The sequence below is a fragment of the Gallinula chloropus genome, assembly GCF_964237585.1.
Source record: "Gallinula chloropus genome assembly, chromosome: 2".
NCBI classification, from domain to species: Eukaryota; Metazoa; Chordata; class Aves; order Gruiformes; family Rallidae; genus Gallinula; species Gallinula chloropus.
In genome coordinates, this window is record NC_140086.1 from 85,818,416 (window position 1) to 85,962,594 (window position 144,179).

Consider the following 144,179-nt stretch of genomic DNA (forward strand, 5'->3'; position numbering starts at 1 on the left):
TGAGAAAATAGTTTTGCTGAGCAATCTAGAGATGCACACTGATCATTCTTTTGATATATTTCAAATTCAGTATGTAAATGTAGATGTGTTGCAGTTTTTTCTCTTCACCAGATGCTTTCTTGCATTTATGAACAGAAAAATTCACATGCCAGCTTTTTGCCCACTTCTCCAGCTTTACTGGATCCAGCACTATCTTCTGGTTTCTATTCCGTTGGATACATACCAGCCAATTTTCATTACTGAAGCAAATTTAATTATAATTTCCCTGTGATGACACTGAATTATAGCATACCTGTAATTTCATATTATGTCTGCATTTATGCAGACTCTTTTGTATCAATGGAAGAATTCCATTCAGCTACATCATTACAGGACTCTGAGGAAGCTCAAGGACTCGGTATCTTTTCACTAACTGATGGATTTTTGTTCTGTATTTTACTAGGTGACTTTGAAAACAAGGTTCGTTATTATTTGCAGAAATAAACATGAATTAGAAAACAAAGAATTATTTGGGAATGGTAAAAAAAATACTTCTTCCAGCTTACTATCATTTTTGCCAAGAATCAGATGTTATGTTTGTTTTCAGTTTTCCCACTGTGCGTGGGAATATTTAACAAGCTAAGCACATAACTTTGGATAGCACTGCCCAAGGAAGAGAACTTCAGGTGCCTCTAGTTTTTCTTTTTCTTTGTATTTTTTTTTCTTTAAACCCCTATTAAAATGTACAGTGAGTCAGTGAGTGACTAATTTACAAAGTAGATACTGCTGAAATTGCTACTTGAGGCCAGAAAACTGTGTTGCAAATTCAGAAATCAAGATGGTTCTAGAACTAAAGGCACGTGTAATAATTTGTATGTTTTGTAAAAGAGTATGCCAAGAAAAACTTTTTATTGAGCACTGATTATTCTAAGGCTTAGGAGGCAGGCATATCACAAAACCAACTTATGCTGAGAAGGTAACGTATTTCTTAAGAAGATTCATGGTTCCAGGCTACACAGGATAAAAAGCCTATATGCTATCTTCCGTCTTGAAAATCTTTACATTGCCAAGAAATGAATAGAGTTTATCAATCGGGAATAAAGGGAAGATTGTGTCTTATCTAGGTTTCCATTTCAACTGTCATATTTCAGACCTGTCATGTATTTTTCTTAACAAAAGGTGCCCATGACTCCTCTGTGTGCTGGGGAAAAAAAAGAAGGTGAGTCACTGGTGTTTGGACAGTGTATCCCCCTGAGTGCAGAGGTATGTGTCTTCTCATTCTATGCTGCATGCGTGATGTACCAGACAATTGCTGCCAAGGTTACAGTACTACTCACTGGCCCCATTTCTCTGAATATTGTCTGCCTGTGTTTTGTAGTAGTAAGTGGACTGTTACTGTTACGGTGCTTATGCAAGATAGCGAGTGGCACATAGCAATTATGCTGCTATGTAAAGAATGTTTCAAGTATGTCTAGTGCTTAAAAGAAAACATCTTAGTCCTTTCAAGCAGAGGGAGCTCTTTTTTCCATCTTCAGAGGCATCCCACTAAATAAAGCATACATTCTCACTCACTGCCCAGAATAATACTTACAAAGTAGGTCTCTGCATCTTCCAGGGGAAAAATCAATACAACACAGTATTTGGGTACATTGTGGTTTGAACATGTAAAAACATCCACTTGTGCAATTTTTATTGAAACTGATTGCGTATCTGTGTAGGCATCGAGTTATCTTGCCCTAGACCCAATGAAATCAAACCTAAAACTTTTGCAGATTATCAACAGACCCCAGAACAATGTCAAAGATCAGACAAATCAGTACTTGGTTGTTCTAATTTGGATGGGTGGATGGAGTTTTCCAACAGCATGTAGTCTTTCTAATGCAGCCAAAAGCCCTGGGACCCACGAGTGAAGTATGTGTGGACCAACTACAGTTCATACATACCAGTAGAACCCCTGGATAATATTTCCTGATATTAATTCTCAGACTATGGAAGCATAGCTGAGGGTTTTGACAGCCCCACGTCTTAGACACCACAGAGTGAAGGGCAAAGACTCAACATGTTAGAGACCATAAAACTAAAGAATGGAACTTCTGGATCGATAACTCTGTTGTGTGTGTGTATATATATAAATAAAAATCTGTAATAGAACTGTACATTTGAAAAGGTGCATTTGTTGTACAAGATGTTGTACAAAACCACATTTTCTAATTAATTTAATCTAGGTGTTATGCTCTTACTTACTTCTCCCTGTGGATGTTTGCCTTCCATTCTTTTGTTCTCCTGGCTGGCACAAGCTAAATTCTCATGTATTTCTTCTTTCCTTTGGACTGAGAAAAACAGCCACTTTCTTTCAGAGGCAGACTGTTACGTTTTAAAACATACATTTCCTTCACTGAGTGCTTTATGCAGAAAAGCTGAGCCTGCGGGATAAGAACCAGATGGAAAAAAAAGTTTGGTAAGCTGTTCCTGCCTTAACATTCAGTAGATATTCAGACAATTTTTGATGAATTTGCACAGCTATAGGGAACAACATATATTATGATGTAAATGCCATCAATATGACATATGCTTAAAGTTCTGTGTATAAATAAATAAAACATATTGAAAAGCCTGCTGCTTACCCCAGCTGTTTATTTCTCACAGTGTATAAATGCCAGAGAAAAAGCAAAAAAAACCCTTGCTTTCGCAGTGTTTTCATATTGAGTTTGAGTCATAAAGCAATTAGTAATCTTAAATCAAGACTTTACATCAAACTGACAGAAAATGACATCTTATTTCAAAATTGCATCCTGACTGAAAGAAGATATATTTTGCCAGGATCTTTTCAGGAACTCTTGATAATTCATGGATGAATTGTTAGAGCTATTTGACACTTTACTGCGGCCTGTGGAAAAAGCTTGAGGTGACATCCACGAAATCTCCCATGGTTCTCAAAGTCAGTTTTCTTTGCAAGTGATTCAGTGACAGGAGGGAAAAAAAGGGGGGAAAAAAAGGAGTAATTGAAGCAGAAAGTGGGGACCTACTATCGTGTCCTAGGAAATACGTAACAATTGGCACATATGCCCATTACAGGAATTCGTCTGCAGTTTTTAAAAACTGGTGTGGCTGAGGACTAGCATCCCCAGAGTCTGTGGTACAGTACCTGGAGACTGGTAGAGGCAGTGGCCTGCCTTGCCATTCAGCTTGCCTTTCACTGCCAGTGACTGTGATCAATGGACTGTGGCCCAACATTTGATGTGACTATGTGTTTTAAGTGTAACTGCTTGCTTGAAGAGAATGGAGCTAAAATAGTAGAAAATCTATATGCCTAGAAGAAAATGTACTGGTCTGTCACAGAATCCAAACTCACTATGTTACATGTTATGGAGCCTTGTTTAATTAGGAAAAAAAAATCTTTATTTTCGTAGTAAGTCAAGTAAACAGATTTATTTGGGAAAACTGAGAGCTGAGGCCTGACTTTATTCTCCAAGCAAAATCCCCTTTCACTGAAACAGGTTCTTTCTAGCTGAAAATTTGTGAGGCTTATCTTTTATTTTTTTAAAATTTGGTAGTGCATCTAAGTCACATAAAGAACAAAAATGTTGAATTAACAGTGCTTTTTAGCATTTTCCAAAGCATTCAACATTTAATTTCCCCTGTTCTAATGTCAGAAATGACTGTATACATCCTATTGATACAAATAGGACCATGTGTATATTAATAATAGAAAGTCTTTGAAAATTAAAAAAATAATAATAATCTTCAACCTATGATCATCGATTTTATTTTCTGAATTACTGTGATGAGCAAGGTAGATCCAAATTCTTTGAAATTGGGTTTCAGAAGTTTTTGAACATTTGAAACAATGGAAACTGTTCATCATCATAAATCACCTGGGAATTTGTATATAAAAAGACAATGGTGATCTCTCTCTTTATACCAAAAATTGTGGGTTTAACAAGTTTCGTGAAGGAAAGAGAGTCCGATACCCAAAGTTTGAGAGTAAATGCCTAAATTCTTCATGGCTGATTTTTTCAGAAAAAGGTTTTAAGTGGCAGTTCTTCATTGCAACTAGAGACATGTGCCTAGCACCACCTTAATCACTTTGCTTATTTTTTTAGTTTTCCTCTTTCTTCTTTGATCATCTTTATTATATAGTCATTAGTACCATGCTGCTGAGATGGTCCGGGGATTGGAGCATGTGATAGATGTGGAGACAAAAAGGGAAACAGATTTGTTTAGTACAGAGGAGAGGTGACTAGACAGGGGAGGATAAAATTGCTGTTTTCAGCTACCTAATGAGTTGTTATAGAGAAGAAAGCCACAGACTTCAGACATTAGTTGCAAAAGGTAAATTCCAACTGGATAAGCAAAAAAATGAACACTATGAGAGGGGTTAAGGACTGGAACAGGAACCCAGAAAGGCCATGAAATCTCAATCCTTGAAGTTTTTTGGTAATTCAGCTGGAAAAAACCTTCAGCAACTCAAGCTAACTTTGAAATTAGCCCTGATTTGAACAGGAGATAGACTAGGTGGTCCAGAGTTATCTGCTGACCTACCTGATACAATGATTTCTTAAAGTCATAGTCCTATTTGCAGAGTTCATTGTGAACTGGGTTTCTAAGAATTGCTGTCAGACAAATAAATAAAAATGCTGCCAGTCCCCTTTATAGATAAATATATATATATATATATATATAATAAGTCAAAGAAACCTTGAAAAGATTGCATCATTTCTGCACAAAATAAAATAAGTTGTCTTTATTTTGTGTTAAGCTGGCAACAGAGAGACTACTTTGGAGGATGGTGTTTCAATCTTTCTGCAAATAAAAGACAAAAGAGCCACATTCCAGTCTGGATCTCAATTATTTCATGTGGAGTCTATCATAAAATCGGGGTTTAAAGCCAGGCTGCCATTCAGACTCATGAGCCCTTTTTCTGGTACAAGAGAGAAGGCAAATTCAAGAGGCAGCACTACAAATTTACGCAAGATTAAAAGTAGGCAGTAGTCATGGCCTATCTTTAGGCTACTAGACATATTTCACATTGGAGTCTTAGAGCAGCTTGTATGATTTTCTGTCAAATGATGATTGAAAAGAATGTGTCTCACAAAAAAAATAATATCTATATAAGGTTGATGCCAATTGGATTTAGACATCAATAGGATAACTCTTCCTATTCTATGTTTCTACCACTTGGGACCATACATAACCCATATATGATACAGGACCAATGCTGGTATGGATTCATATTAAAAGATTATAATTGCAACCCTTTCCTTCCTCCCTTCTTGATATTACCAATTTATATTCATCTCATCCTAGAACTAAGCTCTTACAGCTCTAAAACCCGTGCTGGAATCTGTCAGCATGTGTCCTGAAAAGGTGAAAAGAAACTGAATTCTTTGATATCTGAGAGGAGACATGTCAAGTTCTTCTAGCTACTTATAAACATTTGCATGTTTTCTTGTGTCTGTTTTACAAGCAGCTACCATGTATTTTGTGTACAGAAAATGTCAATTGATGACAATGTTTTAATTCATTTCTGCAAAGTGAGAAATGTTTAGAGATGCAGAAATCCCAAACTAGGTATTTTGAGAGAGAATAATAAAATGCTAGCCTTATTAAGAGAAGAATCAGCAACACAGGATGTTTTCTTTTAGAAATCTTTGACAAATGCCTTGTAACCATAGAAATGATTTTGGAGACAGCAGGAGTAGCTAAAATAGATTAAATTAATGTGCTAGGCTCAGTTTCTCACAGCATGTTTCACTGTAATTGATTACACTATAGCCAAACTTAAATTACTAATATCAGTGCAGATAGAAGAAAATGAATATTTAATAAAATCCCTTTGTGCAGTTGTAAAAAATTAACCTATTTGAATAAGCTATAATTTGTGATAAGCATTTAAAGATTTTTTTTTTCTACCTGGAACACTTTGTTGTGGAACCCATAAGTATGAAAAGAATAAGACAAAATAATTTAACAAAAGAGAAAAAAAAAACCAATTAATTAGGCAAACTTATATTCATTATTTACTTAAAAGGATTCAATAAAATATTTGATTTGAAAAAATAGATTTAACCTAATACTTTAAGCTTGGTCTTGCAGCTGCACGCATTCTTTAAACAGATTGGTTTTAGAAGAAACAAATCCCCAAACCAATATCCATTTGGTTTCAACTGTAAAACGTGAGAGAATTAGTCAATAAAAACCTGTAATTGTGATTAATGCCTATAGCTGAGCAAAAATCTAAGATTCTAGGGAATACAAAAGCTTTTATTTTCAGGTAGTCTTAATAGAATAAATCCATATATGTCCCATGCTATAATTAGAGTTAGAATAATCAATAAAACAAATAATTTTGACAGGGCAGATCTAGTGTCCAATCATAAAAGGAAAATTGGAACACCATACAGGAAAGCCTGAGTAGCTGACAAATGTAAAAAAGCACTCCAGCAACAGGGATATTATTAGGAGCATGGTATAAACAACAGAGGAAAGAAAGTGGCTTCATACCGGCAAGAATTCAGGTTGATTCTTTTACTTCTCAGAAGACTGTTTCTTATATTCTACTTTACTTTAAAAACATACTTAAATTTTATATGGGTTTCCTGTGCTTACTCTTTGAGAAAGATAAGGGACTTACCGTAAACTCTCTTTGACTTCATTGGAGCTGTGATTTAGCTTGGTAAATACTTGTGCACAAGAGCCTCAGAAAAACATGCTAGTTTATATCTCCCCAATCCATGCACACAGCCTTTCCTTCAGCTTAATTGTTGGGTCTTTATGTCATTACATTCATCTAAGTAATGACTCATCATCAGTTCAAGTTTTTTTCCATTTTTAAGAGATAATGTTCTCTGCTTGGCTTCTCGGTGTAGTACCAAGTGTGCCTTAAAATAAGAGGACCAAGCAGATGAACAACACGTGCTTTACCAGGTTCCTTGAACTTCTTGCCTTTTTCCTTTGTGCAGCAGTCCCCTCTCCTGCATGCATCAGGGTTGCAGTACACAAGTATTCTAACACTTTTGAAAGATATAAAAGAAATTTACTTACAACTTTGCTTATTTCACACAATTAAGTATATCCAGTAAAGGTTTTTATTAAGAGCTGTCCAATAAGAAATGTGGAAACACCATTCAGATGATTAAGTAAACCACACCTATTAAACCTGCAACCATTTCACCAAATTAACTGTTTTGGTTACTCCAGTTTTAGGTGTTATATCATTAATGTCACTTCATCGTTCATCAACAACGGAACTCTGGTTTATATTCATTGTTCTTTAGCCCCAGTTGGAAGCTCAGCACCACCTGGTAGGACAGGGAGGAGAATAAAAAAAAAAAGGTCAGGATAAATACAGTTTGCTGGAATAGGAAAATAGCAAAGGAAAAAAACAGCAGCAGTACTTATGGCAGAATATGCAAAGCAGGTGATACACAATGCAATTTGCTCACCACCTGGAACCTGATGCAGCCAGTCCCTGGACAGGGATCCCTCCTCTCTGTCCAGTTCCCCCCTTATGTATAGAGCATGATGTCATATGGTATCAAATATCCCTCTGGCTAGCCTGCATCAGCTATCATGGCTGTTTCCCCTCTCAGCTTCCTGTGAAAATTAACTCTATCGCAGATGAAAACCAGGACAATATCCCAGACCATCTCATTTTTAATACTTAATTAATTACTTTTTTCTCTAGAACCATATTTTTATCTTAGCTCAAATTTGTGACTTTTTTTTCTATTTTATTGAAAAGTAAAAACCAAACAACCTTACTTATGTTTTAAAAATATTTGTAGTAATTTGATTTATTTTACTTGTTTATAAAAAATTAAGGAATGATCTATATGATATACCATATGTACCCTGCAAAATTATAAAAGATCATCTCTGGGATGGACACATTTTACTGCATATAGAATTCTCCACCCAGACACATGCTATTCTCTGTTCTTTCAGTAAAATTAGGTCATCTCTAGATCAGGACATCAAGAACAGCTTTTCCCTACTTAGTCTGCATTTGTACATTGATTTGCACAATGCTAAGACAGGGAAACTCTGTCCTAGGCAATGTACAAAGCAGCCATGCTTAAAGAAATTGCATGCTTGGTCTTATAATATATCCGTTAGTTCAAGCATTCAGAATAAAAATAGCCATAGAGGGTGAAGGTAAATCATATATTTATTATGAAGTGCTTCAAACATAGAATTGAAAAGTTTTCTGCAGTGTGCATTAGAGCTATTTTTTAAACAACGCATGCTTTAGGGGCACTAAAAAGTAATTATGATTCAGAAAAGTTAGTCATTTTAATTTGAGATTTTCTCTGAACTTCAGTAAAGTCCATAGTGTACTCGCTTAACAGCAAAAATAAAATAAGTAAAAATTGTTCAACTACATAAAGAAAACAGCCCCTTCATGGAGATGGAAAATATGCCAGATTAAGTTGAAGAAAATCTTAGCAATTAGTCACCATAACCATAGAATTCCACAATAAATTATTTCCAGATTTAGATGGATAAAGCTTGTTCTGAGATTTTTCTGATGCTGCTTTTGTTTGATTCAACAGATTATAAATCAGGGAGGTTATTCATGTTCCTTACATGGCATTAATTTTTTTATGATATAAAGGTCTATAATGGCAACAAGAGGAAGCATGTAGTAAAAGGACAAGGGGTAATGGTTTTAAACTAGAAAAGGGGAGATTTAGGTTGGAAACTACAAAAAAAAAATATGAGGGGGGTATATCACTGGAACAGGTTGTGCAGAGAGGTAGTGGAGGCCCCATCCATCCCTGGAGATATTCAAGGTCAGGGGTGCAAGGTGTTGGGACTAGATGACCTTTAAAGGTCCCTTCCACCCTAACACATTCTATGACGTTCCCATCTCTTTGGGTGGATAAATGAGTAGCTAGTGGAAAATACTTGAATTCAGATTGAGATTTTCTGTGTTAGTACTAGTACTAAAGAACCCCCCATGACAATTAATATCACAACTACTCAAAATTCACAGTATGCGAAGAGGATACAAAACATTAAAAAAAAAAGATCATGAAATATAGACATGCACTGCAACAATCCTAAATACTATGGGACTTTAAATGAAAGGAAAGAGTGGAAGACGAGACAAGGAGTCTTAAGTTCCTGGTTTGGGTTCCTGCACATTAGTTGCTTTCAAAAAGGACTTGCTACACTTACAGAAGTTAATTATATAACTGTGGAAAGCAAGGCAGAGTTTTTGTTGTACACAATGAATAAGCATATGGATGTTTTCCCTTTCTGGCACTGATGAACCAAGTAAGCATTCGGACTCCAGATAACATTATCAGTAAAAATCTCACTGAATTCTGGCTGAATTGAGCTACAGAGAAGGAAGCAGGTAAGAGTACATACATGGACTCACCTGTGAACAGCCACCATACTATGCTAAGCACATGACCTTCTACATCAAATCAAAAAGCACGGTAGATCAGAAAGTAGAACCTGGCTAAATGTATAGAATTCTGGTACCTTCTGTTTTAAAATGGTAAGCATTGGGAAAAGTAAACAATCCAGCACAGTCAAAACCCATTATATTCCTTTCTGTGTATTCCTTATGTAAGTTAAGAAATAATACAGTTGAAATTTATGAAAAAATGTTCCTTTCCCCTATCTGTTTTTGTCTCAACAAATACAATTCTAGTAAAATTTAACAGTGAATCCATTCATCATAAAAATTTGATGAATATGAGTAATGGAAGAGATACAGGCTAAGAAAGAGAGGTATTTTCATTACTACTACTTACATTCAATCTAACTCAGTACTATTTTTTTATAAGCTGATATATTTCTGAAATGTGCTTGTAAACACTGTCGTTGGAAAAAAAAGGTTCATTATTATTTTTTCAGATAGGCTCCACATTGTGCCTATGGTCTCGAAGAATGTTGGTGAGTCTAAAATTTCAAAAGGTTCTGGCAAAAGGCCAGATTATCACTTCTGTATTAAAATGTCTTTCATAATGATTCTGCTAATTTTCATGTAGCCTTTTTGTTTCAGTATGTTTCCTTACTGGTACCCTTTGTCCTTAATGCAAAAGCACAGAATTTTATGTCTGTGAGGTAACACAAAGTTTCGAGTGAACTATTTTTCAAAGATTTGAAGTACTGACAAAAAAAAAAAGAAGTGTAATTTAGAGTTGTGAAAGGGCTTATAAGGTTTCCAGTGAGTTGAGTGGCAGTACCCAATGCAAAGACTCCTTTTCATTTAGCTAGGTCTGTTGTATTTATTTAAAAGGCTGGTTCTTTAAAAAAAAAAAATCCTATAGGAAATAGTTACATGCAGAGAGAACCCCTGTAGTACAAATTTAATTGACTCCCATTATCCAAATAAGCTGGATAATTTAGAAATTTGTATCTGCATGAAATTGCAAAGGAGGTTGATTATAAGGCAGAAACTGAGGAAAATAGAGATAATTTATTTATGCTGAGAAAATCATATTATATTTTATTAAATAAAGCCCGAAATAATAGGGGACAGACTTTTTCTTTGTCCTCTTTGAACAGTGCTGTTCTCTCAATTCATATCTGTATGTCCCTCAAAGAGAGATTTTATTTTTTTCCCTAATTGTTTCTCAATGTTAAGCATTAAATATCCAAATATGATATTAAAAAGAGGGAGAAAACCCGTGAAAGTTCTTGTGATCAATGGTCTCTTCTTAACCTGAGCAAATCCTTAAGGTTCAAAGTAGACAAAATAAAGCCAGGGTCCTGAAGTGGAGGTGACAGATTAAGTGAGAGGTATTTAATCTATAAATGAACAGAGGTTCACTAATTTCATTCTCAGTGGATAGGTCAGCCCATTTCTTGAGGTAGAATCAATGCTTTACATCCTAACACTTCATCTTTTGCTTGCATAAAAATGGTGGTTTTCATTTTCACCTTGTGCCTCTCTTTTATATTAACAGTAAGAATTGAAAAACAGTGTAATAAAGGCTGGGCTGGTAACTTCAGCAGGAGGAAATTGCCACTCTTCCTGTAACAATCGGAACAGAAAAGAGTTGTATGATTTCTCATTTCACATTTATTTGCAGGGATGGTGACAGTCTTTTCTCTTTTTCTGTTGGTGTGGTATTTCTGCCACCTGATAAGATTGCAGGTGTTAGAGTTTGTCATTACTAGTGATTGCAGTCAGATTCTGGAAGTGTTTAGATGTGTATTGAAAAGGCACAGTTCATAACCCTATTCTGTCAGTCACTGACCTGAAGTTTCCAGAAGCGTTAAGAAAACACAGGGCTCTGTTATTAGGTAGTGAGTGCATTATTGTTTTAGGCAACCTTTTGTATCATTGAAGATGGGGAAAAAAGATTGTCACAGTTTCTCATGTCAGAAGGTTTAGAACGTTAATACTTATGCACAGGTTGAAATTGAAAAGTTTGTAATATTTCTCAAAGGAAAATTCAAGAAAAATCGGTAGAAATTTCAGTGAAATGAAACCAGGGAGTTTTGTTTTTGTATTTTTCTCCTTAGGCAGCCTGTTGAGTTTTAATGAAAATGTTTTATTTTAGATTAAGAGAAGCCAATCAAAACAATAGAGACAAGTTTTCCATAAATGAAAGGTGGGCATATTTTCACAAAGATTATATCCAGCCCACTTAGAGATAGAGGCCATAAATGTCAAGCTATTTGCTTCAGTTAACCAGGCTAATACATCATTGTTTACCAGAGGACAAAAGCAAAAAAAAAAAGTTTGCAGAGTTAATTTCTCTTTGCAAAAAGTTACTGAAAAGCTGGCATACTGGATAAAATGCTTAAAGTTAATGACAAAATAGTTTGTATTTTCACTGCTGGGGACAGGATTTCTGTCCTAAATTTATGAGCTGCAAAGTCACAAAATCATTGAAGTTGGAAGACACCTCTGGAGATTGGCTACTCCAACAGCAGGGGATCCTGCTCAAGCAGGGTCAGCTAGAGCAGGTTGTCCCTCAGTTTTGAATGGCTCCAAAACTGAAGACTCCATAACACGCTAGACAAGTTCTCATTTTTGATTACACTCATTGTAAAAGACAGGCAGATAGATAGAGCTTAGGTCTGGAATTTCCTGTGTTTCAACATGTGCCCATTGCTTCTTAACTGTTCACTAGGTAACACTGAAAAGTCTGACTCTCTCTTCTTCATTCCCTTCCACCAGATTTTTATACAATGATAAGGTCCTTCTTAGATTTCTGTTGCCCAGGCTGAACAGTCCCAGCTCTCTCAGTCTCTCCTTGTATAAAAGATGCTCCAGCCCCTTGATTACTCTTGTGACCTTTGCAAGTTAGTCTAAGAGCCAGTATGCAACTGTAGGGTCTCTGAGTCCCTTAATTTGGAGTTGAAGTGTGAAGGAATCAGAAATTTGCCAGGGATTTATCAATTCTTTCTGATAATTAAATCTATTGCCCTGATCATTAATTTGCAATTCAGAAGTTCCCCCCTAGACAACCACGCAGGAGAAATATAAAGTAACACTGTTCAGTCATTTATGTCAAGTCTGTGGTCCAGCTGCAGTGAGTCCTCACAAAAAATTAGGGATTCATGAGTGTTCCAGCTTGCCGTGACCTAAACTGCCTTAGCAAATGCTTGTGATCCACTGTCTCTCCTTATCCTGAGTAAATCCTTAGCATCCACTAAAATACGTGTTTTTCATAATACCTTTAAATGCTTTTTAATGCCTTTGGAGGATGAATATTTTTAAAGTCATCTTGTGCCATTAGCTCGGTGACATTTAGTTCTGTGCAAGCCTTTGATTATTTATAGCCAGCTGTAGTTTCGTCTGGGCAGGGTTAAGTTAGTTTCTCTGGGTTCAGGAGTCAGGGAGGTGAAGGGAGAAGGAGGAAAGGACTGTGAGGCCTCTGCTTATTATGGGCTTGGAGCATACCTGGATTGTGCAACAGCTGGAATAGGAGCTCTGAAGTATTCTTGTGTCTTGTTTTAATACTCAATACTTTTGAAACATTTGTGACAAATAGACTGCCTTCACAGCTTATAAATAGGCTTTAATGTGGGCAGTAAATGTTGAAAACTGACAGAAAACAATGCAGGCTTATAATGGAGAATTGCTTCCTCTTAAACCGTGCTGTGAATATTTTCTCAACAAGGACATTTCCCATAATTTAAAAAACAACAAAACCCAACAAAACATTAAAACTTCAGTAATTTGACACATTTGGGTGACAATCTACAACTAAGTTTGAGTGGAAAATGCCCTATTATTAGAAAAAATTATTGCAAGTCTGCACTTTAAAGAGTAGATCTCCTTTTCTTTTGATGAAGGGGAAATGAATAAAAACAAAGACAAAAAGCATGTAACCAATAAGCATTCCTGTTACAGTGGTGATCTGTGGAAGGTACCAGCTGTTTTTCTGATAGCTGTAAGCAGAAAACAGAAAGCACACAGTGTAAATGCAGCCTTCTGTACCCAACTGTCACCACCCTTTCATGAAAATAAGGTTATATAAAAGAAAATTATTGATTAATTACAGTTTATGTTTCCACAAATATCAAACCATCTTATTTCAAATGTGTGCCTACAAACAAGAAAATTAAAATGTGTACTTTCAAGGAGGAAAGGCAGAATTTTAATTTGAAAGGTATTTATTTAATGCTAAGAAATATAAATACTGTGAAGTCTTCCCTTTTAAAAAAAAAATCCTTCTTACTCATAAGCTGCAATCCTAGAAGCATGCAGGCTGGGTTGATTTTACTACCTAAAGTTTTCTGGTATAAGCAAATGAACATAGCTTCAAATTCTTGCATGTAATGTGTTCCATCTCCATCCAATATTGACATAAGAATGTATTATAACGTCTTATATATATGTGTTTGTATGCATTTAATCTTAGTTTACACTATATGTATTGGCTTTGTCTTATAGTAAATTACAACTCAAATGGAAAATGTAGTCACCTTCTACTGAGCAGTAACTGTATATTAAAAAATAAAACCCAAAAACCAAACATAAGTCCTGTGCAATATTTCAGTCTGCTCTAATTAACCATGAGTTGTAAACAGAATGAATCAACCTTTATCTTACAAAAAAAAAAGCTGTTTTAAAGCTCCATGACATTACAAATGTATGTTTCTATTAATTCTATTTTTAAAATAAAATAATGTTTTGGTTTTGTTTTTTTTTTCCTTCCTGGTATTCATAATCATTACACATTTTCTGACTTCTCAGTTGAGATAATCAATTATTCTGTAAATCCCAGGACTTCATTCCTTTGGCGCAGATAGTCAAAACCTCATCCATACAGAGTAGAGTTAGCCAAAATAGCAGTTACCTTTCCAGGGAAAATTTGCCAAATCCAAATTGGAGTGCAAAGCTGAAATTTTAGGATGTCTTACGTAAAAGAACACAAAAACATCAAACCAGTTGCTTTAAACATATAAAATATTAATATAATTTAATAAATTTATTGTAATAAGTGAATTTGGTATAAATTATAACACATTATTGAATGCATTAAAAGATCAATGACGTGACTTTTTAAAAGAACTCCAGTGGGAAAAAAAAATCCAAATTGAGTCATTAGTGAAAAACTGCCTCAACTTTCTCATGCAATCAAATATGAAACTCGTCCATCCCTACTGGGGAGGGCATGTGGGGGTGTGTATGGTGTGTGTGTGGGGGGTGGGTAGGTGGAGGAAGGAGGGGGAAGTTTCAAGAAAATTAAGTCATCTTTACTGGGTATGCATTTGGCTTCTGATCCAGCACTTCCTTAGAGTCCAGTCCCAGTGGGTGCCCTGATCTTCCCCTTAAGCAAAAACTGACAGGGCAGATTACCTCAGCAGGTGATGAAGAACAACCTGTTCAGATCTCCGTCATTTCAATGACCTATTGAAGACTTTTTCCACAAGTGAAAAATAAAGACAGGAAGCTTTTTGCACTAGTCTTCCCTCTTGGACCTTCCAAGGTCCAAACTAGATGACTTCCCTTCCCCCAAACATGGCAGCAGTTTATATCACAGTTTCACCTCTCCTTTGTAGATATCCTCTTCAGTGAAAGAAGAAAACAGAACCTACCAGCATAAAAAGAAAAAACAAATATAAATAAAGAAGAAAGCTGATGATGCCTGCTTCTATTTCTGAACCAAGGGGAATTGTTTTTGTAGAAAGAGCATAAATAGGACTCTCAGCAGAGTTTTCATAGAGCCCACCTAAGATAGTGTATCAGACTGAGAGGAGGGGCAAAATAAATCCTACTAGACTTTCTCTTTGCTGAAAGAAAGAAGAAACCTACACTTTTATCTTCATTAGGGTATGTTTTCAAAGGGATGTTCAGGGATTTAGTTGGAGAACTTCCATTAGCATCACTGGGAGTTGAGAGGCTTTTTCTTTGTGCTCTGCTTTGAAAAAAGACCTCTTTGTGGTATAGGCACAGACACTGTTATATAAATAGTCTTTCTCTCTTTCTCACTCACTCTTTCATTATAATAATCATTGCTAAAACCCTGGCTTTTCATTATGATAGGAAAGGAAAATTTAGCTGGTCCCTTCACGCAGTGTAAAATAACATGTGAAGTTAATTAGGGTCAGAGTCCCCAGCTTTTGTAATAGTAACTATTAAAAAAGCGCTATAAAGGAGTATCCTTTGAATTTTATATACTGCCAAAAAATCACTGTAAAATAAAAGATAGTAATTAAAAAATGGAACAGGGCAAATAGTAGAAATTAAAATATTTTAAGCACCTTTTCTGCACAGATGAAAGTTCCTTTTATACTGCAAATACCTCTTAATTAAAAATCAACATTTAATAATCATGTTATAGGAAGCTGCTCTTACTGATATTAGCCTAGGGATAATTAACATTACCTTAAAAAAGGACTGCTGAAAAAAAAGAATGTAACTCTCAAGCATATAGAAGGAAAGTGATTTTTTTTTTCTCCCTCAAATGAACGTACAATATAAATTTGTTCCTCAAAATTATGTAGAAGATTCATAGAAAGGGGATGTTAACAGCAGTGAGGACCTCACTGATGGTATTTCTTCAAAGAGACCCTGGTCAATTAGATCACCGTGACTTGAGGAGCAGTAAAAAGCTGGGATAATTCCACTTTCCTTGTGAGTGAAGGGTGAGTTGAGGTAAGAGGCAAGGAATCAGTTCACCACTGGTATCTGCAAGGGGCTGCTGCATTGCTTATGGCAACATGGAGTCTCACAAGCAACAAGAGCATATGACAGCACTTCATGTAGCATATGAAGTACCTGCCATGCTAGAAATCCAGATGCCAGAATGTGCTGGCCTATTCCAGCAACTGGCAAGTGCCTGAAATAGCAAGAAGTCACAACAGCCCACCTAAGAGATTAAGAAGCAGAACTGTCATATGTAGGTATTCCTTTTATTATACAGTGAGCTCTCATACAATTTCTAACCACTCTTAATGGGTGCACTCATCCCGTTCCCTGCCTAGGAAAGATCTGTTAAGACATCAGGCATAAAGCATGCAAAGATGCAGCTAGAATTCCTTTAGTTAAAACATCATGAGGCAAAATCACATCATGATTGCTCAGGATAAGCGTTTCAGAATTGTTACATTGACATGAAATCATAGGCTTTTATTTTCTGTTTCCTGGGTCATTGAGTGTACAGGCAAGATGGGTAGATCTTCACTTAGGGTAGCTAGTGGTTTTTTTGATTGACTGATTGATTGATTGATTGATTGGCTTTAATGGACACTAAGATTTTTTTACCAAATGACCTGCCTCCAGAAAAGGTTTGAAATGTAAGGCTGTATAAAAATGACCAAAAAAAAGAAAAAAAAAAAAAAGTAAGACAGTTTCCAGAGCTAAACACATTAGTTTGTGTACACAGTGTACTTCAAGCAAGTACAACAGCATAAATGGCTAGCAAGATTGTAGAGGAAAAAAAAAGGAGCTAAATGGGAAATTAGAATTGCAGCTGCAGTTTGGGCAAAAACATCTCAGAATTTCTGAATTCCTTACTTTAATGACAGAAGGGATATTTTGAAAAATGTAAGCAATTTAGAATGCAAAAATAAAAGGAAAAATGTTTTAAAGGACAATTTTCACATAAATACTCTATCATACATCTCTTACTGTACGACATCTACTGTGTAGTAAAACATGACACAGTGAGGTTTGTTACATTCCCCAGCATACCAAACATCTTTTTCGGATGTAACTGCTTCTTCATGACAAAAAATAGCCACATGAAAACGTAATAAGCACTCAAGAGAGTGAATATTTCAAAAGCTAGAGACAAAAAGAACTTAAAATTATGCCCTAAAAGTTCTGTCACTGACATGTAGCAGGTGTAAATCACCTTCTATCACCAACTAAGGGGTTGATGTCAAAATGTATTTATGGCCATCCAGGGATGCAATTGCAAGGCTGAAACATTTGATCACATGCTTGAGCTGGTATTTTTACTTTACAGAATGCAGTGACCAGTTTCAATTAACATTCAGTACAGGCACTCCATTTTAATCCCACAAGGGTCTCAAAGCCCCTTAAAAAACCCAAATGAACAAACAGAATACACATGTTCAGTCTTAATAATAAGTCTTGTCAGCATTTTTCAAATTGAAATCTAATGAAAATTTTAATTTGAAGTTAATTTGAAGAGTGTGTGAGGAATGGTACATAACATTTTCTGATTGGAATATCAGAAAACTTTTACTTAGTCTTTCCCAGTCTTTCTAACTAATAAATTCTCACCACTCAAGACTTTAAGGTCTTAGGCTTCACTTCAAAGAAAAACAGTGAAGGTGTCCTTGAAAACCTGAAACCAAATTGAATTGAAAGAGGAAGGCAGATAGGCAAGTTCAAAAGAAGGGGGAACTCAGGAAATTTGGGAACTTTTCCTAATACTCAAAGGAAGCACTAAGGTTTGCACTCAAACCAATCATCCAGACTCAAGACCTTGTACAGGAACAAAGATGATTTGATAACTGTTATGTACTGGGTAAGGTTTTTGGTGCATATATAACAGACCTCGTATTTTATTTGTTTCTATAGTGAAAAGTAATCGGTCTTGTTCTAACTACTTGGTTAAAATCAAACCAACCAAACAAAAAGTTATAAGCACTGTTTCGAAGACCTATATTCTGTTGGTAGTTCTGACATCAGATAATATTAATTATTCTAATTAGTCCTTACTACGTTAGAAGTGCTAGTATAAGCAATGTACTGGAAAAGGGTGGTGATTTTTAGTTCAGTATCCCCGTTTTGATGGTAAAAGCCCCAGATACAGCAAAGAATATTCTAGAAAACAGAAGAAGATAGTCAAAAGGTAGAGAAGTTTTAATCTGGAAAGGTAAGCTTTAGTGTCCCTTGTTGACAATAACACAGAACACACAATTCACCACATGAAAACAATGGGAAAAAGTAAATTCTGGTTCCATATCTCTGTTACTTATAAGGAAAGGAAAGAAATACTTGTGTACTATGATACATCTCTCTGTGCCCTCATGTTTGATTTCACTAATCTGAGTACAGCATTTTTCCAGTTCTATATACGAAATCATCTGCATTATAAAAAAGATTATATTTTTACAGTTCAGTGACATGCAAAGGAGCGTGCATGGGTGCAAGTGGTGTTGTTATGTATGGAGAATCATACTTAGCATTTACAGGTATCTGAGCGGGCCCCAGGGGCAATGAACTGCAACACTTTTTAAAAGAAATTTGCCAGCACATGCTTAAAAGTTTTAGAAGGGATCGTCTGCACACAGTGTGGGTAAGCCTTTAAAATCCTCTGGTTCAAATCCTCTGGCATCATCCTCAGGGAAAGAGGAATTAAGCATGCTAGGACTTCCCACAGAAAGCTGGTTGCACAGGTTCCCTTGCTTTCTTAAGTGCTGCATTCTGAGACGTATGTTTTGTCCCTTTTATGGTAACAAAAGTTTATATACTTCATTTTGACTCAGTTCTTCTTAAATACCAGCCAAGTAGACTAAATTCCTACCTGGTTCGAACCTGAGTGTTATCCCTTTGTTCTAGCATGTTCCCATCGCTCATTCCTGACCTACATGGAGAGTGAAGGTACATTAGCAGCTGCTGCTGCAGATATAGCACTAGGATGTAGTGGAACAGGATCTCTAGTACACGTGTGCATTTTTCATCGAATGTTAGATATATGATTTCAACATCTCTCAGAGGAAGGGACAAGCAGAATCAAATTATTACAGACTCTTGAGGAAATTTAACTTCTCTGTGAAACAGAAGATCCAACAAGACCACAGGAGCAAAGTCCTTAAGAATATACACTAACCTGTCACAAAATTGTACTAATATGTTAGTGCAGAGGTAGTTCTTAGCTAATAACTACAAAATGCCAGCTTGCATCCTAGACTGACTTACAAATGAAAGTTTTGATGGCAGAAAAAGAGTTTTATCATGATAGGAAAACTACTGATTAGGTTAGAGAGATATTTACATCATATTTAGCAATCTGTGTGACAGGCATCTAAAAGCTATCAGAAGTGGATTTACTGCAGATGTGTAAATGACTAAAGGTCAGGCTCTTTGGTTAGATTTTTCCCTAGGTAAAAATGTTAAATGACACATTTCCACTATAATAACTGTATTAGGCAGTCAGTCAATTGTAAAGAGTGAATCCCCATTTGTTCATTATTGGGTATTTTCACAACCCGTTCTCAAAAAGAAGACAACATCACTGAAATATTTGGTATAAGGAAAAAAAAAAAAAAAAGACTAAAAAATGCAACACTGGAACACGAAAACATATCCAGGAAATGGAGAAATGGTCTGTTTCTGTTTGTGTTGCAGAGTTTTCAGTTGGTTGGTTGGTGTTGAGTGTATTTCTTTTAGTGACACCAAATAAACCATATCATAAAATACATAAGCACAGAACTTTTTATTTTTTTTAAAAAAACACTCCAAACTGCTACTTCAAATCAACATCTGGAGCATGAAACTTTCATGTATAACTTTAAATTGCTTTCTCCTTCACTCTTTTGCAGCTGGTGTGTGTTAGTATTCTGCAGGTTAGTAACTTTAACATCACACAATACCTCCAGCTAATGAGATTGCAAGAACATTGTGCTCCTCCATCATTTTCTTATCAGTGACAGTCAGTCCATTAAAAGCTGTAACCCTGAGAAGTGAACTTCAGTCTTAAACTTTTGCATTCTGGAAATGATCTTCCCTAGGCTGTTAATAGATAAGATGGATGCAACGTTTTCTGACAGTTCAAGACACTCGCCTCCAAGAACTGTTCTGAAACCAACAACAGACCTATTATCTCCTTTTAGAAAAGGTTTTTTTATCCAGGACAATTAACTGTATTGTGTGTTGTTGCTGGGAACTCTAGGCTCATCTTCCAGGGTTGCAACTATCCTCATGGATACCACGCCCTTGTCTTTCTAAGCTTTAATGAGTTTTTTCTAAGTTTATCCAAAGGTTTTAGAAATATTTTTTTTCTATCATATAATAATTTACAGGTAGCTGGAACTATTGAATGAGAAGGTCTGCATTCATAAGCTCAGAAAAATAGAAAGGTCATTTAATACTGAAGGTTGTAGTACCATCTTCAGAAGAAAAAACACCAGGTAATTGAAAGTATGGGCCAGATTCTGCTCTCTGTCATTTTAATATGTGCCATACTCTAGATTTACATCAGTGTGCAGAAGCAAAACGTGGCATTTTAACAAAGAAGTCTCAAGCAAAGTTTTTCTATTGATAATAATTGTAACCTATGAGTGTTTTCTCTGGGAACACACTGTAATGAAGAACTAGATGAAAAATTAATCTCTCTGGTCCAAAGGCTGTTCATGAGGAAGGGCTGGTCATCCTGATGGGCAGGACTGGTATTCTTCCTGTTTAGACTGGGATATTGAGTTCAGTGAATTCTTACTTGCCTAGGGAGCCTAGGCTCCTAACCTTGGAGCAGCTGAGTAAGATGACTGGAAGAGCTAAGATTAGGTTCTCTCACTACCCTGTTTCTGGCTGCAGATATCTTACATCACTGATAAGTGAATTTCCAGCCAAAGCAGTTCTGGATCGTTTGGTCCTGTGGGTGAGCAATACTTGTCAGGTTCTGAAAAAGCATCATCCCCAGGGAAAGAGGAACTGGCCACTGGACTGCCTGTCAGAGTGCCTTTTATACACTGAAGCATATAAAGTAACATAATTTTGTTAGACTGTTGCAGTATGCAGTGTTTTGCTACTGCTTTTCTAGATGAAGTTTTAGTAACTCAAGAGGAAAGGATCACGGATAAAAGTGGGTCTGCGTGTGTTTAGTGTGAGAAAGAATGAAGATTTCACAGGCATTAGAAATTCTTGGATTTCATTCAGCATTACTATTATTATTATTATTATTATTATCATTTTAAATAATTAAAAAACATTAATAAGATATTTTCTGTGACCACTGGGAAGGGAAATTAATTGAGAGCCTGGCTTGTGTGTGGCATTATCAACAAGTTAAAAGGTTGTCATTCCTCCAACTTAAATAATACCTAAGACAAGGGAGAATTACCAACCTACAGTTAAACACAACTTCTGCTTCTGAAGAACCAGATTGCCCGTATACTAAATCTATAGAAAATATATGTAAAGTACCTTTGCTTACAATTAGCTAGGTATGGTTTGCTCATTAAAAAATGAATATATTAGTGATTATCACAGTAAAAAAAAAATCTTAAATATATGTGCTGCATCTTTTAAACAACAATCCATTAAAATTAACTCCAAAAGAACTACACAGGTTAACTAGTTCATTACATGCATTTGACCTGTATTGTCTGTCAGAGGATATCAGGTAGAATGTCAACAAAACAGTGACAAATGAGCTTCAAATTAGATACCAAAACATAATACATCTAGAGAAAAGAATCTGAGCCATAACTGAGTAAAGCTGAAGTCAGAGATAGAAATTACAATTCACAAGAAGGATCTTGGAGCTGTCATTAGCAGTTTTCCAAAATAATTAATTCAGTGTGCTGTGGCAGCTAAAAAAAAAAAAAACCCAAAAGTTTTGGATAAAATCAGAAATGGTATTCAGGAAAAAAAACAAACAAACAAACAAAACAAAACAAAACAAAAAAAAAAAAAAAACAAAAACAAAACCAGAAGTTTGAAGTGGTATTTTTTTGTGTGGTAAGGTTTTGGTAACAGGGAGGGCTTACAGGGGTGCTTTCTGTGAGAAGCTGCTAGAAGATTCCCTGAAGTACAACAAAGCTAATACCCACCAGCTCCAAGACAGACCTGCTGCTGGCCACGATTGAGTGGATTAGCAACAGCAGTAGTGGCTCTTTGATAACATATTTAAGAAGGGAAATTAATAATTTTAAAGAAGGGGGGGGGTGTTAGTAGCTTTTGCAGCGAAGGGGAGGTGTGAAAAGATGTGAGAGGAATGACTCTGATGACACCGAGGTGAGCAAAGAAGGAGGAGGAGGAGGAGGAGTTGGTCCAGGCCTGAGAGCAAAGGCTCCCCTGCAGTCCACAGAGAAGAACCTGGTGAGGTAGGCTGTCCCCTTGCAGACCATGGAGAATCATTGTGGAGATGAGATTCCCCCGCAGCTCATGGATGATCCAATACCAGAGCAGGTATGGACACCTGAAGGAGGCTGCAACCCCATGTGAAGCTTGCACTGGAACAAGTTCCTGGCAGATCTGTGGAGAGGGGAGCTCAGGCTAGAGCAGGTTTGCTGACAAGACTTGAGACCCCATGGAAGAGACTCATGCTGGTGTAGTTCATGAAGAAGTGCAGCACATGGGAAGGACTCATGTTGGATAAGTTCATAGAGAGCTGTCTCCTGTGGGAGTAACCACACTCCTTAGCAGGGTAAGCGTGTGAGGAGACCTCCCTCTGCAGAGGAGGAAGGAGTAGCAGTGACAATGTGTGATGACCTGGCCACAACCCCCACTCCCCATCCCCCCGTGCTGTTGGAGGGGAGGAGGTAGAGAAATTTGGAGTAAAGATGAGCCTGGAAACAAGGGAGGGGTGGGGGATTGTGGTTTTTCAGATTTCCTTTTCTCATTACTCTGTTTTGCTTGATTAAAAAATACGATTAATTTTTCCTAAGTTGAGTCTCTTTTGCCTATGATGGTAGTTAGTAAGTGATCTCTCCCTGTCCTTATCTTGACCCAAGAGCCTTTTGTTCTGTTTTCTCTCCCCTGTCCAGCTGAGGAGGGTACAGATAGAGCGGCTTTAGTGAGCACATGCCTTCCAGTCACGGTCAACCTAGTGCAGGGTGGTAGGGGTTTTTGCTTCTGAATAAAACCCTTGTTTTGCCAATCTCTTGAATAGTGTGTACAGTTCTGGTCCAAGAAGAGGTGTTTGAGATGTTTCAGGGAAGGACAACCAGAATAATCAAGGGAATAAAGCAACTGCTTTGCAGATACTAGAGGGCTAAGATGGCTTGGAAAGGAAACAGCTGAAAGGAATATGATTTAGAATTAGTCTCAGAGAGAGATTTGTTTAAAATATATAAGTAAATACTGATATTCAAGAGATTTGAGTTTGAGAAAGATCTTTATTAGCTATAGCATAGTTTTTCATCTTTGAGTTACCTACATTGACTATACTAGTAATGAGTGAAACAGCACCTCCTTGGGAAATGCATATCTGGGCAGCGAAACAGTATTTCATTTTAAAAATAGAAAAAAATAAGTTAATAAAGAAACTTTTGTAAACTGTTTATATCTTTCAAAAGCAATGCATTTTAATACCAGTTTTCAAAGTGTAAACCAACATACTAATGGATTAAAGCATTAAGTACCTTGTAAATAGGTAGTCTGTGTAGGTTATAATGTAAGACTAAATTCGCTTCCATTACTTTCTGTTTCTTAGATATATTCACAAATAAGTCTCAATGCTATAAATTAATGAGTTTCAACTATGACATCTCACAATAATAAAAAGTAGCTTTGCACAAACAAGTAGCCACAATTTTCCATATTTTCACCTAAGTTATACTAGAGAAAAGTCAGAGAAAAGGCTGCTTTCTGCATTCCTGTGGTTTTTTGTTTCATGGTGTCCTCAAATGAATGCATTCATTAGCAGAGAAGAGTATGTCTCAGGGTATCTTGAAGAACATAATGAAGGAAAATAACATTTATTCAAAGTCTTTCCTTTAGCTGTCCATGAAAATGTAACATAAACCCTAACAAAATATTTCATTTAGAGCAAGTTATGCCATGTGCTTGTGGAGGCCAGTGGGAGCAAGCACCTGAGGACAAAACTTAATAAAGGTGGACTTGAAGAGAAATCTGGAAGCAGAAAGTTCTGGGAAAGCTTAAGGTAGGATTTACAGGTTGTTTGTTTTTTGTTTTGTTTTGTTTTGTTTTTTTCCTAAAATGAACAAGCACTGTTTAAATGCCATTGTAGCATGACTAATATAGTGCATGTGTTCTATGTTGATAATGTGGTATCACCTGTTGCTGGGGATCCTGCTGAGATTGAGGTTGTTTCAGAGAAAAGCTATGAAATTGTGAATCAAACAGTGAACATTTTTCTACTGTCTTGATCCTTTCACACTGTGGAGAGCACTTGTTTGTATGAGAAGTTCAAACACAGTGAGGGGACTGCTTGGACAGAGTACTGAGTGAAGATTGCATAGATTCATCACCTGGTGTGAGGACAAACCTCACTTTGTCTCAGCCTGTGGGATTGCACCAAAAAGATGATTTTCATGACATAGTTTAGATTATTAGGCCAGAAATCTGAACTCAAAGGAGAGGCTCTCTGCTGTCTCTACAAGTTCAAAATTACAAACAGGTCTAATGCTAGAATTGTGGAAGAAAACAGAGAGAAATTAGTTTTTAAGAGATGTTTATTATTCTAAAAAAAGTGATGTTTTTAAACTTCATTCACGTCCTCTTCATTTTTCCAACACTGTAGTGAAAGAAAATAGTTTTATATTTCAGAACTCAGTCACAGAATACACATAAACACTTTTTTATTATTCATAGAGGTGAATTAACCAAACATGTTTTGCATTGCTAGGACAGAAGAATGTCAAGGTAATCGTCAGTCGCAAGCAACATGAGCTGATGCTGCTGCCTAACCCTTGTAACTAAAACACCTAAAAATGAAAGCTGTGCCAATAGGGATGTAAATAATATTAATTTGCCTTTAATCTGATCATAAGCAGACTAAAATAGTTTAACAACAGTATGCTTCTATTTTGTATCATGGCTTCACCAGACACAATGTTGATAATGTGAGCAATATGACTACAACAGGGGAAAGCAGAGGGGTATGGTGCCATGGAAAGGACATCCAATTAACAAAATCTGTGCAAGACAGAGAAAAGGTAAGTACAAAGGAGCGCAAATAGGATGCATGAAATACACTAAAGATGACTGGCAAGAAAAAGGAAACTAGATAAACAGGATTGGGACAGAGTAGATTCCCTTTTGGGGAGAGGAAAATGGCATAAAAGCATCAGACACAAATGCAGAAAATTAGAAAAGAAAGACAAAACTGCTTTGGTTTAGGCCTCTCAGCAAAGAACTCTTCAGCCTGATCACTTCGATGTCAGTGACTGAAACCACCGAGAAGCAGCACAGTTACCAGCTATATATCGTCAGCTCTCTTTTACTGTATACTCATAGATAATTCAGAACAGAGGTATCAGAGATTAACAGTTCTCTGTGTGTAGTGATCACAGTTAATTTCTGAGGACAACTGTAGCAAGACGTGTGCCACTCATTCATTCAGTAACGTTTGAAAACTGGCTTGATTTTTCAGTCTTCTAAACAACCCCACCACAGTAATATCTGGTTACCTAACTGACACTTATCTATCCTACGTATTCAATTGCAACATGCTGAATTTTTGAGCCATTTTCTCCTTGTCTTACAAATAAAATAATAATTTGGTACCTGTATTGTTTTCATAGTTGGGAAAGGGAATATTGATACCCAAATATACACATATCAATATAACCAGCATGTTGCCTTGCAGTTGCCCAGCAGTTGAGACGTTGTGTTGTTATCAAACAAATAGATTTGATACAGGGTGCAACTCTTACCTTGTTTTCCACCCTAGAACTGCATGTTGTTTCAGAAATGCTTTAAATGCAGTAAGGTTTGCCAGACTACGACTCAACAAGAATGGCTGCAGTATTGCTTTCATTTTATTACCATTGGCAATGTTAGGGTAATTAGCTAATTAATATGGTAATAATATTAGCAAAAACATCAGATGGGGATTAATTAGTCATACTAAATGTCTCATATTTCATGAGTTATTTTATGGCCCAAGAGAAAAAGAAAATTAAATGAAAGCTTAAAAGCCTAGTTAGTAAGTAATTCTGTTCCTTTCTTTTAAAGCAACACATTAAATGATGTTCCTCTTATACAAAGAGTAGGAAAAAAAAGATTTACAAATATACATTTGCTATTATTTAGGGATGCATACTAATAGAATAAAGTTACACATTTATGCGAATTGCTCTGCAACTAAGTATCTAACTGTGCCTGGTTATCCATCTCTCCTCAAAACAGAGTCAAAATAATTGACATTGAAGCCGATTATTTATCACCAAGGAAAACATTTTTAATGGAAAAAAGATTATCATGTCACCACTAATATTGAAAGGTACTTAAAGAGAATCAGTATCACTGGGTGAACATACATTTCAGAGAATTATGAAATGCCTTTTGAAATTAAAATCAAAATGGAACATCAGAACTCTTTTATTTATTTCTGTGTGTTTAATGGTAATGAAATATGCAAGACCAAATTCTCAATGCTGAAGTCTCTTATTTAGTGAATAGGAACAGCACAAGCAATGACAGTTTCCTCTGAGTACCTTACCCATAATAGCTCCTTGCATGAACTACAGAGAGCGGATGTAGTACAAAATGGATTATAGGATTATCACAAAAAACCTCAACATTTTATGCTTTATTTGATATAACAATCTGAATTATTTTTAATGACAATATTTTATCAGTTTTATCAGTGAACTCAGAAGTTCACTTCAGCATTAAATAACAGTTAACATGATATAAGCACATGAATCAGTTCTTTGATACATACACACTACTGACCCTGATCTGTTTAGCTTTAACTTTGTATCTGTTCTTGATCCCCAACTTTTCCAATGAACCCTGCCACGACTGAGTTAATTTCAAGATCATAGCCTAGAACTTCAAAAATTGAATAAGGGCATCAGCTTTGGTATGTATCATTAAGAAAAATAATAATATTCAAGACTCTCAAAGTCTCAAGAGCACAGTAAAATAGATTTAATAAAGATTAACATACAAGTAAGTCAAATGAATTGCTAGTTTTATATTTAATTCAATAAAAGTCATGGAAATTTTGGTGGATTGGGGCGGGGGGCAGGGAGAGAGTATAAATTTCTGGAATCAAAATTCCAGTCTCTGTACCAAAAGGCTGGAGGGAATCACTTGCAGAATTTAGATTAAGATTTTTATCTGTCCTAAATGTCATACTGCCGGATTTATAGTCTAACATACCAGTCCATTAAGACTGAAAATGTAAAGGACTGTAGTCCAAGTCATTAGACAATGCTGGGGTTTAGGAAGTGTGATGACAAAGCCTAAAGGCAAGATTCCTGAATAATGTTCTCTTTCCAGTGAAGTAGACATGTTACAGATTTTTCTGTTGAGCCTGAAATTTGACAGGGCTGGAAATAGCAAGTAAATAGATTTTGGGATGACTGGAGTATTAAAATAATGAATTAAATAGGCTAAGCATGCTGGCAGCAAGAAAGAATGTGTGGGATTGGCTTTATCTGTATTCCAGCTTTTAGCTTCTGCCAAAATATGTAAAAAACTTGTATTTCCATAAAGTTTTCCATAAATGTCATCATGATGCAGATTCAAGTTTGTTTTGTATTTTACGTGTAATATGATAGACTTGTTATTATAACCAGGGAATTGTCAGAGACATTCTGATATAAAATTTCATAATCAATACTACATTTTCAGTACAAGGAAAGCAATAGGGCAACTTCACACAATTAGCAACAGCAATGGCAAGTTCCTCTAGATATCCAGCAGAAATAGCTTGCTGTCCTGCTAAAGGGAAGCAGGAATGGGGAACAATTCTCTCTGCTTTGCACTGTTTAAGCCTTCTCAACTCAAAAAGCAAGTATCTTCCTTCATGGTATGGAACAAGATTCCTTGTAGGTGCCTACTGCTGTGCTTAGTTTTCTTACTGAGAAGGGATACCTACTTTCCTTTGCTGTTAATAAAACCATAAAAAATTAAAGGGGCTCTTTACTTCTGAAGGAAAAAACCTGCAGTGCTAATAAAATTTTAAGTCACAACCTAGCTGTCATTGCTATCTCTCAAGAAATAAACCAGGAGTAAAATTATTCTTACTAGCCTAGAGATCTCTTCCCCACCTCAAAAAGTGTTTGAAGTGAAAAGTTTTCTTGGAAATCTCAAAAGCAAATTAATTCCTCTAATAAGAGAGGGAGTCTGGCAAGGCAAATGTTAACCTTTTTCACAGCACATATGTACACATTATATGATTCTTAAAATTTGCTTCAGAAACCAGCAGTATCTCTGGAGAGTTTATTACACTTGATTATTCCACTTAAGTATTCATAAATATTTATGCACCAATTGATGTTCTTGATGTAATCTTTCAGTGCCTGGTACAAATATGTCACTAAAAAGAACAGTGAGGGAATCTGCAATTAGCAATTAGTGATTCAAACATATCATGTGAAAAGTTGAAAATCTCACTTGTGTAAAATAAGCTTCTGCATTAAACATATGGATTGGTTTAGTTTCCAAATGCAAGTCACTGCCAGAGAGCTAAGACTGTTCTCTAAAGACTGAGTTATGTAAAGGCATACACATTGTGGTGAATTGACCCTGGCTGGAGGCCAGGTGCCCACACAAGCTGCTCTATCACTCTCCATCCTCAGCTGGACAGGGGAGAAAAAAAATACAAGAACAGGCTCTTAGGTTGAGATAAGGACAGAGAGAGATTATTCACCAATTACCATCATGGGCAAAACAGACTCAACTCAGAAAAATTAATTTCATTTCTAGCAATCAAATCAGAGTCAAGTAATAAGAAATAAATTTGAATCTTAAAAATACCTTCCCCCCCACTCCTCCCTTCTTAACTGACCTTGGTGTCTACAGAGTTGTTCCTCTGACATATTCTCACTTCTCTCACTGCTGCAATTGGTCTTGCTGTTTTGTTTATTTCCCTTTAAACACTTTATTTCAGAGGTGCTGCCACCAATGCTGGTGGGCTCAGCCTTGGCCAGCAGTAGGACTGTCTTGGAGCCAGCTGGCATTGGCTCTATCAGACATCGGGAAAGCTTCTAGCAGCTTCTTGGAGAAGCCACCCCTTCAGCCCCCCTGCTACCAAAACCTTGCCATGCAAACCAAATCCAAAAATTCATTTGATTTAGCTTACAAAAACTTTGTTTACCCAAGTAATATGCACATTTTCCATGACTCTTCCATTTCTCTTAAGTACTTTTCTTGACCGGTATGACACAAACAGCCTTGTATAGTTAGTATCCTTACCAAACACTTGTATATTCTTGGGGTATATTACCTCCAACACCTGCCAATAGAACCTGTTGACTTGATTTAGAATTTTGTACAAGCCTGTTTATTTTGTTATGGAGGTAGTAACTAGAAGTTATCATCCTGCATTTTTTTGAGAGGAACCTTGCATGCAACATGAGAGTAGGTGCAAAGTATTAAGTAATTTTTTCCTTTTATGTCATTTGTGATGAAATACAGCACTGACTTATGAAGCACTGATAAGGCAGGCCACATGTTACCATATTTTGTCTGAAAAGGATGTGTAATCATATTTTTTAATTGAATGCTTAAAATGTATGACTGGATTATTTTTTTTTTACTCAGAAAAACATAGTAGCTAAGGTTTCCTTCTCTTTAGGTGAAGGTTTGGGTTATTATCAGATCTAAATACCAAAGAAATAGTGCATGCTTCCCATGTGGAATTTCTTCCCCTATTTAGTTTGACTGGGACCGTACCCCTATTCAACATAACTGAACTATGGATTGTTCTTTTCTGTCACATTCTGAGATACACAAAAAAAACCCAGTTACTTGATTGATTTTGTTACCGCTGACAGTTGCCTGTGACCTCTTTTAATTTGGAAGCTCAGTCATGAGAAGGCTGCCAAGGAAATACTCTCTCCATGGCTTCATTGACTGAAGTTCATCACCCTGCATACGCCCTCACTTTACACAGTTAACGTCCCAACTGTCGGTGGCTTGCCCCTGACTAGATCTTAACCAGATGGACATGTCTTGCTATTATACTACCACCAGTGCACAGATATATTTCAGTGCCAGCTTTACACATGGGCAAAAGAAGTAAGTGATTAGAGCAAACTGGCTGCCAGAAATTACGAAACAGGAGCTGCAAAAATGTTGATGCTAGACCCCTGGGAGAAATAAGGTGTGCTTCTGCTGCTGTGGCTCTTGTTCCTCAGGGAGTTGCTGCATGCCAGCTGATGTCCACAGGGAGGCCTGTTACCCTGGCTGCTCTCACTGTGGCTTTACTTTTCTCATCTAAAGTAAAAAAAGCCTCAAGTCTTTCCAGGGCTGACACCAGCACCACATTGCTTGCTCTGTGGATTTCAGAGTCAAGAAATTCAAAGAAACAGATAGTAGAGCAAACACATTTTGACCAATTTTTTTCTTTATTTTTTCCCCCCAGAAAACAGATGTTGCAACTAAAAGTGGCTTCTGGAGACTTTAGAAAAAGCCTGGCATCATATTGTGTCAGCAGATGGTTGTATTAGGCCTAAGTCTTTTGTTCAGGCAATTGCACTCTTAGCAGCTTGGTAACCAGTAAGACCCCTTTTAGTGATTGTTTTCCTTTGTACTACATAACTGTCTTCTCTTACCTCCTATAATTTTTATTACAAAGAAAAATGATGACTTTGTGAAGTAACATGTTTTTTCGAAGGTGGAAACTATTCATTTAGGACATGGAAACATTTGTTGTGAAATAGAAATGTTCTTCCAAGACAAAAATATAATTGGGCCAAACATCAAAATGCCTGTTACTTCAATGCTCAGAAACTATCCCTTCATTGTACTGGTGGCAGGCAAAAGGGAAAAATACCTTACTTGAACTTGTGTTCTTTCCAGTACATAAAGAAACCATACTTAAGTGCTCAGATTCAGATAAGTAGTTTTTCTGGGTTTTTTATATTTTCTTAGACCATGAGAAATAAATTGAATTTGAGAATCTCATCCCAGAGATTGTTCAGGAGGAAGGTTATTGCTTCTGTTAACATATTTTTGGATTGGATATGTTAATACACTTTCATTATGGTTATACCATTTCTAGCTCTCTAACTCATTCAGAGCTATAGGCAATGAAGCGATTGTAACAGCTATCATTTGAGGTGGCAAACTCTCAGTCACGGAGGATTATTTGTATGTGTTAACAGAGTTTCTATTTTTTGTGAACTAAAATTCGATGTCACAACACAAGAGTGGTCTTTTTATATATTGCTACTATCTCTTTCATTTGCATAATGTAAGTTATTATCAATGCAATATTTTACTGCAGGTTTGGAGCATAAGTTTCTCATCTATGAAATTAGTCAGTGAAGATAGATCCTACATACATCTTTTAAATATGCATGAAAGACATGAATAATTGGCAGAAATTCAGAAGATTCATGTGTCAATTGAATGTCACTTTGGAACATAAATTCACGACATCTGAGATTCACAGTCATATTCCTGTTTGGGCATTACTGAAAACTTCAGCAAGGGAGAAATAATGCAGATATGATATCATCAGAAACAGTAAGCATATTCACATTAATCAACTTTTGAATATTCTTCTGTCAAAAGAGCAAGTATAAAATGACATTGACTAGAGAAAGTCAGTGAGGCTCCAAGTGATTAAATATAAGAGAGGGATGTTTTGGCTAAGAAAAGCAAATACCTAAATAAAAGGAAAAGGAATGAAAATCCAGTTAAAGAAAATATTTTATGTGCAGGTGGAGCTCTGAAAATCTGTATCACGAAGTATCATGAAGAAAAACATGACTTCCTCAATTTACACAGTGAACAGATTTTTGATGAAGAAACTTTCTCATTAAAAGACACATTTGTGCACCAGCAGCGAAGAAAAAGTCAATATAACAAGTGTGTGACATAATCCAGATTATGAACATTCTGAAAGATACTGTCTATAAAGAAGTTGTTTTATTCATTAGAAATAATATATTTGCTAGCTTGAAAATATTCAGAATTTCTGACTTCACATAAGGATTAGTGTTATTTAGAAGACATGTGAAAGTCAGTGAATTAGGAAAATATCCAAGAATCTATACCACAGACTAGAAGGAAGGTAACAGGCATGCTATACATTCTCTTTTGAAAGAAAGGGAACTCATTGCTTGTCCAAGAAGCTTTCTTAAAGTGATAAAGATGATGTTCAAATTATTCAAATCAAAAAAGCAGCTATACAAGGAATTTTAAGTAAAGCAAGTTTATAGTCGAAAGATGACATTGAAGTACAAAGTGTGAATGAATCATGGGCTCCTTTCCTCTAAAAAATGAATAAGATGCAATAAATATAAATGCTCCAGCTAGTTGCTTTTTTAAAATACTGCCATAGAGACAGAGGAAGTGCCCAGTTTATTAATCTAGGTAAAACAAATATTACTATTCCTCACCAGGATTCTGTAACCACATGAGTAAAACCAACCAATGAAAACCAATTTGTTTTGTAAATGCAAAATATGAACACTCAAGAACATCCTGAACACTTTGAACATGCAGACATTTGGACACACTGTTCATGTCATTGAATTATCACAGTAACACATACAATCCTTTCATTCCATAACAAATATTCAAACTTCTCTGAACAGAAACAACTCCAGCTTGGATTAAAATTGACAAATTGGAGAAAAGTATCCTGCCTCGTGTAGAGGAGGTTGTTTTTCTGTCTCTAGAACAGCATCCAGAAAGACATTACCTAATAGTGCAAAAAGCAAGTACAAAATAATCAATTAAATCATAATATTCTGTCCTATTAAAATTCTCAGGAAGCACTGAATCTTGTCCATTTCCAGTACAAGAAAAGAACATTATCAGCATAACACAAGAAATAAACAAAAAAAGAAAAAGAAAAAAAAAGAAAAAGATTGACATACTGATTTCCTATATCTATTTGCAGCTTCCATGCCAAAATAATCCCAGATTTTGTTTATGAGATAATCCCACTGCTGGTTTGTGGTTTTGATTTATTGAATTTTGATAACAAATTCTATCTGTTCTACTTCTTTCCCATAAAACAAACTTCCTTTTCATCAGCTGTTACGGATCAGTCACTGGAGAACATATAAGTGCTGAAGTTGTATAAAAAACACTTCTTAGATTAACATGGAGTGAATATTCTCCTTTCCTACAAGATAATTACATTGCTGATGTTGCCCACTTGGAAGATGCACTTAAATGTATCAGCAGTGCTTGAGATAACATCTGCTAAGTGCTTTTTGATTAAGTCTTTTATAATTACTCATTTTCACAAAGCATGTATCTATTTGAAGGGCACCTCAGTTATCAAAGAGAGGATGCTAATGGAAGCTTTTCACCATTTTTGATTTCTTACACTGATTTGACATTTTGCTTAGGTTTATGAGAAGTGAGAAAAGGGTGTGGATGCTCTGTGTGAATCCCACCCATGCCATGATTCCCTAAATTTGATATATAATCCAAACTATGCCTCTACATACTATGTAGCTATGCGGAGGTGATGGATGTATTTCTTGGAAGCTTGTTGGCTCAAGCTGGAGAACCACAAAGCATCAGGCAATAGAAGAGACAAAAACAAAACCAAAAGATTCAGACTATAGGTCTTAAACTGAATTTTTTAATAGGTACTGCTTAATTTCTAAGCAATGAAGCACTTTTATGAAACTGATGAAAAATCTGACAGTACCTTAATAATTTCTGCAAATTTCTAGGAATCTGGCATTTGAAAGGTCCAAGGACACTTTCAAATCTTGGACAAAATATTTGGAAGTCTGAGTTTTACCGGAAAACCTTGCCAGTCAATCAACTGGTCAACTAATCCAACCAGATGTTGTTGATAACTTAATGAAGTCACTGGAGAGATAAACATACCATCATTTTAGAAAGAGTCATTGCAAATGTGAGATGATTCTCATCTTCCTCACAGAAACTGTGTAACCAGATGTCCTTAGAAAGTTTTCAGACATAAACTCAAAAATGGAGTTGTGAATATCTTAGGAAAGAAAGTTATATTCAAAGCAGACAGGAATGTATTCAGAAAACACATTTACTGTTGCTCAAAGCAGATGGTGGGACATTTGAAAAATACTGTAATATCTTCTTCTCTAAGCATCAGCAATATTAAATGAAACACTGAAAAACAAACAAGAAATTTCTGGGTAAAGAGGTAACATAGATTGCGAACCCTATTGAGGCTACACCAGGCACTTTGTTATTCCATCCAGCAAAAAAGAAAATATGCTTGCAGAACTTTCAGAACCTGCCTGGTGACAAGCAGGAAAAGAAGATGCTGTAGGTCAAATAGTGAATATAGACTTCAGTCTGCACTGGGACATATTTATGGAAGCTGCTCAGATATGCAGCAAAGACTAATTTTGGAAAACTGAATTTCTGAAATCTTTTTAGGTAGGGGAGAACTCATGTTATTTTGCATATATGTAGTGACAGAAATGCTACAAGTAAACCAATAATAATGACTGCTTTAAACTTTGAGTGTAGAAATTATGTTAGAATACAGACACAGGCAAGATTTTTAAATGAAGACAGGATTTAGGATTTATGTATGACTGGATTACACATTTTCCCAGTTTGACACTGATCACTTCTGCAGGAAAAAAAGAAACTTGAGAATGCAATTTGAAACTGACCTTTCCAAGCTTGATCAACATTTTTGGGAATAATTAGGAAATCATTACTTATCTTTTTTATTTTTAGATCTGTAGCAATGGGCAAAACTAAATGCTATTCCTATTTTTTTCTATGCCAAAGCTGACACAACTGACTCTAGATTATTTCTGTCACATAAAGAGAGTTCATTTCTGTATGGGGAATATCATGAGCAATCTTGGATATGAATGCCATGTGAGTCCATCATATGGAGTACAACAGAAAGTCATGGGTGAAGTTAGAAGAAATGCTCATGTTCAATGGATAAGGGCATCATCCACATCTAGTGTTACCCTAGAACTTATATTTTGTGTCCATTACTAATGCATTAGTAATGTAGTTAAGTGACAAACATATCTAACTGGAAGTGTGTGCCAGCCAAAGTAAAGAAGAGGAGGTTGTGGGAGACTGATTAAGTGAAGATTTGGAGAAGAGAAGGAAGAGGAAAAGAGTAATAATGTTTGATGTTTCCAGTCTTTAGGAAGTGACTTTTAGAACAACTAGTATGCTTGCTTTCCTTGTTGGTGGTACATCCAAGCAAATAACAGATATTTTTAATTTTAAGTATTACTTTTTGAGCAATAAATATGTAAAGTCTGTCAAAATATAAAAATATATCAAATGGGAGGGTAAAAATAATATATTCTGCTAAGCAACAATTGAATCTAAGATGCTATTTTAAACTGAGCCTGTTGGCAGATGTCTTTGTAGAACTTCATCAATTTACCATCTCAGGTAGTGCAATTTCTGTTCTCAAGTCACTGATTTAACTTTACAAAACACTACGATGCTATCACCATGTAATCTGGGTGTTCATTATAATATACCTTCCCTGGTCACTTTGCCTACAGGCTAATCTAGACAGGAAAATCTGACAAGGGCATTGAATAATACTGTTCGCAAGTCATTGAGATAATTCATATTCTTATAAGGCATCCCATTAGGAAAATAAACACTTTTCTCTAACTTCTGACTTCTTATTTAAGTCTTTCTGTAGAAAATACTGCCTTACTTGACAATATCTGAACTCAAACAATTTAAAGAACCTTCTGAAGACCAAGATTAAGTCGAAGAGCTATCTTAGCAGATTTATATATAAGCCCTATCACCCAGTCATAGAGGTCCTTTCTATGTAATCATATCCAACAGTATAAAAATTGTTAGGCCCTGTTATCAACAATATTCAGTGATGGATAATATGCATGCATCCTGGGTATGTGCCATTTGTTGTTAATGAAACCTTGATGAACAGCATCAAACAAATTGCAGCTGCTTGTTGCATCTGCCCTTCACTAAAAAAGATTGAGAAGAATTTATCTGATGCCATCCATTAGGGATATGTGTACTTTAGACACATCTGATGAGAAGCTGCATGGAAATTTTTCCTTCATATAAGGAAATGAGAAAGGAAGAAAGAATTACTCCCAAAGAAAGAAAACTTCTTTTATATGAGCACAAAGTTATCCGTTTTGGCAAGTCTGCAGCTCAGGATTTCTAATCATAATGATTCCTCCACTAGATTTCCTGAATTATAATATACTATTTTGAATTAATGATTGGCTTAAGACAGAAAATGACACATGCCATTAATATGCATGTATTATCTACCTGTCTGAATGACTATGCTTTATATTTCTTTAAAGATACTTCTTAAGAATCTACAGAGTACTGAAGGCTTCAGTCAAAAAGGAACATTTAAAAGCATCTTCTCGTGAAATATAAATCTCCTTGTGAAGCTGTGAGTGCAAATGACACTGCTTCTTCTTTGGTGGGAAAGGGAAAAAAAAAGTCTCCAGAGTGTTGATTTCCAAGTAAAATCAAGTCCTTTCTAGAAGATAAGCCTTTGGAAAGTTTGAATATTTTTAGGGGGGGAAAAAAATCATACTCCCCTGTACTCATTCAAGGAGCCCCAGAGGATAATCTGTACAGATTATAATCAGTACATGATGCTGATGTGTGAAATACATGATGCTCATTTGAGGCATGTGTTTTCATCGAGCATTATTTCCACCAAAGAGGGTCTGAACTCCCTACAGAGACATAGTTTTTCCACATGAAGGTCTCCAACAGAACTTTATTTTGGTGTGCAACTGTAGTCATGCAGGCCATGTCCATTGCTAAATCTGCATGACTGGCTTGTGCCTCTGATCTTGTATGGTGCAATATACACATTGAGGGTAATGATCTGAATCTGACACATGTATACCAGTGTTGTGGTTTAACCTAGCATGCAGCTAGAAGAACCACACAGTTGTTTGCTCACTCATTCCTCCAGTGGGATGGGGGAGAGATGTGGAAAAACAAAAAGATGAAACTCATGGGTTGAGATAAAGACAGTTTAATATGACAGAAAACAGCAACTATAGAATACACAAAAGAAGTGATGCACAGCACAGTTATTCACCACCCACAGACCACCAACGCCCTGCTAGTTGTGATGGTGTGCTCTGCTCTCCCTGCCCCTCCAGCTTTCATTTCCCATAACCCTGCTCAAGTGATAACCAGTGGTAGTCATAATGGCTGCATCTGGTCTCGATGGCTGCATTGACTCAAAGGGGATTCAAAGGTACCACCAACATAACCAAAGGTTAATTTGAGCAATGTAACCCACCCAACCACACTGATGGTCAATGTCTAATTGAAGCCGAATTTGGAAGAAATTAACATCTGTAGTCAGTATGCAAATATGATTATGAGGCAATCATCTTACTCCATAAATAGTGAACAGATCAAGATCTCTCCTCCACATCAGTGGGCTGCACACCAGGATCTCCCCTTGAGTAGGAATGCCTCTCAAGATTGAGAAATTTCTTGCCACAAAAGATTCTTGGTGAGGGATTAATAGCATGCTAAACTTTGAAATCTTAGCTGTGTGATACAAAGGACTGATTGAACATATATAATCCTTTAGACATAAACCATTGATCAAATCTAGGTCTAGGGCTGGCTCCTCTGAGGAGGAGTTAGAAAGCAAGGGGTTCCTTAATGAACCTCATAACTCAATGGAAATATCTCTCTGATGGTTTTGTCAGACCCTGTCATCTATGCCGTGAATAATCAAGTGTATCTTGCCATAAAATCTTGTTAAAATGCTTATTGTCCCATTGAACTTTTTAACTCACTCTTTTATATCAATAAAGTATATTGTTACTTCTCTCCATCTGTGACACTACTTCCTGAGCCATGGTCTAGCCCCAGGGCCAGCTTCTCCTGTATATTGAGGTGTATATTGAGTATGATGTCATTTGGTAAGGAATATCCCACTGCACAGGTGGAGTCAGCTGTCCTGGCTGTATTCCCTCCCACCTTCTTGTACTACATACTCTCGGGGCACTGCAAAAAGCTGAAAAGTCCTTGTGTTGGTGTAAACATCGACTAGCAGCAACCAAAATAACAGTGTTTTATCATTATTCTCGTCCTAAATCCAAAACTCAGCACTATACCAGATACCAGGAAGAAAATTAACTCTATCCCAGGCAAAACCAGGACAACCAGATCCTTCCTATTAGTCTTTCTTGAGGGCCAAAACAAGGTGTTGCAATAGTTTTAGTAAAGAATTGAGTAAAAGGCTGGATTAGACTATTTCCTATACCTAGGTGACTGACTACTTTGATGAGTGCTGTTCTTTATATAAAAATATTACTCTTTTGAAATCTCTTATCATATTTATATCATCTTATGAATAATTGTACCTGTAACACTAAGAACTGGGAGTGCATCCTGGTTGTTGGGACGAGATTTGGGATGAGAGGAACTTTCTACTGCTATTATGCATTGCCTGGCCAAGTATCTGACCTGGGGGATCTAGAGCATAATGCAGAATTATTCCTGCCCTCAGAGTAGCCATATCCGATATGAATTTAAGGAAGAAATTCCAAGTCACACAACTAGCCATAGGCAACAGGTAATCCCTTTCCTGAAACTCCAGTGCAACCTCTCTGATCCATCCACATTGACTAATATCCCAGGTGTGAGTCAATGGTTTCAGGGGTGCTTTCTCAGATGCAATTTCCTGTGTTTTATTGAAACAGTAATATCTCTAATATACATACATTACGCAAATAGGCCATTACTTTCTGAACTAAAATAAAGGCAATCTCCTCTGGAATACTGATGAAGCATTTGAACTGTGTCAAACTGTAAATGCTTAGGATGCAGGATAACAGTCGGCAAAGTCCAGCATTAGCCTTTTAAAATTTAATTTCCATGTTAATATGAAACAGATCTTTAGAGATTTGCAATTAAGATGTCAGCGTTTCATTCCAAATAGTCCTTGTTGCTTTCTGCACAAAAATATTTATCAAAGGTGTGGTGATAATACCAAATGATGCTTAAAAAAACATTCTTCTTTAATATTAACAGAAGAATGAAAGAGTTGATTGTAACTTTTATCTTACTGTGTACTTGGTTGTATTAAATATTGATTAAATGTGTGGTAGTTTTATCTACTGTGAAGCATTTTTTAATACATGCATTAATATTTTTCCATGAAAACTACATTCCATATTATAATGTTCCTTATGGTTATGGTATTATGCACTGTCTTCAGTTTTTATGGTCTTTGGATTTACCGTCAAGTACTCTATAGCTAATCTAGGATGGAAAGTGTGTTAAAATGCTTTGTTGGACAGAAGTTGGAATTCTTGACGTAGTATCTGGATGTAACTTTCCAATGTATGCTTTGTCCAAGGGTCAAGTTGTCTAAGGCATTCAGATCAGCATCCTTTCAATCTTCATTACTGCTCCTGTATGGATAGAATGAATTCTTTTGAGTGGAAATCTATTTGGGTCCTTCTACAGACTTCCCTCCTTGGGGCTTTCAGGGCTGTTTCTCCCCACGTTTCCCTCAGCCCCGGCTGCCAGGCAGTGCTTTGCCCTTTCTAACCCAGGCTTTTTTTATTTTAATTCAAGTTTTGGTAGTCTGCTTAGGTATTGTTTTTGTTCTAGGTGATAGACTGATGTAAAGAATATTTTCCAACAAAATTAACAATCATCATTTTGCTAAGCAATTTGGAACATTGTCCTCAGAAAATACTGTAGATATTTTAGAGTTAGTGGTTTTACACAGAAGTATAAAAAGAAATGTTGGCCTTTGCTTTGGCAAGAATTTAGCTGGTCCACAGCATTTTTACAGACTAAAATGTCTGAGGCACTGGGCTCTGCTGTCCCTAAAGTCCCTTCAGATTGACCTTTGCCTCCCTTTCACCCCTGAGTAGTAGTGTAATTCTGGAATCCAGCACAGAGCAGAATCTTATGCTGAAGATGGACAGAGGTTCTCTCCTTCCTTCAATAGATTCCATGAAAATCTAGCACTATAATTTAAATCATAGTTTTAAATTATTTTTTTATATAATCAGGTACTATGACATCTAAAAGCTGGACAAAGAAATTGCACTTAGGTAAGGAACAGCAAGCAAAAATGTTTCTAAATCAAAATTCATCAGAGATATTTTTTTTCTGATTGAAAGTGAGTACATAATTTGGTTTAGATTAATAAATTTATATCTAAACAAAATATTTTAAACATCCACCTTAACTACAGTTTTCTTATGAGTTGATCAATGTGTCTCTATATGTACTAGGGATGACATGTTGCCATGCATACATTGCTGTTTGGGTTTCCTATGGCCCCAGGTTATGACATTAATAAATGTCTTGTCTGATAAAGCCATGTCATACAGCATAAGAAAAGGAGGAGGAAAGCATGAAGTACGCCGTTATGCTGTGGTGTGGCAAAACAGGGATATTCAGCTGAACACCAAAGTCAATAAAAACAATTCCTATTTCATAAACTTTTTGAACTCTCAGAACATTTTGTCCTATAAAAATGTTTGAGTAGCTGATTTGGGCTGACACAAATGTCACGATCTCAGGACTTCCTAAGGGATTATGCTCTGATTTTTGCCTGGCTGAACTATCACTAGAAGCTGTTGATGTTTTTCTATCTATTCTTGACTACCATGGGCAGAAAATGGAAGTTAACAGACCATTGTCTACAGATAAAAAAACTTCACTAACTTCATTCTGGTTATACTTTCAATACAGAGACAATTAAAATTAAGAGAGTCCAAAAACTTTATCACTTTTAAAAATGTAACTATAGCCGCTTTCCTTTTTTAAACTGTTTTTGTTTCCCCTTTGGTAGTGAATCAAACTCTTAATTCAATAGCATATCCCTGAGAATTTGTAATAGTGTGTGAATTTCAATTAAAAAAATATCACCTTGGATTTGGATTATATACTCTACCCTACTCTGTTTATTTTTGCTGTTTTAATGTTAAAGTAATGCTGTTCTCTTTGAAACATCATATAACTGTAGAATACAATAAAAAATACTTTTTTTTTTCATTTTACTAAATAAAAGCTGAAGAAAATAACCTTTAGAATTTTACTTTTTTTTTCTTGTGATTTCTGGGGTTTTTTGGGATTTGGGTTTTTTTTTGGATAGTCAAGATTCACGTTGGCTGGAAGCATGGCATTGCTTCCTATAGTATCGCACATCCCTTTCTGAACTATTAAATTCTATGACAAACAAGAGATTCTCTGCCAGCCTTGCACTGCATATTCCTTTGAGTATCTACCATCCTTGTCCTATCACTATATGTCCTTTTAAACAGTCCCTCTCCAGCTGCCTTGTAGATGCCCTTCAGATACCAGAAGGGTGCAATAGGAGATCCCTGGAGCCTTTGCTTTGCAGGAGAGGCATTTCTGTCCTCTGATCATCTTTGTTGCCCTCCTCTGGACTTACTCCAACATGTCCATGCCTTTCTGTTGGGCACCCCAGAGCTAGACACAGTACTGCAGGTGGGATCTCACAAAAGCAGAGTAGAGGGAGAGAATCACATCCCTCAACCTGCTGGTCACGTCAACCAGGACATGGTTGAGCTTTTGGGCTAGAAGCATGTAATGCTGGCTCATGTTGAGTTTTTCATCCATCAACACCCCCAAGTCCTACTCCTCAGGGCTGCTTGCAATTAATTCTTGCCCAGCTTCTGTTTGTGCTTGTAAGAAAGGGAATGATTGCTGTCTTGCACGATGATGTACAGACATATGCACATGCTTGTGTCCAACACAGCAAATAGTGACCCACAGGATAACACTTCTTATTCTGCCCCAAAGGTCATGGTAGTATCCCCATGAGCTGTGCTCAAGGAAATCCATATGACTGTCTCTGTGCACAGCAAGTGTAAAGGTCTTGGGGAAACAGAGCTGGCTCTCAGTATCGCTCTGGCTGTGACAAGAGCAAGGAGGTTGAAAAGATTGCTTCCATGACACTCAGGAAAGGAAGGGAAAGTGAAGTGGGCTGCATTGCCCAGTTCAAAGGCAATTCAAATAAGTCAGGCAGTCTCTGGGCATTTCTGGACCATGGAGGAGATCTTCGCCTGTTCACTGGAATGTAGTGGTTGAAATACTGACAGTTTCCAACACTGAAAACAGTTGCTACTGCAACCTATTGAATCCCCTCACATCATTCATGCTTCATTTTGGCACTCTGGACAGGGATGAAATTAACTTTTATGAAGTTTAATTCAATGTGAGAGTCACATTTAAAAGGAAAAGTGAAATATCCAGAGGTTTAACAATCAGCCTTTAATATATCAGGCATACTGCAGATAGCGTTCTTGAGTGCTTTTTCTTAAGTACAAGACATACTCTTATATATGTCCTCGGATTTAAATTCAGGACACATTCCTTCTAAAGTAACTTAGTGTTTCTGTGAGATGATGAATGAATTGAAGTAACCCATCTCGACAGAGAAAGATATCATCTTAATAATCTGATATTTTATGTTCTTTGTTATAATTACTTTTGCCTCAGATTAATGAATTCCATTTACAGTAGCAAGCTAGCAAATGAAAACCATTCAGCACAAGTATGAAATGTAATGGAAAGATGAGACTATCTGGTATGCAAGGCGTAAATTGGAGTATTGAAGACTCATTATTTACCCAAAAAAAAAAAGTTTTTTCATGGTGTAAATTTTATTAAAGAGAAATTTCTTTCCCTCAAAAGACATTAAATACGTTTACATTCTTGAAGACAATTACCAAAGCCACAGAACTGAAAAAGTAAGCTTTCCATTTTCTTTTCAAATCACTCCCTTTGTTCCCACTTATTTTTCTGTATTGTGTATTACATCCATCCTATCTCATTGTTTGTTCCATCTGAAGGCCAGTCATTAAAAGAAAGGAACCCTGCACAGCACTTTTAAAACAAACTTCAGTTTTGATATAAAGCTTTACTTCTTTAGAATCTTTAGAAATGCACGCCCGCATCACGTGAGGAATGCACATCTATTTCAAACAGGGCCCCCCTGTAACAGCTGCTCCACAGCCTAAAGCGGCTGAGTGCTGCTTAATAAAGCCATTACACTAACAAGCGAAATGGAATGGATCCATAAGCTGGAAAGGAACAGTATCACAGAGCTGTGACACAGGGCTCCAGGTCACAGCACTGAGAGCAAAGGCATCGACACGAGAATCAAATGCCACAGGTAGAAGTGGCCGAGGAAGTCAGACATCTCCAGACTGAAAGGCAGCAAGTAACTCCATAGCAACGGGAGTCTGAGACAGGCTGGTTTCCAGTGGAGAGGAACCAGACAGCACCCTGGTTGTGATTCAACAGGCTCCAAAGTGCAGTAGCAAATGGCACAGAGAAATGAGCCCACTGCTGGAAATATCACACCTCTGGCCATTTTACCCATTAGTTTTTCCAGAATGAAACCAGCAGTGGACAGACTAGACAAAATATGACCTATGTGTAAAACCGAAGTCCTGAAATATCCTTCCAGCCAGCAGCATGTGACTTGAAATTTAATGGGAAAGATCCTAATGGTATCTGGAGCCCAAATTGCTATGCTATTGGAAAGGCTACTCCCCCAACAAAATCCAGCTAACCCCAACACCCCTGTGCATTACTCCCCAAAAAATCAAAAACATTCCAGGGAAAGGCTATAGAAAATAACTTTGTGAGCCAGAGTAGTAAAGACCTAAGGACAAAGTTTTATGTATGTAGCTGACAAAACTATAGAAACCAAAACTTCATACTGGCATGGAATTTTACCATGACAACAGATGTAATACCACCTGTCAGGGAGTAAAGGGACCAAATCAGACAATGTAGGTACAGTGAATAACGACAGAAAGTAGTGTGGAATGCCCCAGTGGACTTGGAAAGCCATGTTTTCCCAGTAAAGTGTGCTATCAGAACTACAAAAAAAAAAAAAGCCCCTAAAAAAACTCCAAAAAACCATACTCTGGTGTAAATAGCTAAATATGCAGAAGAAAGCACAATATTCACTGTGGCAAGGTAAAAAAGAAGAGCAAATGACTCCACATCCCAGAGCCTAGCACACACTGGTGAAAGAGTAGGAGTCTTCGGCACCCAGGACTGCTTTTATGCTTAAGAACTGTTTAATGTGAAATACATATGGTCCTGGGAGCACTAACCAGAATAGTAAGCAACAAGATTGTGTCTGTTTTTCTGATATTTGTGCTGCTGAAAGCAGTGATGTATAGGAGGTAAAACAGGGATGTGTACTGTTCATTTTCCCCTTTTCTTTAATGTGCCTCAGCTTGTCATCTGGGAGTATCTCCATTATTTCCAGGATACGGCAAACACTGGTTTTGTCAGCTGCTCTTTTTTGCTGTGAAGTACAGGTACAAAGAGGGGAAGATTTCATTTCAGCATGCTGATGTTCTCTTCTCCCTGTGCAATTTGAAAAGACCTTCCTATTTCATTTTCATACGTATTTTCTGAACTGCCTTAGCAGTACAGCCATGAAAAACCAAAAGTAAAAAAAAAAGCCGAATTTTCATAACCAGATGCTTAACTCACTGTTGCCTTTTCTGCACGGACCTTTTATGACACTGTATGCAGTCTGACATCTGACGCTTCCTTGCATCTTTACAGCACAAAATGATGTCAGATCTATGCAGTACAGCAATGTCTACAATAAAGTGCTATTTCTCTGGCATTTAAAGAAGATATAGCAGATGGAAACCTGTGAAAAGTGTAATTAACCACGTGTGATTCCAACCTCATAGCAGACCACGGGTGGAGTAGGGGGTGGTCATACTCCAAAAAAGTGACCAAAGAGCAGACAGTCAATCCTGTTCTTTAAAGTCCCAATAAGCAAATTTCATACACAGTAATGTAAGAAGTTTGACTACACAGAAGTCTCGTTCTCTTATAAGCTGTTATTCAAGGCATATCTTTTCTCCCAGCTTGCTTGCAAAGGGCAGGAGGGAAGGAATTGAAGTCAAGAGACTATAGCTGCTCAGACTGTGAGTCTTGTTAGGTTTTTGTCATATTTGCTTTGGCAGGGCTGTCAGTAGTTAATCGATCAAGCCTGCTTAGGACTACTAAATATATTTAAGTTTGTCAAGGGCATTGTAGCTTAGGCTAGGCTCCCTTTAATGTAGCTATTATAAACCCACTGTTATCAACTTGCAGAATTTTGCAAGTCTTGCCCTGTTTCATCGTGACCTTAAATCCCCGGCTCTCAGTTGCCTGTGACTACATGGGAATCTCGGCACTCATTTTAAAAGTAGCATGAGCTTTGGTCCCTGTATGTCATGGACAAAATCTCTCTTTCTCTCTCTTTTGAAAAAGAAGCCCCACACTCTGTTATTTTTAATATTCTGATTACTAAGGAAAACTCATAATGTTATGACTTTTAATTAAAGTTTGACTAAATTTTCCGTCTAAAAATGTATTTAAACTAAGGATCTACTGAAGTATCAGCTATTATATTTTTTGATAGAAACATACATTCCCGTGGCTGAAATTCAGTTAACAAGACTAATAAAAAAAGTTTGCATAATGTGTATGTGAAAATCTTTGCCACAGGAACTCATTGAGGCAGACACTATAGTTACCTTCTCAAGAGGAGTGGATAACTAATAGCATTGCTAAGAATCCATGCCTATGCAAGCTAAGATGATAATAAGGTAATCAGATTTCATGCTTGAGGATGTTAGCTAATAGCCTGCAGAGGTTTGGCACGGCACAATTGGCTGAGTGCATCTTGTTTATTTTTATGCTTGCTCTGAGACATCAGTTATTCACTGCCACTGTCAACCGCTTACTGGACAAGATGAACTAAATGGTTTGTTCCAGCGTGATGAACTCTATGTCCTGTAATAAATGTTATCATAAATATAGCAAGCCATCCGTTTTAAGACATCAATAAAATGTATGTTACAGTGTAATAACTGGTTAGCGGGCATGTGTACTGCTGCCCTCTACTGACTTAACAACTATAGGCAAGTGGAGTGATACCCGAGTTTTCTGACTCCATGGAGAGAACAAAAAAGAGAAAAAGAAAAAAAAAGGGGAAAAAAAAGAAATGTTATCTTCACTGCTGGTGCTACCCGTATGCTACTGAACAGGACTCTGCTTTAGTAGATATCAAGAGAGCAGAAAAAGCTTTTATTTTCCCCAGAGAAAAAGGTAAAGAAAAGCCATACGAGAGATTCCCATGTTTTAGGCATAAAGATGGAAAGCCTCTTCTCTGGCCATCTCGACATGTAACCTCAAGAGCAACTGGTGGAAAAACTTCTGCTCCCTGGTCAGCCACTTCCTTTATATGCCACAGAAATGGGACCCCTGACTGGTGGCACAGGGGGAAATAAGCTGTTCCCTGCTCTTTGAAGCAGTCATCTCTTCAGAGCTGAAAACAGCCCCAGTCTAGATTAAGGTAAAGGGTAAAACAGAAAGGTGAAGGACTTGAGAATGAAACTTCTGAAATTAAATGCCCAGAATTTAAAGACTGAAAAAGGGTTTGATTAAATAATTTTCTTGGTAGAAAGGGAAATATAAGTTACAAATAAATCTGTGTAAAGGATGGGTGCAGTAAAAGGGAAAAGTCCGCAGATTCTGGGATATGCTGAAATACTGATGTTCTCATCATGCCCTGGAGAAGCAACATATTTCCTTTCTTGTTCATGCACTTATTCTAATGCACATCTCTCTGAAAGAAGCTGGACATACAATTGAATTTTTGCTCCGATGGAGCTGGGATGAAGTAGGGGGCTCTCTTAGAACCCAGGATAGTAAAAAAACCAACCCACCACTGCTGATTTTGCTTGTTCCATAGACAACACTCAGTAGCACCTAAAACAGCCTATAGAGCCACATATTGTATAGCCAAGAAAGACTATGCTTGAAGTATAACATCTAATGTTTTTTATCAGACCAATATAATCTTTCAACTTCATAGTAAAATTTGTACTTGATCATTCATTGTGTGTGAAAACTGGGTTTGATACAACCTCTTTACACCATGTATTGATGTAGTTTCTTACAACGTATCTTATGATACAAATTACCTTGTGTTTTTTTCTTTCCCTTTGTCCTGCTAACAGATAGATCACACAGACTTTATACATTCTAAGACACATTTACAAATGGCACAGACAAAAATAAATGCCAGTGTATTTATTTATAGTCCTTCATGCTTAACTTTTTACTTGTCATTTAAACTTCAATAGGTGCAAGGTACTGCACTCTTTTGACAATGTCCATAAATATTGACTTAATTGTATTCCAAGTCATTAAACAAAATGGCTCTCAATTATCATTAGATAATGAGGAAAACACTATGCAAACAGGAACCCAACTGGCTACAGAAACTGGAGTGTTTTCTTTAACCTACTGTGTGTTATTCATTAGGTCTCACACAAAGAGAAATGATACTATTGATTTAATAACATGATTGATTTGAAAGCCAGGGGGACCAAACAAGCTTCTGGAGTGCTTTGTATTCCTAACCTTTTTATTCTGTGGATAGCTGCAGAAAAGCTTCTTCACATTGGGCTTCTCTCATCTGGCAAAACATTAATTTTGAATTCAATCTATACCTAGATCTCTTTTTTTTCCTGCTACAGCTTACACAACATATAATACATATTTTCCTGCAATTTAGGGCAATTTACTTGAGTTACAAAGCCATAACTGAAAAGAGCCCACACTGGAAACTTTTGCTCTTCTTTTTCAATAGCCATCCATTATGCTAGACTGTCAGGCAAATTGTAGAAATGAATATCCCCGAAAAGCACATAGAGCCCAATAAAAGCATTTTGTCTGTTATCTACCATTTTGTCAACTGCTTGATGACAAAATATAGCTGTCTTTAAAGAAATTATATTTAAAGTACTAACAATCCAGTTAGTCGCCCTGCAGAGTGGACCTCTCTCTTGCATAGAATAAATGCAGGTGTACATTGTATGTTCTAAAACATATTTGAAGCAATATTCAAGCTGATATACATATTTTTAATCTCCACTGACACAAAGGTGTGCAGAATAAATGTAATTAATAAATTATATTCCTTGATTTTACAAATTATTAAATCTCAATCTGTCAAATTTCACTTTGCCATTTCATTTTCTTAGGGTTTTTACCCGAAGAGGATCCATATACCCCATTACGAAAGGATGCTGGCTTAGTTTTTTCACTGGAATCTACATCAAACATCTAGAACATTATAAATATGACAAAACATTCACTGACGGACACTAGAGTGAGCTATGCCTTTCAGTTGAAGTCAGCCCAAAGTTCAAAGGAAGGAAGGTTTCAGTGATCCGCTCAGGCCTTCAGATACATCTTTAGTAGGATGCTGCATTAATTCTTGGACTGCTAGCCAAGGCTAAGGTCCTTACCTGAATTAACCAGCTATAAGATAATTTGCATATATTTGTACACAGATTTTTTTTAATGCAATGTAAATGCATGAATACATACGCACAATATTAGCAAACAGAAACTTGTCTACTGAGCAGACACAGCCTGCTTCATCTGTATCAGCCTACCTGTCAACAGCTGCTGTATGCAGAATGCCTGATTTAACAACACAACACAGAACAGCTGCTCTCGACTGCTCTTACGCTGCAGGTGTCATTTGGGATTCAAATTACTGGAAACTCAAAGTCCCCGCATGGCCAGGTTCATCCCTTAGGAAATTCTACAGTGACCCAACTACAGTCCCGTTCGTACCTTCCCATGCAAACCCATTCGCACCTACCCACAAGACAAAGTGTTAGCTCCAATGTACCTAAATATTCACACACACCTGCAAAGCATATATGTACTCTTATACTGTTACAGTTTTGTGTGTTTGAGTTCTGGTAGAGAAGTTAGAAGGCTGCAGGGGTGGCTTCTGCAAGAAGCAGCCAGAAGCTCTCTGAAGGCCCGACAGGGCAAACACCAGCCGGTTCAAGGCCGGAGTTGTTGCTGACCAAGGCCGAGCCCATCTGCAACGGTCACAACACCTCTGGGAATCACATTTAGGAGACAAAACTCACAAGCAGCTGCTTTTTGCCACCGCAAAAGGGAGTGAGAAGATGTCAGAAACTCTGCAGGCACCAAGGGGGGAGGAGGCACTCCAGGTGCCAGAGAGAACAATGCCCCTGAAGCCTGTGGAGAAACCTATGGTAGAGCAGGTGTTCCCCCGTAGCCCATGGAAAAGGACAAGACCCCACCTGCAGCCCGAGGAGAGGCCCCACGCTGGAGCAAGGGGAGATATACAGAAGATGCTGTGACCCGTACTGGATCAAGCCTGTGCCAGCACTTGCAGCCCATGGAGAGACACAGAAACAGGAGGGAGAGAGACAGAGACAGAGAGATGGGAGGGAGAGAGAGAGAGAGAAAGAGAGAGAGAGAGAGACCCACGCTGGAGCAGTTTTGCTGGGGGCGAGGTTTGTGACTCTGTGGGTGCCCAAGCTTGAAGAGTCTGTGCCTGAGAGACTGAGAGACGATTTATGACTGCACCTTGTAGAAGTGACCCACACTGGCGCAGCTGGTGAAGAGCTGAAGCCCTGTGGGAAAGGACTTACGTTGGAGAAGTTTGTGGAGGACTGTCTCCCATGGGTGGGACCCCACGCTGCACCAGGGCAAAGGTGTAAGGAATGACCCCCACACCCCCCAGGCCAAGAAGGAAAACAACTCATGAGGAACTGACCAAAACTCCCATTCTCCCATTCCCTGCCCCTCCCCGTCCCACAATGCGTGGAGGTGGGGGGAAGAAGGGAGCAAAATCATGACCAAAGTGAAGCCTGCTAAGAAGGGAGGGGTGGGAGGAGGTGCTTTAAGATCTGGTCGCACTTCTCATTACCCAGCTCTGGTGTCACTGGGTGTGCAGTGCAGTGTCATAGAGAGTTTCCTTTCCTTTATTCTGTCCTGAGTCTGTTTTGGCCATGACACTGATTGCAGAATGATTTCTCCCTGTCCTTATCTTCACCCCTGAGCCTCTTAATATATATTTTCTCCCCTGTCCAACTGAAAAGGGGAGTGATAGAGCAACTTTGGTGGGTGTCTGGCTTCCAGCCAGGGTCAAACCACCACTCTAACAGTTAAGAAAAAAGCAAGCAATTATGAAAAAGCAACAAGAAAAAGTAGAAGCCTCCACAAGGCTTTCTTGGGAATATGAAGTTTCATTACAGAGACCGCAGAAACAGTTGACCCACCATGCATGTTCAGCTGATTTCAGAGATCAGCGTTGAAAATACAAAAGGACATGTGTCAATGATGGCATTCATGGTTCTCCATACACATTTCCCATTATAACTGAATATAGCATCAGTGATTTGTCATGTATTTGTTTCAACTGTCTTAGTGCTTTTGTGCTTCTGAGTGCAGTTGAAGTTAAGAGTTGAGCAGCTTTAGTCAGGCTGCTCTTCTGTAAGCTACTCTCACTCCCCAGTTCCACTTGTATCCTACCCCATTTAAAAAAGGCACCTCCTCTCAGCAGTGAATTTCTAGCTTTAAAGTTTATTCCCCTTGGAATCTGTTAGATCCAAAATGGCACACAAATATGTTTTTGTAAAACTAGTCATTAAATATAGTCCCGGAAAACATCCTAATTTTAATTCTTGCAACCCCAGACAAGACTGCACCATAGCAGCCATCTTTTTTTTTTTTTTTTTCCTAGAAATGCTAAAAAGCCTTTGAACCCCATGTCTTTTACCTTAAAATACTCACTTTTTTAATCAAAGCCTGAAAGGATAATGATCGACTACGGAGACAGAATTCACAAGATAAAGAGGCAGGGCTATCAAACTCAAATAAAGAAGTTTGCATACTTCACCCCTAACACACTTCACACAAACCGATCTAGATATGGATCCAAATTCATCATATCTCTTTTTTTTTCTGTCCATTGACTTCAGAAGCCTCCTTTTAACTTAAAAAAATAATAATAAAAAAATTTCTGCTGCAATAACAATGCTCCACCTAGTGGAAGTAAAACTGTTCAAACTATTGTAAGACTTGGAGAACTTGTCTCTCAGTGCCTAAATAGTAATATTTTCCAAGAATAAGAAAGAAGTACTATTGTCATTATTATGGTATAATTACAAATTCAGAACAGTAAATGCCATCATTTTAAAATATAATAGTTATCAAAAAAGATCAAACCTATTTGTGATCTGACGTAATTATGAATCTGTCACTGATTTGCTTATTTTGGCTTCTTGATACTGATATAGTTAAAATAGATAAATTTACAGAAACATTTCTTATTTATTGATTTTTAAAAAAATAAGCAGAGAAGATCTGTCATATCATGTTGTCTAAAACTAATATAGTGTAGGTCAGTAAATTCCACCCTCTTGTCTCAGTAACATTTGCTTTATTAAAGCATTTTATGGTTTTGTGGTAGTGCCTGGAGACTTCAGCAGGGGATTGACATCCTGTTGTTCTTTATGTTGGGAACAAACTTAATGAAGAACTAATCTTCCCTTCACAAGTTCATAATGCGGTGGGTTTTTTCTCATCACACAGCACATTCGCAACTCAAACAGCAAGGTGGGCATTTTTCATTCCAGAAGGAATTTTAGCTGAAGAGGTATATGTAAAAGCCAGAAGCCTTTCAGGGCCTCTGAGGGGTAAGTGTGAGGCAAGGGAGTGAAGAATCATTCACTGGACTATCCATGGGTAAAAACCTGCAGAACAGTGTCCTTATACCCATGAGAACTTGCACATACTCTAAATCACTATTAATCTCCCCAATCTTTTGATAAATTAAAAATTGCAGCACATAACCCCCACCTTTCTTACTATATTACTGCAATCTCTTTCTTACTGTATCACTGCAATCTCTTGGCATTCTAATGCTCCCAGTAGCCAATATGAGTAGCACACTGGACAGATTACGCAATTGTATACACTGCAGAAAGATTTTTAGTCACTGACAGACAGCTCCCATTGAAAGTCAGTGAGAATTTGTGGTGTTTTCCTCCTCTGAAAGTCTCTCTTCCTGTTTCTAGAATCTTATATGCAAGAAAATGCTAAACCCAAACCAAAACAAAGGCTAAGATAAGCATCTGTAGATCATTTTATATATATATATATATATATATATATATATATATGTATGCATGCATGTACACATACATCAACACACTCCATAGTGCAAATCCTGGACAGATTGGTGTCTGGGGTTTGTTCTCATGCAGTGATTTGTTTCCAAACAATGTTTATACAACCAATAAATTACATGACTTCAAGAGAAGTGAGATAAAGAGAAAAGTCTGCAGGGATATTCAAAACCTCTTCAGAATAACATGCTTATTTTTAATTCATTCAGGATCCATTTTGTCTTCTTTCTCTTTCATGCTCCAGTGTCTGTCCTCCATCCCTCCCCCCAAATTCCTCTTCTTCAAGACCTTAAATCATCACAATTCACTGGTTGAGTGGATACAATATTTACAGAAAATACACGACAAGTGTTTTGAGGCAGCAATTTCATTCTCATTAATAATATTTCTAACCTAGGTTCAGATTTCATCTTTTTCCTTCCATCAAGGTAACTGTCTTCCGTATCAGTCATTTAACTTAACTTGAAGATGATACAAGCCTGCTACGGACTACATAGCAAAGAAGTAAGATTTGACTCTGCATACAGAAATATTCTGGGAAAATTACCATGAAGAAAAGTAGGGTATGAATTTTAAGAGCACTACTTTCTCTGCACTAAGGCCTCATGAAGATACGCTTAATATGCAGGAGGGGTGAGGTAGCCTAGAGCTTTCTGAAATGTCCCCATAGAGAGGTACTACTGCTGTTAGACAGTGTGTCCACAGTGTGTTTAATAGTTGCTTTTGCTCTGAGGACCCTGATGTGGATTTCTGCTTATTCCGAAGAGTAATTTTGGTTAAAAAATCTACCCAGTGCCAATGCAAAGACAGACAATTTCTTCATATGAACGTGGTACTATTCCAGCCCACAAGGTAGAGAGCAAAGTTCAAGAAAAACTTGTTAATTTCATTTGGTAGGGTAAATACATTTCAGTAAGATTCAAAAACTGGGGCAAAAATTGCACAAGGCACTTTGAGCAATTTGTCCTGTTAGAAATATGGCAAATACAAACTTGTTAATTTTCTTCATAGCTTAATCTAAATTGTTCTCTCACAGACTCTGAAGATTTAAAGGTCATATGCTTAATCTTCAGGAGAAGATGAACAACAGAGATGAAAGCTTATGATTTTGCCTTGTCAGAAACTACGTGTAGATAAATAATGAAATACCTGCCTATTTTCTCAGAGCTAGTTTTCCTCTATACTGACCACTCTCTACAATCAAACTTTTTAATCACCCTTTATCCTCTCAGAAAAGGTCTCTTTTTCACTGAGAAGCAAAGAAGGTAAATTATTAAAAGGACTATTTGACATAGTAACATTTCCTAGACTAAAAACATTGGAGTAAGATTTGCAATTTTAGTCCATTCTCTCAGTAAACAAATGGTAATTCCTAACTAATGCATTAGTATGCCAAAGTATCTACAGTGACTCCTGCAAAGCAGTAGTTATTCAGCCTCTTTATCAGAGTCTTAAAAACTTTCCATTTAATTTTTTAAAAGATTAGCTTATTCGTTGGGGTTTGGTTGGCCTTTATTTTTTCTATCCCACGTTTTACCTGTAACACAACAGAACAATATCTAAAAAAATATTTAATTAGGATTGAGCAAAGAAAAACTCAATGCAGCATATGTACTTAAATCACCTGTATACTTGTAAAAGACTTCCCCTATCATGATATAACAAACACTGATGAAAAGAGTAGCTACATCTTTTGTAAAACCTCAGTATTACACATTTTATACCTACAGGTTCTAGCCAAAATATAGCCCTCTATAAAGGGAAAATTGCAAGTGATTTTTTATTGGTCTACTGGTTTTCCTTCTAATCTCACCCTGTAGTGAGAAGGAACCAAAAGATATATAACTTAGTTTCCTCATAATTCCACTGCATTTATCAGTAGGGGCGGGTAATTATGAAATGCTGAAAAAAAAAAAAAAAAAAAAAAAAAAAAAAAGAGACACCGGATGTCTCTTACTTCCCTACAGTTTTCTTGACAGCAGACTTAATTTGTGGTAGATGTGAAAATACCTTTCCCTACAGTTTAGAGAGATGTAAAACCTCAATGTTGCTTGTGTTGATTAGAAGTATGTATCTGGAAACCTGAAGATGTCAAAAATCTTGCTTTCAAAATTGCTTGAAAACCAAATGTACGAAAGGCGTTGTTCCTGACCCATTTACAAAGCTAGTAAAAACTATAGAGAAAAACAGGCACTGGTGGACTTGACCCACAAACAGACAGCACCACAATTAAGAAAGCTGAAAGAAAAAGGCATGCCAAGCAATTTTACCTCCATGTCACACATGACAGTCTTGCAGAGTAATTGCTTGGACACTTTAGCTGTTTCAAAATTCCTTGCTCTGAACATCCACTGCATGTCTTGGGTGAAGTAGGTGTCATTTTTTTCCCTGAGTAATTTATGTATTGAGAACAACTAACTGATTATATAGATAACATATTGATTTGTCTACTGACCTGGGTAAAGATTTTAATTTTGCCTTTTTATGCTAACTACTTTTGACTAATTGGGCATCAGTTCAGCAGGAGATGTGAAGTGCTTCATTTACTATTGCGTTTCAACCAAATGTTTTAGCTACCCCTTTCTTGAAATTCAAGTGGATAAAACTAAGACAGGAAAGTTCAATAAACTGATGAAAACAGAAGCAATTTAATAAGAGCAACTATCTGAACTTTGGACATATAGACATCACAAGGCTTTTCAAAACCAAAGTAAAGATAAAACTGATGTCCCAATTAAAACAACAAAAATGTGAAATAAACACTATAAAAGCAAGATGTGTGAAAAATGGCAGTAAATGATTGGAAATATCAGTAGTGATTGTTAGGTTTGTTCCCTGCACTTCCATCTTTCTGTATTTTCCTCTTCATTTCTTCTTCCGTCTCTGACATAAAAATGGACAGAGAGAGGAGGAATTGGTTATTGTAGCCAAGGGAATGCCCTATCTTTCCTGTTCCTGCAGTTTACTGAGGATTAGGAAATTGTTACTTGTGTTTGCACTGTGCTCTGTGCAGAGCCATGAGTCTGCTCTAAGGACTAGGTCCAATTCTATGTGCACTTGATTCAGTTCAGCCACATGCTGAAGAAATGCTATACAGATCAACCTTTTTCCCAAAGTGTAGTCCCTTCCTTACAGATCTTCCCGTTCTTTGCCCATGACTCTCCCCAGCTGCTGCAATAGTTTCTAGAATTCACTACTTTTTTCTGTACTTCTACCAAGATGTTGACCAAAAGAATGTCAATGCTCAACACCAAGGCACAATTGCCATCTTCCCACCTGCTCCTTATCAGGTGTCAGTAATAATACTTTTTATTTCTTGAGCTGCATGTAAGTTGACGACACCATTGTCTTTTATCTGCCTAAATTGTGTTAGATCACATTCTTTGTGATATTCATATTTCAGGTAGAAAATATCTCAAACCTCAGACCTTATTCATTATAAAGCAAGACAAAGGGATTCAGTAGAAATTCATTAAGCAAGTTATGTTAGGTTTGCTCATTGATGTACCTGTGAAAGTTGAGAGAGTTTCTCTTGTACGATTTATCTTTCTATAAATACAGTGTAGCTATACTTTGTAAGATTTAATACATGTAGTATGCATGTATTTGGACTGCTAAGTAGAGCGTATGGCAAAACCAAATACAGTAACATGACAAGAGTTTTTACACTAGCAAAAGATTTCTTTACAGCTATGGACATAGTTATTGTTACTAACTTTGCTAGATGCCCTGAGATTGTAATTATCATACATTATTTATTTTCTTATTAGTGTTATTAACTTTGAATAGATAACTTTACCACTATTTACTCCATTTTATTAGGTCATTATATTTTTATTACTTTACTACTCTTTATTGTTATTGCCATCATGGAAATGGCTTGGATTGCTAATATCTTCATTGTAGTGAAAATTGCAAGGAAACAAAGAGTTCTTTGATCACCATTTTTAAGGGAGGGAAAGAAAAAAAAAAAAAAAAACAAACCCCAGGAAAAACCCAAACCAACCCAACCAAAAAGCCCAGATACTGCCTCTGCTATCTCAGAAGACTTTATAAATGTTGAAAAAAAAAAAAAAGATATACAAAGCAAATCTTACACTTTTACCAGCCATGCAAAAATAATCCACCAAGCTCTGGGTACTCCGCCTGCAATGTCAAAGAGAAAATTAATATTAATTTCATTCCATCCCTTGAGACTGTGGTCTACTAATAAGAGAAAGCAATCACTCATCAAAATGTTACGCATTACGTGTCTTTATTATATCTGTTTCTGCACTTCTCTGAATCATTATAGCACCCATAGCAGCTAAGAAACCAGACTGAGTACTCTACAAAAACTTGGTTTTGTCAGTCCTGCATCAAGACTCTGTCAAACACATTTTGGGTTGGTTTTTATTTATTTTGTTTTCAAAAGCTGAGTTTAACATTGGACTGAAAAACCTAATAGTTGGTACATATACAGAAACTTCCAACAGCCATAACTAAACAGCTATGCTTTCATGAAGACACTCAGTATTCACGTTATGTGGATGAGGCTAGTCAAAACAGTTTTAACTGTCTATCTGGAAGGGCTTTCTGATCTTCTCTGAATGCATGACTACTTATGCAAAATTTTACTCCACACTGAGTAAATTTCACACAGAGCTTATGTTTCTCTGCTGTGATAGAGCCACTGACTTGGTTCCTGTTTCATGATCATAGCCCCTTTTTTTTGGTTGGTTTTGGTTTGGTTTTTATTTAGAGGCTGATCTGGTTTATCATCTTCCTTAATGATGAGACCCAGTCCACTCTCAGCAAATTTATAGCTGACACAAAATTGGATAGAGCAGTCAATAAACCAGAAGGGGTATGCCACCATCCAGAGGGACTTCCACAGGCCGAAGAAATGAACTGACAGGAACATCATGAAGTTCAATGTTAATATTAATTAATTATAGAATTAATATTAATTCTGTGATACTGCAGAAAATAAATTTCAATTTGTAAGTGAGAGTAACTGCTTAACATTTACAGCCTCCAGTAGAGAATAGATTTGGTGTCCCATGTCCCAGTAGCTGTGCAATTGTACCTGTAGTTGCAGATACTGAAGTGACCAGATGCCGTCCTCTGCCTTATGTGACAGATTGAATATAATAAAATTCAGACCATTACATAAACTGAAAGGGTCCTAGATTCAAAAAGACTTTTAGGCAATCAAATAACCATACTCCAGATTGAGCCCAGAGACTATGTTTCCTAACATGTACCTGACTAAAACATAAGAAAAGCATCCATGTTTATTTTCAACATGTCAGGAGTTCTACCACTTGTTTTGTACTTTTTTTCTGGTTGCTAGAAATCCTCCTGATTGCTACTTATTTTAGTGTCTGAGAGTAGTCAAGTTTCTGTCTGCTGATATTGGTCCTTTTCAGATTTCCTTTGGTGACTTTACAATAGACTTTCATGAACAAAACCACAAATGAGAAAAGGAGAAAATAAAAATAATCCTACATAATTCATCTATTGTTACACACCAGTACTTAAGTACACACTGAATTAAGTCACTGACTTGTCTAATTTCAATAAATTTTTAGTATTTTAAGTCCCTAGCAGATTTTCCCCCTTTATTAATCCCTTAAATCTTAGATTGTTTGACATCTACAAATAATCAGGGATTTAGAACCAACACACACATCCTGTAAAATCCTATGCAGAAGATTCCTGTTTGAAACACACTTTAAAGTGGATTTTGTTATTTTGCTTCTATGTATGCAACTCAAAAACAGCTGGAAAAACTTTCTTCATATCTTCCACATTGCTGTTTCTGTGGAACAGTCCATGTATTTAATGTCATAATTGAAATTTTTTGAATAGCAAAAGGAAAAAGAACATATTTCATAATATACAAAGCAACTTCAAGCAAAGTAAGAGTGCTCCTTATATATCTTGTTTAGGTAAGAGGTAGTGGTATCACACAATGAAGTATATTTATCTCTTCTGTTTGATCATTTGTTTTACATTCCACTAAATAAAAGCCTTCCTTCCTAAGAAACTTCAAACACCGCTTCCTGTGTGCAATTTTCAGCAATGTTCCATATTTTTAGACACCGGCCACAAAAATTTCCTTTTTTTTTTTTTAAAGCAAAAACATTCTGCAATGCAGCGCAGTCAGTGGACCAGCAAAAAGAAAGCATTTTATATATGGTCTGGTGTCTCGAAACTGATGAAGTGGGCAATCATACTGCTAAATGGAGAGTGGGAGAAGGGGGTGGGTGGAGAGAACATTTTAGTATGCATATATTACTGTCACCAGAGGGTTATTTTTGTTCTTTCTGAGATGTTATATATTTAGTTATTTGCTCTGACTCCACGGCCTGCCAAGCTGGACTCATGTCAGTACAGCTATCCAATTGAAAGGATATGTGTAAAAGAGTCCAAATAAAAATGTTTGGAATAATTCTAGAAATAAAAAAAAAAAATCCTAAAATAATACATAGCATTTTTATCTGGTACAGTGTTTAGTTCACCCGTTTTGAAAAAGATGGAAGTCCCTTGTGGCTTTTCAATTTACAAGGAGTATAATTATCTCAAAAGGAATGTTAATGAAAATTTTATACTCTACTTACCACCTCTGCATTCATCTATCCTGAATATATATTATTCACTTACTGTGGAACTTTTCCAAATACGTCCCACTAAATTAATTAGGGTTGTATTTCATATGTAAAATACAGTACTCAGTATTGTAAAGCCATTACCCACAGAAATAAAACATGCAACAGTATTCTGTGTTATTTTCAGGCAAGTTGTTTTATTTTTAATATTTTCAAATCTTATAGTTCAGCAAAGATTATTTTTTAAGTTTTGACGGGGATTCACTTACATCATTTTTTAGATGTCAGAAGTACATTAAAGTACTTTCAAAGTATTAAAACTTATTCCCTATCTCATTAAAGTTAAAATGTTTTTAATGGCCACACAATTGTTTCTCAGAATTGGAATATAGAATTTAACTTTCACTTTTGCCATAGTCTCGATCGGGTACATAATCACCCTGTGACACTCAAGTAAGCACTTATATGCTTCTGTATAAAATATATGTAATATGAATGCATGTATATAGAGAAAGTGTGGGATTTTAAAGGTTTAATGAAGGAACCTTTTAACATCGCTGTAAGACAGGCATTGGAATGACTCATTATGTATATTAGAATACAAAAAAATGCAAAGAACTGACAGGAATTCTTGAAGGTTATGAAATACGGCTTTGAAACTGACAGAGTTTAGAACTGAATTTCCTCTGTCTTCACACAGAGGGGAAAACATAGAACCATGATTTATTTATTTGTATTAGTGCCTGGCGTTCCCATCCATGGATGAAGACCCTACTGCCTTAGGTACTACCCTAACACAGAGCTGGTCCTCAACCCCCTCACTCACTTCATTAGAATGGAATGGAATGGGTTAGGCCATTTCAGTTGGAAAGGACCTACAACAATCATCTAGACCAACTGGATGACCAGTTCTGGGCTGAATAAAACTTAAGTCATGTTATTAAGGGTGTTGCCTCTTAAACATTGACAGGTTTGTTGCATTTCTCTAGGAAGTTTGTTCCAGTGCTTGACGGCCCTCCTGGTAAAAATATGCTTCCTAATTCCAGTATAAACCTCCCCTGGTGGAGCTTTGAACCACTCCCATACATTCTATCACTGGATCCCAGGGAGAAGACACCAGAACCTCCTTCTCCACTTCCCCTTTCCAGGTAGCTGTATAGAGCAATTATTTCACCCCTCAGCTGTCTTCTCTCCAAACTAGAAATATCCAAAGTTCTCATACTCTTCTCATAAGACATCCTTTCCAGTCCTTTCACCAATTTTGTTGCCCTCCTCTGGACATGTTCAAGGACCTTCACATGCTTCTTAAATGGTGGGCCCTAGAACTTCATGGAGTATTCAAGGTGAGACTCTACCAATGCTGAACACAGTGGGATGATCACCTCTTTTGTATGGCTGGTTGTGCTGATTGATGCACCCCAGGATGGGGTTTGCCCTTTTGGCTGACAGGGCATGCTGTGACTCATATTGAGCCTGCTCTTCAACCAGCACACCAGATCCCTTTCTTCAGGGCTGCTCTCCAGTTAATTTCTATCTGTGCCTCGTATTACTCCATCTTAGGTGCAGAGTCTGGCATTTTGACTTGTATTTCATCACATTAACCATCGCTGAATGTTCCAATCTGTCTAGAATCCTCTGTAAGGCCTCCAGCAGCATTAGCAGCACCTCCCAGTTTTATATCATCAGCAAGCTTGGTAATGGTGATTCAACTCCTGTGTCCAGATTGTTGATAAGTGTATTGAACAGAACTGGCCCTAGAACTGAACACTGAGGAGCACCGGTGGTAGCTGGTTGCCAGGCAGATGTAAACCCATTCACTACAACACTTTGAGCTCCTCCCTTCAGCCAGTTCTTCACCCATCACATCGTGAACCTGCTCATCCCATAGTTGGATAATTTGTCCAGAAGGATGCTGTGAGGGATAGTATCCAAGCCTTACTAAATTCGAGAAAAACTGTATCTACTGCCTTCCCTTCATTTGCTAGGTGAGTGATATTATTTTGAAGGATATTAAATTATTAAATGTGATTTTACCTTTGTGACCCTATGTTGACTGTACCTGATGTTTACATTATTCTTTACATACCATTCAATAGTGCCCAGTATAATCTTCTCTGTGAGTTGTCCAGGAACTGAAGTGAGACTAACAGGTCTGTAACTCTGTGGGTCTTCCAGGAACAGATTCCGGTGCAGCCCATGGAGAAAATCATGGTGAAGCAGACTATGCTCCTGCTGCCCATGGAGGATGATGTGGAGCAGACATCCCACCTGCAGCCTGTGAAGGATCCCATGCTGGAGCAGGAGGAGACAACTGAAGGAGGCTCTGACACTATGGGAAGCCCATGTTGGAGCAAGATCCTAGCAAGACTTGTGATCTCATGGGGACCCCTCGCTGGAGCAGTCTGGTCCTCAAGAACTGCACCCTGTGGAAGGGACCTACACTGGAGCAGTTCATGAAGAACTGCAGCTCCTGGGAAGGACTCATGTTGGAGAAGTTTATGGAGGCCTGTCATATGTGAGAGGGATTCCATGCTGGAGTAAGGGAAGAGTGTGAGGAGTCCTCCTGCTGAGTAGGAAATAGCAGCCAAGACAACCCCCATTTCCCCATCCCCCTGTGCTGCTAGAGAATTTAGGAAGAGAAGGGTGTAGGAAGGTGGTTTTAGATTTGATTTTATTTCTCATTATTGTACTCTGTTTTGATTGATTGGATACTAAATTAGATTTTTTTTTTTCCTGGTTGGAACTATTTTGCCCATGATGGTAATTGGTGAATGATCTCTTCCTGTCCCTATCTCAAACTATAAACCTTTTGTTGTATCTTCTCTTCCCTGTCCTGCTAAGGAGGGGGAGTGATAGAGTGACTTTCACGGGCACCTGGCCTCCAGCAAGAGTCAATCCACCACACACAACTACTAGTCCCAAAACTGAAATACCATGTGAAATGGAAGCCCTGCACATCTTCTAAGCATGCCAGTAGGGCATACATATGCAGAAGTAGTCATAAATGGTTCAAGAAGTCCTCCATAAAGAAAAAAATTGTTCCAATCATTTCATTTAGTAAGCATATTTAGTTTTAATTAATGTCAGTTACGCAATGACTCCTTCAGCTCTGGTCAAAGAAAAATAGAACATTATCTACATTATTTTTGTTTAGTGCACTCAGAGTTTGATGTAAAACCTATTGAAGGCAATTGAAAATACTCCAATTGCTGTCAATTTGCTTTGGAATTAGTCTCTTAAGTATATGCTTGCCATTTAGTGTTTTTTGTGGGTAGGGTAAACGATGTACCATTTTGCTCACTGCTTTCTCAAACTAGAATAGGTCTGGCATGCTTTCAAAATTCATCCCATAGTGAGTATTAGAACAAACTGTTCTACTTCTTTGCAAGCTGCACTCAGTATTAGTTACACTAATACCTAGTTTCAGACATGAGATGTTGTAACTGGAAGGCTCAAAATTCATAAGTGTCATTTTCTATCTCATGCTCCATCTCTGCCATTTGTTTTTGCTGGCCATGAAACCATTAAGAACTGAATTACCAGGGTAGGAAAACAGTCCTGATTGACTCCAATAGTGATGATATGGCAGCAGTCACCTGTGAATTACTGACACCTGCACATGGTATTAAAATTTTAACCACTAGAGACAGTGTTTACAGAAGGGAAGCACATTAACATAACATTTGACATTCATGCCACAGTGATGACAGTCAAAGAAGACAAACAGATTGCATTTGATATCTATCTCCATTTGTGGTCAAAGATAATATTTTTATATTATCTGTTTATTCTATCTTTTATTAAGCACAGAAGTAGTAATATTGCAAGCTTTAATTTCAAATCTATTTTTAACATGGCTAGACAGAGTCAGAAAGATCACAGAATAACTGTAGTTTGCTCTGTTCCAAACAGGTGCCAAGAGTTACAACATCTTTGAGAGGTCTCCTTAGATGTTCACTGTCCTAAGAAGAAGGAAACCCAAGAGGTATTCTCAGTATTCCCCCACCCAGCTGTTATCCAGGATGATTCATAGAGTCGGCATCCTTCCATTCAAGGATCTTGTGACTTATAAAATCTGCTGAATAATTTAGCCCCAAACTAAAAGCAATGCATTCTACAGTGTACTATGTAGTAAATATTTTTTTTTTTATTCTTTTGAAGATACACACTATGGTAAGGGTACCCTGTTAAGCTTCAATTTAAACTTGTTCTCTCTATATGGATTCATCAGGATAACAAACCCTCTAGCTGAGGAAAAGATCTTCCTCTACCATTAGTAAAAAGAGTGAAACATCAGCTTCAGTGCTGCTTTAAAAGCAGAGAAGGCCCTAGCTGTCAAATTTTGGTCACTGAAATTTAAATAAACCAGACGGGCCCTGGGAATGATTTTTTATGCTGGTTAGAAAACTGCAAGACTGAAAGTGCCTTTAAAGCCTGTCAAGGCTAAAAAGTAGGTGAAAGTCATGTTTTTAAAGTACAATAAGCTCAATAGATTATTTTTTTTAATCTAAAAGCTTTTATTTGCATCTATTATTTATGACTATTAAATGACTTATTAATATTGAAGACTAATGCAAACCACAGTATATGGTTCACTTTTTCCGCTAATTAAAGGTTTAATTTTTTAAAGGAAAAAAGCAACACTAATGCCAATTGTTACAGTGTAAAGTGCTTTGAGATGGAGATTGAATAAATAAGTAGGAGTACTTTGCTTCCGTAAAGAGAGTTGCCAACAAATTGTTCAAATTAATCGTCCACATAACTTGAAATCTGATGGCTTCAATATTTACTGGCTGCGGTTAAAGAAAACGTTTCATCATGGGGTATGTCTGTACTTTCACCCTGATAATGATATCAAGGTTATATTAGTTATCATCCAGATATCCAACCTAGAAGCACAGAGAAGTGGAAAATACAGTTCCCTAATGCACCAATATACACTTTAGGATATCACTGTTATTGTCTTGAGTGTCTTTCAGCATTTCTGGATATGCTTGACACATTATTCTCTGGTATGCTTGCAGAAACTTTCCCAATTAAGTCAGTGGGATGTAAGACAGGTAAGTATAGAAAGACCCCATATTCCCAGCGTACTGGTTTTGGCTGGGATAAAGTTAATATTCATCATATTAGCAAAAGGCGCACATTAGAAAATGAAAGATCATAGAATCATAGAATGGTCTGGGTTGGAAGGGACCCCAGTAGAGTTCCAACCCCCGTACCACAGGCTGGATCACCAGCCTCCAGGCCTGGATCTACACAAGGTTGCCCAGGGCCCCATCCAACCTGGCCTTGAACATTTCCAGGGATGAGGCATCTACCACCTCTCTGGGAAGCCTGTTCCAGCACCATACCACACTTTCTGTAAAGAATTCCCCCAAATATCTAATCTAAACTTTACCTCCTTTATCTTTAGTCCATTCCCCCTTGTTCTGCCATTATCTACCCTTTTAAAAAGCTGATTCCCTTCTTGTTTCTATGCTCCTTTCAGGTACTGTAGCTAAAAGAAGATGAAGTAGTTCTGACAGCAAGATGAGGATGGAACTCGAAGAGTGTTGCTCAGATTCTGGTTGACGTCTGAGAGAAGTCTGAAAGCATAAAACCACCTCAATATGTCAGTTTCTCTCTCATTTGTAAGTCTCCTTACAAATTCACCATTTAAATTCCATCAAGTAGGCATTTCTTGAACTCTCTTTTTTTTAGATAAAGAAAAAAAAACTCTTTAAAAAAATCTTTAGAAATATTTAATAGGAAAGTAAGTCAAATGGTTCAGCTATTTGTTGAAAATGCTGTTGTTTTCTACAGATACTGACTTTTTGAGAGTTATAGCTCCGTATGTGCCATATATTTGGGAGAGGTTTGATACAGAGCACTCTGGAAATATGGCCTATAGTCATACTGCACAGCTTGCAAATGTCGTGGGAGGAACAATTCTGTCTCAGGGAGGTAAAATCCTTTTACGTTATGCCTATATTGGTTTAGTACCTTTTCTTCATTCAGTTTAATCATCACAGAATAAAACAGTTTAAGTCAATTGCACTCACAGTTTTACAAACAGAATATAATTTTGCTGTGTGCTCGTTTCCCTGCTTGGAGAGATTCAAATGAAAGTGCAAGTCAGAGATGCACGGAGGCAGATATGGTGGACTCAGTCCAAGCTCAGGACTACACTCAGGTAGTCTGAAGGTATAGTTTTTGCATTTTCAGGTACTTCAGCATTGCTGTAATATTTACATTCTTCTAAGATACTTGCATTCTTTAGGCATCCGTTTCCTGAAGCCAGCTTTATCACATATATATACATATGCAAGGCTCTAATAGGTTTCTTCTGACCATCAAAAAGCGGTATAGAAGACTTTACATAAAATGAAAATTTTGATCTCCTGAGATGTAACTTTTTTTTGTATGTTTGCTGTTGTTGGCTGCAGGAGGTGTAGATGGAGAAAGAGAAGAGAGTGGGTGTGTCAAGGAGAGCTCCTGTAGCACTTTATTCACCTGTCATCTTTCCTTCCTCATCTATTTGCAACTATTATTTTGAAAGCAGAAGGTTTTCACACATTACATTGTTCCTCTTCATCTTGTTTAACTGTAATCACAACTTGTGTGCCAGAAGTTGGATTACTAGTTCTTTATTTTTCCTCAATATTTATTAAAGTGTTTCATGAGGTGTTTTGTTGGGGTTTTTAGGGAAATGCTCACTGGCAAGAAAATTTCTCATGGTCCTAAGTCTATTTTTCCTGGTACAATAGGAAAATAATCAATGTAGATTTGTTCTTAACTCAGACACATGCACAGCCTTTATACAGGATTTTTGTTCCGTATGACTTAAGTATTTATTGCTGATGATAGTTATCATACAATATCTAGGTAAATGAATTACTAATATCTACAGCTTGCCATTTGCAATTTTCAGTCCCATGCACATTTATCTTAGATATTCTTCTTAATCATCAAAGAAGCAGTCTTCAACTCCCAAATCTATTCCTTCTTCATATTTACAATGTTTATGTTTAATATTGATGCTTATTCTATACATTGGTCTTCTGTCAAACTTCATTTGTGAAAAGAAGTGAGATCTACGGCAAGATACCAGGTATCATGGATAAGTTGGTGAATAATGCAATAAGTTCCAGGATCTGGCTCAACAAAGAAAGAATACATTGCTCTTCAGGCTGCTTTGCATGGTTCATTGGTCAAATCTGTGCTCAGTACTTCTAGGGACCTGTTAAATGGTGCCAAATCAGAATGTTTGCTCGTCTGCTGTCCACTCAGTGTCGTTAGCTCTGTGAAGGAGGCTCGTGGCACAATGGTGAATGCTTGCCACATCGTTAAGGTAGCACATTTTTAGACCATGGTCCATGCTGATTCTCACTGTTGACTTTTAAAAAGATTTAGTGAATCGTTCTATTCATGAAGATACAAGATAATGAGTTATGTCTTCCTTAGAGGAGTTTAACATTTCTAATGACAAAGCAACAACACAATTTGCCTGTTAACAGTTAGAGCTAGCATTGTTTAAAGAAAGTACGAGCAATAAATTATTTTTAATTTTCAGTAGCCATTTTCCAACTATTTGGTCCTTGGCACATCCTGGATATAAAACAAAAATTCGATGACTAACATAAAAGTGGTTATGGAAAACACGGACAATTATTGCTTTCTTCTGAAATTTCCCTGATCTTGCATACTGATTTTTGTAAGTAAGAGTTTTACTCATGTGTACATCCATCTATAAACTCATTTCTTGACCTTGCTTGCCTTTTTGTCTGTAGATTTTACATGTGCAAGGAGTATGCTAGCAGCTGTACGTGTGCATGTCCGTCAATAAAATGCTCTTCTGTACAGCAAAAGCAAATATAAAAGTGACTGAGGAAGTACAGCTGCAAACAGAGACCATGAGGTGAAGGCTCTTATTAGTCAAAACCCTATTTGCACAGTACATGAAGTCTGATTGAAGAATGTTTCCTTTTCTGCTCACCTGAGTTATAAGCAATTGAAAACAGAAGTCTATAAAGGAAATGACAGCAAGCTTGCATTTATTGTATAGAAGCATAAATGGCATTACTAAAACACAGAAAAAGCTAGAATAAATAAAATATACTAAATTATTCTTTGAAATGAGTGCAAATAACATTCTTTTAAACAACAAACCACAAAAAATAAATAACATCAACCTGACAGTTCACATTATGCTGTGAAATTCAGTGTGCTTATTCCACTAACATAATCATTTTTTTATTCAAAGTAATCCCACATTCTGCAAAGCCTGTTTAATAATTTCTGCTGTTTTTCAAAATAAATTCCCAGTAGAATTACAGCTTCAGATTAAACTTAATATTCCTGTTTCTGTCGATGTCATTTGACTATATCCCTTGCTTTTCCCAGCTCTTTCAAACTGTGTGTTTATTTACCATTATTGCTGCCTTGAAATGGTCGTATGGACTACTTCATGTAGCACTCACACCAGTGCCATTTTCACTGTTCTTTGTAAAAAGTGCCTACAGTCAGTGGTTAGACTTACAACTCAGCTAATACCCTCTTTTCGCAGGTAAACACATAATTTCCCTTGTAAAGCATTGAGTTTTATGATGAGGTGACTCAGGATTTTGGTTTTCAAGACCTAACCAGGACTCCTGTGATATCTGCAGACAACATTCCAAAGTATCTACAGACAGAAATTTCAAAGGACCCCATACAAGTTAGGTGTGAACTCGAAACCTCAGTAAGTATGTATCTTTCTTCAGCACTTTTGAAATTTCCAGCTAAATTAATAAAAATGCTAAAATAAATTCCATCAGTTAATCAGAAAACAAAAAAAATTGAAGTCTTTTCTGAATACATAAATATAAAACTGCACAATCTCCCCTTTGACAGGAATGGTTTCCATTTTCTAACAACCATACTGTAATAAATATTCTAAAAGCAATTAAAAGAATTTTCAGTAGCCTGAAGATATGGACAGTCTCTTTTTTTTCTTATAAATAGGTACAGTGTGCTACAAGTCTTATAAATAGGTTTTTCATACACTGTTTATACTTACTGTCCTCTCACCATTAACCCATCTCTAACTATGAGGGTCTTAGATAATATTTATTAGAATAGAATTTTTGAATTAGAATTAAAATTAATTAGAAACAAGCCCTGCATCTTTCTTTTCCATGAGCTTAACCCACTACCCTGTCAATTCTGGAAACACAGCTGAAGGGAAGCTCATTAGAAGAAAACTTAATTTTGAGAAGGATTTTAATGATTTTGTGGTTTATGACTTTCTGGGATCAAAATTGGTTAATTTTTTTCATATAAAAGAAATATTTATTTCTCAGAGACCACTATTGCAGTTTCCAGAAGCCAACAAGACATCAGATCAAAAATTCATAATATCTTCCTTTATTAATAAATGGAATCCATTTTAGACCATTTAAAAATGCCCTTAACAACTGTCAGGCCCAATACAACAGACACTGTTAGATTTCTAAATCCCATATTTTAGAAGTTAATTTTTTACATCCAAATACCATTCCAAGATTATGTTACTTCTTTTGAGTCTCAAGATTGAGCTTTACTATGCTAGGTACGTGCAGAGTTAACTTTTGCTACCTGCCCCAAGGGCCAGGTTAACCCTCTCTTAACTAGTCTCTTGTAACAACCACACCAGGGAGATTACCCCCTGTAATCCTCTGCACCACACTCAGGAATATCAACAATTACCCCAGGAGGTCCAAGCAAAGCACAACTTTACTTAAAAGTGAATAGAATTAAAATGCTTGCAAGCAAAACCACACTACAATATATATTCAGAGCAATGGACTACAATTAGTAGAGTTTAGCAAAACTGCAAATGTTGTAACTACTATGGACTGAGAATAAGGTTAGAAGTTGGGAGAGAGAGCAAAAGAGAAAAAAATAAGATGTAACCACCCAGGGATGCAACGCAGATCATCATGAAGTTGTAGTCCTTGGATGGTGGGCGAGCACCAGATGTCTTGAATCTGCATCTTTTATGCTTCCCAGCCTCACCCTTCTGGGGTGGCCAAGTATCTCTTGCGCAGACTCAGTGTTGAGTTGCAGAGTGTTCTGGAAATTAGTCGGTGGGGAATAGGGGTCCCAAGTAATCACTTGGCCCCCAACTGGGCTGATGGAGTGTGGTGGTTTAGCGCTGGCTGGAGGCCAGACACCCACCAAAGTCAGTCTATTGCTCCCCTTCTTAGTTGGACAGGGGAGAAAATATATATTAAGAGGCTCAGGAGTCAAAATAAGGACAGGGAGAGATCATTCTGTCATCGATGATGTGGACAAACCAGACTCAACTCAGAGTGAAGGAAAGAAAACTACCTAATTTAGTACACTACACTACAAAGAACAGTGAAAACCAGAGTCAGGAGCATGACCTGATCTTAAAACAAACGCAACCAGATCTTAAAACACTTTCCCCCCACCACTCCCTTCTTAGCAGACTTTAGGCAGAATTTTTCTCCCTTCTTCCCCCACATTCGCAGCACAGGGGGGGCAGGGACTGGGGAAAATGGGGTTCTTGGTAGCACCTTCCCCTCACCCCTCCATTCTAAGCAGACTTCCCTTTAGCCATGATCTTGCTCCCTTCTTCCCCCTGCTCGCAGCACAGAGGGGCAGGGACTGGGAAAAAATGGGGTTCTCGGTTACTTCTTCATGAGCTGTTTTCCAGATCTCAAAATACCTCTACCTCCCCGCTCCCTTCTTAGCAGACTTCTAGTCATGATTTCACTCCCTTCTTCCCCCCAGTCTCAGCACAGGGGGGCAGGGTGCTAGGTGGTCACTTCACAAAGTCAGCATACCTTGGTTACCACACTGTAAGCATTTACACATTTCTAGCAACCATTATCAGCACTTCCAAAATTACTTTCACAACTACACTTAGTTACTCTTGATTTTATTGATCCTTGTTATATCCTATCTCTGTTTAAAGCTACAGCATCTCTTTATTATGCATGCTCAGTGAGGTACTGGTTTATGAGTGGAGGGCTTTTCTTCTCTAGAGGTGTTGTTTTAATATGCTAATAGAATTAGTTCATCTAACCTTCACTTTTGAGTAATTTGCAACCACAATCAGCAGTCTGCAAATGTTTCGCTTATCTGTTTCATTACAGTGTTGTTTCTCCAAGGTCTTCATGTTAGCTTTTACCAGGTCTTTTATCAGTTTCTGACATTCTTTCATGACCTTCCTCCGGCCATTTGTCATCACGGTGATCTATGCACCATCCTTTTTTATCATGGATTTCTTCCCTTTTTAGAAGCTTCCTGAGATTTTACCACTGGTTTTCTTTCACACCTATTAATCTAACTGTCTACATAGGATTTTTTGCTGTACTGGGTTTACCTGTAAAGGTGCTGGCAGCAGCAGCAGCAGCGGGTTGGCTGCAGGGCTGGCCCCGGGGTGAGGAGGTGCCGGGGCTGCCCGGTGCCAGGGACACAGCCGGCTCCAGCCGGCTCCATGGCCCCAGCACGGCAGGGCCCAGCTGAGCCCCTCAGCCCCGGGCGGGCGCCTCGGGGAAAGCCTGGGTAAGAAAGGGCAAAGCGCTGCCCGGCAGCCGGGGCTGAGGGAAACGCGGGGAGAAACAGCCCTGGGGGGAGAGCGGCAGGAGGGGTGGAGGGGCTCCAGGATCCCGGGCAGAGACGCTCCTGCAGCCTCAGTGGGCAGGTATTTCCCTGCAACCTCTGGAGACACCACAGTGGAGCAGGTAGACATGACCCAGCCTGCTTATGGAGGAAAGAAGTACAAGGAGGAAGGATTGGCAGAGATGAGTAGTTATGGGGTGACCGCATCCTCCATTCCCTATTCTCATCTGCCACTAGGTAAAGGAGATGGGTGAACCTGGGAAGAAGAGAGATCAACAGAAAGTGTTTTAAGTTTTGGGTTTTCTTTCTCATCATCCAGCTCTATTTTGAATTGGTAATAGATTAATTTTCCCTAAATTGAGTCTGCTTTGCTTGTGTTAGTAACTGACAAGTGATCCTCCTGCCTTTACCCAGATGTTTTCCCATCTTATTCTCTCCTTGTATTCTTTTTGAGGAGGTGGAGTGAGACTGTGACTGGGTGGGTGTCTGTTAATCCACAACAGTCACAAAGACTTTCCTTTCATACTTGTGATTTATTTGAATCCATGTAAATCATTAGTAAACTAAACAGACAACAATGATGAAAGCCCAGCTCAGTCAGGGTCTGAGGTCAGGAACAAAATTTTGGAAATTGAGTGAAGTCTTGCTAAATGTTATTGTATATCTTAGTTATAAGATACACAATTAATGTCATAAAAAATTATATGAGGCATTAGATATAGAAATAGTAATGGGTTGTCCTCTTTTAACTTTTTTGCCTTCCTTTCCTCTACCATCCTCCTCCTCCTCCAAACAACTGAGACTTCCCCAGACTACTCCCTTCTTGACAACATAGTACTCACCTTGGGCAGCTTCCAAGCAAACATCTCACTTCTGACATTCCTCAGTCCAGCCTTGTCAAGCTCAGATGGGTCAATGTGTTCATGGTTTCAGTAGTTACACAACTTTGCGATGTGAGAAGTAGTAGAGGAGTGTTCAATGTTAGTTAGACACTTCTGAGCTTATAGTGAATATGGTTCTGTTTTCACTGCTGAAGAGATTTCTTTAATCTTCAGAAAAGACATTCACTTTCAGGGAGTTTCTTTGTGACTGTAGTTACTTTTACTCTCTTTGCTGGCATCAGTTTTATACAGATTTCCTTCTTACAATTATTTTCTTTTAATTTTCTTCCCCTGGAAGACTGCTTTCTAAATATTCCAAATTTCTATGGGGAAAAGGATGTTGCAACTGTTTTCCAAATTGTATATTGCACTATTCCTTCAAAAACCATATGGATTTTTGCTCACTTCAAGACAGTAACTTGCTTAAAACACTCAGATGCTGAACTACACATTTTCTTATGTGGTGTTGTAGTTATTGATGTCAGCTGAGACACTCAAGACTCTAGATTAGAATCTAAAATTAGACTCTAAAGATTTTTTTTTTATTTGAATCTAATTTACAGATTTTAGATTTACTGGTTTTATGTGATTAATTTCTCCTGATAGTCTAAGAGGGACTTATATTGTTACAGCAAAATCAGATGCAGAATGTAATTTAAACTATGACTATTGTTGCTACAGATATCCATTGTATAGCCCTACCCCTGAGTTAGTTAGTGTTATCTAAGCAATGTATGTGTCAAAAAGGAAGAGTAGTAACTGAAATATTGATAATCTGACAAAGCTTGAAGAACCGCTGAAGATTGCCAAAGAAGAAGGAAAGTAGGGGAAAGGTTATTCCAATGGGGAGATGGCAACCACTGACCTATGGACCATCCCCCTTAATTATACCACCCACTCGAAAGAATGATTAGGCATGTGCACCAGTTTACATAGGAGTAGTTTTTTTAAGCAATCATATAATGATAAAAATGCTTACGTAGTAGAAACATGACTATGTTAATATTAAGTGTATAAGTAAACACTGGTGTGGAGCAATTCAGTGTGCTGTCTTGTGACAGACACCCATATCTCCACAAATACTCAGTAAAATACCTCTGCTCTGTGTGTATATTGGCATACAGCACACTGGGTAAACGAACCCTCTGATCATGGACAAAAATATTATACTGCAAGCTGCAATTTTCACAATCCCTTTTCTTTGCCTTTTTCCTGGACATGTTTTAAGAGCAATTAGTGAAACTGTAAGATAATATTTTAATTTTCTAGGTCAGGTTTTACCTCTGCCCTGAACACCAAAGAAACTGTATTGTTCAAAGCCACAGGAGCTTCCCCACATCTACTTTAATCCTTTCAAATGTTGTAAATGCTTATTTAGATTTTACAATTGGGAACATAAAGAACTACTAAATGATATGCAGGCACTAAAGAGAGAAACTCTTTTTATTCTTATGTACATATAATTTATATATATCCTGTATACAGACACCTATTTTGAACTAGACTTTAAAACAGTACTCTAGATAAGATGTCTGCAGTTAATGTTTTATTTCTCTGTTTTCACACAAACGTAACATATGACAGTCAGAAGACATTCAAGCCATATGCAAAAAAATATTAATCTATGATCATCAAAAATGGAGTTTAACTAACATATCATCATACCAAAGCTGAAATAAATATTCTATTTTATATAATTTTGAATGGCTTGGACGTTGTTTCCTGAATTTTTGTGTGTGTAAGCAACCGTTGCTATAAGGTGATTTTTTCCTTAGTGTATACAAGCATCCATAGTAGAACTCTCCAAAAAAGATTAACTTATTTAAAGCTTGTGTCTCCCTGATTTTGTTATCCAACTCACCCCCCAAACCAAATAACTATTTGAAGCTACTTAGATGAAAACTGTTATTCTGCTAGCCTGCAGTCAAATGCACGGTTACAGAATAATAAGAAAGTAATTTGAAATTGTAAAAAGGTGGTTAATTTTGGTGCTTTTATATAATTATCTAATGTTTTTTAGCTTTCAGTATTATACATAGTGTACATAGGCAGTGATACTATAATTAAGATGAAATTATAAAATTTTCTGATAAATATTGAATAATATAAATAATCAAATTGTTCTTAGGCAAGGACCTGCTGGCCAAACTGAGAGAAAAGAAAGGAAAATACAAGCTCTGGACACAAGGGTGTGTTGCCTAGAAAGAATACAGGGATGCTGTTTGGACTTGCAGAGAAGGGATCAGGAAAGCCAAGGCGCAGATGGAACTGAACTTGGCAAGGGATGTTAAAAACAACAAGAAGAGATTTTACAGGTACATTGGCCAGAAGAGACAGGCCAAAGAGAACGTACCCCCCTTGGTAAATGAGAACGGAGAATTGGCTGCAACTGATGAGGAGAAGGCTGAAGTACTGAATGAGTTCTTTGCCTCAGTCTTCTCTGGCAGCCAGGATTCTCATAATTCTCAAGTCCCAGAACCTTGCATCCCTGGGTCTCTAGGTGGGAAATGGGGGAGTTAATCCCCAGCCCCCCAACTATAAGGGCAGAGCAAGTCCAAGACCGCCTCATGAGACTGAATGTCTACAAGTCTATGGGGCCGGATGACATGCATCCCAGGGTCCTGAAGGAGCTGCTGATGTGGTTGCCGAGCCGCTCTCCATCATATTTGAAAAGTTGTGGCTGTTAGGAGAGGTCCCTGGGGACTGGAAAAAAGGTCATGTCACTCCCATTTATGAAAAAGGGAGCAAGGAAGACCCAGGGAATTACAGGCCGGTGAGCCTCACCTCTGTGCCTGGGAAGATCATGGAACAGATCCTCCTGGACGACATGTTGGAGCACATGAGGGAAGAGCATGTGATCCGGGACAGCCAGCACGGCTTCACCAAGGGAAGGTTGTGCCTTACCAATCTGGTGACCTTCTATGATGGAGTGACAGCATCGGTAGATAAAGGGAAGGCGACTGATGTCATCTACTTGGACTTGTGCAAGGCCTTTGACACAGTCCCCCACCACATCCTTATCTCTAAATTGGCGAGATGTGGATTTGATGGGTGGACCATCCAGTGGGTAAGAAACTGGTTAACAGACCATCGCCAAAGGCTGGTAGTCAATGGGTCTATGTCCAGGTGGAGGCCGGTGACAGGCGGTGTCCCCCAGGGGTCTGTCTTGGGACCGGTGCTCTTTAACATCTTTATCAATGACATCGATGATGGAATTGAGTGCACCCTCAGCAAGTTTGTGGATGACACCAAGCTGAGTGGTGTGGTTGACACAACAGAAGGTAAGGAAGCCATCCAGAGGGATCTTGACAGTCTGGAAAGGTGGGCCCAGGTGAACCTAATGAGGTTCAACACTGCCAAGTGTAAGGTCTTGCACTTGGGACGGAAGAATCCCAGACACAGATACAGACTGGGAGAAGAGCTCCTTGAGAGTATCCCTGCTGAGAAGGACTTGGGGATTGTGGTGGATGAGAAGCTTGACATGAACCAGCAGTGTGCTCTTGCAGCTCGCAAGGCCAATGGTATCCTGGGCTCCATCAGAAGAGGGGTGGCCAGCAGGGACAGGGAGGTGATTGTCCCTCTCTACTCTGCCCTCGTGAGGCCCCATCTGGAGTTCTGTGTCCAGATCTGGGGCCCCCAATACAAGAAGGATGTGGAACTGTTGAAGAGGGTTCAGAGGAGGGCCACAAGGATGATTAGAGGGCTGGAGCACCTCCCATACGAAGAGAGGCTGAGGGAGCTGGGCTTGTTCAGCCTGGAGAAGAGAAGGCTGTGGGGGGACCTCATTGCAGCCTTCCAGTACCTGAAGGGAGCTTATAAGCAAGAGGGGATTCAACTTTTTAAAAGGGTAGATAATGGCAAGACAAGGGGGAATGGATTAAAACTAAAGGAAGGAAGGTTTAGATTAGATATTGGGGGAAGTTTTTTACAGAGACAGTGGTGAGGTGCTGGAGCAGGCTGCCCGGAGAGGTGATGGATGCCCCATCCGTGGAAGTGTTCAAGGCCAGGTTGGATGGGGCCCTGGGCAACCTTGTGTAGATCCAGGCCTGGAGGTTGGTGGCCCTGCATGTGGCAGGGGGGTTGGAGCTCTATGATCCTTGGGGTCCCTTCCAACCTGGACCATTCTATGATTCTATGATAATGAAGAAATATATTATGTGGTATTTTTGGTACAATTTTTATTTTACCTTTATAGTTCTGAATCGTTTAACGGTGCTTCAAGACAACTTCTTACCGACTTTAGGCATAAAAATCTATTTAAGGGCCAAAATTCTGTTTGGTTTCTTCAACTTTAAAATGCATTCATTTCCAAGTCAGAAAGATAAAGCAAGTGTAAAACTGGAGCAAACTTTTTTATAAAACACGTAATGTTTTTAAAGTTACTAGTGGCAGAGGTAATTTATTGTCAAAAGAATTTTACATTAGATATATTTGTACATTGCACTGTAAAAAAAACCCAAAACACCATGCAATAAATTCAGCCTAAATGTATTATATTTTAATAGATTCAGAATGTGGAAATCTCTGAAAACTTATTGCAACCTTTTCAGTGGTTTTTAGTCAGGAGCAATATTTATTTTGGTCCTAGGGGGGGACAGGGGACACAACGACGACACAGTTTTATATCAAATAACGCTGCAAGACATTATTATTCTTACTAATTTGGAAAATATGATATAAATCATCTCAGTATCCCTGGTGTATAAATGCAAAGTACTTAATTCCTCAGAGTACTAAATGATAATACATAGCTCCTGTTTGGAGATTAGCTGATCATGTTCAGGAAAAAGCAAGGTGAGACTTATATTTTCATGTTCCATACAGAATAAATGTATGGAACACATATTTATTCTATAAAGAATAAAAATGCAAATTTCTAAAAACATCTCTTTTATCTCCTGAATATTAACAGCTGGAAGTATATGTGAAAATTCACCCTTTTTGCTGATCCACTCTGAATTTGAAACAAACACTGATAAGAACCTGAATCGCACTGTTCAGTTCAAACTGTACGGCATTCAATTTTGGGCCACTCACTACAGAAAACACATTGAGGTGCTGGAGCATGTCAAGAGAAGTCCAATGAGCCTGGTGAAGGGACTGGAGAATAAATGTTATGAGGAGCATCTGAGGGAACAGGGTTGTTTAGTCTGGTTGAGGCTCTCTACAACTACCTGAAAGGTTGTGGAGAGGCAGGGGCTGACCTGTTCTCCCTGGTGACAGGTGATAAGACAGACGAAATGGCGTCAAGTTATGCTAGGGGAGGTTTAGATTGGATGTTAGGAAAAACTTGTTCACAGAGAGGCTTGTTAGGCATTGGAACGGGCTGCCCAGGGAAGTGGTGGAGTCTCTATCCCTGAAGGTATTCAAAAGACATGTGATGCTGAGGGACATGGTTCAGTGGTTGTTGGCAGGTTAGGGTGATGGTTGGACTTGGTGATCTAAAGGGTCTCTTGCAACCAAGACAATCCTGTCTTGTCATTCTAAGATGTCCTGTTGCACATTGTTTGTCCATAGTCATGCTATCTCCCCTCTGCTATTTAATTTTAATTGGGTTCATAATCCTGCTTTCTGACTAGCTGTTATCTGGCATCTTTTGGGGCAGCCAAGCTGGATTGGTATACAAAGAGAGACATAGCTGAACAGAGAGGCCTTACCCTCTTGATATACTGATGCAGTAAAGCAGCAAGGTGTCACTTGAGTGCAATCAGTAAAATAAGACCAGGCATCTGTCCTGAACACGATAGCCTTCTTGTAATTCATTGCAAACTCCACTGTCTCCTGAGCAAAAAAGAAATATGAAAGACAGGATAATTTGGCTAAGTTTCCTATGAAAAATAATTTTCTATGTTATTCTACTGTGATCATATAACAATAGGATCAATTAAATTTTGTTTCCAGTAAAAACATTTGCAAACATGTTGGTTTTCCCCTAGAACGTACCAAAATGCTTTTTCTGTGAATTCAATTATGATGTCACAGAATTATACATTTGAATAAGTTGATCTGAATATAAAATACTCTGCATTATAGCATTCAACTCCACTGTAAAAACCCAGCACATATCTTTCTATGAAAGTTAGGAATTTTTTTGTTTGTTTTAATTCTTTATTTTTTTCAGTCAGCTGAATGTATCCTGTGTGTTTTTATAAAGAAATAATTAACAGTTCAATGAACAAGCCAAGTGGGGTTTTATACTAAAAATCTGGTTTTAATCTTAGGAATTTAGTAGAAACAGTATCTTTCTAGAAAATGCAAAACAGGCAGAGGACTCTCAACCCCAGGAGCCCTATTTGAGCTTTAAGGTATTTAGTAGCAGCTCTTGTTTCCTTAGTGGATACTGGGAGATCTAACTATTTGCTTTTCTCATGATCTACTGCCAATTTAGGGAATTAATGCCTCCGGGTGAACTCTGTTTCAGACTATAACAAAATGAAAACCTCTATTTAAGTGTTATGGTCTTTTTAAAAAACCTCATTCTGTCCTTCCCTTCAGAATTCATCATCATATCATTTTTACTTTTCATTTGCACAGTTCCTAACTAATATATGTTTGGATATACATGCCCTTTTCAGTAATCTGTAACCTTCAAAGAAAAACTAAACCAACCATCCTTATTTATGTTCAGCATTTTCTATGCATATTTGGGGCAGAACTATTTGTTTAGGTCATGTTGATACTTGTTGATACTTGAAACTGGTTTTTTTGCAGCTCACCAAATATAAATCAAGGACTGAGATGGGGCAACTTTTGCTGATGTGAAAAAGGACTCTAACATGGTGAGCTGACCTGGATTTTCCACTGATGGAAAAAGCTGCATTTTCTGATACAAGAGTGAAGAAACACCAGCTATTCTGATAGCTTCATAAAAACAAAAATATGCCTTCCATGACAGAGTAGAGACTGTCAGAATCACTTCTGGTCCCTTCTCGCCAATACTGCAAAGGCTTATTCCAGCACAACTATTTACCTGGGGATTGTGGATAAGAAGGTTTGCATTTTTAAAATGGGATTCAAAGTCACTGTGGAACTGTGGGAGAGATGTTTTACTCTTCCAGGCAGTGTGGCTTTGAGATTATGACTTGGGTCAGAGAGGAACTTCAGTTTGCATTCTGCTAATGAAAGATCAGACTGCTGCCTCTGCAACAAGATTAGGAGTAATCACCAATTTAAATGCTGTGAATGGTCATGCCAATATTTAAGGAGAGACAGCATTTTTATCCAGAAATATTCAGCATGAAATCAAGTTACCTCCCTTCCCTCCCTTCTCCTCTCCCTCCCCTCCCCTCCCCTCCCCTCCCCTCCCCTCCCCTCCCCTCCCCTCCCCTCCCCTCCCCTCCCCCATCCCCTTCCTCCTCCTCACATTCCCCTCCCTCCCTCCCTCCCCCTTCCTTCCTTCCTTCCTTCCTTCCTTCCTTCCTTCCTTCCTTCCTTCCTTCCTTCCTTCCTTCCTTCCTTCCTTCCTTCCTTCCTTCCTTCCTTCCTTCCTTCCTTCCTTCCTTCCTTCCTTCCTTCCTTCCTTCCTTCCTTCCTTCCTTCCTTCCTTCCTTCCTTCCTTCCTTCCTTCCTTCCTTCCTTCCTTCCTTCCTTCCTTCCTTCCTTCCTTCCTTCCTTCCTTCCTTCCTTCCTTCCTTCCTTCCTTCCTTCCTTCCTTCCTTCCTTCCTTCCTTCCTTCCTTCCTTCCTTCCTTCCTTCCTTCCTTCCTTCCTTCCTTCCCTCCTTCCCTCCTTCCCCCCTTCCCTCCTTCCCCCCTTCCCTCCTTCCCTCCTTCCCTCCTTCCTTCCTGCCTGCCTTCCTGCCTGCCTTCCTGCCTTCCTGCCTTCCTGCCTGCCTTCCTGCCTGCCTTCCTGCCTGCCTTCCTGCCTTCCTGCCTTCCTGCCTTCCTGCCTGCCTTCCTACCTGCCTTCCTGCCTTCCTGCCTGCCTTCCTGCCTGCCTTCCTGCCTCACTTCCTCCCTTCCTCCCTTCCTCCCTTCCTCCCTTCCTCCCTTCCTCCCTCCCTTCCTGCCTTTCTGCCTTCCTGCCTTCCCTCCCCCACATATCTGTGGGGACTTAAATGCAGAAACAGAAGAACTTTAGTAATCTTAATGTAACAGAAGCACTTCAGTAATCTTAACATAAAGGGTATTTATAATTTCAGGGATTTTCATAGTGGTTAAAGAATTGTTAACTGCTCTGGCAAATTTATCTCATCATCTACAATCTGGAAAAAGAAAGCTGGATTTCTCAAAAATGTGTCTTAAAGATTCCCAAAAGCAACACTTGATAGAGCAAGTTCCTGGCAAATTCTTCTGTGTACTTCTGCATGCCTATTTATAGAGTCAGCTATAGGTATTACTCCTGCAACCAGATTTCCAAAGCAGTTAACGTGCTTTAAAATATGATAATTGCTGAAAATTATGAAAAAGCTTTGGAGTAAGTATGTGCTTTACAATTATGGTAAATCAGGATTTAGCCTTGTGTTCCTCCAGCAGTAGTTCACTAAAGTGAAATGACTAAAGGGCACTCTGAGAGGGACTGAAATGTTTCACATATCTACCAGATGTTTGTCACAAGGAGTCACTGCAGGGTGAAAAGCTCCCTCCTAGGAAGCAGACCCATGTTCCTCCATCGCTCCAATGGAATGGACCTGCTGTGCTCATGCCTGAGCTTGAGCTAAGGAATAGTGTTTTCACCCCCGAAACACAGGAACCACTGGTGTCCCTCAAGGGTCCATATTGAGATCAATACTGTTTTCTTCATCAATGACATAGTGGGACTGGCCTGTAATGACAGGACAAAGGGTGATAATGGCTTTAAACTCAGGAAGAAACTCTTCACTGTGGGGGCGGTGAGGCCCTGGCACAGGCTGCCCAGAGAAGCTGTGGCTGCTCCCTCCCTGCCAGTATCCAAGGCCAGGCTGGATGGGGCTTTGGGCAACCTGTTCTAGTGGAGGGTGTCCCTGCCCATGGCAGGGGGGTTGGAACTAGGTGATGTCTAAGCTCCACTCCAACCCAAATAATTCTGTGATTCTGTGAAAACACTGTGTGCACCCAGCCCAGCCACAGTCAATTAAAAAGCTATTTCACATTTGCACCCTTTCACACTCCTGCACGCACCTGTGGTAACGCCAGTGCTTTTCCTCGATGGCTTACTATTCATCTCGTACTTGCTCCCATAAATACATTAGTAGCAGGAGTTGTTAAATGCAAGAACTGTGTATAATACAGTGTCTTGCCTTTTTTTTGGGTGAGGTAGGGGCAGTGGATAAGCAGCAGCCTGGTGCCAGATTCTGTCATCTAAGATGAGTTAAAACTTGGTGAGTAAAACCTCTCTTGAGTAAAATTATAACTCTTTATATTTTTTCTGGACCCTATTGAGAACATTTTGCTTGACACCTGTTTCTCAAGAGGTTTTAATTTATTTGGAAAGAAAACAAATCTCATGGAAAAAGGCAACAGAGCATTTCATGAATTTAAAACCAGATCAAATTGGTTTGACCTCTTAATGGGTGGGTTTGGTTTTTTTGCATCCCATGAAGCTCATTTAAAAGTAGTGACAACTCTGAGAGTGCTGTGAAATAATAAAGTAAATTTTCTAAGTTTGTTTCTATACTTCTATAATATAAAGAAATATATGCATTTATGCATAGGCATACGTGCTGAAGCAGACTACCACTGACAGTCTTAATATTAATGGATTTAAATATAACTAAAATTATGTTTCATAATATTGAAGTACGAGTTGTTCATTATGAGGTGAAATTCTGTAATGCTCTGTTGGTGCCTTACAGCTCAGATAATTGAGAGCATTTGTCACGCTCATCTCTTTCTGGACGTTCTTGGCTTCCCTTCCTGCCACTTCGGATGCTTCCTGATGGTAAGTAAAGCAGTTTGCGATCTATTTAAAATCCAGCTTTGCTGTGGAAGTTGAGATTCCCTGTTTCTACATATCCTCCACAGTCTTGTTACTAGTTTTAGTTGTGTGCTTCTGGTTTGGACACAGAACGTTACATTGCAGGTGTTTTTTCCTTGAGAATAAGTCAGCCGTGCAGGGATGAGCACCTGTCTGCCCATCAGAGAATGAGAGATCTGGTTCCTCCCGTTCCATCTACACCCCAGCACGGACCTGTGGTCGCCATTCACCCTCTGCACATTTATAGCAAACAATGAAATAACAGCAGCCATAATATATAGCTGCCCTTAATGACATAATTAACATTTTCTGCATAAATTATGTTAACTGTTTTCACTTTATGAAAATAGCTTCATAGTGCGGTTGATTATCCCCCTTACAATTAAGAAAAATGTCTAAAACTACATTGTAATCTAAAAATACTAGCATCTTAGGTTAATTAAAGGCACATAATCAATTACTTTAACATTGTTATCTTCAAATCACTTTGCTATATATACTTAACTATGATTTAATTATTAATTTCTCCCAGGTTTTAGATTACATTAATTTTAATTCCTATGTTTATTCTATTAGATTATAACATGCTACCTGTACACTAAACTAGTTATGGGGATTTTTTTAATGCCTTTTGATAATTTGCTTATAATAAGTAAATTGTTATATGGAGAGATAATTTTTAAAGGACATTAATGTACTTTAAAGTCTGGCATAATTATGCTTTCATTTACACTTCCATGAAATTCAATGAGAATAGTAAAATTTAAAAATATTTTGTAGAAAGAGAGAAAAACTGCTATTGAGCTGATGCATTAGAAATTATAGAATTATATTTAAGAAAGTTATTATATTACTGACCAGTTCAGATGAGTCTGCGTTCATTCACAAAATTGAAATTTGGGAATAAAATTCTGGGAGTTAGGTACTCATTGTATGCTAGGAAGATATTTTGTAAAAGTCTATATTATACTTTTCTGAAAATTAAAATTAGAATAGCTATTCAAGTCAAACATTTAAGAAAATAATTACAAAAAAAATTATTCGATAAACTGAGAAAATAATTTCATACAATTCTTCCCAGATCTGTTAAGGGTAATCAAAAAATAGTTTTAGAAATAACCATTGCCTTGAGAGGCATATGTTGTCATCATCTAAAAAGTGAAAAAATGAGGCTATATTAAGAAACTAAGCAAGAGAACTTGGTGAATTCAAGTACAAGTATTGTTTGATATGGTTAGAAAATTTATAATGTCAGCTAGTATATTTTCTACAGCAAATTGAATATTTATTTATATCTGGTCTCTCATAACTATCATTATTGTCTTGCCATCACATTCAGTATTGTAATTTAAAAATACTACTTTAAGGTATGGATTGGTATAATATTTTTTCTGTAATGATGCATTCAAAATGACCTAGAGATATAACACAGAAATAAAGACATTCTTCTATAACATTAACCCAAGACTTTTAACATACAACCATTTGGTTCATATTTTGAAGTGATTATTTATGACATGTATTTAAATACTATATATGGGAAGAGGGAAAGAGGCTGATGGCAATCAAAATAATTAGGATTTAAAACTGCTGACAAATAAGAAAGGGAAGAGAGTGACTCCAGGGGATGGGGGGCAGCATGGGAGAGAAGCAATAGCTGGCAAAAATTCAAAGGGAGATAGAATGCTTTTGATCAGTTTAGGTACATTTCTAGGTAGAATTTAAAGATTTAATAGAAATTCTATGATAAAATATCTTTCTACATATTGTTGTAGTGGTTTTAGGTCCAGCTTTTGAAGGAAGCAGAGCAGGGAATAGAGTCTGGCTTTTTAAAATTTTTAGCAATGTCAACACAAGATTTCTGATACACAACTCTTCCAAGGACCTAAAATACTATGCTAGATTGAAAGCATATTAACAAATAAATAAACTGTCAAAGACTTAACTTAAAATGTTTCAGCTTTGGAAATCTTTTGCCGTTAGAGTGTATCTTTGAAATGCTTGATCACTTCTTTGTCAGAGCAAGGAAACCTGGACGTACCTCTAAAATGCTGTAAAAGATTTTGCATCCCTAAACACCAGGCATGCAAATCACGATGCCTTATCTGTGAAACTTCTGTGTTACAGCAATTCACAGAGGAATAGGAAAAGATGAAATATGGAGGCAACTTGCTTTCTGCATCCTTGGCAACAGTGTAGCTGTTACAAGCCTGAAAAAGTTCACCGCACAACTGGAGTTTTGAAATATTGGAGATAGCTCAGAAGTCTGCAAGAATAATTAAAATTTTGGGAAACTTTCCTGTAGCAAATACCTCAGAGACCTCAGTCTTCTTTATTTACCAAGGAAAAAAGCTGGTCAGAATGTGAACATTTCTATAATAAAATGATTCTCAAATCCAGCAGGCAGTTTCACTTAAGATAATGGAAGCTAAAACTAGACCAAATCAGACCACAAAAAAAGTAGGAAATTTTAGTAGCTTGAATTGTTGGAATATCTTCTCAAATTGCTGTTAAATCATTCATCCGTGAACACTAAAATCAAGATTTTTTTCATGAGTTTTATTATTTCCTAAAGATGGATACTCCAGTTTGGTTGCAGAAGTCAACAAAAAGTATTATAAATCACCTTGCAATGATGCAGTTTATAATCTATGTATCTATTTCCATTCTCATGACAGCAAGAAGTTAACAGCAGTTATGAAATAACAATGCATATATTTTAACAGCAGATGTTGACAGAGCGTGGAATAAGATTTTTCAATTTAAAGACTACAATACAAACATCTGCTGAGATTTTCTGTTTCTTGAACCTATTCCCATATCTTGCAATGCCTGCTACAAAGTTATTTGTAACTTTTGAGAAAAAGCAACTAGCAAATCTTTTAATAATAATTGTTCTTCTTTTTGTCACTGCAGTGATATAAAAGAAAATAGCAAAAGAAACTGGCAGAAAGTGTTCATCCTGCTTTATCACCATCAACACCTATACTATTCTGGCCTATACTATTCTAACAATGGCATTGTTGGAATTCGTGGGGAAATTATAAAAAATATTTTAATAAAAATTAATTTCATGGTTAGTCTTTAAAGTTGTTTTGGTAGAACTGAAAACTGGTTTTTTGTGCTTTTTTCCCCCATTTCCAAACCAGAAATGTAACCATTCTGGTGAAACACTGCTGTCTGTATTTCAAATAATGTTCAAGGCAAATAACTAACATGATTCTGTTAAAAAGATTTTGGAAAGACTGGCAAAATGCCCATAGGGAATAAAAAATGAATCCTCTACATGGTTTTTAATAACAAGCATTTATAACAAAATGGACCAGCTTCAAGCCAAGTTCTGTTAATTGCTTTTCCTTAGTACCCTTAGATCACAATTTTTAACTCTGAGTTCTGGAGATCAAACCTTTGCCAGCTGCCCAATTTGTTGTGAAAATGTTAGCTCTCAAGTGAAATTTTAATGTTGCAAAATGTCTCTTTCATATTACATTTGTTTTGTCAGTGTTATAAAAGGTGTATTCCTATGAGAGGATGCAGAAGGATCTCAGTGCTTAAAAGTCAAATGTTTTGCAAATGAAGGAGAAAAGAATCTGAGAAGCAGATTTCTGTCTGAAAAAGCAAAGTGAGTGATCATTAGTTTATTACCTTTTTCAGTGGAAAGAAAAAGAAGCCTCTCTTCTGGCTGATAATATTTTGCTTGACAGTGAAGTCTACCCTAATCATTCTCAGTGTTACATTACTAGACCAAGAAATGGTTAACACTTCCTGATACCATCATACTGCATGTTCAGGCATACTGAATTTAGAATATTATTGTGAATAACAATGGCAGTAGTTAATGTCTTCCAAAATAATTCATTTTTCATGCTGATCATGGAGAGAAAGCTTTGGTCAGAATTAATGCTTTTGAATTTTTAATCCCTAGTGGATATATAACCACACGGAAACCTCATCAGAGGGGGTGTCTTTGAGGAACAAATGCAGCACAACCTACAATATACAGTATTTGGAGCTCTATTCTTTGTGACTGACTGATGCACCTAAGTGAGTGATGTAATTTTCTCTGAACACTAAAATAAGTTCCTTGTTTTAATCTGTCTGAACCTTGCTTCTGTTTCTACAAATCTGAGGTAGCAAGACATCATGAATTTGTGAGGATAAATATATCTAAGTTATCAGTATTCAAACCTCGTGATGAAAATGTGTCCAGGAATGAGCAGAAAAACAAGCAGGCTAGTTAGGCTTTTACCTCAATTCATAATGACATTTGAGTTATCAAAGTGACCAATTGGTTTTGCTATGATAAAAGATAATTTTTAGATCTAATCATAGAATCATAGAATTTTAGGGGTTGGAAGGGACCTTGAGAGATCATCGGGTCCAACCCCCCCTGCCAAAGCAGCTCCCTAGGACATATGACTCAGATAGGCGTCCAGGCGGGTTTTGAATATCTCCAGAGAAGGAAACTCCACCACCTCCCTGGGCAGCCTATTCCAGTGCTCTGTCACCCTCACAGTATTTGTCACAAATTGAAGAAAAAAAAATCTTAACCAGCAAATATTTAATTAAAATATATATACAGGAAAGAAATGGCTGAAGACTATTTATTTTTCATAATTACAGCTTCTTAAAAAAAGCAAAAAAAAATTTTTTTTGAGATTGCATTTGCTTTTGATATATGCAGTTCCTGAAAAGAAGCAAATATTTTTTATAAAAAAAGCAGACTCATTATTTCAAATATCAATTAATGCTTATCATCTGAATTAGGAAAATATATGAATTTGTCTGTAATGATAGTATGCCTTTTAAGATTTTTCTGCTTTGTTCCAGAATTAATTGTACCTGTTTATAGAAAGGTTATAGGGACATTTAGTTAAAAGTTGTCCAAGTTAGACCCCATTGGTACTTGTATTTAGCCTTCACTGAACTTTTTTTGTTTCTGCATTTTGGCTTATGCTTTGAAAATCCCTTATGCCTTCAGTGAATCATTCTCCATTTCCTTATTATTGTTATGTTGAAACAATTTACAGGCTGGGGTCATGAACCTTTGAGATTCTCCATTTCATGTCTGTATTGTGAAAATTTACCTTCCTTCAGTCATTTCTAGAATCCTTGAGTGGTTTTTGCTTAGTGTCATTCTTATCCATTCAGTTTTCATGTTTCCTTTCTAAATACACCATGCAGCTCTATCTATCCACCAATATTTATCTGATCATAAATGATGAAAATACCCATGTTGCCACAAATCCATTGTTTGGTTTGTCTGTCCCTAAATTAAAGGTTTAAATAGCAAAGCATGCGGTACGTCCCTGATCCACTACTTCCAAAAAAAAGGAGGTGGAATTGCTTGACAAATGGTAAGAAGTGGAGTAGCATTTTCCCTGTTGCAGTTTGTCTCCACAGTATCCCATTGCTACCATTGTGAAGGGTAAAGGGTTTTCTGACGTGGCACTGTGAACGCTGTAATAAAACGAAGTCGCACAAGCAGTTTCCTGTGATGCAATTCCCTGCTGTCTCTGTCTAAGGCAAGGAGTTTTCTACACCATGATTGTTTGTAAGTGGAGACCTGTGAAACAGAGAAGTTCAGCAAACAGGATCTTACCCTTCCCTGTCATGCCAAAATTGTATCAGGGAGCAAGAAGACTATCCGTGAAGCTGCCTTATAAAAAATGCTTCATTGTATGCTGATTTGGTGCCTTGTAATCAAATTCTTTGCTAACTTTTAATAGTATGTGCACCCTTTTCATTTTTTGGTATCCGAACACAAACTATGTGGCCCTAATTGCTGTCTTAAAAGTGAGAAATTATGACCTCAGTAGGCTGGAGGAAGTGAATTGTCAGGAAAGATGTATGACTAAGCTTTCTTGAAAGAAAAAAAGAATCAAGAAGGAATATAAAGTACAGAATGATCAAGGAAACAGAAAGAAAATGAAAGTCAATGCTATCTTTTGGATAAAAGCTACCTCGCAGAGGCACAGGTCAGTACTTGGGGCCTGTTTGCAGGTCTTCCCACCTCCTGGGACAGCACCCAGGAGCTGCCTGTAGCACATTTGTGCCCAGGGGCTACAGCTGCCTGTGCTGAAGGGGCTGCCTGGCACTTTGTGCAGCTGTCCAGGCACCAAACACAACAGCCATCACTGGGGTTTTATGTTGCCAGGGTCACTCCTGAGAGAAGGTGTTTTCGTATAGAGGTGAAGTGTAGCTGGTAAAACTGGACAGCTCAAAGTGTAAAAACAGAACCACAGTACCAGCATAACATTCAGCACCACTTCATTTTTTTTAGTTAGGTAATTCACTTACTGACATATTTAGCTGGTTCCGTTTACCTGGGAGCAGTTAACAGGGCAGCTATTCAATCTCCAAGAGCCTATGATATCATCCCCCAAGTAATGCGCCACCAAGTAATGCTCCACTCAACCCCATGTAAGAATACTTGCAGGAGACCTCTGTCCCTAACCATTGCAGGATTTCTCCTACACTGTCCTGTACTCACTGGCCTAAATTTTAACAAATTATGCATCATGGTGGAGAAGGTTTTCCCATTTTGAATAAAAATTCCACAGTTATGCTGAAGGAAATATACTGGGTTCGAATCCTGTCTGGGTTTGCTGGTGCATTGCTTTCCCTTGACTCAGAACCCTAGGTCAGCTTTAGTAGGCAGTGAAGATCTCATTATTTTCTGACCTTTCAGGGGAGAGGGACATGACAAGGTTTTTTTCTCATGGACCACTGAGTGTATTTTTTTCTACCTGTGAACTCAGACTACGACTGAACAAAATGTGACTTTAACAGATCCTTTTCTGAAATAAGGGGAAGGAAAGGAGCTTCTTGGAGAGTAGTAATGCTAAATATTAAACATTTTGTTAACTCAGTGGAGATTTTTCAACATACCATATATTCGTAGTACAAGAAATGTTAATTGAAATAATGGTGACTACTTCCAAACTAAGAACAATTTCCTTTTCAAAAAATGCATGATGCATTTTTTACACGCTTAATGAATATTTAAGCCTATTACAGGACACTACAGTCTTATTTTTGTGTTTTTGTTGAAAAATAGAAGTACATTTTACTAAAAAAAAATTAAGCTCCCACAAAACACAACAAAACCAAAACCAACCAAACAAACAAAACGCCACAAAAAACCCACCAGAGCAGGGAAGAATCCCAAACAAAAAAAGTAAAAGTTGTCTGCACATTAATCATTGCACACTAAGAACTGGAGCTTGAGAACCCCATATCTAAGTTATCATTTGGCTCACTATATAATTACAATAAAGGACAACCCTGTACGGAATCCTTAGCACTGTATTTTTTTACTCTACATATATTTGTCTTCTGTGCTGTGAAATGCACCTCTCTCTTTCATTAACCTCCCCATCTCATTGTTTTATGATTAATGTAGTTCCCATACTGAGGGTATTTTGTACCATTCTGATTAACTTGATGGTTCCTGAAATAAGAGACATTCTTTGAAACTAATGCATCAGAGCGTAGATGTGCTAAAAGGTAAAAATACCCAAGGAAAGCCCTAATCCAAGATCTGCAGAACTGTGTCCTATTTCTGATGGTGTCAGTCTGGAATGGTTTAAGGACATAATATTAACACAAGACAAGGATAAAGTTATGCTTCCCTCAGTGTGTCCATGTAAATTGCCATATTACTCTATATTTGCATTTCCTATAGAATATTACATATTTTTTGAGGTTACTCATAGCAGTGCACTCAGTGCAGAAAGATAGGCAGGAACATGTTCATTGATGTTTAATGATCTGTACTTTTAGGAGGATTAGAGTCATTTGCATATTTGTTTTTAATTAACCTTAACTTGTTGACATCTCTCCCTACTGATCATGTCTACAAACCGATGACATTAGCCCGTTGGCCTGTTGCTGAAAACATTGCCACACGGCATGCCTCTTCTCAAACATTATCTGTGCTCTTCATTGATGTCATCCTTTCTTTTTTATTTGCCCAGATGTGAATAATGAAGTCTTTTTACTTACAACACATCTGCCATTTTGCTGGGAGTGCATCATGTTCTTCATGTTTTCCCCTAGGTCATATTTTGGGTTTTGGTTTTTATTTGTACTTGATCAACTTCTGTACTTCAGTGTTTTCCACATTTTAAGGTTGCCTGCTTCATACACTGCTTCCTTAAAAATACAGTACTGGCTTGGCTTTTGCCATTTATGTGTTCTTTTAATACTCTGTGTCCTGATTTATTAGCTTTCATGGACTTTCGATGATCTGAAACATTTATTTTAATTTATTTCATACATGAAAGTAACCCAAACTCTGTAACCATCATCCTGGTCTAATCCTGGACTGTATGCCAAAATCTGCAGGACAAGGAGATAAGTATTCTAAACTTACAGATGGAGAATGTCTTTCGTTCTGCATCCTGTGTCCCAAAGGGCTTTGAAATTGTACTGAGTTTGGCTGTGTTGGAATCAACTTTCTTCAAAGCAGCCCATGTGGTGCTGTGGTTTAAATTTCTGACCAAACCAAAGTTTTGGTGCTTGCACAACATCAAGGCCTTCTGTGTTTCCCACTCTGCCTCCTCAGTGAGTAGGTTGAGGTGGGCAACAGGTTGAGAGGGAATACAACCAGGACAGCTGACCCCAGCTGACTTCCATACATCATGGTCAGCAATAAACCTGAGGGAGAGTTTTCCTAGGGCAGCCATTGCTCAGAAACTGGCTGAGCATCAGCTTGCTGTAGTGATGTCACATTTGGCTTTTCCGTCTCTTTTTTTTTTCCCCCATTCAGTTATTAGACTGTGTTTATCATGAGCCAAGCAAGAGTTTTCTCACTTTTGTCCTTTTGACTGTCTTCTCCACCCCACTGAGGGGGAGTGTGAGTGAGTTCCCTACAGGGGTTAACCCACGACCTGCAAGGAAGTCCATAATGATCTGTATTTTCTCACTCTTTGATCTCTTTTCAGAACCTTGTTAAAAGTAAGAGAGACATCAGACATCTTCAAATTTTTAAATGCTTGAAACACCAGTAAAATACTGTCTAGAAAAGCATTCTATGCAGAGAAAACTTTAGATTTCTGTCCATCACACCTGTGAAAGTAATTAAGACCACTCTTTCTGAAACCAGAACTCTTGGACCTAGCACCCTTATGATCTGTATTGTACCTGGTATCTTTCTGGGATGTAATTTCAGTGTGTTTGCAGCTCTTTTTGGCCTGGAGAAAAGAAAGTTTGGGGGAAGCTCATTACCATATTCCAGTACTTAAGTGACTACACAAAGGTTTGAGGTCCTCTTTCCACCAGGAGTCACCTGGAGAAAACAAGGAGGAACAGGTACAAGTTGCACCAGGAGAAGTAACTTTTTATGGTAAGAACAATCATTCACTGAAAAAAAAAAACATGACCAGAGTCTCCATCACTGCAGGTTTTCAAGATGTGTTTGGTCAGGGTGCTAGATAATCTCATCTAGGTTCCCTTTCCCACAAAATATTGGACCAGATGAACTTTCAAGGACTTGGGCTGTTCAATGATTCTATGATTCTAACTATGCTCTCTGGGTGAAACATATTCATTCTGTGATGCAGAAACAAGGCACTAAAAGTTGTAGTTCATTTTTCAAATATTTAGAACTAATAAATCCAGAAATTTGTCACATATTGAAAATGTTGTTTGAGGATAAGATCATCATTCATTTAACAGACAGTGTTTCACAATGGCTTTTCTGAATTACTCTTCTGAATAGTCATGTCCTTAAATTAATTCAACTGTCAAGTTGAGGCATATTATTCTTTCTCTTCTTGGGCAAAATTCTGCCAGGTACCGAGTATCCTTAGACAGTGTCTAGAATTGTCAGTTCTTATCAAGGAGGTTGAGGGTACTCCTCATTTCACAGGATTAGATGTTACCAGAATTAGTATCATTCTTCCTTCATTGTCACTCTCCTCAAAACATTTTCTTTTGTGGAATCAGGTTAAGGCATAACAGTCAACTGCACAAGCCACAGAAACTGAAAATTATATTCAGTAGCAGAGTTGAAGATTTACAAGGGCATTGTTTTTCCTTAGAACTATCATGGGTCAGCATTTCACAGTAACTGCATGATAAAATTTTACTTGACAAGCCTTACCTTGACTTTTTTTATCAGAACAAGTTTATGATGAATGTAAATAATTTTAAAGTTATTCATAGGAAAATTCTGTTGCTGTGTAACAGATGTTTCCTTAATCTCAGTTCATTCAGACTGCTCATGATTGACATAGAAATGTAACTGATATTATAGAAGTTTAGTACTTTGGAGATAGTACACAAAAATACTTTTCTATGCCAGTTGCATACAAATAATATGTTACTCCATTAGTTTGGGGAAAATAGGGTATTTCTGAACACCAAGCAGAACTGGATAAAACAGAATTTGTTGTAGGTATGCTAAAATTCCCTTTAATAGAAACTTTTGAATTCTACTAAACTGAAAGAAGCCAGATGATCCTTAATGAGTAATATACTTTGCAATTTAAAGATACTTGATCATCATTATTCAGGGAGCTTGTGACCCAAAAGCTGCAGACTTCTATTCATGTAAATCTTGTTTCTTAAAAAATATATATATATATATATATAAATTTATATATATTTTTATATATGTATTTGCTGGCCAGGCACATGGTTACCTGCAAGGCTTTCAATAATACCTGTACAATTAATACTTGAATACTTGTATCCCTTCCATAAATAGGCCTCTTCTTGGAAATCTCCCCTCAAAATCTGGGCTGAAGTAAAAAGAAGTTCAGAACTACTGAAGAAAACTTCAGAGGCAGAAGAGGCTTATTAACAGTTAGGATGAAAGGAAAGAGAAAGAAAAACATGCAGAGTTTTATCATACTGGAGATTGCTACTGGAGTAACTGCTGGTATGAATCTATTCTTTCCCTCCATTGAAATTATTTTCCTCTTGTCCAAGAGCAAGTCATGAGAAAAATCATCTAGCATATGAGCAGTTTGCTTGCTTAGAAACAAAATTAACATATTTTTTATGTGAAGGAATTGTGAAGTCTTTCTAACCTCTAAAGTTTGCTGGACTGAAATCAAGTTTGGTGGGAGACATAACCCTGCAAGGAGACAGTTAGCAGTGGTAAGATTTGCTTTAAGCTGGTCATTCCTACTCACACATCTCATCCGAGGTTTTCTTACATAAAGATTTCTCTGCTTTAGTGTATTATTTTGTGTTCCAGTAAAACATAGCCTTAGACATAGAGACACTTTTGGCTTAGTCTACTGCCATTAAAAAAAGAGGTGGAGCGGTTCCCAGACTCTAGCTATCACAGGTACATTATCAGGTAAAGCTTGAGCTATTGTGTAACAAAAAACCTGAAAACAAAATAAAACAAAGCCTGTATTAATTTATAGCAATGAAAAGCCCATATAAATAACCACACATTTAGAACGTGAAAGGAAATTCCTGATAAAAATGTGTTTCGTGATCACAATGCCTGTATTCTATCAAATGTCCTTGGAACCTGTGTGTACTGTCAACAGCGTGTGTCAGACTTTTTTCATTGGTGTCTCTGAGGATTTGAAGTGGAAATTAATTAAAGCTTACATGCAACAGTTTCCCCTTGAGCTACTCAATATGCTTAAGTGGCATGATGGGGTACCATCCATTTTTCGAAAGCTGTTCATTAAATAACTCAATTTGGTTTAAACACACATCTTTTTTTTTTTTCATAACTAGCCATAATTTCTCTCCTTGACTATGTAACCTTACCCTATTAAGAGACTCTGACTTTCATAATTAAATTTTCTCTCTGCCTCCATTAAGAGGACAACATGAAAATGCGAATGTATGCTGTTGTCAGGGTCCAGGAACATAGAAAGTTACACTGTTTAGAAATTTATCTCTAGGAAAACTGCCAACTTTAAATATCTCAGGGATTTCTAGACAAATGAGCAGTTCTTGAGAAAGTTAACGTTTCCTGACTTACACATTTTTCTGTCTGATTAACTTTAAAAAAAAAGTAGTGTCATATAAAAGTGAAGATTAACCAATGTCTAAAATGTCATAAACTTTCAAAACTGAAATCCTGATTAGGCATTTTCATGCCTATTACCATGACTAGGCCATTGCTCAATATTGTATAATGTTTGGCTCTCAGGATTATGTATAACATGTTAATGTCATAATACATGCTGGGTTAAGACTGTGTGTGCTCACCTGACTATGATCATCTGCATATTTACTAACAGCAGGTCTTGTTTCAGTATAGTTCTGGTATTTCCTCCCATTTTTGCAAATATTCAGGACTATGGCTTTCCATTTTTGGGAATAAGATCAACAGTCCATGCTGGTAGCTGTTTCTCTTCAACAGAATGGTCACCTCTGGACAATTATGGCAGAAGTATGTGGTTGTAATTTTCTAGAGGGATGTCCTTGGATTTGAGGCTGTTAAATAACACTATAAGCAGTAGCTAGGAAGGACACTGTGAAAGGATAAACATACAAACACAACGACGGTTCTTCTATCTATAAATATTTATTCTAGCTCTTCAATAATGACAGAAGTTGTAGACTGACTTCTGAAAATAATATATGATTTTTTGTTTATAATTTTAATGGGACTATTGAAATCACGTAATCTTCAGAGTGACTAAGGACAGTCTGGTCCTAGGCAGGGTAATAGGAATAAAAGGTTGTAGAAAAGATCAATTCTCACATAAGAAATCCATTACATCACATCGCACACACAAAAAAAAAGCTGTTGTGATAGATACCATGGGGCAGATTCTGACCATCTCAAGGTTCATAGCTAAACCTCAAAACACCTGAAAGGTTGTTACTGTGTTTCAGCACGTAAGATAGAATTTCGGGCTTCCTAGAAGTACCTCTGAGGAACCGCTCAGGGGTCCTAAACAGAGCACCTATCTCTCAATGGCTAACTCAGTATAGATTGTTAGGTAATGTTTGCTCTCAGTCATGCACTGACTGAGAAGCCAACTAATGAGAGGCCCTTGGTTTCAGGCTATCCTTTACCCTCTCATCCAGCTGGGATTCAGGACTCCTGAATCTTTTCTGAAGTGCAGCCTTTGCTAGCTCATGAGATACAGTGGGTCACCATTGGATCTGGTTGCATAATGATTAGTTCATTGCCTTGCGAAATAGAAAGTCTTGAACTCCAGGTCAAAGAGATTTCAGAAGCTTTAGCTTTTGATGAGGGAAAACTGCAATGGGCGAGGTGGTGGGGAGGAGGAGGAATGGTTATATCCAGGTTTCAGTTTTCTGGTATACCATTCTCTACACCTCACTAGAATAGCCAGGGGAAAACTCATTCTCCTGCTGAGGTTTCCTGTTGTGCAACATAAGGATGCACAGCTTATGTAGCTCAGCAAAGCAAGAAGGAAAGGTTGTGACTGTAAACAACTGATTAAGAGGATTCAAGGTTTTTCACTTCACTCACATGTCCATTTTTTTCTTAAATATTACATGTTTAATCAGTTCTCAGAGCCCAGGATGAGCATTCACAGGGGAGGTCCTTTCCTCACATATCTAGAATGAGGCCTGGTCTCCCATTTTAACTCTCCCTTCCTCTGTCTTTGCCCTAATAATTCTTGCATGCTTTGATTTTTGTCATCTTATAGGAGCTTTTTGGATGGCTTTGAAGGGATTTTGGTATAGGACTTTTTTTTTTTTTTTCATTTAGTGTGACTTCTTTGAGGAGAAGTGGTTTCCTTTTGGATTTGCAAATCAAATTTAGTTAAGATGAGACAATGTTGAGATCCATCTGCAAACTCCTCCCTCCAAAAAAGAAATCACATCTGCTGTGTTCTGTCTTCAAGAGAGCTTGAATCTGTAACAGTTTTAGAATATATAAATGATCTACTGCAGCTTTAGAATAAATAAATCAAGCCAGACGTCTATTGACCAGTTCACTGGAACGGGCATTTTTTCCTCTCTTCTGTTGTGTGGAAATTTTCTGACAATAAGGTCTTAACCACTCCAGAAAGAATGCTTAATACCTAGAATTGTGAAATGCAAATTCTGTGCAGCTATCTCATTTCATAAATATTAAAAACTAAATGGCAGTACTCAATTAATACTAAACTGAACACACACATAGGCATACCCTTGAAAGAGAGTTAAAAATGCAGTATTGCAAGAAAAATATGCTATATTAATATATCTTCTCTTGTAATCTTGACTTTACTGCAATATAGAGTTTGCCTGAAAATCAATCTGTTTGGCATTTTTATTACCATTGTGCAAATGGAAAGAGAGTAAATGAACCATTTTCTGCCTTTACTTTCTGTGCAGAGTAATGATTCAGTTTTCCATTTGACTGTAGTCTACCCTTCTTACCCCTTGCTTTACTTTTCTTTTTTTTTAAACTTTTTTTAATCACACAAATTGAACTTGGTATCTTTGAGATTGTAGTTGTTAGTTATGGCAGGTTTGTGTTCTATGTCCCTGGAAACCTTCCTACTGTGGTGCAAAACCTATCAAGAGCTGAGCTGCTGTAAATAAAATTTGGTTTAAAGGGTTAGTAAACACACTGTAATGAAACATTCTATGGCAGTTGGGGAATGCTGAGTTACAGAGTGTGCCTACCTCGTAGAGGGCATAAACAATTGCTACATTGCATGTCCTTTTCCTTGCAACTGTTGGGACTGAAGATAAAGAGACCTGAAGGGAAAAAGAAAAGAAAATGCATATAATGTGATTGGGCTTTTTTGTACATGTTCAAGGTTAGAGCAGCATCTGGTTTTAGTTAGTTTAATCTGTTTTGGGAGGAATGACATTTAAACTTTTTTTTTTTTTTCAATATAAAATCTTAATCCATCCCCTATGAACCATGTCTGAAGCAGATAGAAAGCTTAATCAGGTGTTGTTAAAATTTTCCCAATCCATCTGGACAAACTAAATAAATATTTTCTTTCCAGATATGTTAAGAAAAAGAAACTAATAATATTAATATTTTAATGCAGATGAAAATTACAACTGAGGAAGTTTTGTTCAGAACATCTATATTTAGAATAAAATACTTATTTTAAAAAATAAATCACAGAACAGTGATATTCCTGAGTGCTAGTGTGCATTCACTGACCTCTAACTGCAAAATTCCCTCCTTGTTATGTTGCAAAAATAATACTTTAGGAAGGTGTAGATGAGTCACAGGAGGCATAAAAGCCTTAACAGCTGTTCTATAGCTCAGTGCTGTATTTCAACTCAGATATACTTTTCTTTCATGTTATAATAATATCTGATAATAACAATGTAATAATAATAAAATAATAACAATTATAACCAGAAATATGCATACCATCAATGAATAATCTGTGTTGCAAACGCACCCTGCAGGTCATCTAGTCCAAACCTCTGCTTGAAACAGGTCCAGTTAGGGCAGTTTCTCACTCAGCACCATGTCCTGTTGGATTTCAACCATGTCCAAGAATACAGACTCCACTGTTTCTCTGGGCAACCTGTCCCAGTGCCTGATAATCCTCTTAATAGATTTTTTTTTTCCTTGGATCTCTTCAGAATTTCTCATGTTCCAGCTTATACCCACTGCTTTTGTCCTACCACTGTTCAATTTCAAGAATATTTTGGCTCTGTCTTTTCTGTACTCTTTCATTAGATTTTTTTTTTTAATTGTTTCTGTTTTTTGGTTTTGGGTGGGTTGGGTTGGGGATTTTTTTTGGCGGGAGCAATTTTTTTGATTTTTGGGGGTCTTTTTTCAGTTTGGTTTTTTGGTTGGGTTTTTTTTAGGTAGGAGTACCTAAAAAAAGTACCTGCCTTTTACCTTCTTGCAGCCTTATATGCCTGTCCTGCCCTCAGTCATCTTCATGGCCCACACCCACTCTAGTATTTCCACTTACTGGTAAATCTAGGCTTGCTGCTATCAATCCAGTTGTGTTTCATCAGAGGATTACTTTCCTCAACCTGTTGGCAACACTCTGTCTAATGCAGGCCATGATACTATTTGTCTTCTCCACTGCAAGGACATGTTGGTCAACTTTGTGTCAGCATAGACCTCCAGGTCCTTCCAGGTTGCTTCCCAACTGATTGGCCCCCAGCTTTACCAGTGTGTGGGGTTACTCCTCCCATGTCCAGAATTTGTCATTTCCCTTTATTGAATGTTATAAGAATCAGGCATTAGAGAGTTTTGGTTTTGTTAAGAATATAGAACTACAATTATCCAACATGCAGTTTTTAGTGACTGCCACAATCTTTGTCAGTGGTAACCACTTACTACTTACAGACTTAACTGGGCATCTGTGATTCGAATGTCTGTTTCTCTTCCTTAGCAATTTATATCCAACTCTATTCAAAATCATGTGCTCTAAGTTCTTCTTTTCCTGTATGAAATTTCAGAAAACCATAAAAAGCTAAGAGGAATTTCTAGTATATGTGTTGAGAGATGATAAGAGACAGAGAACCTATATTTTTAATAATTTCTGTAAGTTCAGCAATGAAAACAAATTTTTTTAAACAAAAAAAAAAAAAAAAAACAAAAACTTATTAAGGAGATCAGCTTAATTAACAAAGTCCGTTGAAAACTTTCAGGCAATTAAAATCTCTTTAGCTAAATGAAAATTGAAAAGCTTTTCTTAGAGTTATAGTGTCTTTACTTCTGTCTTTTTTCTTATTATTTTTTTTAAATGAATCACAGCTTGGTTGAGGTTGGAAGGGACCTCTGGAAGTCATCTTGTTGAAAAACCCTGCTCAGGCCGGGTCATCTTAGAGACACCTGCTCAGGGCTGTGCCCAGTCAGTTTAAGTATATCCCAGATCCAGTCCTCAATCACTTTCACAGGAAAAATGTATTTCCTGTTATTCTGATAGCACCTCCTGCATTTCAGTTTCTGCCCACTGTCTCTTGTCCTCTCACTGGGAAGAACCTGTCTCTGTTCTCTTTGCATTTGTGCACATTGGCAGGTGCCCTTGAGCTTTCTTTTCCCCAAACTGACCAATCCCAGCTCTCTCAGCCTTTCCTCATTAAAAGGACACTTCAGTCCCTTCATAATCTTTATGACCTTTCAGTGGGCTTTGTCCTGTAGTCCATGTCTCTCAAACTGAGTAGCCAAGACCTGGACAGAGGACTCTAAATGTGGCCTCACCAGTGATGAGTAGATTGAAAGTATCACCTCACTTGACCTGCTGGCAACATTCTTCCATTCTTCCATTAAGAGGACAAAAGAAGAAAATATGGTGAAAAGATCACGGGTAAGATAAGGACTGGAAGATCATTCAGCAGTTACCATCAAGGACAAAACAGACTCAACCTGCAGATATTAATTTAATTTATTCCAAATTAATTGGAACAAAGTAGGATAGTGAGTAATAAAATAAAGCTAAAACCTCCTTCCTCCACTCCTCCTTCCCAGGCTCTAATGCACTACTAGCTCTTCTACCTCCTCCTCCCCAGTGGCACAGGAAGATGGGGAAAACCTGCTCCTATGTGGGCCACAGTCCCTGCCAGGAGCTGCTCTGGCATGGGGTCTCCAAAACCCTTGTCACATAAACCCAGTACAGCCATAAAGGCACATTGCTGGCTCATGTTCAACATAGCATCCACCAACATCCTCTAGGTCCTTCTCTGCAAAGCTGCTTTCCAACTGGGTGGCCCCCAGCATATACTGGTGTGTGAGCTTGTTCTTCCCCAGGTACAGGACTTTACAATCTCCCTTTCTGAACTTCCTGTGGTTCCAGTGAGCCGATTTCTCCAGCTTGTCGAGGTGCCCCTGGATGGCATCACAAGCTCTGGCATATCAGCCACCCCTTCCAGTTTTGTAACATCAACAAACTTTCCCAGAGCACTCTCTGCTGCGTCATCCAGATCCATAATGAAAATATTTGTGGTACACTACTACCTACTAGAAAGCCTATGGAGCAAAAAGAAGTAGTGAGGAGGGTCCAGAATATTCTCCTCTGCCTTCCAGATGAGGAATTATACTGTTGAACCTTATTACAGCCTTTGCATTTAGTCATAGGTCTAAAGATTTCTTTTGACCTTATTTTGGCCGAAACCACATAATATAAAATACATGAAACAGGCATGTTGCCAAAGCTAAAAATTCCTATTTGGCTGTATTACAATAACTATTTTCTCATTTTGACTATTTTATTTCAGCCTCTGGATTCCCTTTTATCATAGATTTTAGTTTATTAGGTAAGCACATACACACAGATAACATGACAACACAGAGCACTGCATGATGGAAAGACCAACCCAACACCCCAGCCACACCCAGGAGCAGCCCTCCCCAACCAGCCCCTTTTATTGGGGTGTGATGTCAGGTGGTGTGGAAACAGCTTGGGCTGACTCAGATCACCTGGCCTGGGTGCTTGGGTTGACTCCAGCCTGGCCAGAACCAGGACAAGAGGATTCAACAGGAATTTATTGGAAATTATGTGCATTTTTGTAGCTAAACTCAACACTGTTTATATGAATATCCTTTTTGTAGTTTTTGAATGCTAAGGAAATTAATCATTGCTGCTTTTGTCACCAAACAAAACAACATTTTAGCTGCTTTTTTCATACAAACCCCTTTCAATTCCTGCATATGTCCTTGACATGTGAAGTATTTTAAAGGCAACAGTGTTAAAGAAAGTGTTTGTAATAATATGTCCTCATTTCTAACCTTACAAAAAAATTAGATCTCCAAGTTCTGCTTGAATTTAGGAACTCAAAAGCATCTCTGCAATTAATTAACCATCGGACAATTTAATTTCAAAACTTCCCATCTTCCTTGGAGCAAGTAATTTCCATTTTATTTATTTATTTTTATTTATCTTGCTGGTCCACACTCTTTGCAATTATTGTCAAAGTTTGCAAAATTTTAATTCTTGAGATGAGAGGAAAACCTCCTCATCTGTAGCTGGCCTACAAAAAGAGAGAGGAGAAAACCACACAACAGAGAAGGCCTCAAATGAACTCCAAGCAAATATTTATTTGTGTTTTTTTAACTGGGTTCTAAGCTGAACATTCAAGTGATTAAAGTAATGTGGTTTTACACAGAACTTTTCCCTTTATTGTTTCCAATACCTAATTGCTTCAGAAAAATAAAGGAACTAAAAAAAGAAGATGATTAAAGATTTTTAAATTATTTTGTAAATGAGACTGGCTAGCAAAAAGGTCGTTTTTCAGGTTCTTGTCCTCAACAGGTCTTTAAACAAGGCTGAAATATTGATATTTCAGAAAACAAAGCAAACTAACAAAAAAACCCACAACGAACATTTTGATCCAGGTCACAAGCTACAAATTTCACCAAATAAAAGGAGGTAAATACAGGTGCTTTGGGAGGCACTTCCCTGGGGGACAGCTGGAATTGGTGTTGTGGTAGGACCTGAGGACATGTGGAAATAACAAATTGAAGTTTGTTATTCGAAGCTAGGTAAATAAAGACAGCTCAAAGCCCAGATATTTTGTCAATACGTAAGATGTGTCCTACACTTGATTGTGTTAGTGGAGTCTCTGAAAGACATCATGGAGATAAACAGACTTCTGATTCATTATGCGTACAGAACCAAAGATTGACTAGTGATTCAATCTGAACTTAGGTTTGTTTTAAGTGGCTATATTTTTTTGGTCAGTATGACATGAACCTATTCACTTTTTCCTGTTCTATTGTCTTGCAGTTCGTATCCTTTCGTAAGAAAAAGAACAGTAACATAAATCTTTCTCTCTCTCTTTCAATATTTAATCTCTATCTTTAGACCATGCTTTCCCAAATATTCACTATGATACATATTTGTGCCTCAGAAACACTGAATTATAGTTGAAATGGTAAGCCAGGTACTCTGAAAGAAAGAATCCTTCGTAGCTTTTATTGATCTATGTCTTCATGACTTTAACTCTTGTTTCCAGAACTATGTAGTTTGGAAGACAGCATCTTAAAGCTGAGGTAATGAATACACTTTCAGATTTCTTCCTTTGTCAAGACTGGCGTAGTCCTTCTATTAATGATAAAATTAAATTACACAGAAATCCTGCATATAATAAAGACATACTGCAAGCTTCAGCCCATGTACTTGAAGAAGAAAGTCTGTTACCTCTCAGGCAAGGTGGGAGAGAAGATCTAAATTTCCTTATAGTCAAGAAAAAGCTCCAGCTAGTCAAGTCAAACTACATGAAAGCGGGATCACTTGTATAGGCAATAGAGCTAAATTTCATGCCTGAATAGCTGCACATGAGCTATTAAAAATTTTAACAACCTTCTTTTGTAATTGTTGCTTATTTTCTATGTTATCTTCAATTTACTTCATAGAATCCATGTGTATATCTGTTTGTATAAGGAAAACCATAATTTATACTTGGAAAAAAACACATGGTAATTTTGCAATGGACATTAACACAGAGAGTTACACATGGTGTAACTTCAAAAATAGCCAAATGCTTCAAAAATAGCCAAAACACCTTTTAGCATGTTTCTTCCTGTAGCTAAAACATAACCAGTGCTATGCCTAATGCTCATAAATAACACAGGGCTTGCTAAACCTGGTTCAGATTCCTGATTTACTTCACATATGCCATGCAGCAATGCCACAAAAAAACATACCGAATAGTAGTCAATGTCCTAAAAAATAAGTATGTATTTTTATTGAATGGGATTATCCTTTCTCACAGAAGTCAAGGATTGTCTCCTGGTTTAGCTTTGTTAATCCTACTTCCCCCCCTTCCCCCAACCTCATTGAGAAGTGCTTTTGAAACATGTTAAGAACATTATATTTTGCTTTATGGTCTCATGGTTCTTAGCATAAAAGTAATTTCTACTTTAAATGTAAATTCAGCTCAGTGCCTGCCTATTGTTGGAGCGATATTCTGGGAACATTTACTTATGATAATACCAATTACTTTTACTTGAATCAATGGGTAATTTAGGGCCAGGCTGTACCTGAACCTAATATAGCTGGGAATTATAAGTGCCTTCATTTTCCTCAAAATATCCTCTTTCATCTTTCTTTCTTTCTATGCCTTTAAAAGATGAGTGGGGAATGGGCAAAAATGAGGCCTAAGATAAGCACACCTTCATGGCTAACCTGATAGGTCTTATGAGAAAAGTGCCTGTTGTCATTTGACAGAAGTTGACAGACCTTTTGATTTTCTTTGTGTGTGCTTTTGGTTATAATTTGTTGGGTTTTTTATATACTTTTTAAAAATTTAAAATCTTAAAGATTTGAGCAATTATCACAACAGGATCACAGCTTTACCCTTCTCTTGTTGCCTGTTCAGCATAGCAACATGATAACTTTTTCCAGGGGGATTCGAGGAAGACTATACCAGAGTTACATTTCTGTCTCATAGCAGAATGACAAGCAGAATGAGAGGGCTTTGTTTTTCATTCCATTTGTCTCAGGATAACTTGTTGTGGTAGGTCATCCATCCTGGCAACACTGAGTCTGTGGCGTGTCCCAAGAGCAGCAGCAGTGGGATAACCTCTCTCTGAACTCATTGCAGAGACAAGGCAGCTCTGCAGCAAGTGCAAGAAGATATTACAGACAACACCAGAAATTAAGCTTCTGGTTCTTCCTAGACATGAGAGGAGTAAATTATCTGATCAGTCTGCCTGATTACAAACAGCATCCTGGATGGGGCTTCATCTTCTTTCTACCCACTGTTCACTGTGCAAAGTGGAGGAGGATTAGTCCCTGCATTCAATTTGGTTTAGGAACCATCATTTGCCACTGCTAGATGCCTACAGGGGCTTCTTTGCCCTGCCTCCACCCTGTTTCCTATAAGAAAGATCCATCACATGCTCTGTTCATCCAACTGGCACATCAAAAGTGTGTCTGCTCCTCTCATGCTCTTTTCTTCCAACTTATGCTTCTTTGCTTTGTTTTTCTTACATCAAGTTCTGATATGTACTGTTATGATGCAGATCTTGTGCTATTAAAGGCTCCTAATTTTCTTTTATGGACAACAGACTATATACTGAGTTTTTTGACTGAGCTTAATTTGTTCATGATTGAAAAATCACTCATAACTGGGAATGTTGTTTTATGTATGCTAAAAAAAAAAAAGACAAAAATGTTTAGCAACATTGTTATCCTTCATGCATCAGTTAAATTCAGACACTGAATGAAGAGTTTTCTTTGTCTCCATTGCTCTTAGTAGCCATTAAAAAATACATAGTGCCAGTAGTAAAACTAAGACAGTACCCCAAGTATTGAAAATGGTGTATATACAAACTTTATCAATGTTAATGTTCCCCAGAGATATATAAAAAAAATTATCTACACTCAATTCTGGCAAAGGCTGACAGGTGGGAAGTGTCTAGTGCTAGCTCTCAGACACTTGCTGCTTCTAATGGCTTTCAATTAATGTATTCAGGGAAAGACAACTATGATACTATATAAAAAAAAAGTGGTGCTGCATCACTTTAAAAAAGAGAGGACAGAGATGTTTTCAAATACACACACACAAAAAAAGGAAAAAAAATACAAGAGCTTCTGACTTATGCCAATATCCATAAACCCCAAATTTCCAAGTTTGTTATGTGGACTGGAATTTTATCTTGTAAAAACATAAAAAAGAATTCCAAACAAATTATGCTCTTTGAAAATCAGGATATAAAGGCAATTAAGGAAAAAAAATGTGATTCAGGAGTGTAACAAACCAAAAAATCATATACTTGTAAAAGTTTTTAGACAAATGCTCAACTGTCAGAGTGGCTGAGAGAATTGGGAGTGTTTTGTTCTCTACAACTACCTGAAAGGAGGTTGTGGTGAGCTGGGGGTCAGCCTCTTCTCACAGAGAAGTAGTGATAGGAAAAGAGGGAATGGCTGCAAGTTGCACCAGGGGAGGTTCAGGTTAAAAGTCAGGAGAAATTTCTTCTCAGAAAGAGTGGTGAGGCATTGGAACAGGTTCCTCACGGAGGTGGTGGAGTCACCATCCCTCAGGGTGTTCAAGGAAAGATTGGATGAAGTACTTAGGGACATGGTTTAGTTAGTAACATAGGCGGTAGCCGAACAGTTGGACTAGATGATCTGGGATGTCTTTTCCAACCTTAATGATTCTGTGATTCTGTAAAGTGAAGCTCCTGGAGGACATTTTTTCAGCAGTTACAGTTCAAACAGAGAAGTCAACTGAGTGAATGCACTTTCTAGATATTGCAACTGTTATCCAACAACACTGTGGAAGGCATGGGAGGAAACCAGGTTTCCAGAGTTCAATTCCAATCCTGAATGTATCAAAATTACCCAAAACAGAGAACTCATATCCTAAAATACTGAATCCACGAAACTGCTTGAAGAGTGGAATGTCCCTTTTGTCTTTCATAAATAGTATCTGTAGTTTTATTGCACACGCTCTGCTAGCTGTCAGTGTTGTACTTAATCATGTCAAAGTCATAGCATATTATATGTTTTTTGTATTTTGTAGTTCTGCATCTAGACATGCTACGTTGCATTTCATTTTATATTAAGGTGATTTACCATGACAAGACTCCTCATGAAACGATTAAACATACTTCTGTGTATCATAAATATGAGTTGACAAGTCATAAAAGTGGCATGTCACATCAGAAGCCTCTACACACGTTTGCCAAATAACCAGTCTGGCTAAGCGAAGATAGATCCTATCAAACGTTTTTATATCTGTTGCTCCACAGGCACTGAAAATTCACTGCTAGAAATCGAGCTCAATCATCCTCATTAAAAAGACCATTAAAAAGAATAGTCATTATGACAAAGAACTAGGAATAGGAAATTATAATTAAAAAGTACTCTGAATGACCCCACTTAAACACATCCTAGTGGCTTGATGTGTCTTGCCATATGCAGTTTTTAGAAGTTTAGGGGGAAAACAGTAAGAGAGAAGAACTTTTTTTTTCCTTTAAATATGAAGCCAGCTGTGAAACTACTTTAGATATGTACACATAAACATAAACATATGTACCCATAAACATGTTGGAATGAATGATCAGCTTAATGCTTAATGGATAGCCATGCATGAATCCTTTACACAGCCATAAAAGTAAATCCAGCACACAACTGCATTTACAATTTAGAAAAAAATACTGTCATGAATGGAAAATCAAAATATTCATGTCCTTTGGTTTGAGAGCAAGTAAAATTATTGAACATATTCACCTTTGATCTTATTTGTTGGGGTTCTACATTTCTGTTTTCTTCACTTTGAGTATTTTTATTAGTTTATCTACTGACTATCCTTATGTTTAAATACATGAAAATAAACAAGTCTCTTATTTAAAAAGAAATCTTTCAGAAACATAATTTGCTCCTTTACATACAGTTTATCTAATTACTTAATGACTAAACCTTCTGACAAGAAAATAAAATGTATCACAGTATGCCTTAGCATTAAGAAATACTATTGTTTTGAGTCTACCAACTAACCAGGCAAGTCCAAACTCATCATAGTGGTCTTGAAAAATAGCTGAAAGTGGAATAAAGAAAGATTTTGTTAATAAGAGCATGATCATTGTTTAATGAACACACTCACTGTCAAGGAAATTACAGCAATCAAGTTACCATCACAACAATATGCACTGCCTGATTCTTTCAAAATTTGATTGTAACATGGCCTATGGATTGGATCAAGCTGAAATGCAGCAGACTATTTTACAAAAATGTCTGTAACCTTTTTTTATAATACCTGATTTTGTTTGTGTGTACTTGTGTTTATTATTTTAATATTTTTTATATAGTTTTGTGCAGAAAAAAAGTGATTCTTCCCTCTTGGCTGCCATGAAATATTTCTAACTCCGCACACTTTGAAGTCCATAGGGCTGGATCTTCCAGGCTTAATTTAGTCTTCAGCCCTGGAAGTTTACAAGGCTATTAGTGCACTTCAAAAACAGAACAAAAAGATGATAGATTTAATTTGCTCTTAAAAATAACGTTTTTCCTCATAATAGTAAAATCTTTGGTAGAAGGCAATTTATATCTCCTAATGCCACGAGTAATAGTTTACAGCTATAATAATTTTGCTTTCACATAGTGAAAAGCCCTACTGGGTGAACAGGGTTTTGTAATGAAATTATATGCCAATAAACAAGAATTACACTTCTGGGAAATAACAAAACAAAACAAGAACAGAATAAAACAAACAAACAGACAAAAAAAAAAACCCATTAAAAAACCCCACACAACAAAACAACCACAAGAACTCTTCCCCAGTCCCCCCAAAAAAACTCAGAATAAAAACCAAAACAAAACAGAAACAAACAAAACCAACCAAGCCTGAGCTAACTAGGTATGTCATTAAGGTAGACTTTAGATGGACAAGATCTTTCAGAGAAACAGAAATTCACAGTGTGGACTCTAAAAGCTTCAAATAAACCAACTGGTTTCTGAGAAGCCAAATATTTCTTACAAGGATTAATTATGTCTGAAAAACCTTGGATTCCTACCTTAGTAAGACTTTCAGACTTGGAAACACTGCAAACTTGAGCCTTAAAAATCAAATGAAGATTTCTAAACAATATTTTCTTGCCCTGATTATAACCTCTGATCTAATTGCTTTGAGATGCTAAGCAACAGAGTTTATCAGATGTTTTAGGGAAAAAAAAAATCCATTCCAAAGCACCAGAAACTTAAAGCTGCAATGTTTTTAACAAAGTACAAAGACATCTAATATTAATGATAAAAATATATTAATTTCTATGAGCAGCAAGATCTATACAAGGACTGTGCTGCCGATATGCTACTAACTTCTAGCAGAAAATACAGTAATAAGGGAAATTGAAAATATAGAATTTATCTGGACTTCAGAAAAGTATCTGATGTGGCCCCTCATGCAAAATTATTATTTAAATTGGGACGTAGCAAAATAATCCTAAAATACAGAACTAGCTATGCTGAGTCACATTATGGTGCAAGGATAACTATCTTGCCAGCAGGAGGTGACTGGAACAATTCCTTAAATTTTGGCCTTGAGATCTATAATTTATAGTATTTTTAGTAATGACACAGAAAAATAATCTCACTGAAATATACTGGCAACATAAGTTTAGGATGTCCCCTCCAGTGGGACAGGGGCTCAGGAAACAAAACTAAATGACTTTGAAGACTGAAGTAATATAGATGGGATGAAATTGCTAGAATCATTTGAGTTGTAAAAGACCTTTAAGACCATTGAGTCCAACCCTTAACTTTTCACTGCCAAGTCCCAAAATTAAATAGTGTAATGTGGAAGATTGTGCGTGGACAAAGAAGAAACTCTGCTGTTAAATGTTCAGAGCTCATCAATTAGTAGCAGAGAATTAAGAAAACCCACAAATAATCCTTGGCAATAGCATAATTATAAATCTGAAACATGGTGCAATTTTAATTGTATACACACACACATATATACATATGTATTACTTATATATAAACTATGTGTGTATATATGTAGATGTAAAACTCCGTTTAGAAGAGAATCAGGTGGTGTCTTTCAAGCATAACATCAAACTATTGGTGCCATTGTGAAAGACAATTGTAAAAATTAATATGAACTAGTGCATACAAGCTATTTCCCATTTGCTGTGTACTGAGGCACTAACTTTATCCCTTACAATATTTGCTTTATTGTAAATATAACTGCATTTACTGCTGAGTTTTTGTTTTGCTGTGCAAATTAGGACTCTGTAGCAATGTTCTCTGTATTACCTGCCGACCTCAGAATATTGACTGATATAATTTTGGCATATAGTGATGTTCATTTCTTAGCAAAAAGTAATTCAAACTCATAAGGACACAGAAAAAAGCTTGTCACATCATTAGGGAATAAGGAAGCTATCGTATGAAAATTAGTAAGCAACACAGACTAAAGAGACCAAATCTAATAAATAGATTGGGGCAATAAAACTCCAGGGAGAAAGAACTATTTAAGCTAAAGAACAGCATTGGTACAGATCAAATGGGAATAAATTGGCCATGAGGAATTTACGCTGGTAATTGGAACATGATTTCAAGCCCCAAGAGAAATACATTTCTGCAACAGTGTTCCATCAGGAGAAATGGAAGCAAAATCCATGAAGATACTTAAAGTTGCAGTTTCACCAATGTATGGTGGAAATAATGTGAGGGGGAAGTTTGAGGAACAAGACACCAAACCTGACCCAAGGCACTCTTCATTTTAGGTTGTTTGGAGTTTGGATCTCAAGGATTAAGTGCTTACATGTCTTTACCTGAAGCCTGAATATTAGGAACCATGTCTGCTGCCTGAATTTCCAAACTTGCTGCCTAGCAGCACAAGACTTCAATGAGTCTTTTTTGGATTCAGGCTGTAATCAATGAAAACACTCTTTGCAAACGAGTCTGGTTCAAGGTATTATTGTTCTGCTGCTGTTCTGAGTTAATGCTGCTGGGAGCCAATAGTTTCCCTCCCATTTTCCCTCACTTTTAGACAACATCAGACTCACTACAAACATTTATTCACCTGACACTTTGCCAGCTGCTAAAAAAAGAAAATCCCCAGAGAAAACCAATCCCCATCTTTAAATTAACTATTAGCCAGGAATTAGAAAGATGATGCCTGCCCATGCTTGTGTAAAGACTATGACAATTACCATGTCCAAATTGGTAAGAAATGTCAGTTACTGCTACAGAAATTGTAGTTTCACTAGATGGAGCATGACTGGAAAAGCAGGCTAAAGGAGCAGCCTACTTGGCCAGCCCTATTTGTGCTTGCAACACAATGCATATTCTATGCAGGCGTGTCCATAGTAGAAGAGTCTGCCTTGAGTCACCTGCTTGCAGAGATAACACTTAGCTGCCAACCATTGATCAACACCTGGAAAATACATCAATTTTTGAGAGGACATTAATGGCATGTATCACATTTATCAGGTATTGCAAATGAATGGTAACTCACAGGGGCTTTGCTACAGGCCTTTTGTCTCTTCATATGTAGAATGCATCACAAATGCAGCCTTGGCCTTGGGTACTGACCCAGGTCCCACATACAGTGCGAACATTGTTCTGAGAAGCCTATTCCAGCTTGGACATCTTGCCTCTTTAAGTGTGTATCACAGAGTTAATGTTACACTAAAAGCATATTTAAAGTTGCAATGGCAAGTGTTTAAAAACTAGAAGCATAGATTTGATCTGGGCTTTGTCTTTATTTGTCTAATATGACAGTGTATTTAACAACAGGTTCACATACCTTTTCTGCATCTTTGTGTTTCATTCAGGGCTCAGAGCACTCTGTACCCCAAAGATGAAACCAAGATATCCGTTCAGGCCTGAAATATCCGGACTAATTCTCTCCCTCTCTTTTTGAAAAAATGCTTAACTGTGGCAGAGCCATCCTGAAAACCTCTAATTTTCTGCATGTGTAGTTCTCCTCTCCAGTATAATTTAATAGTTGATCCTTAAAATAATTAAATGGTGCAGGAACTCAAGCCAGGTAGAGTGAGATGGAAAAAGCTACTTGCATGCTTAGAGACACATATGCTGGTTAGATTTACTGAGCGCGGGGTCTAAAGTAATTTATCTACTCTGCTCAGTGAGACTGAAAGTCACATACTAAATAAGATTCAGGTTGTATAACAAAAACATATTTCAGGTTCATATTTTTCTTTTGTTTTTATTTTATTACATTTCATCGCCTAACTATATCTTTTCTATAATTTGCCTGGTGTTCAAATAGCAAACTGAATTACAGGTGTGTAAGCAATCAGATTTCTTATAAGATTAAGTCACAAGCTGTATCAGTTGAACACATATATCTAAAGACAAATGGTTGTGGTGTTTTTAATAGAAAATTTGTATATGAATTAAATTATACTATAGACTTAAGTTACATTATAATTTTCCTTATGCTTTTAATTTTAAACATTTCATAAAAAGAACACATTTACAATATGACCTAATTCATTTAGAAGCTATTTCTTGAAAAAAAAAAGCCTATAGCAGCAACAGATGGCAAGAAGAAAAACAACAACAAAATCCTGTTTTGAATATCATCCAATTTGACAAAGAACCAGCTGCTATAATAAGCGGTGTCAACATCCAAAATGTACTTTAAAATGAAACTCACTTATATCCATTAAAAGATGAACACTTTAAGCAAAATTCTTTACCAATAACAGTTTGTGGTATATTCTCATTTATACCCATACTACCTGATAATTTCTCTATTATCTGATGACTGTCAACACATGTCATGCGAGTAAGGACAGAGAGATGCAAGAGTGACCATGCCTGCTTTTCCAACCAAAAAGATGTGTATAATCTATGCAATATAGACAAAGATAAACAAAACTGTAACCAAATTTCATCTCATTACTCCCTTACTCTAGAAGTTAGTTTGAAAATATGTTTCAGCTCCTTTTTAAAATTATTAGCACTGCTTTTCTTCACACCAAAGGGCCTTTTTGAAGTAGGCATTGAAACTATAAAATTAAAATTTTGTTGTTGAGATTTCTAATGTATGTTGTGATGTCATTCTTACTTTTGGTAGGATAAGCTAATACACAGTACATTGGTTTTGGTCTGCTTGTCTGAATAAAGCAGTTTGCTCTCTTTCTGTTAGGTTTCATTTTGGCATTCTTGAGCTCTGTCAGGATATTGAGAAGTTTGGCTAGAGGGAAATCACATTCGTTTTAAACTCAAGAATTATTGTTGTGCCCTTTAAAGTACAGCTCTATACTGGGAGTTCTGTCCCAGAGGAAACTCAGGAACCATAAAAGGTCTCTAATCAAAAAACAAAGAGGAAAAGCCTGCCTAAGCCTGGGAGAAAGATGTCATTGTTCTGTATAGCAACCTGTCACCAGGCAGAAGTGGAGATTGCTGACAAATACACAAAGGTAGTCAAACTCCAAACACGCTAGGGTGCCCTTTACAGAAAGGATCACAAATTCACACTGCAGGCCAGCGACAGAGCTGGAAATACAAGACAGGTCTTTTGATTCTCAGCCTTAGGAACTATACAGCACTGATGCTTTCATCCCTCCTTGACTGCTTTGCAGAAGATGCTAGTACCGCGATTGTGTAGGGAATGAAGGACGCTCTATTTCCCTCACACCTGTAACTGCAGAATGTGGCTTACCCTTGGCTTTTCTACAAATTGACAGCCACAATCATGCAAGGATAGGTCTGTTTTCACATCTTATTAGCAGTTCTGGGAGCCAAATTCCAAAGCTAAAGGTTTCACATGAAAATGTTAAACAAAACTAGTTTGGACCTCCATCAAAAAACGCAGAGAGAAACAAAACAGGCAGAACGACCCATTCTTCAGTGATTATTCTGAATATGAAAAGAAAGAAAATGAAAATAAGGATAATAACCCCCAAAATTTTTATGAAGTTGTGATGTGAGAATCCAGCAGTAATTTTGGAAAATATAGCAAAATTGCATCAAGAGTATTTGAGGAAATAAAAATATGAACAGTACCTTTGGTAAGCAGACAAAAATACCATGTGATTTCTCAAGCTTCTTTTCCATGGAAAACTGTCAGTGGAATGTAAATATTGGGTGTCAAGAAATGGCACCTTTTTTTCCACAATCATAGGGAAGAGCATCGGACAACCTCTCTTCCTACTGTTATGCTTCTACATCAGCTACTGACTGCAATGTACCATGTGAACACTGCTACTGAAAGGATGCGTAGATGCAAAACTAGCTGGTAGCTTTCAAAGAAAAAAATGCTATAAAATGTCCCTTTATTAAAGGCAAAAAATGTTGCATTTCAAATATCTCCAAATTAATTTACAAATTAATTAATTCAAGGTTCCTGCAGAACCTCTATGTCAAACCTGTTCAACTACCTCTACTGCAGCACCTTTAGCACTCTCAGAGCCTCGGAGCATGGACATCAGCAACCTAAGAGTATATCTCCTGTCAGGTTTCCTTGGGGTGGAGATACCTGTACTTTCATCTTAGAGAGTACTCTGTAGAAATTCAATGCCATGGAGTGAGGTCCACACACTTTCAACAGTCTTGCCTCTCGTCTTTGCCATGGGGTGCTTGGAAGCACACAGAGGTTCATCAAGAACTATGGCATCAGGGTGTTCAGGTTCTTTGCTACAGAAACTAGGAGCTGCAGCCTGGGAATCCTGGCCCAGGCTTAACATGTGGGAATCCATCTACCTACTCTTCTAAAAAGCATTTCCTAGGTGAGTTTCTAAAGCCTAATTAGTCATTAGTTTCACATTATTCAAGAGACAAAAAATCAATAGATTTGTTCCACAGACTGGAGACAGGTATTTTGTTGTCAATCTGTTTTACAGAAAGTCTGTTTAGCAAGAATTTTTTAAAGATTTTGTTTCAAGCAGATTAAATCATCACCAGCATTTCCTATGAAACTAAATAATAAATTTTAGTCATCTATAAACAAATGCTTTTTTCATTCTAACATACTGCTTTGTATACTTACAGATGCATACCTTTGGGATGTATACCTAATTGAGTAATGTACAAAACCCACTTGAACATTGTACCTTTAAAATGCTAGAGCAGATTTGTTCTTGAAAATAAGAAAAAAAAGACTCAATTATTCAGTATAAAAAGGAGAATAAAAAGTCTGGAAACAGTACATGATGTATAATGCATGTTGTATGACAAGAGACTGCACTCAGGAAACAATGAGAAATACAGAAATTCCTGGGGTAATGTTACCTTAAACGAGTCTGCATAATGTTTTTTCAGGACCCAAGTGTAGTCACACCAGATTCCGATCTGCAGATTTGAAGGTTCACAAACAGAAAAGGCGTGGTCACTGAAGAACTTTTGTCACTTAATAAACGTTATGGCCATTTAGCGTGAGCAGCTCTCTGGCACAGGCAGGCATCAAGCTAATGGCGTGATTTTGATAACTTTCAGTTTCCTCAATGCTTATTTTTGCTTGCTGGAATAACCAGTCCAATTATATTAAATTCAAATATTTCACTAAGTCCAAGTATGGGTAACCAGTCTTTGGCACATCACATGAAGCTAAAGGAAAAGAAAATAAAGTAGTGTAGAAAACTCAGTATCAGTGGAAAACTCTCTCTTCATCCTTCTTAGTTACACAGCATCATCCTCTAAGTCAACTCCCAAACTCTCTTAGAAAAGTTAGTAACTTTACCTGACGAGCACAGTGAGACAGCACCCATGGGATTCTTTCAAAGATGTGAAATCTCTCTTTACTATGTGTACTTTAGGGGATTCATTAACAACTTCATGAGTTTTTCTCTAACGACAGGCTTCCTTCAGGGGAGGGAATCTTCAATATGTTGTTGAAACTATGGTAAGTCCCTCTGTGGCTGATTCTACATTGGTACCATGCGCTCTGAGCCACTAATTGAAACATCATTTTAACCAACTCTACCAGAGTTGCTTCGGTTCTCAATACCTCAGTAATTATCATCTTAAGCATAAAACTGGTTGTGGTATTTAAACCATTAGCATCTCTACCTGTTTAACAAGAATATTTGAAATTCCCCATGGCATTCTTTTAATATTTTATGAAAACGGAAGAAGAAATAATCTTTACCCTAAACAATGAACAAAGGAACTGTGGAACAAAAATTAATGTTGTTATAACAAGAAACAGACTGATCAGAAAACAGTTAAAAGTAGGATTCCTGTGATTAGTCTAACACAGGCATGCTCATCACATGAAATATTTTGAAAAGCAGAAGAGAGATATTAACACTACATATAATGTAATTTTTGTTCGAATCCCTGTAGAAAGGTTTTCTTTAATGTACCTATCCAACCCACATTTAGGAGTTGGCAACTGTATGACCTACAAGGCTAAGGAAAAAAAGAAGCTCCTGAAGAAAAAGAAAGAAAATTGTAAAAGGCATTTTACTGGAGACCTTAAGGAGCTCTGCACTGAAGATGGCAGTAGATCCAAATTCAATTAAGTAGCTCAGTGCCTATCTTTAGGCACCATAATCTCCAAATTCTGCACACTGGCCCCATGTTGGGCTACACAGTCCTGGTGCCAAGCCTGTCTGCACAGCATACACAGCTCCAATAAAGGTGTAAATGTCTGCACGGGATCCAGAGGAGCCACTGTGTTACACAAAGCATCATCCAGGAGTTATCTGCGAGGGAATGAGAAGTACAAGAACAAGTCTGAAATACCACACTTGTGATCCATCCTTCTGATTCACAGGTCTATGTATCTTCCTGCAGAGAGACAAGTAGCATTCAAACACTTCTCTTGAGATGCATGAACAACTTTCCTCCTTTCATGCAGTGCTATAATAGGCAAAACACCTACTGAGAAAATAAGAGACCTGGGTATAATTCCTTTAATTTTCTGAAGGCACTTCAGAGCCATAATTATTAAACAGATATTGCCCTGACTTCCAGGTTTTAGTCCATACTGGCTAAAATCTTATTTTGCTACTGAGTAATAAATTTCCTTCCAGTTAAAACTAAGTCTTTGAGACTCTACCCAGCTTTAAAGAGAAAGGTAGATTAAGTCATAACCACCACTTTTGTGACATAAAAATGTTGACTGCAAATGCATTCTATAGCAGGCTGTCTAAGTGGCTGTTGCAGGAAACATACTAGACTTGCACAGTAGGATAAATAAATGCCAGGGTTTTTTTTTCCAATAGGAGGAATCTAAGTATTTATCTGTGTAGCCTGGGACACTACAAGAGAGGACAAGAGATTCAACTCAAAGTGCTCTGAGAGCCTGAGAGAAAAATAATCAGTACCTTCTGGAGAACTGACACTGTAAAGCTTGACTTTAGTTGAGCGGGAGTTTTGAATAAACACCTAACAACAAACATCTAGCACCTATATTGAGTAAGTCCCACTTTGGGCACATAAATCCTTCATTGATTCGATCTTTTCCATAGTGCCTGTGTAGATTACGATGCTCTTTGTTCTTATGTTTCTGTCATTCAGCAGGTAAGCTTTACAGATTGTGAATATTTTTCATATGTTAAAATTATTTTTTCTTGCTTATCAAATGAAAAGGCATGTTGTGCTCTTCCATGACAAAAAGCTAATTTAATTTGCAGTATGCTTGTTTCTTCAGTTTGCTTATAAATTCTTTGTTTGAAGATGGCATTTCAGAACACGTATAAAAACTGGTATCCTAAGAAATGTGAAAGGAAATGGTTCATTCCAAGATTTGTTATGAAAAAAAAGAAATACATTGATTTTCATATTCTTAGTATTTTATAAATTATGTTGAACAGTTAGTGTCTTCTATTGCCACAAACTTTGAAAGAAACGCTCATCATTTAGAAGCTAAACTTAAATAAATTCTAAAATAAAAATAATCCATTTTAGTGTCAGTAAAATTTAATCCAACTATTAAACCTATATAAAATGATTCAGATAAAACAATCAACAAACCTTTTTTGACACAAATACAAAAAACTTACAGAAAGTTTATTAAAATGCTGCCAAAAGAACAGTTTAATTTGGAGTTGTATTTACAAAAATGTACATACATCACTTTCTTGACATTTTTATGTTTTTCAGTTTGTTCCTTTTGTTTATCTTCTTCTTAAATCTCCATATTTATGTGGGTTGCTTTGATATAGATTGTCCTGATGCATGCAAGATAGGAAAAAGCACACTAATATATGTGAAGGTCAGGCATTATATGCCAAAGTAAACCCTGTTTCTTTATTGCATTAAAATGATAGCAGAAAGTAGTTTATTTTAGAAGCCAGTTACATTTTCAGCATGCAAATCAGATCTTATGTGATGTGACCCAGACTGAAAAATTGATGTAGAATTCCTCCAATAGCTTGGCAAATAGCTGGTCAATATGATGTTGACCGCCAGGACTGGAGCCCATAAAGAGGCACTTGGTGTGTCCAAACTACAGAAGCTGGCCTGGCCTCTCTGTGGTCATGCTCCCAACCACGAAAGCCTCCGAAATAAGAAAGAGGTACAAATATATTGCAGAGATCCAAGAGTTGCCAACTAGTTTAGGAGGGTAGGGTATGGGGGAAGGATGTTAAAGACATCTGTATAAAAACATTTCAGAAGACCCGATTATTAAAACTAATTCTCTTATTTTCTGAACTGACATTTGAGAAGCACAATGTGAGCATCAGAGTCATTATTAAAGATCCTGTGACAACCTCTCTCTAAATTGTGGGAGGAAATCTGTAGGGTAGTACATCTCTTTATAAAAAGTCCTTACTTCAAGGTAACTCTGCGTATACATGGCTGCACAAAGAACAGGAACCCTTTTTGCACTGTCTTCAATTTCGTACGCCATTTAGTGCAGTGCCGAGAATTAATTGTATCTATACAAAGAATCATCCATTTTGATTGCAAGGCTAAAAAACATAAGTACAACAACCTTTAACCAGCTGTTTTCACAAAAACAAATGACTATTTATTATATTCTTTATAAGTAATGAAGACCAAATTACTTATTATGATGAATGCCAATAAATACCCTCTAATACACACAAACTTTTCCCACCATTTACATTTTAATGAGATTTGAAATGTTAATGAATGGAGTCTACTAATTACCTCAGTGAGTGTCTCAAATAAAAGCGAACTTTGTTAGATGAATTAATATTAGTTCCTCATTAGGATATTCTAATAGCTGAAAATAATTAATGTTTTAGCTAATATGCTGAAAATAAGCATTTGTTTCACAGTTTGACAAATATTTTTAATGATAAACAACGAGCTCATCAGTAATACGTGACCTTTCAAATGTGTTCTACACGTAACCCAAATAACAAGATTCCTAACACACATCTTATTATTATAATAAAGATTTTTGTGTGTTTTTTCTTTAAAAGAAGCTCACCTTTATATTCATTTTCTTCCAATTTGATTGCTTGACAGACACTGAAGTGACAGTCAGTTCAAGCTCTATTTTTTATTAATACACTTAATGTAAAAATGAAGATCATTAAAGATACATGTTAGCTTAATTATATGTCTGGGACAGATTTATGGCATCCAGTAAGGAAACTAATGTCCGGTACGGTTACCTGTTTTGATTAGTATATTTTCTTTAAAAAGTGCACTTTCAGAAGCACAACAGTGCAAGTCAGTGTACAGTACTCGGTGGGGGCAGTGGGGATGGTGGTGTCATGTATGAAGCCCTGAATTGACTACAGCTATCCTAGCCGAAAGAAGACAAACAAAAGGGGTCTAAACCATATATATGCACATCACAACAGCTCACTGCCAAATTGATTTGTAAGGGGAAGAACAGGGAGAAAAAAGAAGTATTTTTATTTGATTCACCCCTTATTCCCTCCCAAGGATATTTTTTAAAAATAAACAACAATAGTTCCCTATTTGAAAAGTGTGTTTCACACACACACACACACACAGAAAAGTTTTGATGTTGAAAGGAATGTTGACAGGATATTTAAAGAGATGGCGAGTTCGAATTTCTAAGACTGCTCAAAACACTGCATTAAATTGTAGTGTACAGATGCCACAGATATTAGTTCTTCACATCTCAGTAAGGACTTGGTAAAAACTACACAGTTTCTAGAAGGACTATTTCCTAAAGAAAGTTTAAAACCTAAAGGTCACATTATGAATACATAAAAATGCTAATTCACACATACATTCAGGAAAGAATATACGCAATTTACTGCAATGCCAAAATAAAATTTATAACCACTGTTTTAACCATTTATCTTGGCATAATGGTTTATTTATAGCCAAGCTGTTTAAAATATAAATTGTCCTCCCTTCTTCCCCAAATGAATAAATAAATGAAACATTCAACCTTATATTGCAGCAATAGTGATGTTACAACATCCTGTATACATACTTCCCATAACTTCTTACTTAACAAGGTTGCTGATCCTGGACATACAGAAACACATGTAGCTCCAAGGAATATACAGTGATGGGCATATTTGTCATGTTCAGCCTCTGATCCGTGGAAGTGAATCCAGTGGGCTAGCAAGGCTTAACACGCTCTGGAGCACTCGATCCCAGTGGCAGTTAGCAAATAGTTTCTTCTAAAACAGTTGTATAGAAAGGTCAAAGTATACCTTTTTTGCTTGTTACGTTAACCTCATAACTTAGTTTGCTTCTGGGTAAGGGAACAAGGAATATCTATCATCGTACCTAGCTATTTTTCACATGTCAGCCTGATTAGATAGCTATGTATAATGGTATGCGTCTCGCACCCAGTTTGATTATCATACCTCTGGAGTCATATGGGGCACTTTCGAATTCTGCCACCATGCCCCCAAAATAGGTACATAAATCACCAATCTGACATTAAAACGTGCTTTCTCTAATGGGTAGTGTCTCCAGTTGAGTTTATAAAATTAGTCATACAACGTTTGCTGGAAGTAAGTTTCTGTTTAAATTTGTCAGGACAGCACAGAAATTATAGCAGCAGTTTCAGGACCATGAACACAGAGTATTTCTACTGATCAGAAAAGTATTTGAAGGTCACTTTGTTTCTTTTTAATCTTGCACTAATTTCTTCTGTTCCTGCTCTGTGGCTAAAAGAGAATTCCCAAAATGCTATGTCTGCGCTCCTCATTCCTGACAGCTGAAACTGCTGCAGACTGGCTGCAATGTGTTGTAATGAACTGCCTATGTTCATGACTATCAGAAAATTTCAACACTTCCTTGGTAAAGTGGGCCTTTTACAGTCCTGAGGTTAACAAGGAGTGGTGACATTTGAAAAGCAGATGTGGTCATGTCAGTATTGCTGGGTAGTTTTCACATGGTGGACATCTTCCCTTCTAGGTGGAGTGCTCTGTTTCATGGGCTACACAAGGAGAATGGCAAGGGGCCAAGTAAGCACTCGTTAGTGCTGACCAGTGATGAATGCTGTGAGAAGCTATGAGGAAATCAGCAAGGGCTAATTGCAATAAGAGACCTTGCATTTTAACTGCTTATGCTGTTGAAATATCAGTATGGAATAGACAATTGGGGCTCTATGAGTGTGTATTTTGAGAATATCAGTAGAATTTAATATTTTCAGATCTTATCAGTCTACTCAGTAATTTCATCCTTTTAGCATATTGTGGTGCTAAACCTCCTAATAAACCTTTATATGGGTTTATTTGCAGTTTCAAAAGAATAAAAGATGCTAATGCTGATTAACCCCCGTTATTACCAAAGCTGTTTGGCCACAGAGGAAACCAACCTTAAAGGTGAGAGTGGCCTAAGAAAAAATGCCTTCCTGTTCCATAAACAAAATGTAAGTAGACATTCCATGGGCAGCATATGGTAAAAAGACCTTTTTGGGCGTTTAAATTAAATGTAGATATAAGTCAACATTTACCAGAAAATGGGAGGAAAAAATCCAAACTTGAAAGATGGCAAGAAATGGAGAAGCAGTAATTGTGACAATAGTGACCAGACTAAATGAAGAATTGTAACACCTATCGAAGAATAGTAGCTCATGTTAATATATTGGGGGAAGGCACTTTGCTGTCTTGTTTGACTTTAAAGTAACAGTAAGATGTTACTGTTGATATGCAGAGGTGGGTATGGTACTTAATGTTCTGATTAGGGATTTACAAAATTTTTTTCAATATACCCATAAAGGAAAGAATGCTTGGAAAACACTAAAAGTGACCTACCTGTTACAGGATCGGTCTTGACAGATCCCAATGCTTAGCAGGCCTGTTTTGCTGCAAATCCAAATACAGAATACAAAGTATTGAAAGCTTCTTTACTGATCCTGCAACACAACCGTGCTTTGGCTTTGGAAAAATCAATCCAATCAGCTAAAACGGACCAGAAATTAGCAATCTCTAACACACACTGTCACTCCTGTGGTAATCTATACTACATACTGTGTGTCCAGAATAAATACTCCCTTTTCTCTGTTTTGTTTTTTTTTGTTTTTTTTTGGTTATCAGGAAATGCATCATTCCCCTTTTTCTCTTCCAGCTGCCCAACTCTCTGACTTTCCACTCAGTGATGAAAAATACAAATCAAGGGAGGAAACCAACAGCAGGAAAAGCATAACTAGGAAATTAATTGTACTCCAAATGTTCTCCATTTTTCTTCCCAGTCCTTGGGTTAACTTAACGTCTGAATAGAATGAAAAATATCCACAATATAATTCCACTAGTTTTGCTTTTTTTTTCTTTTTTCCTCCTCTCTTCTGGTAGTGGAGAAGAGAAACATAGGAGAGAAAGGATCAGAGAACCTCCTTTTCCTCCTTCAGAAGAGAAAAGAAACCAGCAGTGGGACTGCCCCTAGTCAGGAGGCAAAGGAGATCTAGCCACAGACTGTCACAGGTTTACACTACATACAAGACAAGAGATTTTCTCCTATCCTAATAGGCACTTAGATGCATAAAGTCAAGTGGCACAGTCCAGAAATTCAGGGCATTTTCTGCTGTATTATTTCTGATGTGACTGTTGCCCAAAAGCATTATATTTTTCAAAGAATCAATTGTTATTTTTTTCTTCTCCAGAAGCAATTGTGTCCCATCAACATTTGTTATTAAAATTTAATGACAATTGGTCAGTGCTCCATTGCTCTCTTATTTTTGCTGATGTGGTTAAGTAGCGAATACATCACCTCACCATAACACTGCTAGAGTTAGAAATTAAGGTATCACATGAAAAATTGTTCATATGATTGATACTTGGCCTACTAGTGATCTCTCTTCAGGTATAACAACTATGGAGAGACCAAGCTAAAGGAAATATAAATCAGTAGAAAAATAAAGTAAAACAAAAGTGCCATGTAACATTTTGCTGAGGAAAAACAATGGTTTTGAGGCTTGTAAATAATGCAGTAAGTCTAAAGCCAACTTTTGTATTCCTTAAATGAAAAACAATTAGTCAAAAATCTAAGAATTATATGAAAATTAATAAACTTTTCATCTTTTGAGCCCTTTTAAATAAGTAAAATGTTTTCTTTTAGACCTATCCTACAGATCACTTTGCACATTAACAATTTATATTATGCTGTCCCAGAATGGTCTATGAAGCACGCAAACACCCTTTTACGTCTTCAGAAAAACTAGCAGTAAGTGCTTTTGGCTTCTGCTGCCAATTCACTGTTCCTGTTTACAGAACTCGCTCAAACTTTGATTCATAGGACATCTTTCATGCCTTCCACTACCAAAGCAAAAGAAGAGTAGGGGCGAAGGACAACATGTTGAGATTTACAGTGTTTACAAGAAACATTTTTTCCCCACTGATTTGCAGTGACTGATGCCAGTGGGAGTGTAATTCCATTCCTGGTATTTATGCGGTTAGCATAGAGGTTTTTCTGTCACATATTCTTTACCAGAGTGAGTAGAAAGATTGGAAAAGACAATAAATTCTATCTCGATCACTTTGGCTTTTGAGTTGTTTTCAAAGTTAAAGCAGTTATTTCCTTTCAGCAAGAATGGTTACCTCTGGAACAAAAAAAATCTAATTTTTCTTGTCTTACTCATCTATTTGTATGAAAGCTTGGTGTATCTTCTTTATGCATTTCCTAATAAAGTTTAGCATTTCTCAAAGACAAAAAGGGCGTAGACAGGCGTGTTTCTGTGTGTAACGTACACAGACATACGCAGACCCTGACCATGAGAATGTAGTAACAATAGAGTAATATTGTTTTCACATTTGTTGTCCTTTTCATCTTTAAGGCTTGACAGACTTATTTCTGGTTCGTTGTGAGACCAACCTGGGAAATTATACTTTTACCTGTATGAGTAATTCCGCTGAGGACAGTGTGATTAGCCATGGTTATAAGTAATGGCCTACTCTGTGTTTCTAAAGTATATTTTACTCAAGTTTGGGGGAAATTTAAAAAGTGGGATATGAATTACTCAGGCAAGTAATTACTTGAGATGTACCACTCAGAACTATAAGATACTCCTTCCTACATATGATAGATATAAAAAGAAGCTTGGAGTTAAACATGTAGATAGTTCAAAATTAAATCCTAAACAAATATGACAAGTACAAATAATTTCAAGCTCAGTAGTCTCCAATGAAAATGAGGACTACTATGAAATAGATGTTAATATACTCTATGCTAAATATACTGTCCACTGATATACATACCGTCAATCTTTGCTGTGCCTAAACCAAAACAGTAATTTGCTCATATGTATGACAGTGAACCACTTTATATTTCATTTCATACAAATGTCTTTTAAGAGTCACTGCTGAAACAAAAAACAACTTCATGAGTCTGTTAACTAAAAAAGAAATATTCTTACATAGCCAACACAGTAGGAGAAGCGGCAAAGATGAGTTAATGCCTTTGATAAATATGGTCCTCTAGACCAGTGATTTCACAGTTATCTAAAATTTAAGCAATGTAGATTCTCTACAAAGGAAACACATATCATATAAGAATTGCTTCACATGGGATTTTCCACTATTTCACCTTCAAGTATGAAAGGTGTATGAATTCTCCAATAGGAAATAGAGGAAATGTATCCAAAATCACTTAATTCTATTTATTTTGCAAAACTGGTGAATTATTGTCCTGCTTGGCTGCTCTTACTCTTCTCCAAATGACTGAGAATCCTTGCTGTCAGCCAGAGAGTACTCTGGATGCTATAATACATCAGGATGCAGTCTTGTGTTTACTGGTCTTTTGGATACTACTTTACACACTTAAATAACTAGAATTGTGTTTATCTGATCACTATGCAATCTGAAGGCTTCAACACAATCTGTGATGCTTTCTCCAAATGCAACAGCAGATTAATTAACACTGTCATTTTTTGTCTGTGCAGTATGAGGGCCTATCTTAGCTGTTCATATGATGACAGATAGATCATCCTTATTTTAAGATTTGACTTGGAAAGTCCATACCTCCAAAATTGTTGCAAAGCAAAGTTATTTTTATTTAGTGCATATTTAAAACCCAAGAAAAGTACTTTACCCTTCATTTTCACAGTGTTTTTTCTGTAACTTATTTCCCAAGTATGATCTTTCTCAAACACAGCAATAGGAATTATCACAACAGTAACAATAGTTTTAAAAGAATATGTGAGTATAAAGAGGCTCTATGTAATTAAAACTACTTTTGACATCTTCTTCAACAGATATCAAACAAGCTGGTATTACACTCAACTTCTTGCACTTGAAAAAATCAGCAAAGCTGTAACAGAGAGCTTCATTTCAAGCTGTTTTGCTCGTAGGCTAAAACTTTGAAGGCAACGAACGAAGAGCTAGTGGCATGGTGGTCAGATGGTATTGTCAATCACATGTAACCAAAAGGACTTTAAACTGCTTTGAAATGTGTCCTGATGAAACAAAAGGGAAATATCTGAAAGTGTGTTACTGCTGCATGCTCTCAGAGCTTGCCTATAAAGAAAGGCTTGCCTCTTGGGGCTGCATCATCATGAAGACAATCACAGGATAACTCTCAGCATTACCTCTTGTCTGTTCTGCATGATAAATAGGTAGACAGCAGGAATACCTGGTAAACCCGTAAGATAAGAAAAACCCAGCTCTGGATAAAAATTCAGGACACAGTAGACTCAAAGATTTCTTCCACATGTCACAACAGTTCTAGTGTGCTGATTCAAGAGGCATGGTCCTCTTCAACATGCACGTGGGTGGCACATTATCTGTGGCTTTGACAGAAGGGATTCACTCAGGACTTGATCCAAACTGTCATAGCAACAGTATCTTTATTTTGCAAGGAAGGCTACAGGAAGTGCCCTATGACAGACTTATTCTGCAGTACTGCACACTAGTTCCTGTATCTCTTTTAAATATGTGCAGTTATTTAAAAACTGCATGTAATAACGAAGTTATCCCACCAGACTAGTATCCCAAAAGCAGGACCTACAGGAAAAAGGCCAGTCAAAATAAAAATGTCAGGATTAAGATATTTGTGAGTAGCAGCCTTTAACCTTGATTCTGGGTTCATGAATAATTCATTATTTCCAAAGGACAAGTCAGCTAACCCATCCTAAAAACTCACTTGCAATGCTCCTCTAGCCAAACTCATGGTCATTTGAACAAGAACTTGAAGGACATGTGGATTTCAAAGTTTACATAACAGTGTAACATTGATGACATCAGGATTTTAAAAGCAGTATTGGACCGACCCTCAGAAGCAGTGTGCTCCTACATACTCTGTTGAAGTCCACAGGAGCCAAGGGTGCAGCATCCAGCTTCAAGCACCAGAAGAAAATGGGCTGCCATTTGCTTTCAGCCTAGCAGAGCTGGGTTTCACAAACTACCGACTTCTAACTGCCCTAACATTTCCATAATTGTAGTTATCTTTCAAATGACAAGCTGAAGAAGGATGGGGGAAAAACAGTATAATTTTGATTATGAGGAAAAGAAATTAATAGGTATGTTTTTCTTAACCCAGTAACACTTGCATGCTGAACAGGAATGTTCTAGCTGATATAATCTCCTGATTATTTATTCACAGTTTTGCAGCTAAAGGCTGTCAAAGTTTTTCCATCATCTGTTTACCTGTGGTTCTGAGAACCAAGAAGTTAATGGGTTTTAATGGAAAGGGAATAATACTTTTTATTCAAATGTCCTCAGAAAGTTGTCGGCTTACACTTTTAAATTTCAATAGTTCCTAAAGCACTGGCAACCCCCCAACATATTGTCATGATTGTTAACTCTGAAAAAGAAGTTACATTTTTTTTTTTATTTTGAATAATTAGAAGGCTTTTGAGATTATTCTAAGTTTCCTGAGGAAACTTGCTTAAATTTTAATAAATGCTGTTTGAAATTCTCCAGTTTAAACATTGAACACAAATGGATTTTGTTTGAAATTATTTACATGATGTTATTCAGCTTTAGAAAAAAAACCCAACACATTTTAATCTTAAGGATTTCATTTCAAATACGAACTTCAAAATGAAGCTCTGTATTATAAATGCATGTTAAAGGAAGCACATACACAGACCCACTCACTCCCATTTGCAATATTCTGGATAGTATCTGCATTTCTAACTTTACTAGTATTATAGACACTCGAAACTAGTAGAATTTGTTTATATTTCTCATGATATTCGATGATTAATGATCCATTTTGTTGAAAATTAGCAGTACTGCTAACACATCAACCATGGTAGTGTACATCCAGTTATGTACTCGTGTCCTACACTTTACGGACCTTTGAGCATTCCTACCATCAGCTTTACAACCAGCTTCACTGTTCCACACTACTCTTTCTGGTACCTATTCCAAAATCACACTTATAAATTTGTATTGGTGGAATTGATGGCTCAAACTAGACCAAAAAGATGTTCAGATTCCTACAGACACCTACAATACAGTACTGCATTGTAAATTATAAATTTTAGAGAAGAAATAAAGTAGTTGGTTGATTATAGGACTTCCCTTTAAAGAATATCTACAATTTGTTCATATGGAAGACTTCTACTTCTTACACTGAGGAGAGTATCCTGAACTATTTTATGCTTACTTATTATATATCCTAGATTAGGCTTCACTTTTTAGTCTTACTTACAACACCGCTGGTGCCTACTTAAATAAACTCACCCCTTCTGTGATATAATTTAAATATGTAAATGGAGACAGGAAAAAATGCAATGACAAAGAATTATATGCAGTTGTATATCTGTACTTCAGGATATCCACACACCTTAAATCTTCTTATACAGTCCATAGTTTCAGAGAATAAATACCAATGTCAACAGGGCATAGAAAACAGTAACAAGGAGCTTTTGTAATGAGCCTATAAAGCATTTATGCCTCAGGACTATTGGGCAGAAGAAGCTGTGAAATTAATATCTGTCTTTATTATGTGAAAACATGTACAGCATGGAAAGCTGCTGAATTTCAAAAGAGATGTTCAGTTTTTTAAACAGTCATGTGTAGGTCTCACATGTGAAAAAATACGTTGCCTTGAATTTCAACAACGAATAAAAGCACCCATTTTCAGGACAGACTTGCTTTTTTTGTTCTGTTTTATATTTCTTAGTTAGGATGGTATTTCAAGCTCCAGCCCCACTGTGTGGCCCACTTAATAGAGTTTACAATTCCAGATCAAATAATACGACTATCTTTTTAGAACAAGCAACCTGGTTTGTACTTTTACAGGTTGACATTCTGGAAGGTTCATTTTCACTTTCTTTTTGTTTTTTAAACGTCAGATGTCTTAATACTCAACAGTAATTTCTGCACAAAATCAAAATACACAGACAAAATCACCCCTAGCTGATAGTATGTATCCTTCAAACAATGACAACTCAGAAACACCAAAATTATCACACTATTAAAAATTATTAAGAATTATTAAGAATCTTGATATTTATCTCCTCTAATTGTCAATGTGTGTCAAATAAAGTAGAAAATATATATCCAATGATAATAGTCTTAGTCAAGTAGAAAGATTCATATTTTAAAAAGAAATGCCAAACCGCATTTAGAAAAAAAATCCAGAAACAAGATAACTGTTTTCAGTTCATATGGTATATAAATGGGATATAATGCCAATTTATAAAGTTCAGGCTGTAGTTAGAACTCTATTTCATTCTCTGGTTTTGAAACAAATCACTTTAAAATAGCCCCAACATTTAAACTTTCATCAGACCTTTACTGAAAGACCAGCTCAACTGAACAACCAATATTTCCTGTTATTATTGAATCCCAGTAACTGTGAGCAATATTTAGCAGGTTTGCATAATAAATACCTCTCCCCTGAGCAGATAGACCTGTAAAAGCTGTGCCCTGAACCAAAAGCTCTGCAACACTAAGATAAATCCCTGTGAAGGCGGATGCACAAGTGAAAATATTTACCACTCAATAAAGTGGATCACACTGCTTTCTGTTGATGAAGCGGTTTACATGCCGTGTGTAGCCTAAGTGAAATTGCTCTCAGTTTCAGAATGTTTTTCAGTAATGTCAAATGAAAAATCTATTCTATCCTCTGTCAATATTAACAGCCCAGCAAAATTACACATTTCACATTAAATAATATGCTTTTCAATTTCCCTTTCCAATCATCTATTCCTAAGTGCTATTCCAAAGGCATTAATTTACAGTTCTGTGAAACAGAATGCTACATATTTTTTGAACCTTAGGATCTAGCTCACTTGGTTCACACTGATGTTTGACCTCTTAAATATTTAATTGTTATCACTTTAGGAGGTGAAGGTTTTTTCAGCTTTCATGACTCTGAAATGACTTTTTTCTACATGCTACGGTTACCATGAAGCTGCCGGTATGATTCAGCAATTTATGCAGTAGAACAAATCTTTCAAACTTTTATGAAACAGTTGCAGGATTTTGAACTATTGACACCTGCCAGAAGTATAAGTGACTTCTTTAATGCGGAGTCAGTGGGGTAGAAGCATGATAGCCCAATTTGGGCTTCCAGGCATGGCTAGCAGGGGCTTTCACATCCTTTGAAACCATGGAGCCTCCTCTGCCGTACAAAAGTAACTGTAAATGCTAAAGCTGCAGGAAGATTGTCTGACTGGGAAAGGTGAACATAAAGGTTTCAAAAATGTACCTCTTCCTGAGCTTGTTTGCTTGTCAAGATTTCCAAGCATTTACACTAGGCTTGGGAAAGGGTTCTATTTACTGTTTTCAAGTGTTTTCAGAGCTTGAAAACTGAATTACTTTGCAAGAACTTATTTATCTTCCATTAAGTTCTCATTTAGAAAGGTTTCCCAAAGCCAGAATAAAATTTCAGGAGAAGACCACAATTCCTATAAAAACCAATAGCATAGCAGTTATCTGCAGTATGAGTGATACAGATTGAAATTCATTGAAAGGTAAAGTACTGACAGCCATCTATAACCATGACTAATTCTAATATCTCTAGCCCTTTAGAAGTCTTACTCTGAAACACAACATACTTCAAAATGTTTTGATACAGACTTCTTGCTTTTCGACAGCTAATAGTTTGTATGAATCCTTTTCTCTCCTAAGAAGCTGTTTTCTCCAGTGTGTCACTGTAATTCTTTTACCCTGAAGACATTATAGTTATAATCTCAGATTACTCATTAAGAACTAATTTATAACATCAATCATTAGCTCATAAAATCTGTTTATTTATATGATTTAATTACAAAAATACTTTATTTTTTCAGTGAGACAATTTTATTTTCTTTTTCCCAAGAGCTGCAATGCAAGCACACTTCAGTGTTTTACAGAACTAGGCAGTTCTGACTAATGCACGGTTTCCCTCAGGAAAAGAGGTATGAGAAAGAAAAGCAGAAGAGAAGAGACTGGAAAACTTTCTATGAGGTTACACTTCAGACTGGAATAAAACTGGTATTTAACCTCTTGTTGAGGAGTGCTCAAGAAACACACATGGCAAGTGTCTTTCCTAGTGTTGTGGTTTTGCCCAGATGAGAGCCAGGCACCATGCAGCCGCTTGTTCTTTCAGGAGGGCAGGGATGGGGGGTATCGAGCGAGGGAGAAAGGGAGGGAGAAGAAAACCCAAGAAAACAAAACCTCATGGGTTGTGATAAGGATATTTTACTGGGATAGCAGAGAGATAGAGATAATAGCAATATCAGGACTTTATATCAAAATATATGAAACTAGTTATAATCAACACAGTTGCTCAGCAAACCACACAACTCAGGCCATACAGCTCTGAGCTGTCCCAAAACTGGACCATCCCCAAAACCACACCTCCTGGAGCTGCCTGCTCCTCCCCCCAACCAGCCCCTCTTTATGCTGAGCTGACATAATTGGCATGGAATACCCTCTTCGGCCAGTTTGGGTCACCTGCCCTGGCTGTGTCCCCTCCAACTGAGAAGTCTGTGACTGCTTGGAAACAACTAAACCACCAGTGTGTTATCAGCACTGCTCTCATCCTAACTCCCAAACATGACAGTCGATCCGCTGCTAGAAAGAAATTAACCCTATCCTAGCTGAAACCAGGACATAAAGTTGAGCCCCTATCCCTGTCTTGCCCCCATTGATTATTCTGCCCTGTTTGTTTCTAATTCACATTGTACAGAGGAGGAAGAGAAGCACCAGACAAAATAAGGTTCATGTAAAGAAAGAAACTTATGAACTTCAGCTGGCAGGTTTGTAGCTCCTGTAACTTAGGTGCTTAACTGCCTTATGTGTGATCCATAAGGCTTATCTTTTCTTTCATTCACAACATATGGTGACTACTTCTGATTACAGTTCAGCACAGTCAGTACTATTGAGTGAGGTCCCTCCTAACTACACGGTAGCAAAACTAGGAGGCAAGGCTATCACTTTGCATGCTACTGCTCTGCTGTGTCAACACCTTACTCTGTGAAACTGTCCACACAGGACTTTGTGCTATAGAATTTTCTGTGAGGGGGTCATCGGAAGTCTGTTTTAAAGAACATAGGAGAGGGGCACGTTTTTTTGTCTCAACATACAAAAAGAGCAGAACAGAACAGACTAGACTATGTTGGAAGGGACCTACAACAATCATCTAGTCCAATTCTGGGCTGACTAAAAGTTAAAACATGTTATTAAGAGCATGAGTATTACACATTAACAGGCTTGGGGGACCTCTGTAGGAAGCCTGTTCCAGTGTTTGGCAACCCCCTCAATAAAGAAATGTTCCCTAATGTCCAGTCTAAACCTCATCTCACTGTTCCAATGTGAACCTCTTAGGATCAAGCAGATTCCACTATATTAATTGAAAAAAAAGATTGGTTTATATGCAGTAGTTATTTTATTTTTCATTTTTTTATGAAAAGATAAGTACATCATGGAAACTACAGGCCACATTTTGAATTCCCAAAGAAAGAACAACAAAATGAGGTTCCATTGTTCCTGAATACATAACTGGTAGTGCAGAAAAGGAGAGTGAGGTAGCTGGGGAAGATCAGGCAGGGTTTGGTTTCTTTTCTTTTCTTAAATCAATACCTTATAATTTCTTCATTAGCACACAGACATATGATCCCTTTCCCATTACAGAAAACCTGCACAAACAGCTTTTTTCCATGATATAATGAATCCCTTGTTGATATGAAATGATCAAAAGACTAAGATGAAAACTTTAAACTCTATGATAAAACATTGATAATTGTACTGTAATATTCAATACTGTGACCCAAATAAAGTAGTTTTCTCTTCTGAAATCAACCTTAAAGCTTTATAAAAGCTGTACATAATCTTTTGTAAGTCTTATTGTATCAACGGTTCTATAACTACCAATTATCTGCATGACATTTTGTGTTATAACTCCCAATAAAACTTGCAATTCAGGCTGCAATGATGTATTCTATTTAGATTAAGTAGCAAATATAATTAGTTAAATCAATGAGAATTGTTTTAAGCTATCCATAAATGCTTAAGGAACTCGAATTAGTGGTGTCCACAGTTGTTTCCCTGTTTTTGGTCTAATTTTGCAATATGGCAGTACACAGAAAATTCACTTAAATGCCTATAGCATAAACTTATGGACAAACTTCAATAAATATTATACAAATACTTGGTAATATTGCAAGCTCTTAATTGTGAGAGGATTAAATTCATGTAAATACCACATTACTTAAACACCAATAATAATTCATATGGGTTTAAGTCACTCAGCTGTATACATTGGATAAGTTCAATTACAGAACCATAACACAAGAGTGAGATTATTTTTGACAAAAAGTTTGCTTTTTTTTTTTCTCCAGTGCCAAAATTTATTTTATGCTAAACAGATCTAATCAATCATTTTAATTAACAACCAGAGGTGGGCTGAGGTCTCCCACTTAACATGAGCTTCTAAGTTTTGTGTCATCTGCTTCAGGGCAGATTCCATTTACTGAGTTTGTCTGGTTGTTGACAAAAACTCTTGGATATGAAAATAGCTCCTCTTCTTTCCACTCCTGAAGCTGGTCTTCATGAAATGTGGCATTTTGTTTTGTGAACAGATATAAAGCTGTTTAATGTTTGTATTTAAACTCCAGTTTCATCACTGTGGATACCTTTGAGTTTAGACTTCAGGTTATTTTGCAAAGTTGTGTGTAGGAGTTGAGAAACTATACATCTGAATCCCATTATTTTCTAACAGGATTTGAATGCATATATTTGCCCTAAGATTTAATTATACTTCTTTGCAAATGTAGAACAATTAGACAACTAAAAAACCTGCTCTTTGGGGAAATAACTGTCAGTTTCTCTTTTTCTTAGAGTGTCACAATTATACCAGTAACTTTGCTCTACCACTTTTTTCTTGACTTGCATTTAAAGAATAAAATAAAATAAATTCTTAGTTTTAAATTAATGAGTACAGAATTATAGAACTGAGCTAGAAGCGATCTCTGGAAGTCATTGGTCCATCTATTTACTTCAGTATGGAAAGAAGTATAATTATGTGAAGATGTTCTTTGCCAGTTCTGAAAGATTTTCTGCAGTGGAAACTTTACTGAGTCTGAAACTGGTCTGTTCTAATATATCATTATGTTTATTATTTCAACATGCAAATTAAGCTGCTATTTAAACCTATTAATTACCTAGTGTCCTGACAACACTAACGCAGAGAACTGGCAACTATTTTCCCCTTTAAAGTAGTAATTTACATATTTGAATACCCTTCAATCTTTGCTCCTCTTTCAAAGAACAAATCCTTAATTGAGGAGTTTTCCCTCACCAGAAAAATTATCCATATTTCTGATTATATTAATTTTTCTCCTCTGAACTATTTATAGAATTAATGTATAGCTTTCTTGATTGGCCCAAATGCTCCACAAAAGGGGGTAGCATACTCCAGCTAAGGTTTCATATGTGATGAACAGAGTATTTCATGTGACCTGTACTTTATTTTTTGAGCCAGCAGACTCTGAGTTGGCAGTGTGCCCAGGTGGGCAAGAAAGCCAACAGCATCCCAGCTTTTACAAGGAGCAATTTGGCCTGCAGGACCAGAGACGTGATAGTCCCTCTGTACTCAACACCAGTGAAGCTGCTCCTCAAATACTGTATCCAGTTTTGGGCCCCTCACCACAAGAAAGACACTGAGGTGCTGGAGCGTGTCCACAGAAGACAAATGAAGCTGGTGAAGGGTTTAGAGAACAGGTCTTACTCAGAGCAGCTGAGGGAAATTTGTTTAGCCTGGAGAGAAGACGGCGGAAGGGAGACATTATTGCTCTCTACAACTACCTGGAAAGTGGTTGTAGCCAGGTGGCTGCTGTCTTTTCTCCCAAGTAACAAGTGATGGGACAAGAGGAAGAGGCCTCAAGTTGCACCAGGGAAGGTTTATATCGGATATTAGGAAAAAAGTCTTCACTGGAAGGGTTGTGAGTCATTGGAACAGGCTGCCCACGGAGGTTGTTGAGTCATCATTAAGAGATATTAAAAAGACATACATGTGTGGTGCTTAGGGACACAGTTTAGTGGTGGACTTGGCAGTGTTAGGTTTATGGTTGAATTCTATGATCTTAAAGGTCTTTTCCAACCTAAAGATTCTATCATTTACATATCCCAGCATGATGTGCTCTATTCTCCTTTATAGCAGCACTGATTGATATGTGGTTTATGGTCCACTGAGGATTATCCTCAGATTCTTTGATACTGAATTGCTATCTAGTCAACTTGTTTAGAACTGCTGTCTCTTTATTCATGCACCTAATACTACGACCCAAAAGTAGAAGCCTGTAGTCATCTTTGGTGAATTGAATCATACATTTTAAAATCTTTTTTCCTTATTGTCAAAATTACTTTGAATTGTAATGCGGACTTGCAGTTTATACCAAGACAGCATAATATGCGTACTTTCTAATCCATCACCCAGGATATCAATGAAATATATACCAGAATTCAAGTATGATCCACTGAAGAGCTTTACTTAAAAGTAAAGCTCCTTCCGTGGACAATCTATCTTTTAACAGCATCTTGTAATCCATTTTGATGTAACATTATGGTGGTCTCATCTGTGAAGCTTACCAATGAAAAGATGTGAAGCTGTGTCAAAAGTCTTGCTGAAGTCACAATACATAGTATCTCTTGATTGTCTGCTATACATAAACCATAACATTCAAATTAGATGCTACTTCATTATATTTTTGAAATCTTAAAAATCTTTTGATTGTCTGTGACAATATTTTAGGGGAGAAGAAAAAGTGGAACAGAGCAGAAAATTGAAATAATTTAGCAATAATTTCCCAACTCTTCCCATTCCTCTTTAAAAAAATATTATTTATTTCATTTTCCAGTCTTCTAAAACCTCATTCATTTTTCTTGCACCCTCAAAAATAATGGCTAACAATTTAATTTGTTCTTTCAGCAGATTAAAGTAGGTATCATCAGAGCTTCATCTTTACCAAGTATGCTTTAACTTACTCTTTATTTGGCAGTAAAAACCTTTTATTGACATCAACCATGGCTGTAGTTGATCATTTCAGGGAATGTTGATAGAATGACAAGGTAATTTTGCCTTGTTGACAGACCATTGCCATCCCTGGTTTTCTTTTTCCTTAAATATACTTGCAGAATGATTTCTCAACACTCTTGCATGTCACTTCCTAGCTGTATTTTCTTGAATTATATCTGTTCTGGTGGTGTTCCTACGTATGTGAGCGCCCTTTTTTATCTTTCCAAGTTTCTATCTGACCTAGTTTCCACAGTGTCTATGATTCCTTTTATGGATTAGGTAATTTGATCTTTTAACACACTTCCTGTTCTTCCTCAATTGGTCAGTTTGCACTTATACACTTAATATTGTCTCTTTACATATCAGCTGACTCTCCTTAACTCACTTTTCACTAAATTTCTTTCTAAGTGTTCTAAGTTTGTTGAAGTCAACCTTTTTGAAGTCTATTATTTTATTCTGCTTGTCTTTTCCTAAGGATTTTGAACTTTATCACTTCCTTCCTACTAGTTAATATCAAAGCTACAAGAGCTTCACCTTTGACTTTTTTTTTCCTTTTTCTGGGTAAAAAAAAAAAATGCAACTTGTACCTTCCAGGAACTAATGACTGAAAGAAATGATTACTCAGACACAAACACATTTTTTGTAAGAAACTAATAGGCTAAACATAGTAATGTTTGAGGCTATTGCATGTTATCAGTGACTAAAAACACTGAAGTTGGAAAAAGAATTCCTGTTTAATAATTTTTTCTATGAATGGTAGCAATTTTTTTCCAGATTTTCAATTATCCATGTCAAGTCTATATGAAAATATTAAGCCCTACGTGTCACTCAGAATTGTTGAGAAATTACCAACCACTTCTTAGTTTATGAGTGGCCTGAGAGGAACTCTTTGCAAATACCATGTAAACCCTCAGTCCTGGATGTCTACAAATATGCATAGCAACAAAGGCCTTTTTCATCATCATTCCTATGGGCATTGTGCAAGCATCCGTTACACATGTAAAGTAAGCATACAGTGCTCTCACATCAGAATGGTAGCATCTCATTAACATGCCACTCTAGTGTAAATTACTGCATATTTTGAAGATCAGTGGTGATAGGCTTAAAGGCTCAGGCATTTAATATTCTGAGGACCTCCTGAAATAGCTTAGTCATAAACGTACTATGTCAAATTGTAAATTCACTAACTCACTAGGTAATAATTCCAGAGACAATGTTCTATGTTACTGGTATCTAAACATGTCTGCCCATGAAGTCAGTCATGATTCCCATATTAGGATTTCTAATCTCAAATGATCAGGGTTATAATATCATTCCCTTTAATAACTTTATACTAAATCAGGCAGTAAAGAACAAGAGACTTATAAGAAACAGTTCAGCTGAAAAGAAAAAAAGCCAACAAACTCAAAACAAAACCACAATGGTAAATTCATTCTCTAAAATGAAATGCAAGCTTTATTACAGCAATAAGGATGTGAAAAAACCACAATAATATATGCCAGCTGAAAACTTTTAGCTTGGGAAGTTCAACGACTTCCGGATGCTTCTACTAACCTGAATTGTTTTGTCATTGCTACTGAAAATCACATTCCATGCAAGTAATTTCTTTGTAATTCTCTGGATTAAACTGTCAAGTTAGGTTTGTAAAGTTGAAATGAAAGTATGTGGGCTTTATGGAATACAAATAAAAAATATATTTATCAAAATTCCCCCCAAGTATTTGAGAAGCTTTGTTTCTCTTTATGACTGCTATTTACTGTGTTTGCCATGAATATGATCATAGAATCATGTGATCATCACCATTGAATGCGGGAGACTGTTTTCCATTTGAGAATTTTTGAACACACGTCCAGTGCCTGTAGGGCAGCTCCTCAGCCATCAGACCATCGAGTATTCTAGTACATGTGCTTGTCAAGATGGGGCAGATATCTGTTAGTTTTGCTTTGGTTTTCATAATCTTGTACTTAATCCAGACATCCTATCTTTATGTGAATGCCATAGCCATCATCCTGGACAGTCTTTAAATGTTTTACACAAAAACATTTCCTTCCTGTCTGAGAAAGTTGAGAAGGACTTGAAGATTCTTTTTCAAATATTAATTATATGGCTCAACAGAAATGTGTGATGCAGTTGTTTTGGTACTTCTGGAAGAACAGAACCAGGATATATGGACTCTTAAGGACATTGAACATTAAAGCAGCTTGAACTCTTAACAAATCCTCAAATCCTGCTATTAAGTTTCATCCATATACGCAAAGCACTCTTACTCGATTCTCCTTCTGAATTCCTTACACTTGGAGGCTCGCTCTGTACCAGTGCTGGTATAGTGATTTAATTAGGTAAACACATTAAATTAAGTGTCCTAAATAGGCTTAACATGTTCCATTTGGAATTAAGCCATAGTTAATCTGTTAATTAATATTAATTATTGAAACAAACTTGAAGTTTAACAGCTGCAGTCAGATTTATTTTACACACTCCTTGGTGTTTATCTGGAATGTGGTTTAGGTTTGTGTTTTATTTATTGTCTGACTTAGTTTTTGGTCAATAAATTCGATGGGATGCAGCTTGAACCATGCTGTGATCTAGGAAATGCATTCATGTTCCTGGTGCAGCCATGATCTTTATATATAGCTGGTGACAAGTCACTGAGCATACACTTCTCTCTGAACTAAGTGGAAATATGACTTCTTTATACTTCTGTTTCTTCTCCTGCAACATATACCTGAATATGCTTTCCAATTTGGAAAAAAATAAATGATTCTATTTCATTTATTATTTCAGCTGAAAATATACTGATGAGTTTTGAGCTGAATAACACCTATAGATCTAAATTCAACCATTTTATTGTTCTCATTAAATCCGTCATTTACTGCATTGTAACATCTGCGTGATGGAGAGTTGTATGTTAGGTACAACAGTCAAGAAATGTAAGCTTAATAATTATTGTTTTGTTTTCAGCATAGAAATATTGAATTATTCAGTAATAATTTTACCAGCTAACATAACACAACATGATAAAACACATTTAGATTCCTTTGATTTTATGGACTTCTATTTTTTTGAAGTACAGCGGCGTTGCCTGCTCAGAGTGACAGGTTGATATTGGTTCGCTCTCCACAGATATAATGTAACTAATTACTTCCTGTCAGCCAATGTTTTTTTATTGTGAAACACATATTGATCACACAATGCAGCTGTCACATTTTCTTATATTCTGTTGTGTTATTCACAAGTTCCTAAATTGTGTCTTGAGGTGGAATACTGACAATGTTTTATTAGTGATCCCTTTTATTTTGTCAATAATCACGCAACTGTTACTTTTAAAAGCCAAGATCTGCTACTATTAACCATCCGGTAGAATCTGACAAACCGCACTACCCCATGCAATTTGAAAAGTGGAACAGAACTAGATAAATTAATTATACAGGCATCTGACCAACATTCTGATATCTTTGGCCAAATGCTGTCAGCAACAGTTATCTGGAAAGATGGCACAGGGTGTATTTGTCTATAATTTGAATGGGGGCTCCATCACCTTCAAATCAGACTTCAAGACAGGCTAGTATTGCTATTGATCTTTAAATTCTACATACTGGAAACTGTATGTTAATTAATGAAAGAAAACATTCCAGAGTTCAAATACACCACCTTTAAAACATTTCAGCAATGCACAAGCATCAAAAAAAGGCCATTCAAGACTACCAACTAAAAAATTATTAGGGAAGATATGTTAAAACAGTCTTGTTTAAAATCATGTTTTCTTATATGCCAGTTGTAGCTAAGTATTTAAATTGTTCAGGTTATTTTGAAAATTCTCCATCTGGAAAAGAAAAATTAAAAAGCCATACTGAAGTGGAATTTAGAACCATTTCTAAATGTTTCTGTGAACATTCCTTACATAGCAACATTATTTTGTTCTTTTTTTTTTTTTTATGTCTTCTAGTGCCTCTATGGCTCTAAACTCACCAACACAGTACATGCAAATCCTGTGCATAAATGAAAGATAGATCAGAGATAGGTTTGCCATCATCTATCATGGGATAAGGACATCCATTCCTCACGTGCTTTAGTAACATCTAAACTATATTTTCCTGTTCTCATGGCACTTGTGTGCTCTATCTAGCTGCATGAAAGTAAAATTACATTCTCCTGCAACCTGGTGGAGTTGAAAGTGTTCAACAAAAGCAAAACAAGATAAGAATATGGCAAGATGAGAACTGAGTGGCCGAGCTGAATATGTGTTACAATAAAGGTGAATCCCATATTCCTGTCACTGTCAAAGTATGTTTCCTATATCTTGTCTCCAGAGAAATACATACCATTGGCGGAAGAACACTGCTTTCTGTCTTCTGATTTACATAATGTCATTCAGTAACTACAGATACCACATTCATCTTCAAACAAAAGTGTGTTTTATAACATTGAAGTAGAGGAGTCATGAGAAGGATACACTTACAGAAGGCTGGGCAAAAAAATTCTCGCTTTTCAGGATTTTTGTTTACTTTTTTTGAAATACTGAAGTGATAATCAAAAGCTTTAAATAAATGCAAAGGCTGACACTTAATCATGTTTAAACTATTCGGGCTTATCTGAAATGCTTCGATGTCTTCATAAAGATTGAAACCTCTTGGGACATTGTGGTGTTTTAATCTTGGCTGAATGCCAGGTGCCCACCAAGCTCTTCTGTCAGTGGGACAGGGAGGGGGGACAATTAAGATGGGAAAACACCCCCAAACTCATGTGTTAAGACAAAGAGCGTTTAATACAGCAAAATCAAAGACTTTGTGTGGGAGCAAAGTCAAGCAAAAGCTTATGCTCTACTGCCCATCAACAGGCAATGTCCAGCCACTTCTCAGTAAGCGGGGCTTCAGTATGCATAGTGGTTGCTCCAGAAGACAAACATAAAAAAAATGAATCCTCTCCCCAATTCCTCCCCTTACCTCTCAGCTTCCTATTGCTGAGCAGACGTCATATGGTATGGAATAGCCCACTGGTCAGTTTGGGTCAGCCGTCCTGGCTGTGTCCTCTCTCAGGATCTTGCCCACTCACAGCCTACTGCAAAGGGTTGACATAATGACAAATCTGACTGAAGCAAGTTCAAACAAAGTTGGTATATGGATTTATTGTATTTGGCAAAGAGTCACTGGTCACAGTGGTGTTCTGTTTGTTCACATGGCTGTGGTACGTAAACCCTTACTTGCTGTATGTATTCTGTTTATCACCTCTGTGAAAGGGGTCAGGATTCTCACTTTGCAGAACTGTATATTATCAGTTTATGATATGATGACACCAGTGATCATGAGGTTTAGCTGGTATTTGTGTGTGGCATTGCTGTCATGTCTGTACCATGGATGACATCTCAGAATTTGTTAATATTCGCAATCTATAGGAAGGGGGGAAGGGAGATACTTTCTCATGCTCTCAGGACTCATTTCCAAAACAACCTAAAGACAGGTGGGCCAAAGACCATGGCATTGAGTGGGTGTATGAAAACTGCCATCAAGCACTAATCTGTGGGAAAATGAAATTATACAATGAGCTGTAAAAGACTATGCTGAGAGCAATGGGTGGTGGGACCCTCCGACATTGGTGTACACATTTAGCAGAGGCCACCTGGTTAGTTAACTCTATGGGGTCTACCAATCAAGCTGTCCCTGCCCAATCAAAACTTCCATGTACTGTGGTAGGGGATAAAGTCCCCCATAGTGAACATAAATATATTAAGGAAGACAGTCTGGGTTATCCATGCTTCAGGCAAAAGTAAAGCTAGCTGTGGGATTAATTTTGCTCAAGGAAGGCCTCACAGACAGCTGTGTAGCAGATGTAAATTCCAGAAGCCTAAATATTCAACACAGTTAAAAGAACTCATCACTGCCTCTACAATAGTAATGAATGCTTTGTGATCATAAAGATTTCAACAGAATCCAGCTCTGGCATATATACGTCAATTATATCTAAAAACATATCTAAAAAGAAGCACATTATCTGTTTGATCTTTGGTCATTGTTTTAGAGTGAAAATGTCTAAACATAATTCTATAGCTAAACCAAATTAGTTCTGGTCTCACACAGATACAGCCTCCACAAGTACAGTCTCCAGCTGGTGGTGTGGTCTACCAATACCCTTTGCTTACTGGGGAACAGCATGACTTCACACCACTCCTGTGGGAGACACAGTGTCTCAACTCTGTGTGCACTTCTGCTGCTTCCTACCACCTGCTAATGCACATGTGGGTGAAGGAACACCCCATGAGCACCCCTACACACACCCTGAGGTGTGGGTCTTTGCTTGCAGCACTCCAAACTCACCACCATAGCTGGGTTCAGGCTGTCCCTGGTGCCCCACAGAGAGGCTGCACTGTCAGACCCAGGCAGAGACTGCAGTGACTGTGGGGTGGCTACCAGAAATTTCAAGCCAGACTGACTGTTGCTCTGCTAACCTCTGCTCTCTTCCTTACCGTCACAAATTATCCTGTTTTTTTTTGAGGTTTTTTATTTCTTCCAAAAGTTCTTTGGCAATGCCCTGGATAGGATTTTAGCTGGCTGATGGTCATCTTAAGCAAATTTTGCTTTTGTTAAATCACAGTGTTAAGATCATGCCTCCTAAGGCAGTTTTTCATGTCCCACATACACTCACTGATCACACCCATATGACAGAAAGGGGAGGAGGGAAAAAGCTGCAAAGGTTCCCCGCTTGTACCTGCTCTGTGCTATCTACATTTACCCTTAAATAAATACCAGCACTACAATCAAGTGGACTTTCAATAAAAACTCCCCCAAGGAGCAGGTCTAGTGCCCACAGGATCCCCAGTGAAACACTCTAGTATGGTTTACAGGGGAGTTTCTGGAACTGGGGGAACCTCAGGGGAGCAGAGAGACCACTCAGGAGCCCACAGCTTGCATGACAGCAGATGACAAGACCTGGGCAGGGCAACGCTAGTTAATGGAGCAATGGTAGTTGAGCCCCTCAAACACACTTATAAAAGGTGGCCCCGGGGAACACCAGTGACTAGAAGTGCCGTGAACAGTGTGGGCAAACAAGGCACAGCATGGCAGTTTGCATGGCAGTTGACAGAGATGTGAATTCAGGCAAGGCACTGCAGCTCTGACAGCATGACTAGGGAGCAATGGTATCCAGCCCACAGAAAGCCATGGCCTCTCTAAGCTCTGCACCCACTGTGACTGACACAGCTTTGCCGGCAGAGCTCTGCTGGGAACACGCTGCCACCCGGGTGCCTGGCTGCAGGCCCTGCCCTGCTCTTACGCCTGTACTGAAGGGCAGCGGTAAGCACCCCTGAGGGAGGTAGGCCCAGCTAGAGGAACCCCTCAGCCCAGGGGCATAGCTGCAGGAGGAGCTGAGTAGATTGGGGACTGTCAGGGAGTACAAGGGAGAGACAGGCTGCTGGACCCGCACCCGACCTGCCCTGGGACAAGCAGGCGTGGTATGGAGGATAAAACCAGGCACACTAGAAATAAGCCTGGGGAAAGCACACTGATGTTTGAGGGGGCAGAGTGCTTGCAATGACCTTCAGTCTGCTCCATGTTGTGCTGAGTACACTGGAACACATTTGAAATGCCCCTGTACTAATGCATGCAGCACCTTAACCATATCAGTGGGGGGAGGGAACGGAGATCCAAGCAGCAGCAAAGGCATAAGGGTTCTCAATGAATTGGAAACCATGGAAGCAATTGAGAACAGTTACATAGAAATTAGGGCTCCCCCCCCCACCCCCCAAAAAAAAAAAGTGGCAGGATCATTAGCCCAAGTGAAGAGGCTTTTTGAGCCAGCAGAATCTGAGTTGGCAGTGTGCCCACGTGGGCAAGAAAGCCGATAGCATCCCAGCTTTTACAAGGAGCAATTTGGCCTGCAGGACCAGAGACGTGATAGTCCCTCTGTACTCAACACCAGTGAAGCTGCTCCTCAAATACTGTATCCAGTTTTGGGCCCCTCACCACAAGAAAGACACTGAGGTGCTGGAGCTTGTCCACAGAAGACAAATGAAGCTGGTGAAGGGTTTAGAGAACAGGTCTTACTCAGAGCAGCTGAGGGAAATTTGTTTAGCCTGGGGAGAAGGCGGCAGAAGGGAGACATTATTGCTCTCTACAACTACCTGGAAAGTGGTTGTAGCCAGGTGGCTGCTGTCTTTTCTCCCAAGTAACAAGTGATGGGGCAAGAGGAAGAGGCCTCAAGTTGCACCAGGGAAGGTTTATATTGGATATTAGGAAAAAAGTCTTCACTGGAAGGGTTGTGAGTCATTGGAACGGGCTGCCCAGGGAAGTGGTTGAGTCACCACACCTAGAGATATTAAAAAGACATACATATGTGGTGCTTAGGGACACAGTTTAGTGGTGGACTTGGCAGTGTTAGGTTTACAGCTGGACTCTGTAATCTTAAAGGTCTTTTCCAACCTAAATGATTCTATGATTCCATTATTCTTTTTTTTTTTTATCTTTTACACAAAGAGGAAAATGCAGCACAGATGGAACATATAAACAGATCTTATAACGTTGCCTTTTTCCAATGAATGCATTACCATGAAATTAAGATGGGTGTACTTTGCCTTTCCCATCTTAAAATACACACTTCATCTAGCTTAAAAATAAAACCTCTTTCACTTCCCACTTGCAGTGATTTGACTAAATATTCTTTTAATGGCTAGGTGTAATTTCTTGATTGCATATTTTTACACGGATGGTTATTTCTTCCACTTAAGAGGACAATGATATGTTGGAATATCTTCAGAATGCTGAAAACTGGCACCTATAGTTATGGGGGAAAAAAAAGGGGAGGTGGGGGGAAGCATTGCAACACCACCTACTTTTTACCAAATTGAAATAGCAGGAACTTTGAAGAGCAAACAGAAGCATGATAGAGACAGCAATATCCTAACCTTTCTTTAACTATTTATTCATGAAAGGCACTTCACTGTCAAATTTATAATTCTGTGTTGATACTACTTTTGGAATTTGCATTAAATGACATTTTGATTATAGTATTCAAATGCATGTGCCCTTAAAACTTTGCCATTTATTTTGTATGCAAAAATCTTCCACCTAAATGTCCCCATTTCCATTTTGCTCTGGATTCCACTGAGACTATATAGAAAAGAATAGCTAAGTTTCTCTTCTCCCCCCCCCCTCCAAAAATCTTGTCAGGTAAAAGAAATACAAATTATAACAATTGCATTATGCACCAGCTGTTTGATTCTTAGCTCTAAATTACAGTGTGGAACAAATGTGATGTTTTTCTTTTGATAAAATTAGGGTGGTGGTTTGTTTTTTGGTGTTTTTTTTGTTTTAAACCTAACTTTGTCCCTAATAATCCAGGAAAACTCTTAGTTTGACATACATAGACAAAGCAAGTATGAGTGCTTATTATGTAAATTCTCTGACCGTGCCTTGAGCCATAACCTTTTGAAACCACTGGGAGTCTCAACCCAAACAATTAGATACATTCAGTGAGGGAAAGAAAATTACTAATGATATTAGAACAGCAACAGGGATATGACCTCGTGAAGTTCTTAAGTCAGAAAGTGCTTGCATCTGCACAACTGGGACCTGGGAAACTATTACTCTGTGACTGGCCTGTTTCCTCCTTCCTTAGGTGCCTACCACTGACCACTGTCAGTGATAAGAAAGTGAGAATGGTCATCTGTGTGAGCAGAATTAAGCATGAGTATATGTTAAGCCTTGCTGCTTTTTTTTTTCTTCCTTTCAGCCAGATGGAGCAGTTTTCTGCCATTAACACTGTTCCTTGCAATCAGAAAACAAGACCAGATCATAATATCTGAGCTCACATTTTCTAAACTGTTTTGCATCTGCAATGAACTGGCACCTACCAGTTTGCATTCTTCAGGCAGCCACGCATTTTCCTGAAAGTTCACTGTAGCAAACAAAAGCAAAATGCAAAACAGAAGTATGTTTGCCAAAGTCATGGTGAGCCCAGGGGCACAGATGAGGAAAATTAAGATTTAAAAGCATAGCCAAGATGCCCATTAACTTTTAGCATATATTTTTTTTTCCCCCACTTGAATATAAAAGCAGTGTTTCAAAAGCACACAGCGAATATTGTATTTAAAAATCAAATCAAATTCCTTGGCAAGAAAATGTTACCTTGAGTGCAGAATATTAGAGGGTTAGCTACTGTAAAGTTTTTAGAGTTTTCCAGTTCCAGGGATGGAAGGCAGCACAGAATGTAAACACATATTTGAAAAAAAAATAGAGCAAATCTATTGTCTTAATCATCTGCTTAAACTCTTGGCTTAGCCCAGGTTAGACTATCCACAGTCATTCAAAGTCCAGTCCAACACATGCTTAGGACATAATCCTCTCAGGAGTTGTGCTGAGGCACCGCTTTGTGCCTTCCCACAGCTCAGAAAGGGAGACAGGCATTTCCCTTGGCTGCACTACGTAAAGTTAGTTGCACGGTATAGTGACACAATCCTGAAAAAAGGTGCTGCTCCCAATAGTACACTGGCATGTTTTTCTGCATTTTATCAGTTTGTCTGTTAAAACAAATCATATTTGTGCAATCACTTTGACAGGATGGTATTAAAAAAACCACAGTTGGGGATGAGTGTTGATTCTGATGCCTATGAAGTAAAAATATCTGGGGTTTGGTTTGGTTTGTCTTTAAATGTTACCTGGAAGAAACAGTTCAGCCCCACAACCTCAGGAGTGCTCAGATGAAGTAGGTTTTTTTGACAATAACTTTGGAAAGCTTTAAGATAAGCTTTTTATTGCTAACTGCAGTTGCTCAAGTTTTTATCACACCTTTTATTTCCAATATTTTAAGTAGACATAATTTAGAGTGTTTTATTTGCTTAAAATAAAAGAAAACATGGAAAGTCCTGATTGACATGATAATAGGTTTGCTATTAAAATGTGCACTGTAAATCAACCAAATTACTTCAGAGCTGAACATATCTGTGTAAAGATGAAAGCTAAG